At 41.4% G+C, this 144,179-nt stretch overlaps 7 protein-coding genes and 1 long non-coding RNA gene across 11 annotated transcripts in view; 2 read left to right on the top strand and 6 right to left on the bottom strand.

Annotated features, from left to right (window-relative positions):
• Window positions 1-37,988: 37,988 nt before the first annotated feature.
• xxylt1 (xyloside xylosyltransferase 1) lies at window positions 37,989-106,263 on the bottom strand. 3 transcript variants are annotated; one of them, XM_015970666.3, is made up of 5 exons: window positions 106,142-106,263; window positions 104,509-105,113; window positions 96,533-96,680; window positions 87,792-87,924; window positions 63,862-64,437 (listed from the first exon to the last, which is right to left on the bottom strand). In XM_015970666.3, the coding sequence occupies exons 2-5, from the start codon at window positions 105,037-105,039 to the stop codon at window positions 64,041-64,043; spliced, it is 1,209 nt and encodes a 402-aa protein (XP_015826152.1). In that variant the 5' UTR covers window positions 105,040-105,113; window positions 106,142-106,263; the 3' UTR covers window positions 63,862-64,040. The 3 variants fall into 3 exon arrangements, with proteins under 3 accessions (XP_070410285.1, XP_070410286.1, XP_015826152.1); XM_070554184.1 differs by lacking the exons at window positions 63,862-64,437; window positions 87,792-87,924; window positions 96,533-96,680 and adding exons at window positions 37,989-38,775; window positions 42,339-42,404; XM_070554185.1 differs by lacking the exons at window positions 63,862-64,437; window positions 87,792-87,924; window positions 96,533-96,680 and adding exons at window positions 37,989-38,775; window positions 42,339-42,404 and having other exon boundaries at window positions 106,046-106,245.
• LOC139071562 (uncharacterized) lies at window positions 99,901-100,360 on the bottom strand. Its single transcript, XR_011521407.1, has 3 exons — window positions 100,226-100,360; window positions 100,081-100,151; window positions 99,901-100,008 (listed from the first exon to the last, which is right to left on the bottom strand). It is a non-coding gene; the product is annotated as an uncharacterized lncRNA (long non-coding RNA).
• A 3,827-nt stretch (window positions 106,264-110,090) lies between the features above and the next one.
• LOC139071415 (cingulin-like) lies at window positions 110,091-116,760 on the bottom strand. Its single transcript, XM_070553873.1, has 5 exons — window positions 116,718-116,760; window positions 116,544-116,642; window positions 115,600-115,701; window positions 115,439-115,532; window positions 110,091-113,176 (listed from the first exon to the last, which is right to left on the bottom strand). The coding sequence occupies exons 1-5, from the start codon at window positions 116,758-116,760 to the stop codon at window positions 111,550-111,552; spliced, it is 1,965 nt and encodes a 654-aa protein (XP_070409974.1). The 3' UTR covers window positions 110,091-111,549.
• Window positions 116,761-117,495: 735 nt separating this feature from the next.
• ctbs (chitobiase, di-N-acetyl-) lies at window positions 117,496-121,758 on the top strand. The gene is made up of 7 exons (XM_015970664.3): window positions 117,496-117,711; window positions 117,940-118,078; window positions 118,171-118,379; window positions 118,518-118,689; window positions 118,790-118,887; window positions 121,047-121,205; window positions 121,409-121,758. The coding sequence occupies exons 1-7, from the start codon at window positions 117,595-117,597 to the stop codon at window positions 121,595-121,597; spliced, it is 1,083 nt and encodes a 360-aa protein (XP_015826150.3). The 5' UTR covers window positions 117,496-117,594; the 3' UTR covers window positions 121,598-121,758.
• Window positions 121,759-124,776: 3,018 nt separating this feature from the next.
• spata1 (spermatogenesis associated 1) lies at window positions 124,777-128,999 on the bottom strand. The gene is given in 12 exon segments (XM_015970663.3): window positions 124,777-125,505; window positions 125,508-125,577; window positions 125,653-125,751; window positions 125,991-126,166; window positions 126,248-126,373; window positions 126,446-126,549; window positions 126,625-126,766; window positions 126,872-127,253; window positions 127,331-127,384; window positions 127,510-127,627; window positions 128,577-128,683; window positions 128,778-128,999. Coding segments are annotated over 12 exon segments (1,473 nt in total). The 5' UTR covers window positions 128,799-128,999; the 3' UTR covers window positions 124,777-125,431.
• A 7,046-nt stretch (window positions 129,000-136,045) lies between these two features.
• On the top strand, window positions 136,046-137,228 carry LOC107392718 (guanine nucleotide-binding protein G(I)/G(S)/G(O) subunit gamma-5). The gene is made up of 3 exons (XM_015970662.3): window positions 136,046-136,330; window positions 136,504-136,644; window positions 136,973-137,228. The coding sequence occupies exons 1-2, from the start codon at window positions 136,250-136,252 to the stop codon at window positions 136,627-136,629; spliced, it is 207 nt and encodes a 68-aa protein (XP_015826148.1). The 5' UTR covers window positions 136,046-136,249; the 3' UTR covers window positions 136,630-136,644; window positions 136,973-137,228.
• On the bottom strand, window positions 136,859-143,026 carry rpf1 (ribosome production factor 1 homolog). Its single transcript, XM_015970661.3, has 9 exons — window positions 142,722-143,026; window positions 142,471-142,527; window positions 142,300-142,380; window positions 142,104-142,199; window positions 141,267-141,420; window positions 141,015-141,097; window positions 138,406-138,587; window positions 137,965-138,091; window positions 136,859-137,830 (listed from the first exon to the last, which is right to left on the bottom strand). The coding sequence occupies exons 1-9, from the start codon at window positions 142,935-142,937 to the stop codon at window positions 137,789-137,791; spliced, it is 1,038 nt and encodes a 345-aa protein (XP_015826147.1). The 5' UTR covers window positions 142,938-143,026; the 3' UTR covers window positions 136,859-137,788.
• A 564-nt stretch (window positions 143,027-143,590) lies between these two features.
• The window catches only part of LOC107392716 (deoxyribonuclease-2-alpha), a 4,057-nt gene continuing 3,468 nt past the window's right edge, over window positions 143,591-144,179 (bottom strand). For both annotated transcript variants that reach the window (XM_015970660.3, XM_015970658.3), the window contains exon 7: window positions 143,591-144,100. In XM_015970660.3, coding sequence (XP_015826146.1) covers window positions 143,736-144,100 — 365 coding nt within the window. In that variant the 3' untranslated portion in view covers window positions 143,591-143,735. The remainder of the gene's footprint in view (window positions 144,101-144,179) is intronic.

The raw sequence follows: 144,179 nt of genomic DNA, 5'->3' as shown, positions 1-144,179 counted from the left end.
AATAATAATAAATCAGCTGTGTTCATGATCAGAAACATGCAGGAATGTGCTGTAGGCAGACTGCTACGCCAGGTATGCCAGCTCAAATTTTTTCCTAGTCTACACAGAGCGGCTCTCCAGTCTGAAGGGGAATATTCTGGCTGCAGGGGGCGATAGGGGCTGGGTGGCCTTCCATTTAGCCTGTAAAGCAAGGGTGGGGAACCCTGGTCCATCGAGGGCCACTATCCAGCATATTTTAGTTTCAACCCTGCTTCAACACACCTGATTTCAATCAGCAGGTGATTAACAGGCTTCTGTGGAGCTTGATGAGCTGCTGAACAGGTGAATCAACCACAGAATCAGAAGTGTTGGAGCAAAGACATGCAGGATACCGGCCCTGAGGACCAGGGTTCCCCACTCCTGCTGTAAGGGGTCATTTTAGCACATACTGGCTCAGGAAAAGGATTTAAAAACATGACAAAGTTGCAAAGTATCCCTTTAACACTTGAGCAGCTTGATATTCCTAAAGGTTGGCTGCATCAATAAACACAACAGCATTAGATATTCTGTGTTTCTCAGGAAGTTTTCTGCTGTTGGTTATAGCTTGGGGTAATTGCTATGGTTTCAGCACAAGAGAGCAAATTTAAGAAGATAGCCTTCAGGTTTGTGTAAAAATTACCAAGTCTTCCCCGTTAGCTGTGTTTCCTAATCCTCCAGCAGATAAGGGGTCCTCATGTCCCTCATTGCTGCTTCAGAAACGTGTGTGTGTGTGTGTGTGTGTGTGTGTGTGTGTGTGTGTGTGTGTGAGAGAGAGAGAGAGAGAGAGATCACACATGAAGGCCTTTAAATATGTGCATCAATGCTAAATCAAAAACTGTGGCACAGTGGAGCTTTGTATTTAGTTTGCAGATGTGTTGATTGAGGTTATCACCTCTTGCTGTATATTCCTCAGTGTGAGCGGTGAACCATCGCCATGTTAAACCCTGCACAACGAGTTCCTTGTATTATGATGTAACAAACACCAAAGCCGCGCATTCCAGAGAATCACAACGCAGAATGCCAAACTGAGAGCTCTGGGTACAAGGCCTCTGTTTTCTCCTAGAAAGAAAAATGTATTTATAAATGTTGCAAATATGTGCAGATTCACTACAGTAGAGAAAGAGAGAAGTCATCATGTGGATAGAAGGAAAACTTCTAGGTAATGTTTTACAATATTTATTGTATGAATGGAGAAAGCAGCATGTTTAAAACCTGCATAAGGCAGATATTTCATCGCATTGCAATCAGATCAGGTCTGATTGCAAATAGTTAAGATTAGAGTTCTTCCCTTGGTCTTCTTAAGGTCATTTTGTCCACATGTAAAACAAATACATCCTGACCTCTGCATTAACAAAACTGTAAGGCCCAGTTTTACATAGCAGGATAATAGTGCTGATTTTTTTACCCAAGCCTCCCCTTCCGACAATCTCAAGGATGCACCCAATAAAAAAATAAAATAATAATAATGATAATAATTTTATTTAGAAACCTTTACAAAGCACTGAACAGCAAAAGAGAAAAACAGTACAGAATGCAATTGCAAAACAGAGAAATCACAAAACAACTACAATAACAACTAATAAAAAAATGAATGTTATCAGCCATTGCTGCCATGTGTGTTGTGTTAGATGTGCCCTGATCTGCTTGGAAGCATGCTGGGACAGCTCCAATCATCATTCTTGGATATGAGATAGACTCTGGTCTGCGATTTGATGGTCAGGTGAACTCTGTTGTTTGTTTGTGTTTCTATAATATTCAGTCGATCCTAACAAAACGGGAGTTGAAATCTGTAGCCAGTGCTTTTATCATCTCTAGGCTAGTGTACTGCAACTCCCTCTATGCTGGCTTGAGCCAGTTCTTAATAACTCGGCTCCAGCTGGTCCAAAACGCTGTTGCCAGATTTCTGTATGGAGCACGTAAGTGGGAGCATGTCATTCCCCTCCTGACAGCTTTGGACTGGCTACTGGTGAAGAGTTGCATCTTGTTCAAAATCCAGGTCCTTGTTTTTCAATCCCTGTCTGGATCAGCCCCACCATATTTAGCCTCCCTGCTGACCCGTTATGTCCCTGCAAGATCGCTACGTTCGGGTCAGAGTGAACTTTTGTGGTACCGCGATCAAAGCGTAAGGTGCCTTTGCAGTTCTGGGTCCTCGGCTTTGGAACCAACTCCCACAAGAAATCAAGTGGTCCACATCGCTGCCCACTTTTAACTCATTCACTGCCATTGACGACTAAAGTCATCATTTGCATTTTTTTTACTGTTTGAGCATCGGAACGACCCCCGCGCTGAGAGAACAAACATCTCCGCCCTGAAGCCGGTCTTCGTCCGCATACGTCACACGTCACGTGATCAGGAAGCAGATCATCCATGTGTTAGGAGATCGTTTTGGGCCGTTCCTGTAAAAAAGTGAGGCGCGAATTGGAAAAGCGTCTGCCGATCACAATTCGACAACGGATTATGAAAGAACGGATAATGCTCGAAACACGTGGATTCTTCCTGATGTAAGAGGTGAGTCTCCTCTTTGTTTTGGTTGTTTTGCGTCGACATCATCCCAGCGCGCAACGTTCTGTGACTCTTAAAAAAAACAGTAAAAACGGTGAGAAACGCTGGCAGCGAAGGCCGTTAGCGATCAGGAAACGGCTGGCAGTGAATGGGTTAAAGCAAGGCTTATGCTGTAGTTTAGATCTGTTTCTTAGTTGTTTCTATTCACATTTTAATGTTTTTGATCACTATTTTGATTGCTTTTCAATCAATCAATCAATCAAATTTATTTATAAAGCGCTTTTCAAACAAATTGTGATTCAAAGTTCTTTACAAAATGACCCCAGATTCCCATAACAGGGAAGGGAATAGCTCTTTTCTTGTTTTTAAATGTTTTTATCTCTGTACGTACACTATGTTCAGCACCTTGGGCCCCCTTGATTGGGGGTGGGAAGGGGCTTTATAAATAAAATGAACTTGAACTTGAACTATAAAACATGTTGGATTGTCTTGGTCTGATGTTGGAGGACAAACGAGAGTGCTGCCTGTTGAATGTGGTGTAGCCAATCAAAAACCAACGTAATGGAAGCACACTTCTCCGCCGCCATTTTTGTTTACTCCAAAGTCACATTTAATCTTGGGAGTTTTCCCATTCTGATTGGGAAAAAGTTTTAGCTGTGTGACTGCACACCACACACTGTAGGACCAAGGATGGTACAGCCGTGATTTTTTATTACCACGTGTGTATGGTCAGCTATGTTTTAAAAATCCAGCGGCCTTAGCTGCAAACCATCAAATACTAAAACCTTTAAAACTATTATTGAGAAAATGTTTAGTTTAAAACTTTTGTGGAATCTTCTTGTTTCTTTAGCAGAATTGTATGAAGGTTAATAACTCCACTGTTGCAAAATAAGAATGAATACCTAATAAAGCTTGATTCAGAATGTATGTAATTCTTTAGAAATCCATCTAAAATCCCTTTATTTAAACTTGTCAGATTAAAATCCTTACCCATTCTCACTGTTTTGACAATCAGAGAAGAAGAAGAAGAGTTTATGTGCAAGATAAAAATCATAAGGCGCGTCACAAGCAAAATAGAGAAATACATTTAAAAAACAAGGAAGATCAAAAAACAGACAGTAAAACAAGCAGGAAACAAAACTAACAAGCAGCAGTGGATCAACCGGTGGTCATTTGAAAACCAGCCTGAACAGGTGAGTTTTCAGCTGTTTTTTAACCCTCTCAGGCTCAAAATAAGTTTTGATAAAAGGACGAACAACTAAGTCCTTCAGGGGTACTTCTGAGTTTAAAAAAATGCTCATGAAATACGTATGTGGAGTAACCAGGTAGGTAGGTTTTAACATTGCAAATCTGTGAAGCCTGCCTCCAGGGGGTTAAAGGAGACCACCGAGTCCACTGATCTCAGTCTCAGGGGGAGAGAGTTCCAGGGTCTGGGGGCCACAGCAGCAAATAATCTGTCACCTTTGGTCTTTAGCCTGGTGTGCAGCACAACTTGTAGGCTTTGGTCACTGGACCTCATGGACCTGCTGGGGGTGTAAAGACTGACAAGATCACCAATGTATGATGGTGCTTGTCCATGTAAGGCCCTATAGACCAGAACCAGGATCTTTAAATGAACCCTGAAGTTGACTGGCAGCCAGTGAAGCTGGAGGAGAAGCGGGGTGATGTGGGCGTGTTTGGAGATACTTGGTCAGAAGCCGAGCACAGCCATTCTGAACCACCTGTGGATGGTTCAGGGAGGTTCTGCTCAGACACGTGGAGAGAGAATTGCAGTAGTCTAAGCGTGAGGAGATGAAGGTGTGGATAACAGTCTCAAGTTCAGAGCGGGACAGAATAGGACTCAGCTTAGCAATGTTCCTGAGATGGAAGAAGGAAGAGCGAACAAGAGAACTGACATGAGAATCCAGGGTAAGAGCTGGGTCAAAGGTCACACCAAGATTCCTGACAGAGGGTTTGGTGAGAGAAGCAAGCTGACCAAGAGAGTCTCTGACTTTGGGAACCAACTTGTCTGAAGCGCAGATGAGGATCTCAGTCTCATCTTCATTCAGCTGTAGAAAGATTGCAGCCATCCAGGTTTTAATAGAGTTGTGTAACAGCTGCAGGTTAGACATCTCATGGGGCTTAAAGGAGATGTACAGTTGGATGTCATCTGCGTAAATATGGTAGGAGATTTCTTTAAAAGAGCTCAAGATGTGCTGGAGAGGGTGCAGATTGAGGAGGACTAGTAGAGGCACCAGCACAGAACCATGTGGGACACCATGGGCAAAAGAAGTGGAAGAGGACACATCTTCTGATAGGTTTACCTAGTGTCTCAGCCTATCAAGTAGTAGGTGATGGTAAAGGCTGTGGAGTGCATGAAAAAAAGCCCTTATGGGCAGCAGCTCAGGAGGTAGAGTGGGTTATCCAGCAAACAGAGGGCTGAACGATCGATATGGACTCACGGCAGAGAATTTTGCTGTTGTCTCTTTGGGCAAGACACTTAACCCACTTTGCCTGCTGGTGGCAGTCGGAGGGACCGGAGGCTCCTGTGTTCGGCAGCCTTGCCTCTGTCAGTGTGCCTCAGACAGTGTAAGTGTAAACCAGAAAATACTTTTGTTTCCTGACATTATACACTGTAATAAAAGTAGAAAAGATAAACGAGACAGCATACACTTGAGAGCTCTGGAAAAGCTCAAGGAAAAATGATCCATTTCCTCTTGGTAAAGAGTTACTTTAAAAAAAAGTTTACCTCCGGAGTGGGGATGAAGGAGATGTGGGAGGGTGGTGTTGCTGAGCGCTGACCCAGGACCTGCTGCTCCTGCTCTACTGTGATATGAGCTGTCCCTGGATTATGTCCTCTCAGAACCTGGGGCCCTAAAAGATCAGGCCCGCCGTGGATTAGCTCTGATAAAGTTACTGGACAACAGCTACTGGAGAAACATCTCACAAGGGGCCACTGAGAGGATATCTGTGAGGGTCTGTGCCCACTTTTGGACTGTTACATCACAGTCCAAAAAACAAAACAGCTTGGGGGCAAAGCCCTGCTTGTTTTGGGGTGTTATGTAATCCCAATTGAATTTAGCTGGCTGCTGGTTTTGATAAACGTCCAGCCTCTCTGCTGGCACACCCATGCCCCTTTCATTATAAACAACCCTGTTAAAAAATAAAGTGTAAGCCATGCTGTTTACTGGATGGCTTAGTGCATTCTTGTGTGTCTGTGAGTTTGCTTTGTTGTCCTTGAAACCTATCTGGGGATTCAGGTATTTGGAAAAAGGATGGCCAGGTCACAATTGACCCCTCTCTTTGATTTAAGATTCAGTGCAAAGTAGAAATGCAAAGTATCTGATTTTGATTTACCTTAAATGCAGACTTGCACAGGTATTTTATCCTCCTAGAAATCCAAAAGGGATGTTAGTTATTTCTCTAACCTGGATTGCAGCTCTATCCTAAGCAGAACAAAAAGAAAACATTACACCTAAATGTGACTTAGTTTGGAAGCACAAACCTACATTTACTTGACATCATTAATTTAGAGGCCTTGGTATTCTGTAGAAATCAGGTTTTCCTGCTGTGGATGAGCCAAGGTCTTCATGGAAGTAGGACAAAGTTGAATTATCGAGAGATTTGAACCAGTAACACAATGTTTGATGTTTATTGGTGTTTTTTTTATTATTATTATTTTTACCAGTGCTCATATCTGATAATTAGATGGATGAATGGGGTCAAAAAATAAAACAAATTGTTTTTCAAGAAAGATGTTTGGATTAAAAATGCTTAATGTGTGTGTGCGTGTTCTCTGTTCAAACACACACACACACACACACACACACACACACACACACACACACACACACACACACACACACACACACACACACACACACACACACACCAGCTCATAAACTGGTTGTCAGGATCTCACTCTGCTATTCAGTCTGGCAGATGAAGCCAGATTTTGGACACTAATAAAATGTCTGGTGGATGGCCTCAGGAGGCATCAGCCTCCCAGAACAACTTAAAAAAGTTGTCAGATTGCTTAATAAATTTGTATCAGGATCCTCCACACAACTAATAATTCATAAAAATGTGATTATTTTTCATACTCTACATATGCCAGGTTCAAGTTGGATCAAATGCACTTAGAAAATCAAATAAATCAAAATAATGGACACCCCCCCCCCCCCCCCCCAAATTTCTCTTAACTATTATGTTGGACTGATTGCAATTAATCTCACCTTAATTGTTAGATAATTTGAAAAATGCATTCACCACATGGAACAAGACATCTAGAATCATGACTATGAAGTAAAAAACAATTTAATTTTGTTCTGCATGTAAATCCCCACTTTCACTCATTTCTATAATGCGTGCTGCTACGTTTCAGGATTGTCGTCAACTTTATTAGAGGGAACCTGAAAATGAGAATCAGATTATCTTTCCACAGGTATTGCTGAGACAACGGACTGTTTGCACTCTGCATGCAGAGAGAATGCTTAAAGAAACAAAAAAGTGCTCTCAGTTATTCATTAAGAACATCTAAATATAACTCAACACAAGGTCATTTGTAACTAGAAAGTTTAGTCGATGAAAGCCAATAATTTAGTTTCAGACAGCAGCTTTGTTTTAGGGCTTTATGGATGTTTTGATTTATATGTTCATACCTTTACCTGGTAATCACAAAGCCCAGGTCTCTGCTGCACCCAGATTGCTAATTTAACAAATATCTGCATTAATTTCTCTGTTATGTTGCCCTCATTCACCTATTTCATCTCCTGATTCTGTTGTGTGTGAAGTGAAGTCACTGTATCTGTGTGTCTCGCTTTGTCTTTTCCTATATTAGTGAGGCCAGTTAATGCAAGTGGAAAATTACTACAGGAAATTAGAGTTATTCCTCTTGAAGCCGTGCGCTTCCAACATGATTATTGCCCATCCTGTCCTTTGCAATAGTCTTGTTTTTGTTTTGAATATTTGGATTTAATTTTTAAATGTGTGTGTGTGTGTGTGTGTGTGTGTGTGTGTAGTGAGGGTGGGGTGGGGTGGGGGGTATATTTTTAGCTCTGCACATTTTAATCTGATTTCTCTTTACCAGGAGGACAGATAGCTAAAGCGTACACAGTTAGTCAGCAACACAGTTGAGGCCATAAATGACCGTTAGTGTTTTTAACAGCACAAATGTTGAGCATGGTATACCTTGGTACGTTGAGGGACATAGGTGAGAGAAATTATTTTAAAAAGGAAATGGCATTGAACAGATTTTAAAGAGATTATTTGTATTGCACTGCTGGGCATAAGTATTTGAAATAGTGAGAATTCTGGCTCTCAAAGACCTGTTACTCTGCCTTTAAAAAGTCCACAACGTCACTTATTGATCTAAATTAGTTGCACCTGTCTTAGCTTGTTAAAGACACCTGTCCATCTCACAGTCAGTCTGAGGCCTAGTCCACACGTAGCCGGGTTTTTAAAAAAACGAATATCCGCCCCTCCAAAAACTTGCATCCACACCACCTCGTTTTAAAAAAAACTCTGTCCACACGTACCCGGATAAATTTGTTGTTAAGGACATGCCAGACATGTAGGCGGCAGTACTTCCCCCGTTCTTAACCTCGTCCTTCGTCTGTGGTCTTCCGCAAAGAGCAGAAATTCCGCTTGCAAAAACAAACAAGCAAAAAGCGCTTGGACAATTGATAAAGTGAGCGCAGCTCTGAGGGCATCCATGCTGTCAGCTAGTGTAAACACAGGTCGCACACGTGATGTCAGCATTTTTTTGTCGCGGAAAGTGACGTTGCGGACCTTAAAACTCCGGTTTTGTCCGTCCACACGCAGACACCCAAAACGGAGAAAACGCAGATCTTCACTTTGGCCGGAGTTTTTAAAAAGATCTGTTTTCGTGTGAAAAAACTCCGTTTTCGTGTGGATGACAGGCCTAAACGTAGAAAAATATCTACGTTTTGGCAGATCCCCGGCTACGTGTGGACAGGGCCTGACTCTAACTACTACTTTGGGCAAGACCAAAGAGCTGTCAAAAGAGACAAATATTTGGACCTCCACAAGGCTGCAAAGGGCTACAGGGCAACTACTAAGCATCTTGGTGAAAATGAATCAACTGTTGGAGCAATTGGTAGAAAATGGAAGAAGGAGCTGTCAGTCTCCCTCAGATGGGGGCTCCATGCAAGATCTCACCTGTAGGGTATCGCAGAACTACACAGGAGGAGCTGGTCAATGACATAAAGAGAGCTGGGACCACAGTTTCAGAGGTCACTGTTGGTAGACTATGCTTTCATGGTTTAAAATCATTCATCGCACATAAGGTTTCCCTGCTCAAATCATCACATTCCTGGACATTAAGTTTGCTAGAGACCATCTAGTGTAGGCATGGGAGAAAGCCATGTGGTCAGAAGAGACCAAAATAGAACTATTTGGTCTAAACTTCACTAGCTGCATCCCAAGAACTCAATCCCTACTGTGAAGCATGGGAGTGAAAACATCATGTTTTGGGGATGCTTTTCTGTCAGGGCCATGCATAATGAATATTTTGAGAATCTGTGCAATGGAACATCTTTGGAGGCAGTTGAAACGCTGTGTTGCTCAGGAACAAGCCCTGAAACCTGGCAGAGGAGACCTGTAAGGAGAGGATCATGATCTCTATTGCAGTGTGTGCAAACCTGCTCAAGAACTACAGGCAACATTTGACCGCTGTAAGTGATCGAAAGGCTTCTGTGCTAAATATTAACACAGATGTTCTCAGGTGTTCATATACTTACATAAAAGCAGTGCGATAAAAATTCAGTTATTTAAAAATCATTTAATGCAATTTCCTGATTTTTTTTAAAACTGTCTTTTCACAGTGGGTATGCACCTATAATTTGTACTTAAGACCCATCCATGATTTCTTAGTGGGAGAACTAGCTAAATCTCATGATGTTCTAGAGTTCAAGATTTAAACATTTTAAAAATATGGATATGTCTGCAAGTACTTCACAGAACGTTTTATCACTAACTTTAGATCATCTTTACCAAACTACATTCAGGGACACAGTGACATACAGAAATCTGTTCAGACTCACTAATTTGATGTCTCTGATCTGTTACAGTCTAAAGTGACTTCAGCACAAAGCCGTCAGTGTCTGAGGTTTAACCAGGTTATGATACAGCTGTAGATGTAATTTCCAAGATTAGAGAGCACCACATGTGAAACATGAAGATGTTGGGAGACAGGATTGATCCAGGGAGACACAATGGATTCATTGAGGAGGCAGGCCACTGCCAGAGTTTCCTTGTCTTCGTATGGAGGGGAACGAGCTCAGTCACATTTGGGTTTCAGACAGTCCATATAGAGATTACGTGGAAAGCTGCAGCATAATGCAACGATCATTCTCTCTGCTTTTTCTCCCATCTTTATCCAGCTGAATTAGTTTTATGTGTTCAGAAGACAAGATATTACATTCAGTCTTTCCCTTTTTAAAGGGAAGTCACCAGGCTTCATTTGATCTGTTGGTCTCTAATAACCCACACACAGCTTCTGATTAGAGTTTAAGTGTGTCATGCTGAGAGATTGGTTAGAGACAAAACTTGGGATTTTAATCACCTCTAAACCAGCTTCAATACAACCATTTGTCTTATGCCAACATTATCATGGGTGGATCCTGAGGTGGGGCAGGAGGGGGACACAAATTCAGGTGACACGAGTCATTGCAGATAAGAAAATGTTCTCTACAATGCACAATCATGAAAAATCCTAGAAAATCCTTACATCCTTCCTGTTCAAATCAGCGCTGGTCCATCATAAAGCTGATTAAATCACATAATCTTATTCAAAATTCACATCAAAAGTTATGAAGTCACTCTAAAAACCAATGACCTGTCATAAAATGTACATGTTGGGTAATTATTTATCAATCCAGGGTTACCTGAGGAAAGTTTAATGCACAGGGATTTAGAGCAATAATCAATAATCAGTTTACTTTGCAAAGTAAATGGAGAGACACATGAAGGAATACACACCCAGTCATGTTTCACAAGAATCTCTCAACAGACTCAGTCTGTCAAGAGGTTTTATTTTGCGGACCAGTAGCACACGAACATTCACAAACATTCCATCTAATATACGGAATAAAAACAAGGCCAGGTGCATTCATTTAACAGAGAGTTTCCCATGGGAGTGTTACTGATGAATCAGACCAAGCCAGCCAGCCAGGTCAATGGAACAATCAGATCCTGCTATTTCCATCTCAGGAGAATAGCTAGGATTAAGCCACATCTTTCATGTAAACATCTGCAAACGGTCATCCACGCCTTCATTACCACCATACTGGACTACTGTAACTCGCTTTATGCAGGCATCAAGCAGGCCTCCATAGCGAAACTACGGAAGGCCCAAAATGCGGCAGCCAGGTTACTGACTGGTACCAGGAGATCTGAACACATCACGCCTGTCTTGGCATCCCTACACTGGCTCGAGGGGGTCGTGCTTTCTCGGTGCTGGGGCCGAGGCTCTGGAATGAGCTACCTACATGTGTTACAAAGGCCATCATGCTCGGCAAGTTTAAGAGCCAGCTGAAAACACACTTTAATTCTTTAGCTTTTATTCAAGAAGAGCCTCGTTAACGGATGGCTTTGCACTTTTTTGCTGCCCCACCTAGATTTTATCTGCATGTTTTTTTTTGTTTTTTAAATGGTTTCATATGTTTTTTTATATAATTTTTTTAATGTTTACTTCTGCTGTGCAGCACTTTGTTTGGTCCTTGGGCCATGTGAAGGCGCTATATAAATAAAGTTTAGTAGTAGTAGTAGTAGTAGTAGTAGTAGTAAATTTTCACCACCATTAAGCATTTCAGTCAGAAACTCACTCCTGTGTCTTCATGAGCTAAACTGATGTTTACATTCCAAAAGGGGACGGAGAACCACAGCAACTGAACCACTAAGAAATACTCCTGATCATGAAAATAATATTTCCAGTCTACGTCGAAAGATAGGTGAGATGTCCTACATTACAACAACCATGGAAAATGTCAGTGTTAACTCCGTAAACAAGCAATAGAAAACTGCTAAACTAAAAACCTCCGGTAGGGAAACCACACAATTGAGCTACAACTCAGCACATTGAATAGAACAACGGATCTGTCTAAGGAAAAAAATAAATAAATAAAATGTATGATGAACACTGAATGACCAAAACCAAACACTTGGAGAAGCCTAGAGGTGTTTGAAGGCTTTTCATGACAAAAGAAAATAACAAACAATGAAATAACACATAGATAAAACCAAAATATTAAGGTGGCCACCATAAAGACCGAGAATACAATTGATATAAAAAAAACAATAGATATAATATGAGTTACATTAAAACAGCAGCTTTGATCTGCTCATTTCTAGTTCTACTTTCAGACAGTTTACGAGTTCTCACGTATAGACAGACGTCAGAGAGATTCAAGTGATGACAAACAATGTTTTGGAAATGCCCAATATGCAGTTTTGAATACAAACAGGTACTGCAACACCAGCTTCATACACCCAGGTGTGTTTGACATCAAATCCAACAAGTGGGAGGTTGGGAGCGGTCCCGTGAAGTCCACTCTGTCTGGGAGCTGCGGCTGCTTCCTCGGGGCTTAAAACTTCCTCTTGTGTAACCCTGACGGTAATACACAGTTCCTACGGTTATTTCTGGTTTAACAATCAGTTCTTCTTCAGCCAGGGTTGAAGGTTCTGGTGGTTGAGCGAGGTTCTGTGCGCCTTCACAAGGCGGGGGAGGAGATGGAGTGAGGAGTTTTAACTCCCTCTTTCATTTATCAACTGGCGCTGAGTTGCCCATTAATTATGGAGGATAATCAGAGTTAAAATCAGACAGTTAGGCAATCAGAGTTATAATCAGATAACCAGTTATCCCTAGATAATCAGATGTGTTATCCGAATATCAGCAGCACTTTTTATTATTGTCTGCCTTAACAAGGCTGCACATCACGTTCCATTACAGCACCGTAAGAAGGCAGGTTGACATCATCTATTTATGCAATGTGCATCTCAAGTACATATTAAATAGATTTAAATGTGCCGCCAATGCATAGTAGCAACACGATTTGTAATATATTTCAATGCAGTTCAGTGCAGAAAGCAACCAAAGGAATCAATGTTCCTCGACAGCTTGTTAATTTTCTGGTAAGCCAGGTAGCCTCCAAGACCAATGAGCAGGAAACGTGACACCAACACCACGAATATCCACACGTCTTCAGAGTCCTCCACAGACAGCTGAGATAAACAAATCAAGTTCCACTGTTTCCAGGAGTCCATGATGTGTCCAACTGGGTCTGTCCTGGAGGGGCATCCGGGAGTCCCTTCTCCCGTTCTCATAGTTGAAAAAAATGTATCAATCGCGTTGAGAGACCAACTGACGAGATCCATCTTAGTGAATTTCAGTTTCCAGTTTCCAGAAAAAATGCAGAAGCAGCCATGCACCCAGCACACAGACAGACAAAGGGCCTTGAGGATAAGATATGGAGGAGAGGAGGAAAAAAGCGTCCCTCCAAGAGCCAGAAGAAGAGTTCCACCCTCATCCACTGGGGGCTGATGTTAGAAATGAGCAAATCCTAACTGACTCCCATGTTAAAAATACCAATTTCACAGCAGAAATAAACATGTTTACAGCCTGGTTCCAAAACATGTTTTAGGTTTAATAGATCTAGTTTACACTCATGACAACTCTGAGGGGGGTGAATTTTTTGTCACTCCTGTTTAAGTGTGTTAAATGCCTAAAATTCTGAATAATTAATGAGCATCAGACCCACGTGACCACAGAGCTAGCTCCAGGGGAAGGCCTCAGCCTGAGCCTCGGCCTCGCCTGAAAACTGTTCCATCATTTTCAGTCTCTCAACTTAGACCATTAGTTGTGCCATTTGTGCATTCTTTTTTGGATATTATTTGTGCAATTTTTGGACAAAATGACTTGCTGTGGTATTAATTGCACTAATAGAGCATCCAAGGAGTCTCCAATTCATTTTTTTTCAGTAAGTAAAATTATATTTATGTATTTTAGGTCACTGCCGCTCTTAGGCTAGCTGAGGTTAGATTTTAACATGTACTGTTTAACCATGAGATTTAAATTTAATAGGGTAAAACCCAGTGCATTTAACATGACACTGCATTTTTGAAAATGGGTTGAAACATGACATGTTGGTGGAGCTGGGTTCCGACTATCGGTATGGTCCCCTCCCTCCAGCGGCAGCTCGGCGCATCGCTGATGGCAGCGGCACCTGTCTGCTGCGCGGGCTTCCTGCTTGTGGAGCTCTCGGGAGACCTGTGCTCCACACGGTTTTACCCAGCGGTCAGCCCGGCACATCTCTGACTCAGAAGCTCCAGTGTTGTACACAGTTAACTCCGGTTGTAGCTTGGTAGCTTCCTCTGTTAGCTTAGCTCCCACCTCCGCGTTAGCTTTGGGTTAGCTTGTAGCTACATTGCTTCAGTTCGATGGGTGTCATCATTTGATCACAACCTTGCAGCCCCACCCTCAGCTCCACCTCTTTTCCCTTTTATGGAATTGTCTGGGCTTGACGGAACCTGTGACACAGTCAAAATGGAGGTGGTGGCCACCTCCCATTTTGCCACAAAAACTTATAATTGGAGCCTATGGACACAAATTGTCCAGTATACATGTCGATGGGTTTATCCCAGGAAAGTCAGATATAAAATACAGTTAAATAAATCAGCCATAATAACAAACAGAGTTTGTATATCTTTGCTTTCTGAATAATTGATACAATAATAAATGTGGGTTTAAATAACAAGCAGGTTCTCTTATCAGAAGGTCTTTATAATGCCAGCCAGTTTGTATTCAGCACATATTCAAATGTTGGCATTTACACATTTTCTCCTTTCATTGCATTCTACCTTGTGTTCTTTTTACAGCTCTGTCTTTAAGCAACAGTCTGCAAACCCACCCTCCCCGCATCACTGAGTCAACCATCTCAGCCAAGTAATTGTTCAAATTCTAAGGTGAATCAGTGCAATACCAGTTAGAGAAAATGCAATACTCAGAGGGCCTGCAGCTGATTTAATTAACCAAAAATGGCAAAAAGAAAAGCAAATGCCAGGTGGTGAAAGGGGGTCATAACTGCAGTTAGATGATGAGACTATGCAGCACAGTTTGGCTTCTTTGTCTATAAGCAAAGTAAACATATCAGATAAAAGAATGATGGGGAAAAAGGTTTTCAGAGCTAAAATTAAATAGAAACGGGGCACAGTTTTACTTGTTACATGCATGAGCTTAAAACACATTAGAGACATAAACAACCTTGCCTTTGAACTAACACATAAAAGCATTTTTGTAAAGAATATATTTTTCATCCATCATTTTTAAAAGGCTCTGCTGAGACAGATTTTATCCAAGCATAAAAAACATAATCTCCTCTCTGTAGCACCACCTTCATCCATCAGTGGAGGTGTCCGAGTGCACTAATGATCCTAGCAGCTAATTTGTCTGGGGTATATTACCACTGGTCTCATCTGGTAATATTGTTCCTTAGTGAGGGGCAAGTAAAGGAGCGGTTTTAAAAACCTTAAGTTAAAAATTCTTACTGTTATGACCCCTGGCTGTCTGGCTCTTGGTTGAAACCCCATTTTGAGTTTCGGTAATGTGCCTGTTCCCGCGCAGTCTCTGGTGATCTGATCTCCAGCTCTAATAGAGAAAAGCTCGGAGCACTGCACCGTCGCAGTTGATTTTGTTCAAAAAGCAAATAATAAAAAAAATAAAATTAAACTTACATCCTGTGCTTACTTTCATTTTCAATGTAGTTGCCGGCCGGAGCTCAGCATTAACTCCCCACATCATCATGACACCTCCCTCTGTTGGGTGAAGACGCAATCACCGTTTATAAGGCAGACAATTACCTAACTCTAATCAAGTGAGGCAGAATGAAAGCTGCAAAATTTGCTGGCATGGCGCGCTCATAAGACACACCTTTGCAATAATATTACGCTGATTTTGCCAGCACAATGTGTCTTGTAAAAAGAGTTAGTGAGACAGACAGGGAGAACGTTTTAATCAGAGGAGATGTTTACTCCACGGTATCCAGAATGATAATGAATCATGCATGCAGGAAGCCCCCACTGGCTGATTCTACTGGCCAATCAAAGGCTCCCCCTAATGGTAGGCATGAATTTGAGCTGGCCAATCCATCTGCAGTGGGTGTGTTGGGTAGGTCTGCCCGAAGCAGACCGCCTCAGCAAGAGGTCTAAAAAAGTGACCAGTTGAGCGTGGACAAAACCAGGATACCCATATGTGAACGCTTTGTACCATACCTGGGCGGAGCCGAGCTGGCACTGATGTCAAAGGCATAGGTCCTGCCCTGGGGTCATGAGCAAATGCCTGGTGGCCGGGAAATGGCAGCCACTCACTCAAATGGTTAACAGTGGGGTTGGGGTTTGTCAAAAAGGTTAATACTGAACATTTAATACTAATTTTAACTTAGACAAACCTAAATGAGAAGGTCACATTTACGTAATGAGTGTTAATTACCTTTAATTATGGACCATAAGACATTAAAAATTCATATCGAGTATGAATTCCATCTTATGGACACTGGGTTATTTAAATCAGACGATTGGATCTTTTTATTGCAGGGATTTAGATAACACTTTGTATTAACTGAGAGACAAGAGAAGAGAGAGAGACCTTCAAACATTTAAGGAAATTTATTAATAAATAATTTTAAACAACTTAACAAGACTAACTCTCTAATGATGGATATTCTGTTTGAATGAGGTGTGAGATGGTTGGTGTGTGTGTGAATGAGTGTCAAATTCAGAACCCTCGTATCCGGAAAAACAAAGTCTGAGTGGGAGATGATGTTTTGCTCCTAACTGATCAGAGTTTGACACTCGTAGTCATAAACACATGAGACGCCATTTATGTCGCATCCACATACTCTCAGTGAGACCTCCGTACAGATCTGGATGCCAGGTCCACGACCCTCCTTGGTACTGGAGCCTATGAAACAGCGTTGACAGTACGACAAACCAGTCTTTGGATAGTCTCCAGGTAAAAAGCGACAGGTGTTTCACAGCGTCAAAAAGGGGACCCTCCTTGGTTCAGCGAGTTCAGCTTTTATTCTGAAAGGTACCGTTGCTTGGTTGGTAACAAAACAACAGAATTTTCCCAGCTTGAATGGTTCTCAGCTTAAAAAGAGAAGTACAGATGGCGGGTCCAATACTTCGCTTAACATGCGGTGAACTTCATGGGATCTTGAGAACTGAGACCTTGAGAACTGAACTTAAGATGGCGTTGGAACTGTTTTATTAATCTGGATGTTTTTGATTCTGGACAAATCAAAGCTGATAGATTTATAAACACCACAGAGACTCTGCCACGCTTCAGACTAGGAAGGTTCTGATTGGATCAGTACAGCAATGTGTCATGTGATTGTTTTCCTTATGTGTGTCAGTGTGTCTAGTGAACTAGATTAAGTCATATTACTTATTAAAAACATTAATCATAACATTGTGATTTCAATGATCGGTCACATTGTATTATTGACTAACAGTTTTTTTATTAGCTTCATTGAAAATAGAGTTCTTTGATTTAATAAAAGAAAACAGTCTCTTCATCTTCTGTCTTCTTTTGCTGGAAAGTAAACAGTTTAGAAGTGAATGCATGACCTTGAGGCTGTTTCATGCACTCTGGCGCTGTGTCAGAGGGAACTGTGGAAAAGGTTAAATAACCTTGGAGGAATAGCTCCTTCATCACGTTACATTCATAACAATTATAAAAATGTACAATCTACAATAAAAAAGTTAGTGAATATCATTTTAAATTGCACTGATGCCTCTTTTCTTAAACTATCGATTGCTTATGAGCTGAAGAGCTTTAAAAACAGGTTTAATAAAACAGAGGAGGCGAGGAACACAGTGGTCCATCTCTCTGTAGAAGAAAACCCTCTGACAGGTAGGTGAAAACACTCCATTATTTTACATAATTACACAAAAACTATTTGTTCCAGTCAGCTGCGTTGACTGCAAATGTGACTTCGATTTTGATTTATTTTTCTTTGCCACTGATTGCAAAGGTTAAACCACTAAAGAACACATTACTGATGAACAACTCTGTCCAAATTCTCTGTGAAGGGTCCCTTTTCTACTTTGTAGGCAAATCATGGTGTTTGCGTTGTACTATAAGTGGCGGGAACATTGTCTGGTGTCCTGTCATTTTTGGGAGGAATCTTTTAGTTCAGATACTTTAACTCGTCAAGTATTCCGGACTCTTAGTCCAATTCACTAAGTAACTTTAACATTTTACATTTGAAGATAAACTGAACATAGTCCCATTGACACAATCCGACGACACAATGTCTAAAACTACTACAGGTTAAAACATCTATAATTCTGGGCTGTTTATTAACAAAAATAAAATGAATATGATGCAGCTTAGAAATGGCAAAACCTGTGATGCACAATAGAACATTTTGTTCATTGATTTTTATTTCTGTATGTCTTAGCTATGTTTCACTTCGGTGACTGTTCTTTTCCTTATATCAAAATATACAAAGTAAATCTGATTAAAGGGAACTGTTTTAGTGTAAATTCAATTAAATTCAAGTTTATTTATGTAGCGCCAAGTCACGACAAGAGTCGTCTCAAGGCACTTCACATAGTAAACATTCCAATAGAGCTCCGGGAGTTGACGTCACTTCTCCCGGCATGCAACAGTTCAAATCGAAACGGTGCCATATTGGCAGGCAGAAGCCCGCAGCTGGACTATTTGTTATTGTCAGAAAACTCAATCAAACGGGAAATATGGTAGATTCCTGTTGTGCCCCAGGATGCAGAACAGACGCGGACGACATAAGGAACGACCCATCTACAGGATTCCCCAAGATCTGGAGCGCCGCAAACGTTGGATCATTGTAATAAAACACGCTAGTGACAGGGCTAAAATGAAACTGTGGGATCCCGAGAGTAAAGGTTTTCGCTTATACAGCGACCACTTCATATCAGGCACTTCAACCTTAAATACTTTTATTACGATTCTTAGTGGGCTTCCTAAACTTATTTTGGCGGGGCTTTTTCTGTCTTATTACTCATAGCAACAAGTAAACATCACGTAAAACGTTGCCTTGTGAGTTCTGCGTGCTGCCGTTTACGTGTTTTATGATCACAGCAATTAACCGGCTAAGCTGTATTTAATTTTTAAGCAATGGTTGATCACTTGTCAGATCACACATAAAAATCACTTTGTATTACTATTATCTGTCTCACCGAGACAGATCTCAGACAGATCCTGAGACGCTCCTGCCTGACATATTAATTTTATTCACGGAAAAAAATCAAACTAGTGATTTCTCTTGGCGTTCAGTTTATACATTCAAACAGCACAGCACTCTATTTAGACTACTTACATGTAAATCTATGTTATTTGTCCATCCATCCATCCATTTTCATCCGCTTATCCGGAGTCGGGTTGCGGGGGCAGTAGCATCGAGAGGCCCAGACTTCCCTCTCCCCAGCCACTTGGGTCAGCTCCTCCGCGGGAATCCCAGGGCATTCCCCGGCCAGTTCCGGTAAGAAGTCCGCTCCGACGGCTTCTGGCGTTTTTAAAAAGTATCCCAGGGACACGGTAAGGGTCGGAGATATTTATTCTATTTAATTTCTGACTATATAAAACGATTTCTTCGGTTTAAAGTGTGAAGTAAACTCCGAAGTAAAATCCAAGCCGATCCCATTCATTTTGTTTACATTTGTTGCCTGCCAACATGGCGTCTAGTCTCTGAGAGTCAAGTGACGTCCAGATCTCTATACAGGTCAGTTTATTAAGCCAATAAGAAAAAAGTTTCCTATATAAGGAACCCAGCAAATGGCATCAAGTCACTGACTGGTGTCAGTGTCTTTACAGCAATCCTCATACTAAGCAAGCATTTAGCGACAGTGGAGAGGAAAACTCCCTTTTAACAGGAAAAAACCCCAGAGGATCCTGGCTCAGTATAAGCAGCCATCCACCACGACTCACATGACTGAGCAGACACACGCACACGCACACACCAACACCAACACCAGCCCACCCAAACACAAACACACATCCACACACACAACATATATACCAAGTAATGTTTATATGGTTACATTGTGATTTCTTAGTAAATATTCTATTTGGTGAGAGATAAACTTCATTGTATGTATCTTAGTGAATCTATAATTAAATGGGTAAACTAGTAGTAGCACATTCAATGTCAAATAAAATAAAAAGTTATTATCAGGAGAGGGAGAATGTTTAAGTGGTTAGCAACAATGTTCAAGCCGATGGCCCCCTCCATGAGGCCACCACAGCTCAGCAGAACACCATTGTAGCTTCTTCTGGGGAGAAAAACACTTAAAGAAAAAATAAACTTAACAGCTGGAATAGCAGGAAATAGTACAGTTAAAGAGCAAATTGTAGAAGAAAATAGTAGAGTGTGGAAGGTGTCAGTATATCCACCAGCAGTCTAAGCCTATAGCAGCATAACTACATAGATAACTCTGGATAACTTAGCCTTTTAGATGGAGGCATGTTGGATGCAGGGCAAGGGAGAGCCATCTTTACCGACTGTACACTCCACCTCTCTCTACTCTCCCACTTGTCCACATCTGGGCTAACATCAGATTTTAACCATAGTCCCTATCAAATAAAAATGTTTTAGGCCTACTCTTAAAAGTAGACAAGGTGTCTGCCTCACGGACTAAAGCTGGGAGTTGGTTCCATAAGAGAGGAGCCTGATAGCTAAAAGATCTGCCTCCCATCCTATTTTTAGATATTCTGGGAACCACCGGCAAACCTGCAGTCTGAGAGCAAAGTGCTCAGTTAGGAATGTATGGAACAATCAGGTCACTGATGTATGATGGAGCTTGATTATTAAGTGCTTTATATGTGAGAAGGAGGATCTTAAAATCTATTCTGAATTTAACAGGCAGCTAAGACAGGAGAGATATGACCTCTCTTTTTAATTCTCATCAGAACTCTGGCTGCAGCATTTTGGACAAGCTAAAGACTTTTAACTACATCCTGTGGACTTCCTGAGAGTAATGAATTACAGTAATCCAGTCTTGATTTAATAAATGCATGAACTTGTTTTTCAGCATCACTCCTGGAAAGGATGCATCTAATCTTAGCAATATTCCAAAGGTGGAAAAAGAAAATCCTACAAACCTGTTTAACGTGGGATTTGAATTACACGTCCTGGTCGAAGATAATGCCAAGGTTCCTTACTTTGTTCTCGGAGATTAATTTACTGCCATTCAGGTCAGGTGATTGACAAAGCAATTTCCTTTTCTGAATTTCAGGTCCAAATATGAGAACTTCAGTCGTCTGGATTTAAAAGTCCCACAAACAGACACAGTTTTAACTCTAACTTATAACACCTTAAAGGAAAATATGAGATGAGTTAAAAGTGGAAAAGATGAAGCAGTTAGCTTTATACATCTTTGGTGTGTTCTTGCTGTGTTGAAATTCTAATTCCATCTTTTAGTTCTTTTTAAAACACAGAAAGTGTTTGCAGCTGCAAACGAAACGTTGCAGGTAAATAAAACCTGTCTGTGTTTTAAAAAGAACTAAAAGATGCAGTTAGCTTTATGACTTAAATGACCTGATGAAAGAAGATTTTACTTGCTTCACCTTCTGTTTTGTTTTGCTTCTGTTTTTTGAATAAGCGGTCGGTCACTAATGAGTCTCTTTCCAAAAATGGGATTTAAGAACACGAATGGAAAACTAAACACTGAGGTGGAATTTATAAAACCAAATATGTCATTTCAGCAAGGATGTAAAAAATGGTGCTTTCTATATTTTTATAAATTTGTGAGCAAGGTGCTGAAGATCACAGCAGAATAAAGTGATAATGGAGTGAGGATTTTGTGAGCTTCAGCCTGTTTACACAGGAGTATTTTTAGCCTCTAACTCAGACAGCAGAAGCGCTGAATAATGTCTCACAGTTATGAGAACAGATCACCTGAGGAGACAAAAGAAGCTGATGAAGTGGTGCAAAATTTAACAGTATCCCATCACAACTGAGTATGAAAATCAAGGAGTGAGGCACCATTCAGATTTTTTATCCATTTGTCCATTTCAGAACGCTTTTATCCATCAATCCATTTTCATCTGCATATCTGGAGTCGGGCCACGGGGGCAGCAGCCTATGTCGAGAGGCCCAGACTTCTCTCTCCCCAGCCCCTTGGGCCAGCTCTTCCAGGGGAATCCCAAGGCATTCCCTGGCCAGGTGAGATACATCATCCCTCCAACGTGTGCTGAGTCTTCCTTTAGGCATCCTCCCTGTTGGACGTCCTGGGAAAACCTCACCAGGGAGGCGTCCAGTAGGCATCCTGACCAGATGCCCGAGCCACCTCAACTGGCTCCTCTCGATGTGGAGGAGCTGCGAATCTACTCCGAGCCCCTCCCGGATGACCGAGCTTCTCACCCTATCTCTAAGGGAGAGCCCAGCCACTCATTTCAGCTGCTTGTATCTGTGATCACGTTCTTTCGGTCACTACCCAAAGCTCATGACCATAGGTGAGGGTAAGAACGTAGATTGACCGGTAAATCAAGAGCTTCGCCTTCTGATTCAGCTCTCTCTTCACCACAACTGACCGGTACAACGCCCGCATCACTGCAGATGCAGCACCAATCCGCCTATCAATCTCACGCTCCAGTTTTCCCACACTCGTGAACAAGACCCCGAGATACTTAGAATGCTTTTAGAGTTGGTTTATTATGCGGGGGGTGGGGGGGTCTACGTCTTCTGTCATTCTTTAACTCTGAGTTGTGGACAAAGTCAATAAGGTTAGAGGTAGCATCTCTCCTTCAGCCTCATCTCTACCTCTCCCGACTCCAACCCGGCCCGTCATCCTAGATAGCTTTGCTCCTGTTTCTTTGCCCGTCTACTCCACCGGCCCCATCTGTTCCCACTTCCTGATGTGTAGCTGGTCCCTGCTCCTACCAACCCAGCCCTGATTTTAACAGTAAATCCAATATCAGACTTGGACCTTGCCATACCTCATTCATACCTGTTATTATCAGCAGAGAGCCGATAAACAGTCATAAACCAAACAAAAGCAACCCCAATAATCTAAAACAGTTACCAAAAGTCCCACCTTCAGTTAATACATTCACTCCTTCACCTGTTACTATTAATATGGCTCTTTTAAATGTTCGTTCTCTGCTGAACAAAACGTTTTTAATAAATGACCTGATTTTAGATCGTAATCTTCACTGTCTGCTTTTAACAGAAACATGGCTGAGTTCAGATGCACCTGTTGTTCTCACAGAGGCTTCTCCGCCAGATTTTAACTTTAATTTTTCAACGAGGAGTAGCAAAAGGGGAGGCGGTACTGCTTTTATTAGTTCATCAATACTTTCTGCCAAACCTGTTTTATTTGATCATTTTACCACTTTTGAATATACAGCACCTGTTTTTAGTTCTCCTCAGATCTTATGTGTCACAGTTTATCGGCCTCCTCAGCAGAGTGCCGTTTTTATTCAAGAATTTTCAGAGTTTTTAATCAATACTGCACAACTGCTTTGAAAGGATCATTTTAGCCGGTGATTTTAATCTACATATAGATAGTCCTTCTGATCCTTTTTCAAAGGAGTATTTAAATATTCTGAGTTATATGGATTTTAGTCAACATGTCACACAGCCAACTCACAACAGAGGACACACCCTGGACTTGGTCATCACGTATGGCCTGTCCACCAGTTTGTCCTCTGTTATTGATTGGACTGTCTCTGATCACTACTGTGTATTTTTTAGCATCACCAGTTTTGTCCAGCTGGAACCCTCTGTGAGAACTGTAAGGAAGCATCATCTAAACCTTGAAGTGGCTGCAGGTTTTCTTGAAGTTTTTAGAAAGATCCCTCCCACTCCAGTAACTGCCTCTTGTGATTTTACTGTCAATGATTTTAACAGTAGACTGAAATCCAATCTCGACCTGCTCGCTCCACTTAAAATCAAAAGTCTATATTCAAAACGTGCTTCACCATGGAGAAATGAAAATCCAAAGAAACTAAAGAGAAATTGCAGGGTTACAGAGCGGAGATGGAGAAAGAACAGAACAACTATAAATCATCAAATATATACAGAGCTACTTATTTCATATAATAACGCAGTGAGAAATTCAAGAAATGCATACCTTTCCAAACTCATTCTAGACAATAAATTCAATCCCAGAATACTTTTTTCCACCATAAACATTATTTTAAACCGTACATCCAATTCACCTCAGAAAACACCCTCAAATGCACTCTGTGAGGAGTTTGCAACCCACTTCAGAGGGAAGGTAGACACCATCAGAAGGAATATTTTATCCTCCATAAGTAACAAGGTTTTATATAATTTTATATAAATCAGAATGTGTGTCTATACCAGAGGAAACACTGAACAGTTCTGTCCGGGTAGAAGCTGAGACTGTTGATAAAGTTTTCTCCTCAGTGAGACCCACCACGTGTCACATGTGTCACGTGACCCAATTCCAACTTCGTTTTTTAAACAATTCTATGGATCTTTTAGCGATGAGATTTTAACCCTGATGAATTGCTCACTTCAGACGGGGGTCTTTCCTGCTGCCTTTAAAAGGGCGGTGGTGAGGCCCCTGTTGAAGAAGAGCAATTTAGATTTTAATGAATCAAACAATTATCGACCGACTTACCATTTTTAAGCAAAATTTTAGAAAAGTTGGTTTTAAATCAACTAAATGATTTTATAAGCACCAATAATTTCCTAGAGACATTTCAGTCTGGTTTTAGGGTGAACCACAGCACCGAGACGGCCCTTCTGAAGATTTTAAATGATTTTAGAGTAAATTAAACGGGAGTTGACAGTGTTGGTTCTACTGGATCTAAGTGCTGCCTTCGATACAGTAGACCACACTGTTCTTTTAACTCGTTTAAAACAGACCGACCTCTCTGGTGCTGTACATAGATGGTTCACATCCTACCTCATAGACAGGACTTTCATGGTGAGTTTGGATACCTGTTCCTCTAGGGTCCATGGGATTACATGTGGTGTGCCCCAGGGTTCAATTTTAGGCCCCGTGCTTCTTCATCTTTATATGCTCCCTCTTGGCGGTGTCATCAGAAGAAACGGGGTCAACTTTCACGGTTATGCTGATGATACACAGTTGTACATCTCCGTGTCTCCTGATGACTCTCGGTCAATGGATGCACTTTTTAACTGTATTTTAGACATTTAATCCTGGATGGCAGAGGACTTTCTCCAGCTCAACCAGGACAAAACTGAAGTTTTAGTCATTGGTCCTGAGGCCCAGAGAGAGAAGCTTTTACCGAAATTACAATCTCTGTCTTTTAATCCATCTGAACAAGTGAAGAACCTGGGTATGATTTTTGACTCTGAGCTGACTTTTATCCCACACATTAAAAATATCACAAAAATAGGTTTTTATCATCTAAAGAACATTGCCAGAGTCCGCCCCATTCTCTTTCGGGCCAACACGGAGATGCTGATGCATGCTTTTATCGCCAGTAGGATAGACTACTGCAATGCCCTGCTTTCTGGTATTCCTAAAAAGAGCATTTCAGGCTTACAACTTCTACAAAATTCAGCAGCACGTGTCCTGATGAAGACCAGGAGGCGGGAGCACATTACACCAGTTTCAGAATCATTGCATTGGCTCCCTGTATGTTTCAGGATACATTTTAAGGTTCGTCTAATGGTTTTTAAGTGTCTTAATGGTCTTGGGCCTTCTTATCTATCAGAACTGTTTTTACCATATGAACCGTCACAGCCTATGCGCTCCTCTGGCAGGCGTCTTCTGGTCATCCCTAAAGTCAGGACACACACTCACGGCAAGGCGTCCTTCCAGTGTTATGGCCCTCGCCTCTGGAACAAGCTGCCAGAGGCCCTTTAGGCCGCAGAGAACGTTCATGTTTTTAAGTCCAGGCTCAAGACCCATCTTTTTAGGTTAGCTTTTATCTAAATATTTACTACAGTTTTATTTCTCATTTTACATGATTATATTTTATTGCTGGCTTGATTTTTAAATAAGTGTCTTCAAAGAGACGGCAGTGAAATGGTTCATGAAGTAGAATGATATTTTGGAGATGGATTATTTTTAATAATAGAAATACAACTGAACTTGACTCTACCCAGACTAGCTGTTAGCCCATTAGTCAAGGACATACAATTCTCTGAGCTGAGGCCACCCAGAAAGCGGTTTACAACAGGTAAGATGGTGATTGTTTGTAGCTTCTGCAAACTCTTCTGCACAGATCAAAACTCATTTAGTTCAATCAGAGCATTCACACCTGATGTGGTGCAGATCCAGATACAGCACTCTGGTAAGTTTCCACTGAACCAATTCTTTCTGGATCTGGATTTTCATGAAGTAAAAAAAAATTACATGAGACACATATAGTGAGCGAGTCAGCGAGGTGCATTCGTTTTTTTTTTAATTCACATCATTAAAACTCATTTTCTGGTGGCTTTTGTTTCAGTATTAATGACAGGGATATCAGTTCACAGTGTATGATAGTTCACAATTTTTTAACAGGTAACAAATTGTGTCAAATTTCTAGTCATTGGTGCTCTTGTGGAAGCAGATTTCTGGAGACATTCTGCACACCAACTGCAGTCAGTGTGGATGGTAGTGCGTCTGGAAGTCATACAGAAACCGGACCATTTGAAGTGCATTTGAAGTCAAATAGGCTTTAGTCTGCATCAAGCTGAGGAGAATGCTCTAGTAAACATATTTACATAAACACTAAGACCTCAGTCCAACTCTCAAGCAAACAGGAAGTTGTGTCAGCTGGCTGAGGCACCGTCCAATCTGATTAGAAAATTCTTTTAAGAGGCCTGATGGTATCTGCTTGTAAGCATTGATGCTTGCTCACAACGTCACCTACTGCCCACAAACACCCCTCTAAGGAAAGTTTGGATTAGAGTTATTGTTTTGATTTTACTTATATTTCCAGCCACTACAGAAAATATTTGAAATAAAAAACACACAAAGTCTGCCGTGGTTGCAAGGAAAACATAAACTGCACAAGTCAAAGCACAAGGAGGAAAACAGGAGGAAAATCTGACCATGAGAATGTGAAACAAAGGACTATTTAACTGTGAAAATGATGATTACAGAGGAGACCAGCTGGGCTAATTAACCTGAGGAACTACAGGTGTAGTTCCTACTAGCTGAGTGAACCGAGCAAAACAAACTTCAAATCTATGAATTCTTGTGAAAGAAGTTTCATAAACCCATCAGCCAGCATCCTGGAGATCACATTCTCATTTAATTAATCTTTAAGGGACCAATCAGATGTCAGATTTCGGGCTAACTGAATAATGACCAAAAACTGCACATTGAACTGCATGTGTCATTGGATTGCTTTGTGAGTGTGTAGGCAGGACTTTAGATGATAAAGCCTGTGGGGAAATAAAACTCATTATGCAGCTTTCAAACAACCTTGTGAGATTTTAGCTTTGCATCCAGCTGTCTGCACGGAGACTGTTGCTAGGGGTTTAAATCCAGATTTCTGTCAAGCTTAAATATAATGAAACATTAGGCTAGATGTGATGGGCAAGAATAACACAACTCCTTTCATTTAACATGACAGTATGATTTATGTTTGTAGTTTTTATTGGTTTCCCTGCAGTTAATGGAAATTCAAAGGTCCACCCATCCATCCATCCATTTTCATCCGCTTATCCGGAGTCGAGTCGCGGGGGCAGTAGCCTAACGCGAAAGGCCCAGGCTTCCCTCTCCCCAGCCACTTGGGCCAGCTCCTCCGGGGGAATCCCAAGGCATTCCCTGGCCAGGTGAGAGACATAGTCCCTCCACCGTGTCCTGGGTCTACCTTTATGTCTCCTCCCAGTTGGACGTGCCCGGAAAACCTTACCAGGGAGGCGTCCAGGAGGCATCCTGACCAGATGCTCGAGCCACCTCAACTGGCTCCTCTCGATGTGGAGGAGCAGCGGGCCTACTCCGAGCCCCTCCCGGATGACTGAGCTTCTCACCCTATCTCTAAGGGAGAGCCCAGCCACTCTTCGGAGAAAACTCATTTCGGCCGCTTGTATCCGCAATCTCGTTCTTTCGGTCACTACCCAAAGCTCATGACCATAGGTGAGGGTAGGAACGTAGATCGAATGCTTTGCCTTCTGACCAGGGGCGGCGTTAGGCCCGGCTACTTGGGCTGAAGCCCCGGATGTTTTATGAAAAGCCCCGGATCTAAATTGCGGAAGTAACATGCAGTACAACAGAGAGGGAGCAGCTGGCAGTAGTTTGTATACGGCCTGCCTGAGCCTCCACCACTGAAGAAGAAGCCCTTCAGCAGCCGGCTTCTTCTACACTCTCTGCCTGAAACGCATGAGTGACAAAAGTACAGTGACAGAACCCCAGCTTTGATGAGACTGGTGTTGACTCAGGTTTGTGAGTCTTATTTGAAAATATTTGTTGTGCTGCTGGTTTGCCTAAAGTTAGCTTACTATCAGGTAAAGTTGTTGGAGAAAGAAAGGGAATATTTACTTTCATCTCACACTAAACACTAACAGGAACAATACTCTGCCCTGAAAATGCTTAATATGTAGCTTCAGATAAAAAATTAGGTGGTACAAGACAAATATATATGATGTTGACTAGTGCGTGTCACGTGTGTGTGTGTGTGCGTGCGCGTGTGTGTGTGTGTGTGTTAAGCCCCGGATCTTCTTCAGTTCTAAATCCACCCCTGCTTCTGACTCAGCTCTCTCTTCACCACGACAGACCGGTACAACGTCCGCATCACTACAGATGCAGCACCACTCCGCCTATATCGATCTCATGCTCCAGTTTTCCCTCACTCGTGAACAAGACCCTGCGATACTTCAACTCCTCCACTTGGGGCAGGACCTCATCCCTGACCCGGAGAAGGAATTCTACCCTTTTCTGAGTCAAGGCCAAGTCTCAGATTTAGAGGAGCTGATTCTGATCCCAGCTGCTTCACACTTGGCTGTGAACCGCTCCAGCGAAAGTTGAAGATCATGTTCTGATGAAGCCAACAGGACCAAATCATCTGCAAAAAGCAGAGACCTGATCTTCAGGCCACCAAAACGGATGCCCTCCACACCTTGGCTGCGCCTAGAAATCCTGTCCATAAAGGTTATGAACAGAATCAGTGACAAAGGGCAGCCTTGGCGGAGTCCACCTCTCACTGGGAACGAGCTCGACTTACTGCCAGCAATGCGGACTAAGCTCTGACACCGGTCATACAGGGACCTAACAGCCCGTATCAGAGGGCCTGGTACCCCATACTCCCGGAATACCCCCCACAGGGCCCCCCACAGGGCCCCCCGAGGGACGCGGTCAAACGCCTTCTCCAAATCCACAAAATACATGTAGACTAGTTTGACAAATTCCCACGCACTCTCCAGGATCCCCCTAAGGGTATAGAGCTGGTCCAGTGTTCCACGGCCAGGACGAAAACCACATCGCTCCTCCTGAATCTGAGGTTCAACAATCCGATGGACCCTCCTCTCCAGAACCCCTGAATAGACCATACCAGGAAGGCTCAGGAGTGTGATCCCCTTGTAGATGGAACACACCCTGCGGGCCCCCTTTTTAAATAAGAGAATCACCACCCCGGTCTGCCAGTCCAGTGGGACTGCCCCCGATGTCCACGCGATATTGCAGAGCCGCGTCAGCCAACACAGCCCCACAACATCCAGAGCCTTAAGGAACTCTGGGCGGATCTCATCCACCCCTGGAGCCTTGCCACAGAGGAGCTTTTTAACCACCTCAGTGACCTCAGCAACAGAGATTTGAGAGGCCAACCCAAATTCCCCAGAATCTGCTTCCTCACTGGAAGACGTGTCGGTGGGATTGAGGAGGTCTTCGAAGTATTCTGCCCACCGATCCTCAACGTCCTGAATAGAGATCAGCAGCACACCGTCCCCACTATAGATAGTGTTGTTAGCGCACTGCTTTCTCCCCCTGAGGCGTAGGATGGTGGACCAGAATCTCCTCGAAGCCGTACGGAAGTCTTGTTCCATGGTCTCACCGAACTCCCCCCATGCCCGGGTTTTTAACTTGGTGACCCCCCGAGCCACATTCCGCTTGGACTGCCAGTACCCATCAGCTGCCTCTGGAGTCCCACAGGCCAAAAATACCTGATAGGACTCTTTCTTCAGCTTGACAGCATCCCTAACCGCCGGTGTCCACCAGCGGGTTCAGGGGTTGCCACAACGACAGGCACCGACGATCCTGCGACCGCAGCTCCGGTTGGCCGCCTCAACAATGGTGGCACGGAACAGGGTCCATTCAGACTCAATGTCCCCTGCCTCCCCGGAACATTTTGGAAGTTCTGTCAGAGGTGGGAATTGAAGCTCCTTCTTACAGGAGACTCTGCCAGACGTTCCCAGCAGACCCTCGCGATACGTTTGAAATTCAAAGGTGTTGCAGAAAAAGGAGAAATCAACTAAAAACAAAACTGTCAAGGGATTGTGTCTCAGAGAGAGCATGTGTGAGTGTGTAGAGCAGACATGTCCAAAGTGTGGCCCAGGAGCCATTTGCAGCCTTCGCAGCTATTTTGCGCAACACCCAATTGAATTTCTAGAATGATGAATTTTGTTTCACTAGAAAGCAATTGATACACTTTCTACGACTTTTATGTGAAAAAAATGACAAATTTTCATATTTTGAACCTAATATGAGGAGTACACATTTTTTTAAAATAAACTTAAAAGATTGTCACATTTTTATATCAATAAAATCAAATTTTGTGGTCTGCGAGGCCTATTCATTTGAAGATTTTGGCTCCCATCTTGAAAAGGTTTGGACACCCCTGATGTAGAAGATTTTGTTATGCGTGCACAAGTGCCACATCATGTGGTGTCATCCTTGTGTCCTGCAGGAAAAACAAACAAAAGCTAATTGATTACCTGTGGCACTGAATGTTTCTATCAGCAGCAAAGAAAGAGAGATGCAACCAAAAACTGAAGGCATCAAAAACAATGATCTGGGAAGTTGTTTTACTTTTGTTGTTGTTGTCGGTCTACAACAGATTGATGATCATCAGCTTGCATAAAAGCTGGGGTCCATAGCATGACATAATCTAGGAGAGGAAAATGAGCTTTTGAAATTTGAGTCGACTTTCCACCCTATACTTAAGACCCATGATGTTTTGCGCGAAAGATGCAAGAATCTTCCAGTTCCGTTTACAGTGAAATGATGCAATCCCTTTATGCAAATCCTCTTTCATGGGCTTTTAAAGATGGAAAACGTGTGAACACCAGCTGTCACAGTTCAAAGTGACACCATTACACTCCTTCTGCCTACTAGCCAGAGGGGTAGAAGGAGATCTTAAAATATGGCCAAAGCTAACATATAGCAGCATTTTAGCTATATGGAGGATATTGACAATCTTAAGAGCTCCAAGGCATATCAGTACCTACATAGCAACAAGATTGGTTGTGTTTTGTTGAAAGAGGTGGGACAGATAGCCTTGTAGGTGGGCTGTTGTGGCCACATGTATTCGATGTATTTCCCACTCGGACGGACTTGGTTCTTACTGCTGAATTATCTCAGCCTTCAATGACTGCAGGAGCTGCTAATTACTCATTTTAATAAAACCTGCAGTGTTCCAGCAGGGAAACATTGAAAACTGACTAGAATCAGTCACTCACAATTAGTGATGTGACATTCACGAACAAATCAAATCTTTTGAACGGGTTTTCAAAGTGAATGATGAGAGCCGAGTCCCTGCAGAGAGCCGTTCATTTTAACAAACCTTCCCGGAAGTCGGTCAAACTCACCCGCTCAAACCCCACCCACTGCTGTGACGGACGTAGGAGGAACCATAGATATGTATATAAACATGTACATATCTATGGGAGGAACGCTAGCCAACCCCATGCACCCTTGCGGACACCGCAGGAAAACGTTGCTCTTGGCTTCACTTCGTTCAAAGGAGCCAGTCTTTTGAATGGCTCTTTGAATTAAACGACCAACTAATGAACAGCTCCCATGAAAGAGCCATAAATCCCATCACTACTCACAATTCTAGCACACTCCTGCTAACGCTACAACACGCTAACACAATAATCTGATGTATCAGAATGCAATGCTAATCACTTAGCTCTAATAAAGAAAAGATTAATGCATTTTCTATCCCATCCCTTCTCTTCTACGGTTAGCTTGAAGTTTACAGACATAAATTCAATGCAGTTCCAGTTAGCATTCAAGCTAGGTTGGTGTGCTAAGCCGACTGAACTGGGACTCATTCTCATTTATTGACAGAAGTTATTTTAAATGTTTTAAACTTTAATTAGGGAATTACTGTCCTTCATAATTTTGCTTAGACAAAGCAGCAAAACAGGAAAGCGGATTAAACATATATTAAAAATATTTAGCAGTGTTTCTGGTTTTGTGACTTTATAGAAAACCTTTAAAAGATTTTTATTTTCATCTTGAAAAAAAAAACTCAGGAAAGGCAGAAAATAACCCAAACCACGGGGTGACGGAAAACTATCAAAACATAACTGGGAGGGAGGATGGCACCAGGAGATGGATAGAGAAAAAAGAGGAGGAGAGGTGAAGGTTTTCAGTAATGAGTGGTGGGAGCAGAGAGTTGTTAATGTAGGTCACCAATCCAGAAATGTGTGTCAGTGTGTCACAAACACAGGACAGAACCTCAGACGGAGGCCAGTGAGGCCGACATGAAAAGACAGAGTTCCATCAAAGATCAGCAGATTATTAGATGAGTAATTAGATGGGAGGGGATTAAAAAACAAAATAGATGAGGGGAATCCAGACTAATGAGAATCTGATAATAAGAAATCCTGCAAGAAAGCAAAATTAAGTATATGGCTGCATATCCTTTATGTGCAATTTTGAATGTTTTTATTCAACAATTTAAATCAACAGGTGGCCTGTTTTAACAATGTACTCCATCCAGAGTTTTGGTAAACGTCATGCAGATGCGACCACTGCTGCTAAGGATGGGGATAATCTTTGCATATGGAAATTTATTGTCCCATTTCAGGAGAAGCTGCGGTCCCTTTAGACACCAGCGCCTCCACTTGGCAACTCACAGAATAGAGCTGGTTTTATCCACTAAACAATATGTAAGTGTGCACGTATGAATGTGTGAGTGATCAGAACACAATGTACAGCTGAGTTAGTAGAGCACCTTTTGGTCCACTAAACTTGAAAAATGATGTTACTGACGATCTTGAGTAAATAAATATAAAAATGCACAATTTCTCATGTAACGGAGTCACTGAAAAGCTTTTTTCGCCTTTCTGTTGTGCTCATATTACAATCAGAATGTTTATTAACCCAAAACCAGAACAGCTCTAGGAAAAACTCATGTTGATTTCACATTTTGGACAAACATGTGAAGTAAAGCCACCTGGAAATGGAGCGTGTCACATGCAAAAAGCTTTTCTGTCTTGCCAGACCACAATAAGCAAAGAAAGGATTTTGAGGCTGAGCAATTTTCAGATGAAGCAACATTCCGCCGCTGCGGCCTGCAGTTGAACGCTCGACACGGAGCAGCGATGGTAAATAATGAGCCAAGAAAGTTATGTAACACAGTTAACTGGGGTGAAGCAGCCTCCATCTGTAATACCAGTCTCAGAGCCAAGCAGCAACTGCAGCCTCAAACTCTAACACACACTTTTTGTAAGTTTGAACAGCGTGTGTGTACTCAAGCAGCACGTTCCACTAGGGAAATCAGAACAGCTTGGACATTAACTTTGTGTGTAATGTACAGAATGGTTGCCATGACCACCCTCTTTGAACAGAGATCCGGATGCAGCGCCAAGGCCAAACTGGCAGCCGCTCAGGGGCAGCAGGAGGGGGATATAACAGTGATGTGGGGGTGGGTCGGATGGGATCTTTGAGAGTTTCTGAGCATCAAACTACAAAGATAAGATTTCATCACTTATCAGTGTGATGCTTTTTGGAGGTTATTAGAGTGGGAGCATCACAGAAATACTGTAGAAAGGCTTGATTGAGGTACACAGAGCCTCGAGGGCGTGCTGGACTCCACGCTATGAGCAAAAACAGGTAATGAAATGACAAACTGCAGAAATAGGCTTGATATTGAAAAATTAGAGCAAATTTGACTGAGCAGAAAACTAGAACAATAAAATGTGGTTTATTGAACATTAGATCTGTTTTTTCAAAGACTGTTAGTTAATGACTTGATTTGTGATAATCAGATCTCTTTGTTCTCTCTCACAGAATCCTGGCTGCAGCAAGAGGACTATGTTAGTTTAAATGAGTCGACTCCTTCCAATTATTTAAATCATCGTATTGCTCGAATTACAGGGCGAGGAGCAGGACTAGCAACCGTTTTTCATTCAGACCTATTAACCAATTCCTTGCCAAGTCATAGTTACAGTTCTTTTGAACATCAAATTCTTAGTTTTCCTAATCCAGATTGCAAAACTGTAAAACCACTCTTGTTTGTAGTTTTGTATCGTCCACCAGGCCCTTACTCTGAGTTTTTGGATCAGATCTCAGATTTTTTTTTATCTGATTTGGTGCTAAATACTGATAAGGTCATTGTAGTGGGAGATTTTAACATTCATGTGGACATTGAAAGTGATAGCCTCAATGTAGCCTTTAGTAATATCTTAGACTTAGAGTTTTTTATAACTGAGTTCTCTAGACATCAAAGTAAATTTCAATATAGTTGGTCTCTATCTGACAACGCTGTTGCATCTTTTAAATCTGCTGTTCCATATTTACTGTCATCAGTGTCTCAGAGGAACGTAGCAGAGGGCAATATTTTAATTTCTAGCCCTTCACAAATTGATGATCTAGTTCATAATGTTACTTCTTCTTTGTGTGTGGCATTAGATGATGTTGCCCCTTTGAAAAATAAGGTAATTAAGCACAGGAAGTTGGCTCCCTGGTTTAATTCTGATCTATGTACTTTAAAGGGACTTTACGGAGTTTTGAATTTTTATGCTCGCGATTGCCCCCTCAGGCCAAAAACGTAACGGCAGCTTCAATAGTAGGCTTGTGCACGAGGCGTGCATGCTGTACGTGCACACTCCTTAAAGAGCAAGTCACCCCCAAATCACATTTTTTTGCTGATAAACTATATAAAGGAGTGTCTAATCATGCTACAGACACGTGTAGTCAATAATTTGGCAGTTCAGTGCATCTTGGTTAAAATTCAAATATTCTGCCTAAAACTGTCAGTGTTGCGCCGTCGTCAGGGAAAAATTCTGCACTGTATTTGAATTTAAATCTGCCACTGCTATTGGCTAAGAGGTATGCTATGATGTCATCTGGTATATTACGATATCATAATGCCATTGTGAGCCTGTGTGTGTGTATTTGTTAGCGGCTCCGCCCTCTCGGTCTGCCAAGCAACAGCACTTGTTGCATTTTTCAAACATGAAGTGGGAGTGAAGTAAGTTTCTTGTAGGGGGTGACTTGCTCTTTAATGAAAATAACAGCTGAGACAGTCCAGTGTGAGTGTGTGTGTGTGTGTGTGTGTGTGTGTGTGTGTGTGTGTGTGTGTGTGTGTGTGTGTGTGGCCCGGAGGACAGAGGACAGGAGAACGGGCAGCTAATTAATTAAATAATTTGGTTCTGTACCGTTCTCTTCAGCACAGCCGACAAAGGTTTAAGATGGGTCAGTCCGTCAGCTTCACAGAGCTTCCCTTCCCTTGCTTGAAAAATTGTTTCACAATGAAAGTTGAACCCACATCTTTTTTATCTGTGAATTCAAAGCCGTTTGGCGAGTCTCAAATAAAAATTTGGGCATCTTACTGTAAAAAAAAAACATTAATGTAAAAAATAAACACTAAATAAATAATGTTCACATCCAGAATAAAACCTGGGCCTTCTGCACAAGAGTCCGACATCTTACTAGGTGAGCTAAAGCACCAGTTATGTATTTTGTATCTGTAACTTTTATACCGTTGATGACAGCTGAAACAACGTTTAAAGAACGGTTCGGAGCGAAAATGGCTATTTTGTTGCTAATTTGCAGGAAATATCTAGAAGAAAGTAGCTAAGGGTCCTCAGAAATGTAGTTAGGTTCATCACTAGGCGTTAGGAACAGTGACAAAGTCGCTGAGTTGGCATTACCTCGCTCTCTGCTGCTAAAGCTACTGATAGCAAATGCTACGGGCTATGCCTGAGCGTGAACGCGCATGAAGCAGCCTGCTCGACCCGAGCAGCTCTCTTTTTCTGTGATTTTACAGAAAAACAGGCAATCACAGTAAAAATGCCAGGGCTCATTCTACAGGACCAGGGCATTGCAGGAGAATGTATGAAGAAGAAATTTATTATTTCTATACATGTTTTGGCTGTCAAACTGCCATAATGTCCCTTTAAAACAAAACTCTAGGAAATTGGAGAGAACATGGCACTTTACACACCGGGAGGAGTCCTACTTATCTAATTGTCTACTTGTCTAAGCTTCGACAAGCTAGAACAAAATATTTATCATCGCTAATTGAGGAGAATAAGAATATTCCTAATTTATTCTCAGTACAGTAGCCAAACTTACACAGAATCATAGCTCTGATCCATATATTCCCTTAGCCCTCAGCAGCAAGCGAGTAAAATGTGATTTCTTCTTCCTCAGTAAGTGAGACAGCATCAGAGGTAACTGTAGAACCTCATCTGTGTTTGAACCGTTTTGATCCAGTTGAACTTTCAGAGTTATCAAAAATATTAGCTTCATCTAAACCTTCAACTTGTATTTGACCCAATCCCAACCAAATTATTTAAAGATGCATTTCCTTTGGTCACTGCCTCCATTCTAGGTTTAATCAATCTATCCTTAGTAAATGGATACATACTACAGGATATTAAGGTTGCTGTAATCTAACCTCTACTTAAGAAACCTTCTCTGGATCCAGATGACCTAATGACCAATATCTAGCCTTTCATTTTTTATCCAAAGTCCTTAAGAAAATGGTGGCCCACCAAGTATGTGAGCATTTAAACACAAATGATCTGTTTGAGGAATTTCAGTCTGGTTTTAGAGAGTATCACAGCACTGAAACCGCATTAGTGAAAGTTACAAATGATATTCTCATGGCCTCAGATAAGAATCTTGTGTCTGTTCTAGTAGTTTGATTCAGTGCTTGGACCAATTCTTTTTACTATATATGCTTCCAATTGGTAAAATCATTAGACAGCATGCGATAAACTTCCACTGTTATGCGGACAATACGCAGTTATATTTATCCATTAACCCTGATGAACCTAATCAGTTAGTTAGATTACAGGCTTGCATTGAGGATATAAAAAAATTGGATGACTCCAAAATTTTTGCTTTTAAATCAAGATAAGACTGATGTTCTCATCTTTGGACCAGAACATCAGAAAAGGAAACTGCTTAGTCAATCACCTGGCCAGAATGGCATCAAAATAGTCTCAGAGAACAACGTAAGGAACATTGGTGTCATCTTTGACCAGGAAATGTCATTCAAATCCCACGTTAAACGGGTTTGTGGGATTTCCTTCTTCCACCTTCGGAATATTGCTAAAATTAGAAGCATCCTTTCCAGGAATTATGCTGAAAAACTAGTTCATGCATTTATTACATCAAGACTGGATTAATGTAATTCATTACTCTCAGGAAGTCTACAGAATGTAGTTAAAAGTCTTCAGCTTGTCCAAAATGCTGCAGCTAGAGTTCTGATGAGAATTAAAAAGAGAGATCAAATCTCTCCTGTCGTAGCTTTTCTACATTTACTGTCTGTTAAATTCAGAATAGATTTTAAATTAAGTGTACTTCTCTCTTAACTACATTATTTCGTGCTATTTTAGCTGTTAACTTAATTTTTCCTCTAAGTGTTTTTATCCCCAGAAGCTACAATGGTGTTCTACTGAGCTGTGGTAGCCTCATGGAGGGGGTCATCAGTTTGAACACATGTTGCTAACCACTTAAACATTCTCCTTCTCCTGATAATAACATTTTACTTTCATGGAATGTGCTACTTCCAGTTCACCTATTTAATTAATTATAGATTTGCTAAAATAGACAACAAAGTTTATCTCTTACAAAATATAGCCTAGCATAACATAGTTTGTAGTTTTTCTCAATTGTTCTGTAACTATAAAAAATATAAATGAATTATTAAAAACGCAATTACATCTACTTAAATAATCAGCTTGCACAATATAAAACACAAATACCTAAAACTATAAGTGATGAAACTCTGCTTATAGAAGTTATTCTGATTGTGCAAAAACTCTGAAGATATTTTTATTATTTGCAAACTAAATATTAATCCACTGAGAACATCTGACTATTAAAAAAAAACCATTTTAAACATTTCTAAATTTAGCTAAATTTCTCAACTGTAGAATGATAATATATACTGTTCTCTATGAGCTGCTCAAACATCTCAGATAAATTGTTACTGAGGGGCATATTAAATGGTGCATAATATGTTTTTCCTAAAAAAAGATTCATAAACCCTTTAAAGGTAGCAATTTTAGATGTTACATAATGCAAAGATGATCACTGTGTCTGTATTGCACGTAAAAGAAAACTTCACACATTTGTTTGAATGCAGATTTCTATTATTGAAACAATGTTGTTGAAAGTGTAACATATTAAAATGATTTTTGTCCCTGGTGACATCATGTTAAATATGCTGGTGGGGACATTCACACTCTTTTTGTGCACACACTATGGCTTTTCTTTTGTGTGGATCTGCTTGTGACGTTTCAGATTTCCTGAAAAAGAGTAACTTTTCTCACACCGGTCACAGGGAAATGAATTTTCCCCTGTGTGGATCTGTTGGTGCTTTTTCACATTCCCTGACTCAGTAAAACGTTTCCCACACTGGCCACAGGAAAATAATTTTTCTCCTGTGTGGGTCCACTGGTGTTGTTTCAGTCTTTCTGATCGAAAGAAACGTTTCCCACACTTGTCACAGGCAAATGGCTTTTCTCCTGTGTGGATCCGCTGGTGTTGTTTCAGATTTCCTGACTCAGTAAAACATTTCTCACACTGGTCACAAGGAAATGGCTTTTCTCCAGTGTGGGTCCGCAGGTGTTTTTTAAGATTCCCTGACTCAGTAAAACGTTTCCCACACTGGTCACAGGCAAATGGCTTTTCTCCAGTGTGGGTCCGCAGGTGTTTTTTCAGATTCCCTGATTCAGTAAAATGTTTCCCACACTGGTCACAGGGAAATGGCTTTTTTCCTGTGTGGACTCGCTGGTGACGTCTTAAATTTGATGGTAAAGCAAAGGTTTTGTTACACTTGCCACAGCAGTGCAGCTTCTTTGCCTTTTTTGTAGGTTGATCCAACGGTGTGAAACATGAATCATTCTCAACCTTCTCCTCCTCTTTCCTGGACTGGATCTTTGAAATAAAGAAATGTAAAACAAAAAGCAAATCCAGTTACTTCCTGGAATGTTCTTTAACAAACTCATGTTTCCATTAGGCAACATATAAGCGGAATAAGTTCTGTCATATACGTACTACTGGTCCAAAGTTTTAGAACGCCCCAATTTTTCCAGTTGTTTATTTGATATTATACAGTTTAATGTCACATTGCACTCTGAAATGAAAGCATAGTACAAATAAGCAATTGGAGTTAAAAATAAATCATGGAATAAATGTATGGACCAAAATGTATTCTAAACGTTTGACTCATCAAAGTAGCCACCTTTGGCAGATACAGGTACTGGCCAGTAAATTAGAATATCATCAAAAGGTTGAAAATATTTCAGTAATTCCATTCAAAACGTGAAACTTGTACATTATATTCATGCAATGCACACAGACCAATGTATTTCCAATGTTCATTACATTTAAATTTGATATTCATAAGTGACAACTAATGAAAACTCCAAATTTGGTATCTCAAAAAATTAGAATATTCTGAAAAGGCTGAATATAGAAGACACCTGCTGCCACTCTAATCAGCTGATTTACTCAAAACACCTGCAAAGGCCTTTAAAAGGTCCCTCAGTCTTGTTTTGAAGGCACCACAATCATGGGGAAGACTTCTGACTTAACAGCTGTCCAAAAGACAATCATTGACACCTTGCACAAGGAGGGCAAGACACAAAAGGTGATTGCTAAAGAAGCTGGCTGTTCGCAGAGCTCTGTGTCCAAGCACATTAACAGACAGGCGAAGGGACGGAAAAAATGTGGTAGAAAAAAGTGTACAAGCTCTAGGGATAACCGCACCCTGCAGAGAATTGTGACGACAAACCCATTCAAAAATGTGGGGGAGATCCACAAAGAGTGGACTGCAGCTGGAGTCAGCGCTTCAAGAACCACCACGAGGAGACTCATGAAAGACATGGGATTCAGGTGTCGCATTCCGTGTGTCAAGCCACTCTTGAACAAGAAACAGCGCAAGAAGCGTCTCGCCTGGGCCAAGGACAAAAAGGACTGGACTGATGCTGAGTGGTCCAAAGTTATGTATTCTGATGAAAGCAAGTTCTGCATTTCCTTTGGAAATCAAGGACCCAGAGTCTGGAGGAAGAGCGGAGAAGCACAGAATCCACGTTGCATGAGGTCCAGTGTAAAGTTTCCACCGTCAGTGATGGTGTGGGGTGCCATGTCATCTGCCGGTGTTGGCCCACTCTGTTTCCTGAGGTCCAGGGTCAATGCAGCCGTCTACCAGGAAGTTTTAGAGCACTTCATGCTTCCTGCTGCTGACCAACTTTATGGGGATGCAGACTTCACCTTTCAACAGGACTTGGCACCTGCACACAGTGCCAAAACCACCAGCACCTGGTTCAAGGACCATGGTATCCCTGTCCTTGATTGGCCAGCAAACTCGCCTGACCTTAACCCCATAGAAAATCTATGGGGTATTGTGAAGCGGAGGATGCAATACGCTAGACCCAACAATGCAGAGGAGCTGAAGACGACTATCAGAGCAACCTGGGCTCTCATAACACCTGAGCAGTGCCACAGACTGATCGAGTCCATGCCACGCCGCATTACTGCAGTTATTGAGGCAAAAGGAGCCCCGACTAAGTATTGAGTGCTATACATGCACATTCTTTTCATGTTCATTCTTTTCAGTTGGCCAACATTAGAGAAACAAACATTTTTTCATTGGCCTTTAGAATATTCTAATTTTCTGAGATACCAGATTTGATGTTTTCATTGGTTGTCACCTATAAATATCAAAATTAAACGTAATAAACATCGGAAATACATTGGTCTGTGTGCATTGCATGAATATAATGTACAAGTTTCACGTTTTGAATGGAATTACTGAAATATTTTCAACCTTTTGATGATATTCTAATTTACTGGCCAGCACCTGTATAACAGCTGAACACACTCGTGGCATTCTTTCTACAATAGAAATCAAATATTCTTCAGAAAGTTATTTCCATATCTGTAGAAGAAGTTCCCATAAATGTGGGGCACTTGTAGGCTGCTTTGCTTTCACTCTTCTGTCTAGTTCATCCCAAACCAGCTCGATGGGGTTTAAGTCTGGAGACTGTGCTGGACACCTAATGTTCACAAGCTTACCATCTTGTTCTTTTTTCCTGAGCTGGTTCTGGCACAGCTTGGACGTATGTTTTGGGTCATTATCTTGCTGTAGGATGAACCCCTGACCAACTAGGCACACACCAGACGGTACTGCATGGCATTGGAGAATGTTGTGGTAGCTGTTTTGGTTCAGGGCGCCTCTCACTCTGTAAAAGTCACCAACCCTGGATCCGGCAAAACAGCCCAAGACCATCACGCTTCCTCCTCCATGTTTGACAGTTGATGCGTACAAAGATCCAGCATGATGACCTCTTCCTGTCAGAGTTTGACCCAGTTTCTGAGTGCCTTTTAATGGTTGTTACGTCCCTGGGAGAGAGGAGAAGGAGGGGCGGTGACAGGCTGATTCACTAGAGCTGGGTGATCCTGGCTCCTGCTCTTCACTGGTCAGACTGGCAACCGTAACAATGGTGAAGGAAACTGTACTCACTGACACCTTGACTTTCTTTGCAATTTCTCTGCAGGAAAGACCGACCTTTTTAAGTGTAATGTTGGTCTGTCTCTCTTCCATTTTTAATTTCCTTTTTCTCGCCATTTTTGTAGCAACACACTATTATCTGCTGTGCAATACTGTTAAACTGATGCTCACAAGGGTATGGTACCACAGTATGTTCCAACACTGCTTTTATGCAGAAAGAGGGGGTTGGAAGTAATCCAGAAAAGTTGGAACACCTGTAGGAATTAGTAGCACCAGCTTTGAAGGCTTGATCAACCTCCATTGCTGTAGAACAGCTATGTTCCCTAAAAAAGGCCTTCATGTATACTTCTGAAATGTACATTATTTTTCAGTTTTGAGTAACCTTACCTTTTTTTAACCTCCGACAGCTCATCACTTGTCTTTGTATCATTTCAAGCTATTCATTGAACTTGAAGGACTTAAATTGCAATAAATAACTGGAAAATTGGGGCGTTCTAAGACTTTTGACCAATAGTGTGTGTGTGTGTGTGTGTATATATATATATATATATATATATATATATATATATATATATATATATATATATATATATATATATGGTACCACAGTATGTTCCAACACTGCTTTTATGCAGAAAGAGTGGGTTGGAAGTAATCCAGAAAAGTTGGAACACCTGTAGGAATTAGTAGCACCAGCTTTGAAGGCTTGATCAACCTCCATTGCTGCAGAACAGCTATGTTCCCTAAAAAAGGACATATATATATATATATATATATATATAATAGTTTTGACACACAACAATTATAAGTAGAACAGTTTAAAACAGATTGGAATATTGCCTACACATTTTTACAAATTCTTCAGATGTTTCCTAGCAACATGATTTCATGTTTATGTTAATGCATTTGGCAAATGTGTTTATCCAAACAATGAATGTCAAAACTTTTGGCCAATATATCAGCTCTGCCAGGAAAAGCAACCAACCTCTTCCAGTGATGACATTTTCCTGTTGGTATCACTTCGCTGCTCTCCTCTAACCAAGAAACACCTCTGGAATGTTCAAAAACACACAACAAATTTTAAGAAATGCTATAAGATACCAGTTAAAATATGTAGTCACGTTTAACCGACTCTGGTAATGATGCAATGGGCAGCTATGCACACAGTATTTTTATAATATTTGCAATCTTCTGATTTCAATTTAAAGATCTCACTTGCAGCTCTAATCACCTGTATTATTACTCTTATTATGATTCAGCTGCAGACATTTCATGCAGTTGAATGACAAAACTGCTAAAATCCAAAGTATCTAAAAGTCTAAGTATCTAAATGTTGCTTCAGAGGGGCAGAGAAGTATAAAATCTTATCAAAAGTGCAAAAACATCATTTTTTACCGTTTCCAGTGAAGACTATCCTCTGCAGGTTGAAAATATCACCACCTCCAAGTCACCTCCTACCAGGGTCTTACTCCACTCATGTTTGAAAAATGCTACAAATGCCGTTGCCTGGCAGACCGAGAGGACAGCGCCGCAAACAAATGCACACACACAGGCTCACAAAGACATTGTGACACCATAATGTGCCAGCTAACATCATGGCGTACCTTAGCTAATAGTGGTGGCAGGTTTTAAATCAAATGCAGTGCAAAGTTTTTACCTGACGAAGGTGCAACACTCAGTTTTAGGCAGAATATTTAATTTTTAACCAAGATGCACTAAAGTGCCAACCTATTTATTATATGTGTCTACAGCATGACACTCATTTATACAGTTTATTAGTAAAAAAAAAAAAAAAAAAAAAGTTGATTTTGGGGTGACTTGCTCTTTAATCACAGAATCAGAACAATTTGTAAAGTCCAGCCTTGTTTTCATGGCAACCCATGTAGACATCAGTTGACTAATTCTAGAGTCAATTTTAAAATGAAACAAATCGATACTGTTTTTGGACATTTTCAATTTTGGCGTTGTTTCAGTTAAAGTCTCTTTCCGGAGTATTTCTCTTATCCGATGGCACCATCTAGTGGCTGACAAGCTTATCACACAAAACTCAGTTGCTCAGTTTTTTTAAGATGGCGAATTCACGTTTTTTGTTTATGAAGGTTTTTCTGTAGCTGACAAACAGAGCTAAAACACACTGTTTTACAAGTATTATTCTCATGTCATGTTGTGTTTTCATATATTTATATTTTAAAGATTTGCTTGTCCGTTAAAAGTTCATCAGCTCTGCATCAGCCGAGGTATTCCTTAAATTTGAATCATGGAAGCAGTAGTCTAACGCTACTGGTTAGTTCTGGTTGGCGTTCAATTTCATATTGTAAGGAGGTCTGCAGGGCAGAGGGTGTGCTTAGCACACAAAAAGATATATTCTTGGGCAGTATTACAGTATTACCGTATACAGGCGGTATTACAAAATACCGACGGTGTCAGTTCCAATACCGTCATGAAAAACAGCTGTGCGACTGACCAGTTCCTCTATCCTCGCCATACTCCAGCTCTGCAGGGAGAGCGTGTTGGCTGTGTCAGTAAACGACCTCCAGCTTACAAAGTCAATAAAAACCACAATTCTAAAAAAGCTGGAGGCCAAGTATGAATCTGATTCATGATTGTAATGCGAAAATACACTTTCCTCGATCCTCGTTACCGTAGCAGATTTGAGCTTGATGACAACGCACTGGCTGAAATCAAAGCTGAATTACAGGCTGAGATCGTGAGCTTAGAGGGGCAAACAGCACCAGAAGCAGTGGCCATCCGAACCATAAGAGGAATGAGCACAACCTGAACCCCCACGCAAAAAGATGTCTCTGGGGGCTCTCCTGCAAAAACGAGCCGCTGACGCTGCGCCGGAGGGTCCCGTCAGCGCAGAGCAACTGAAATATGGAGCTGAAATAACAGCGTACTGTTTGGAACCTGTTCTTCAAGGGGACGATGACCCTCTTCTCTGGTGGAAATATGCTGGCAGTCGTTTTCCCCAGATGTCACGACTGACCCGGAGGTGTCTATGTATTTGTGCCACCAGCTCACCATCGGAGCGGGTTTTCAGCACCGCAGGTGAAGTTGTTGGTCCACAACGTGCAAACTTGAACCCAGAAAAAGTAAACATGCTGGTTTTTCTGGCGAGAAATCTTAACTAGATTTGCTGCAACATGCCGTAATGTTCGCACTACTGTGTGTGTGTGTGTGTGTGTGAGTGTGTGTGTGTGTGTGTGTGTGCGCGCACACGCGTGTGGCCGTGTGACGGAGTTTTCTTTTTATAATTTTAATGCAGTTGTTTTGGTTGCAATAATTTTCATAATTTCAATGTTTATGGTTATTCAACTCTTGTTGACTGTTATGGCCTATTTGCACTGTTTCATGCTGCTCGTTGGTAAGTTGTTCACTTGATTTGCGCACAACAGCTGTCCTGGGTTTTTATGTTGATTTATTGCTGTTGGACTGTTGACTCTTTGCACTTGTTTATAAGCTGCGTTTTTTGTGTTAATAAATGTTTTTAATAGTATGTGAGTTGCGTTATTTTTTTAGTAATTGTTTGGTATTCGGATTCAGAAAGGTGAAGGTCCACTTGAGGCTTACGTCATACTTTTTAAGTATTCACGGTAATACCGTATACCGGGGTGAAATTAAGTGGAAGTTAGACGGTATTCAAATTTGGATACCGCCCAAGCCTAATGTATTGATTACTTTTACAGATTTCTGAAAAATCATACATAATTTCCAAAGGGAGAAAACTCCAGAAAGCTACTTTAACAAAAAACAATTATGTGGTGAAATATGGGTGTGCTTTTGTGCACCTTATATTAGATTTGAATAAACACTAAATGATTTGTTAAAAAACTGCTAAAATGTTTAACCTAGCACAAAGTTTTGAGGAAATATATTGTGCAACAAATGCAACAAATTAATGGAGATATTCCTAGCCACTACGATTCTTAGGAGTTGAGGCCATTTTTGTTTGTTTGGTTGATCGTTGTCATTCTGTCATGGCTGTTTGAGTCTAACAAATTTTCTAACTTTCATGTTTACATCAGTCTTCTCAGGCACAGTATGTCGGCGCTTCTTGGGAAGACTCTTGCAGGCTGCACGCACACTGCTTTATGCAGCTGCACCCTCTCTGGTGGATGTATGCACTGTTTGCTACTTCCAAGTGTGTGTGTGTGTGTGTGTGTGTGTGTGTGTGTGTGTGTGTGTGTGTGTGTGTGTGTGTGTGTGTGTGTGTGTGTGTGTGTGTGTGTGTGTGTGTGTGTGTGTGTCCTCCATTAAATGGAAAATTTAGGTTTGGGGCTACAACAAATTATTTCTGGGTCGCTCATGTAACTGGCTTTGGATATTTAAACAAATATAAAGTTTTTTGCACACCGATGCCAGATAAATGCCTCCTCTGCTGCGTTAGCTCGCTGCAGAGCAGCCATCTTCACAAACTCACGGTGTAAACAGTAACTACATCTTGCATTCATCTTTTTCAAAAGGAGAAAAACTGACAGCCCCCTAGTTGGCTGAAAATGAAATTTGTTTCAGTATAACCTTTCTTCCAACATGATTTTGACGTTAGACTGTTTTGTGATAATTTCACTCTAGAATTCTGACAAATTGCACCTTTAATGAAGTCATTTGATTTGTTTAGGATCTTCCTGAGGGATGAGAGGCATTGTCATTAGTCATGACTTTCCCTTTTGCTCAGCAGGTTGTTCTTCTGCTGAAAGATTTAAAACTAAGGACTGGCGGAAGAAACTGGAGCAGCAGGAACACCTGTGTGTAGTTTGGATGAAGAATGTGGGTCAAGCTGATGAACGCTGATGCTTTTAACCTGCAGCAACAACACAACAGCCTCCTGTCAGCCAGAAGAAATTAAATTTCAACTTTAGCGTCTGCTTGCGTTCTCTTGCAAGTCACTTTTAAAATGATCATTTTGCAATAACTTCAGCTGGACCGCAATAGAAATCAATCAGTTCAAAGAGCAAGTCACCGCCAAATCAACTTTTTATTTTACTGATAAACTATATACAGGGGTGTCTAATTGTGCTGTAGACATATGCAGTCAATAATTTGGCACATTTGTGCATCTTAGTTAAAATTTAAATATCCTGCCTAAAGCTGTCAGTGTTGCATCCTCTTCAGGTAAAAACTCTGCACTGCATTTGATTTTAAATCTGCCATCGCTATTGGCTATAAGGTACACTATGATGGTAGTTCGTGCACAGGGTTTCCCCCAGAAAATGAGTTAAGCCTGGCGGCTTTGGCTGTCAGACCGGGGGGTGGGGGTGGGGGGGTGGGGGGTGGGGGGATTGCACACGTTCCGCTGTTGTTTCTCACCAGTATCAGCTGATGGAGGGCTCTAGTTTCATTGCGTCGTTCATGTCAGCGGACACGGTAGGGTCGGGGAGGGGGGCGGGGCATGATGCTTAGCCTGGCGGGTGGCCAAGCAAATCCTGACGGGCCGCCAGTCTTATAAAGCGCTGGGGGAAACCCTGGTACATTATGATGTCACAATGTCATTGTGAGCCTGTGTGTGTGTGTATTTGTTAGTGACTTTGCCCTCTCGGTTTGTCAGGCAACATCATTTGTTGCATTTTTCAAACAGGAAGTGGGATTGGAGCAATACTCTGCTACGGGGTGAATTGCTCTTTAACGTTTTTTCTTTAACCATTTCTCCCTGCATCGTTTGCAGATCTTACTTTTGACATTTCACCTCCGTCTCTGAGCTTTATTCCTTTCATCAATAATAAAAAGAAAATAGGAAACCGAGCAACCAGGGTGAATAAAATGACCTACATTCATGTAAGCACTAGATAGAAAAGAATAAATCAAAAGAAAAAGGAAATTAATGAGTAGAGAACTCCCCTAAATACGGTGTTTCTGCTTCTGACAAGCCAAAAGATAAATGGGAGTGAAATAACATTCTGATATAGGTGGCACATTATTTGTGCACGATTTTATCAGAGGAGATAGACTTAAAACATTATGTATTATGTGCAGGTGTTTGCTTTCGTTGAGTAACAGCAGACGCATGTGGAAATGGAAACTTACTGGATTTTGCAACAGACTGAGCTCATTTTGATATGTGAGACATGAAAGCTGACAACTTTTATTTTGGTTTACAAGATTCACGTGCGCATTTGTGTTTGTAGGGTTACCAAATGTAAGAATGCATCATCTGGTTTTACTCTTCTGTGTAATGTCCAGAAATGGTCAGTTTTCATGTACAGTTGGTTCCCTTCACTGTCTGGTCTACATGGAGACAGGAGTCTGCATGTGTTGCCTTTAATCTGCCGGATCCTGCAATTCCATCAGCTGGAGCCCCGGGCCTTTCTGCAGCTCGGAACACATGATAGCAAAGTGTCAACAAACTGTTCCCTTCTCAAGGCCCTTCTGTGCCAAGCCTGCCTGGGTATCTAGGCCGGACTGGACTGTTATAAGAGTGGCTGTTTTCAGCTTATATGAGTTAATCGTTACTCTGTGCTTAAATCAATAAGGTTGATTGATCTGTGCTTGAATTACTGGAATGAAATAAATTATTACATTAAATGATTTATATAGATGGTAATCAGTAATGTTTGATATGACAAGGCAGTCATTACCTGCACTCAGACAAGGACAAATTAAAGTTAAGTTAAACTCATGACACATAGATATTTTTGTACCCCAGATCAGAGCATTCGGTATCTCAAGAAGGCGTGATGTCTGAGGTTGTCTTGGTAATATCCCTTAACATGGCACGTTCTGATTGGCCAATTCATAACATGAGAATATTAAAACAGAATCACTCTGGTGATTCCAGCTTCTCATCATCCAACATTTCTGTTCTAGAGAGCACTTCGTAACGGCCGTCCGGAGCGACACCTCTTTAACCCTGATCCTTTTTGGCCAGCTGCCAAAACCCTGCTAAAAGCTGCCTACTGCTGACACAGCAAACGGTTCCTGCAGAACAAAGCTTACATTGTTCTGACTCCTTAAGAGTCCTTCTAGACGCAAACGGTTCCATCCATCTGTTGTGACCCGGAAAACATCTCTGGACTGAAGAGTCGATGCAACAGTGTTCTACAACCTCGGTGCCAGAGGTCATCCAACCTCTCTGACCTTTGGATCCACGAAGAGGGTCTCCAAGAAAGGGCGAAGTAGACACACAGATAGAGTCTGATGCCTTTTTGATAAGAGTCAACTTCATAGCTTAACGCAAACCAAATTCTTCCCTTTTTCACCCAGAACTCAGTTCTTCTAGATACAAAAGTTCTGATAACATCATATTCACACATAGGCACCATACATCACATTCCATCCACCTAGATCCATTCATCACAGTAAATATTAGTTAACTTGTCCTGTTTTAATTGTTTGGAAAATAAATTCTTACTTTTATAAACCTGACTCTTTTCTGAATCAAGACGAAGTGTTCTACAATTCCTGAATAAACAAAGAATCCTAGAATCTTCTGATTAAACATCCAAAGATCAAGCAGGTTGATATTCCATATTTATATAGAGTATCACAGCTTATTGGTCATAAGTAGAGGTAATATATTAAGCTCTTAAAGCACTCCATTTACCAACTCTTACATCTGCTAATTGCTAGCATGTTTTTGATGTCATTGGATATGACTGATAATTAGTCACATAAAGACAGAGCCAAAACAAGCAGACAATAAACAGAGCTCAGTAACAGATGGACATCAAAGAGAAAAAAAATGTTTTTTTGTGATTTGTTTTTACCTTCAAGAAAATTATTAAATAAATGAACGTAGCTGTTTAAAATAATGAATGAAGTGGCCTTGGACATGTCATGCTAAACTCACCTTTTGCAACATTTTGTGCTGCCATGTGGGTCTCTACTGCTTCAATAACCCTAACCCTAACCCCAAACACTCAAAAAGCGGAAAAACTTGTTCATCTGTTTTCTGTCAGTGTTTGATTTTTAGGAATTATGTGTCTAAAACAAGCCGTTTCAAAAGATCCTAGTTTGTGATGTCACAAACACGGACGTGACCTGCCAGAGCGAGCAGGTTCTGGGGGAGCAACGGCTCTACTTCAAGCCCTTTCAGGATATAGGAGCTTCTCAGCTTATAGCAACCTGAGCGGGGGAGGGCGTGACCAGCTCCAGTGTTTTTTTTAAAGTGGCAGAGCCCTAAAACAGGTCATTCTAGAAAGCTAAGAATAAAACTGCTGAAATTGCTTTGTGTGAGAGGGATTTAGTGTAAAGTACTTAAAATAATTAGTACCAACCATAGAACTATTATATATAGAAAAAAGTCATATGTCCCCTTTAAAACAAAAGAAAGAACAAAGCCACAAACAGTAAATAAATTACATAAATACTGCATGTTTAGGATGCACACAGAATGTTATGTTCTGAAGGACTTGTTCTAGCATCAATCAAACTAATAATGTGCATACGAAAGCCTTTAAAAAGCCTGATTACACAACTAACGTCTTTATATTGACAATAAGATGCATTTTCAGGCCTCTAATCTAAAATAAAATATTTAATCCAAATACATTTGCAAGAGTTAAATTTAAATAAATGATGGAAACTATTATTGGTTTCAAAAGCAGTTTGCGTTTATTCTCCTAAACTCTTCCACAGCTTCAGATTCTAAATGAGAGCAGAAATGCCTTGACTAGTTTGAGCTGTGGGACTCCCTCGCTTGTCTGAAAATTACAGACAAATTTCTTTTCCTGATGCCACTGCTTTTTCTGTATCAGAATGCTTAAAGTGGATTAGAAATGTCAGGCGGGGGTTTATGAAGATGTTAATGAAGAATAAAACCATTCTGAGAGTGCAGGAAGTTACAATTCAGTCTTCAGGCTACATTCTTGATCAGTTTTATGCATGGTGAGTGTGTCCATGCATTGTTATGAAAAGATCAGCATCATAGTGCAGAACTGAAGATTGAAGGATGTGATATAAAATCACAGCATATAGCAAAAACACCCCAAAATTAGGACAAATAGTTACTGGACCAAAAAGTCAAGCCTAGCACACACACTGGTAAAGTGTTAACAGATAAATTAATTACCAAACTTTGCAAAGTTAGGCCTGAAAAAGTCCCCTTTAGGGTGGAAACATAAAGGCTTTTGTGAATGATTTAGATCTTTTAAAACAATTTCTTTAGTCTGGATCCATCCACCTCTACCACAGCTCTATTTCCTCACTGATGTTGCAGGATTACGATACTTCTTTTCAATTGACTCCAACCCCCAAAAACAGCTCAGAGAGCTTTGAGTAGTTGCCCTGATATATGCTAGTGAATGATTGCTTTGGCAGAGAAAGCATGCATGGACAGTGTCCATCTGGGCCAGAGAACCGGGACAGGGACATACCACATGTCTATAGGGGCATGCAATGATTTGTTTGCAGCTTATAATGATCCTCCCTACAATGGAGACATGGGTTGTTATCACAGGCTTATGAGTCTTGTTTTAGTACTTTTTGTTCAGAGACGCAGTCAGAACATCAGCAACAGGGAACCTTTGTCCCTGCACCCACTTCTCTGTTTCCTCACTGCTGCTGCATTCAAATATTTTCACCCTATTTAGGTGTGCTTAGAATTAACATCTTTGTTGTTTTAATATTTCATCTTACTGGGACGTTTTTATTGCAAGTCCAGTAATAACTCCAGTTAACCCACTGTCATCCAAAAACATGTAATGAGAAGGAGGACTCAATAAAAGACACTGCTATCTAAGTCATTTATGACTCTTCTAAAAAAAACTCCAGAGCTATAAAAGCAAAAAATCTCAATGTGGAACCAGTTATATCTTATATATCTGCCTTTTCCTTATCTACTAGCCTAAGAAGGCAATGAAGCACTGAGTGGATGAAGAGAGAAACCTGAAGCAAAACATTTCCCCCTAGTGGCTGGCTCTGGTACAACATTCAAGTCCTGCTCTCTACGTGTGAAGTAACAGGATATTGTCCTGTAAAAACAATAAAAATCTTTGTTTTTTATTGATACATGTTGTTTTTTTCTTGCTGCTGCATGTTCAAATATTTATTTGTTATGTATGTAGCTGAAATTAGTTATTGATGTCAAAGTAAAAACGCCATGATGTGTGCAGGTAATGAAGAAGGACTTTCAGCCCCACATCCAGACTTATGTTATACAGTTGAATGTATGTATGTATGATGTGTGTGTGTGTGTGTGTGTGTGTGTGTGTGTGTGTGTGTGTGTGTGTGTGTGTGTGTGTGTGTGTGTGTGTGTGTGTGTGTGTGTGTGTGTGTGTGTGGATGGATGGTTGGATGGATGGATGGATGGATGATGGATGGATGGATGGATGGATGGATGGATGGATGGGGAAAAGGTTTAACCAAAAGGATGGCTTTCCCCCAAAAATCCTTAGTCTAAAAGACTATTGGGAAAATGAAATTTCAAACTTTTCTTGACTTTAGCTTGCACTAACTTTTTATATGTCACTGGGATAAATGGAAGAAATACAGATTCACCAGACTTTTTTTAGACATTGCATTTATGACATAGAATATATATTCAGTGAAATGTTGTATTTGAATTTTTTTCTACTTAAATACACCAGAAAAAGTTAGGCAGCAAAAATTCTACACCTGAAATTCAATAGCAAAAAATCTGTAACAACAAGGTGACTTTCTGGTGAGTCAAGCCAAAGTAATCGTCACTCAATCAAATCGAGAGGCTTTTAGCCAATCATATTATGTTAATCTGGTCATGTGACACCATTGAGGCATCAACTTGATCGAGTGACGATTGCTTTGGCTTGGGTCATCTCATGTGCTCATTTGAATTTTTGCTGTAGAATTTTTATGGATGGATTTTTTTTTTGCTAGTGTATTTTAAATTTTAAAAATCAGATGCGTAATACTGCAGAATAAAAATTCAATGCCATAAATTCAATGTCTACAAAATGCTTGCTTAGTATGAGGATTGCTGTAAAGACACTGATACTAGTTAGTGACTTGATGCAATTTGCTGGGTTCCTTATATAGGAAACTTTTTACTGACTGGCTTAACGAACTGACCTATATTGGAATATTTACTATGTGAAGTGCCTTGAGACGACTCTTGGGGTGATTTGACGCTATATAAATAAACCAAATTGAATTGAACATTGTGGTGAGACTGTTTTCTGTTTTTCTTCCATACAAATGTGTTTAAGGTGAAGCCTCCTTCCAAACCTTCTCAGAAACCTTTTTACATTAACAAAGATCCAGGAAGCTAAAGGGCAAAACATCAAACTCTGAATCCAGACTGAAAAACAATAAAAAAGTTTCAACATTTACAGTATTTTACAAATTATCTGTGGTTTAAATATCCACGCGGCGGCTCCTCTCCATGTGTAGAATTAAAAATCAATGATCCACAAAACCCAGAGTGAGTGCACCAAGGGTTTATGACTCACAGTTTCCATCTGCCTAATTACACCTGTTTTAGGACCATTGTGGAAAATAAAGAAGATTTTTCAACATGAATGAATCCAGTTCCTGAATTGACTAAATATGTAAATCTTATTGCCACAGCAGAGCTCTGAATGGTGTTATAAGTGTGACCTAAGGACCTCCAAGTCTTTTATAATTCTGAGGTCGCTGCTCGAGTTACTGTTAATCTGCTCTGGAGCTCCAGTATTACTGGCTCGGTATACATTCTGTAGCACACTGACCTACTTATGAGGACTGCTGTTTGAGTCTTCTATCTCCCTGACACACATGCTGTAGAAAGGGTTGATACACTCGAGCTTCCTTAATAAAACAACTCTTTTTTTCTCCTGGCAACAGCTTGCATAACATAAAAGATGAGTGAGATGTGTGTATGGGCTGCCATACGAGTGAGAGTGAATATAGGAATTAGAGCTCAACTTAATGTCTTGCAAGAAAAGGTAACAGAAATATTAAATCTGAACAAGGTTGTTTTATAAGCACAAACACACACACACACACACACACACACACACACACACCTGCAAGCCAGTTCCTTCCATGAACTCCCACAGATGCCCTCCTTATGATCTCGTCAGAGGCGATCTGTGTGGCCTCGATAAGCATAAGACGTCATAACACCATCAAATACCACAAAATGGGGTCAAAGCATTTGTCGCTCCAGGTAATGGAGTATCAATACATCACAGCACACATACATAAGATGCTGGATGTTTTACAACATAAAATGATCTAAGTGAAGGATAATCATGTAGATCTTTTCCTGCCATACGCCATCATTTCTGTTATTTTAGCTTGTAGACAGCAGAACTGACTGCTTGAGTTGGCATCATTAAGCTGGACCTGAGTGTTGGATTGTTGGCGGTGTGGCTCAGGAACATTCATAAATCCTTGATTTGTGTTAGACATAGTGTTATTTAGTTCAAAGTGGTGAACTGTTTAGCTTGGTCCAAAGACAGATATCCAAAATTAAGCCAGATCTGGACGTGACATGTGAGCGCTGCAGACGGTCAGCCGCCACACTTCTCCACTTCTCCAGGATTTGCGGGACCACTGTGCACCCAGACACTTTAACCGCTTTGTTTGGAGTGGTTGCTGTGGCAGCTTCTTTGCACACATGCCAATCAACCGTGACTGACTTTTGCTGTTTGCTGGCCAAAGGACTCATATTGTCCAGGAGGAAGGACTGTCACTCGCCAATAGGGCCAATTGTTTGATGAGTATGTCTCATGTGCAGAGGCTGAACACCCTGCTGGGAGATTCCCGTCGGAGGATCGAGCAGACTGCAGCAATGATCAACCTCCTCTTTCCCGCTTGGAGAAGTTAATACAGAGGGCATAGCGTAGCATGTTCCACAGATGCCTGTTCATGACCTGTTGATTCAAATCAGGCAGACTGGAGAAGAGAAATATCTAAAACCTGAAGGTGTGACCCTCGGGGACCAGGATTAGACAGCAGAGTTTTGTGTCGTTGTTGACTCCAGGGAATTTTCATCCTGGAACTAGTTTTAAATCTGTCGTCAGCTTTTCAAATTTCCTTTTCCTTTGCATTTGTTAGATTTTGATGCCATAACAGCTTCATCAAGCTAAAACGATATCCCAATTTGGTTAAAAGGTTGCCAAGTACAAGATTAGACTCATGTGTGTTTGAAAGTCGGTCAACACAGAGACCTAATCCGTCACTAGACAGTGCGATATATTATATAGGTCAGACTTCCAGCCATGTTCAAGTCTGCCTCCTCAGTGAAAGCCTTGAGATTGCATATTTTGTGAATGCTAGCTGCATTCATGTCAGCTTATTGTAAAATGGCATCATGTTCCCTGTGGTTTCCAATTCACTGTCGAACTGAATCTTGTTCCTTCCAAAGCTCGAATTCAACTGGACTCACGCAGTCAGAAAAAAAACATATAACGAGAGATTTTTTTTGTTTGCAGCCTTCAGCTCTTAAGAAATTCTTTCAGCTTTTTGTTCGTGCTGCTCAGCGTTTAATTTTTGTTAGGTCAGAACATCTTTTCCAGGTGACTGAGCTATTAATAATGGATGTAAACTCTACTCACACTAAGTCGTAAAAGTCACACGTGAAACGTTGCTTCTCTTTAGCTTTCTGGGCGAAGCCACGGGATCCACGGGCACGTGGGAGCTTTTGATGGGAGAGCAGTGGCCTTCCGTGCTTCCTCGCTGATGACGTTCACATTGACACTGGCTGTTCTTGGAGCACCAGGGTTGCTGGGAAATCAAAGTCGTTCAGAAGCTTTTGTTGTGGTCCTCAGAATGAAACACATTTATTCCCCTCTGACAATGGAGGGTTAGAAGTATGGGCAGACGACTGCAGCAGCTGGTTCACGGCAGAGACAAAATTAGAGGAATATAGAGCATGAATGAATGAAATTACAGCAACTGTATTCATTGAAAGGGATTCATTACTGAATGCAAGCGATCAATAGAATGAGATTGGCAATGAATCTTTGTTTAGAGCACTTTTCACACCAAACAGATTGAATATCTGGGGCGAATTAGCATCTGATTTCAAACCACCCAAATGTTGGTGTTTAGTTCTAGAGGAAATATCCTTAAACTGCACTGATCTACAATCAGTGGAACATCCAACTCATTGTTAGAAAGAACAGTTTCTAGAAAAAACACTGTGGCCTACAGTTAAAAAGGCTAAATATCAAACAGCTGCAGACCTTTTATTAATTCGTACCCTGGAATGTACCACCAACACACCCATAGTTCGATTAGCCAAGGATCCAAGAATCAGGTCAGAGAAACATTATTGTCCAATACAATTCTGCTTGATTAATGAAAAACAACGATCCAGTCCTTCTGTGCTGGATGTTGCTGAAAGCTGACAGCACCCTCCTTAAGTCAAAGCGGCTAAAAACTCAGATTGGCTAAGAAAATGACAGTACATAGGAGAGGCATGTCTATTTACTGACAGATATTAGAGATATAATATAAAAGACAACTGGAAAACGATCTGAGCAGACAAACTGCTCGACTCTAATATTAACAGGAGTTAAGCCTAAAGAAAGCACAAAGTCCATGTGGCTACGTTCTTGTGTCAGGCTTTTTACTGTCTGTGAAATATTGAAAGAGTCTTTCACCAGTGGCTCAGTCAGTGCAACGGTCATAGTTCGGCAAAGCTTCCCTCATTAGAACTGCAAAATCCCTAATAAGAGCAGTTATTTTGGGGGGAATAACCTACACCAAGTTCAAATAAACAAAGTTCAAAGCTGAAGGGTCGGACTGCAAAAGAAAGCTGTTTTATATTTATAGGCAGACTTAAAAACTACAATCAGTACCTTCCACAGCCTGACAGCCTCAGGACATAAAAATTTCATCCAACAGGAAGCTTTTTTGCAAGGGTGCTCGTATTTCCCAGTGGGAGCCAGCTCTCTGTAATACTAGTTCTTGGTTAGTAAAAATAATCTTTCAAAGTAAAGGTATTATGTAACATCAATCTGTGATTCAGCAGGCCAATCCAGATAGGAGCAGGGGCCACCCAGCAAGCTCAGAGCTGGAAGGCAAAGGTGATGGTAAGCTACATGGTGGTCAGAAGGACCGGTGGCACCAGTGTTTGGCAGCCTCACTTCCGTCAGTCCGCCCCAGGGCAGCTGTGGCTGTTGTAGCTCACTGCCACATGCCACCATGTAAATGTGTGTGTGGGTGAATGACTGGATGAGTTGTGAAGTGCCTTGGGGGGTTGTAGAACCCTTGAAGGTGCTACACAGGTCATTTACCATTTGGCACAGGCTGGCAAGTGTTATCTCTCTTGAAAACATTTTGGCTAGCAGAGGATGGCATGACGGGACATACCTCTGATCCAAGCTGCCGACATAGATCAGCCATGAGTCTGGCCACTCCAATGAGCACCACGTCACCAGACAGTGATTACCCAATCAACCCCACACCACACAATCTACCAGGGAGAGGGGCAATGAGACCCGCAGCTTCACAATCCTCCTGTGGTGTTGACCGTTGAGTCTCCTCCCCCAAACTGTATCCAATGACCAATGAATACAAGCTGGTACTTCTAACAGATTCAGCAGCAAAAGAGCAGTTGCCTGTCACAGGTCCAACAATGATCCTCAATCGTACAATAGCAGTGAATAAGCAAAATGTAGAAAATACATTAATGACATTAATGTTAAATCAGTGTTAAAAATATTAACACCAAGTAGAATTAGTTGAGCAGATGTGTGAAAGAAGGATGCTGGGGAAGATGACCTCCATCTTGAAAAAACCCTCCCCCACTGCATTCCACTGTGGAGACAAGGACAGTTCCTTCAGAGGCAGACTGAAGCTTGGTTTATGCTTGCTTGGTATATGCTTGACGTGTCCGCGAAGTTCGCACGGCTCCGCGCGGCAAAATTGCATCATTTTAACAACCACGCCTCTGCACGGCCCAAACTTTCCGCACTGCGCACCTAGGAAATTTTCTAACCACGTGGACGGTCGGACGCGGAAAAACATGGTGGACCGGCAAGAACTAGCATGGCAGAGGTTCGTAAATACAGACATTTGTATGATTCAGCTCTCAAGGATCACCGTGATCAACATGTTGTTAATAATTCTTGGAGAGAAATAGCTCGCACTGTTGGAAAAGACGAGGACGCTGTTAAAAAAATACTGGAATGCCATGTTGTAAACAACAGGAATTTTTACTTCTACTATGGTGTAGTGTTGGATGCATGATGTAGAGCTCCATGCTGCCTCGTTCAGTTTGGGAGAATATTGGCTCACCGCAGAGACAAGACGCATGAACCATAAACTCTGCAAGTTGTGAAGCGCGTTCCACCCGCGAGCCGCATCACCAAGCGGAAAGTGAATGCGTCAAGCATAAACCAAGCTTGAGACATCCCAGATGTAAAACAGAATGCTACCGTAGGTCATTCATCCCCTCTGCAGTAAGAGTGGGGATGTCCCGATACAACCTTTTCACTTCCAATACAATACCAATATTGCAGTTTTCAGTATTGACCGATACCGATATCAATCCAATACGATATCAAATCATACATACTTTTACCTGTTTCATAGAGTGTATGAAAGGCTTGATCAAGTGGTATTACTCAATCGGAGAACAAGAGTCAGCAACAGTAAGTTGACAATTTGTTTGTTAACCATTGATTGCATAAATGTAAGCCTTAAACATAATGTATAACAAATGAATAAAAAATAAATAATAAATTAAAAGACTGACAAATATTTTAAGTAAACAATTGAACAAAAGATGTATTTTTAAAGTACAAAATACTTATTCAAGGTCACTTCAGTCATGTTTTACTGTCAGCAAATGGTAGGAACTGCTGAGGGCAGGGATATAAGAAAAAAAAATAAAAGAACACAATGTTGTTCATTTACTAACTGCTACAAGTTGAGTGTCCAAAGTTTCAATTTCACACACTGCGAAAATCCTCATGCAATGTTTTGTGATGCTACTTCAAACGCACAATGAGGTGGACATATAAAATTTTCCTGGTTCTGTTCCACCACAGAAAACGTGTGCATGGCAAATTTAGCACTGAGCCTCACTGTCTATTATGGACTTTAACAAAAAAATACTGCCACACGGTTGACATTGCTCCTTGCTACTTTGCTAGTATGCACTGTTCTGATCACGTGGGATTTGCATGCTGGATCTGGATGCTGCTGGATAGAATTGCTGGAATGAAATTTGAAGTGGAACTTCAAAGTCCTTATATCAAAAACTTTTGATGCAGTACGATATAATCTGATACACGTTTTTGGTCAAATATCGAATTACTTCCGACATTGATATCGGAATGGCACATCTCTAAGTAAGGGTGTCTAATTCCTTGGTTTAACTGGTAATGACATTATCCTGTTCCACAATAACACCAATGGAATGTTCAGTATGTGTTCAATACTTGTGCAATACCAGATGTACATTAGTATTTCTGTATCCCTTATGCTGCATAGTTCTGGAAACCCAAGTTTCCTTTTTATTCATTGTTTTAGTGTTAACGGTTACAATAATGGCTTATTGCCTTTGCATATTTATCTGTAATCTTGTTATTTTTCTTCTTCCTTTTCTCTAAGTGTATGTGCTGCTGTAACAAGTGAATTTTCACACTGTGGAATAAATAAAGACTATTCTATTCTAAAACCATGGCTGAAACAAAGAGCCATGTAGACAACATGCCAGATACATTGGCACCATCTATGGTTGATCTATGCCAGGGGTTTGGATCGCTGCCAGCATGTTTTAGTTGTTTCCCTGCTCCAACATACCTGATTAATGTGGGTCTAATCACCTGTTCAGCTGTTATTAAAATCAGGTGTGTTTAAGCAGGGAAACAACTAAAACATACTGGATTACCTATGAGGACCGGTGTTCGAGACCCTGTCAACATCAACAATGCAAACGGGAGCTGCACATAATTGCTTGGAGGGCCGCAAATAGCCCCCGAGCTGCACATTGGACATGCCTGGTTTAGCCGGCCCGTCAATAAATAATTGTGATTTAAATCTTTACTGTTTGGCGGGTTGTTCATGCAAGCAGTAGGTCTGCAGCTAAGATTATTCATGAACAACAAACATAAATAAGTACAAAAATCTACATAAGGCTAATTAGGAAAAAAAACTAAAGTTACAGGTGAGAGTGGAAAATGCTATGGGAATTATAATAAATCACATTAATATGTACTTTTTTTTCCAAATGGATTTCAAACGACAAAATTTCAGATTTAGAGAGTAAAAATAGCTTATTTCATTATCTGACACTGCTACATAGAAATATTAAAGATTGAACTTTTACTCAATACACAAACTCAAACTAATCTAAAACTTCCATCATGTTTCCTGCTCCTGACCCTGAAGGTAAACACACTTCAAGTGTTTTGTCAATAAAAGCAAGCTGGGAGATTTAAAAAATCACAGAGTGGTAATTGGTTTTACAGCTCAGGGTTGTTATTGATTTAATTCAGATAGTAAAGGAAGCCCAATTACAAGTTCAGTCACTGAAACTGTTTTTGCTGCAGTTTGAATTTTTGCATTAAGACAAAAATGTTTGATTATTTCAAACATTGAAGTATTCATATTTTAAAACTTCTAAAAGAGCATTTAGGTTTTAGGTGTAGATTTGTGTTTGACGGTCAACACTTACATATATACTTCTACGGAGTGTTTAACTTTTGCTGGCAAACATGAGTGGCATAAATGGGTCACATTTGGCTCGCGGCGAGAAAACAACAACAGACATGCTTGAATAATGAGTCACACGAGGATGCTTCCTTATTTTGTCACTCCCTCTTTATTTTAACCCTATAGTGGACGAAAATGACAGGGAAGAGGAATGTCAGCAACATATGAAACACACCAGAAATAAGTCATCATATTTATTTATAAAAGGTAAAAACAATAAGGAAAGATGAATAGCTATTAAAAGCCTCGAGGCAAAAATATAAATGGTTTCACAAAATAGGGCATGATGTTTGTATAAGGATTTTGTCAAATGAAAAATATGCATTGAAAGCTGATTTATGCTCATGAACAGGAAGTGACATAGATTTTCCAAGCTGTTTAACACTAAACTGGTGTTCCTGTTACCGCATTGATAATAAAGGACAGTATGTTTTCACTTTTCTCTCCTTACATCAACACTTTGGCCCAATCCCAATGCTCGCACTGTGCCGTACGGTCTTCTGTGAAGTGCACTTGGAGGAAGTGCACAGTAAGGCTAAAGAGTGCGAGGTACACAAGTGTGCAGATAATTACTGAACTGAGACAGGGAATATTGTGTCGACTGCAATGAATGTCGGGACGCTGGTCGCTGCTACTTTAAAAAAAACTTTTAACAACTTTCTAATAGCCAAACAATTACTTAAATGTACATTCATTGCTGCTTTTGCAAAAACATTGAAAGCATCATTTAAACACCCTAAAATCAACTATTTTCATTAGAAAATACATATTTTCAGAAATGACACTTGATCCTTTTCTCCCACAGCAATGGGTTGTGGGTAATACCCTTGACCCAAGTATCGATGCAGACTTGGGTGAAGTGCAAATCAAGGGCGCAAAAGGGGCGCGATCAACTTCTGCACTTGAGAAACAGGACACCCCACACACTCGCATCACCTGGTCTGGACTGCGCAGTTGAAGGGTGCAAGTGTGGAAGTGTGAGTATTGGGATTGGACCTCAGATGTACAATCTGTGGTCCTAAAAATTAAATAATAGAAAAATGTTTGCAAACATTAGTTTCTATGGAAATTATTCAATGTGTATGTTACGATCCCTGGTTTTATGCCTTTAGAAAAGTCTCTGTGCTTAGGTTTGTTTTGCTTTTTGTCTGAGTGTACAGCCCAGCTCTCCATATTCTTCAGCCTGCAGCCCAGAGGATTCAATTGACTTTGTTCCTGGTTCCTCCACCATCACCTGGGACCAGCTGGGAATCATCCAGCCATCAGCTGCTGGGTGGCTTAGAGACTTCCTGTTCTGCCTGCAGTTGGGGACCAGCTGATTGTGTGCTGTTTCCCCCACTTGGTCAGCTTTGTTGGGACTTTGTACCGTTAGAGCACTGTGGTGGATTACTAGTTAAAAATTGTTGCTTAGAGGCTTTGTTAGACCCATAGGTGGTTGTATAGTACAGAGACTTTTCAAAAGGCATAAAACCAGGGATCGTAACAGTCTATAATTATTACACAAGTCATTAATGTTATTGGGAGTTTCAAAAACATAGAGAAGAGGATTTGAGGAAGTAGTTAGTGGGACACACTGGGGGGCAGGGGGCGCATGACACACACACACACACACACACACACACACACACACACACACACACACACACACACACACACACACCCTGCTTTCACAATGTCTTGTGGGGTTGGCATCATAGAAAATAACTGAGAAAAACTGATCTGAGGGAAAAAGAAACACAAACCAGATTAGGTGTGTTCTTGCTGTGTCGTTCTAATTCCATGTTGTCGTTCTTTTTTTAAAACACAGAAACGTTTTTGTTACCTGTTGTTGACGCTACGTTTCGCCGACGTAAGGCCCGCAGATAAACGGAGAAGTAAGGGACGCGCCACCATCAGCGTCAGCCTGAAGAAGCCGGCAGCCGTCGGCGAAGCGTAGCGTCAACAACAGGTAACAAAACCGTTTGTTTAAAAAAAAGAACGACAACATGGGACAAACCAGACGGAGCAAACTTTACTGATACCAGGTTGAATATAATAATGATATATTATGTCACTACTCCACATGGAGGAGTTAAATTATTCAGTGTTTGGTTTTTGGGGAAAAAGATTTCATAATGTCCAGTTCTGAAATGTGTTCTGTGTGTGTGTGCACATGTGTGTGTGTGTGTGTTTTAAAGTTTGCATCAACCCAGATGCTGATGGATATTGAGTGTTGACATTTCTTTGAATCTGCACGTCAGCACAGCAAGAACACCAAAAATGGGTCAGCATCTGCAGCACCGCTCCCTGCTCTGTTACTGTGTGAATGTGTGTGTGCTGGCTGTGTTTGGCCTCAGTTAAAGTGCAAATGCATTGAACCACAAATTACCAACAGTGCCATCATGATTAACCCCTTATTTCCTTTAAACTCCTTCACAAAATTGTTCCTGAGTGCGGCTGTGTCTGCAGCTCACCGCTCCCCCCAGGGGACGGGTCAAATGCAGGGAACAAATGTCGCACACACATCAGTGTGTGTGATAACTGATGAGACTTTAACTTTAATCTGACAGCTTTTCTTTAACTATTGACAGCGCCATAGTCTCCCCCTCACCTCACGTCAAGAGTCTGGGTGTCATTCTCAACAGCTCACTTTCTTTTCAGGCTCACATTAATAACTTAATTCGGTCAGCATACTTCCATCTACGTTCCATAAACCGTCTCCGTCCGTCACTGACCCCTCACACTGCCGCCATTCTCGTCCACAGCCTCGTCACCTCCCGTCTTGACTATTGCAATTCACTTCATTATGGTCTCCCCAACAAACTCCTTCATAAACTGCAACTGGTCCAGAATTCAGCAGCCCGTATTATCACCAGAACCCCTTCCTTTCACCACATCACGCCGGTTCTCCAGCAGCTTCACTGGCTCCCAGTTAAATTCAGGTCCATCTTCAAAATTCTCCTTCATACCTTCAAAGCAATCCAAAACCTCTCTCCTCCATATATCTCAGACCTTATAAGTATTCACACCCCATCCCGTTCACTCAGATCTTCTTCTTCCATCCATCTTGCGGTTCCTTCTGCCCGTCTCGCTACCATGGGGAGCAGAGCTTTCAGCCGCTCTGCTCCTCGACTCTGGAACTCACTTCCCCCAGACATCAGGAACGTCGACAGTTTTACCCTTTTCAAAACAAAACTCAAAACACATGTTTAAATCTGCCTACAACCTCTGATTTTATTGAACTGTTTCTCTCTTTGTTTTTTTCTTCTTTGGGTTTTATTATTGTTTTATTGTATTTTATTACGTGTTTTGTGAAAAGTGACCTTGGGTGTCCTGAAAGGCGCTTTTAAATAAAATGTATTATTATTATTATTAATCTACTTTATAGATTTGACTCTCAACCCACCCACCCACACAAACCGTTCGCCCTTACAAGATCAACCTGAAAGGAAATATTCTCTGGTCATGATGGATCTGACTCAAACTGCAAAAGTAAAAGTAGAAATTTCTCGATTAACAGTTGTTGAGCTTATTAATATTCCAAGGGATTTGTAAATCTTTCTTAAATGAAAAACATTTTTATAGAAACATTTTTTTAAAATAATTTAATTTACAAAAAGAAATTGACACTGATAATGAATGACTTGCCTCTGTTGTCTTGAGGATGTGGATGAGGGAGATGCTGACACAGCAATACCTCCAAAAATGGGGACCATCCCCCCCCCCCCCCCCCCCCCCACACACACACACACACACACACACGCTTGTCGTACCACAAAGACAGAGATGTCTCAGATGCAGAACTCCAACCCCCTTCTGGTGGATTTGATCCATGAAATCTGGTGCTACCAGAGTATCAACTCTAAAATCACCCCAGCACCAAGTTTAGGTTAGCTCAAATTTGGTATGCAATGTTTATTATTAAATCCAGAATCTTTCCACAATAAAATAAAATAAAATGAGTTAAAGTAAAAGTTTTGGACGGTTCTTTATTAACCCCCTAGCCAGCAGGGGGCAGAGTATGAGGCTCTCTCCTCCAAAAAAAGTTAAAATAAAAAGACAATCAGGTCCTTATTCCCGAAAAATGCAGTAAAGAGTTCACTTCATTGCTGACGTCGTTTTCTGAAAAGGTTCACCTGAAAACTCAGTCATCTGGGATTGGAGAGTTACAGTTCCCGTGGTAGATGTAAACGGGTCCATCACAACGATAATACAACTGAAACACATCTCCATAACCATGATCTCTCCACCAGGTGCACAGCTGCCGATTCCAGCCACAGGCCAGGGAGTAGAACAGCTCAGGATGCTCCATACCAATCATCGAGAAGAAGTCCTGGTCCCCCAGATGACCCTTGAAGCGATACTGGTCTGCTAGTTTGGCCACATTGTTGGGTTTCAGCAGCTGGTTGTAGAGAGATGACTCCCTCATGGCACTTAGATCCAACAACATCACACCACTGTTGAAGCCTGGAAGGCCTTCAGGAGGTGGCTCACCTACTCTGGTGTTGGGATTCTCCTTACGATACTGCCAGAAGGTGTGTCTACGAGAAAAGGATAGCCATTAGTCTGAAGGTTTTAGCTAACAACTCTGAAATTAACAGAGTATTTGCAACAACCTGTGGGAAGCTCTACAGTAGTTCTGTGATGGTTTAAGTTCTAGACCGGCACCTCAATAGTGAGCTGTTTCTATTTACTTGAAACCACACACAGGCAGCTTTAGACCCAGGAGCACACAACATGTCAGCTAGAATTTAAATAGAAAACTGCATTATTACTATCCAGCATCAACATTTTGATCCTCACCATCAAAAGTGCTGAAAATACTGCAACACAAGTAGTCAAAAGATTTATACTGGATTTATAGGCAACCCTTAGAAAATCCTCAAGGTTGTTTGAATCATTATTATATTGTTCTTGCCTTCTGTTTACAGGCTGCTATTCTCTGAAACTGTTGATGGTTAATACTTCTGCTGATTCTATTTCAGTTCGGTACTTGTAACATTTTTTTCTTTTTGCTGATGAAGTGGTTCAGTTGGAGAGAACAAAATGCTCTTGTCCACACACTAAGTGCTAAAATGTTCCATTGCTGTTAAACACTAGGATGAATGGGAATGTACCCTTGGCCCGGAAGCCTCTGAAAACACACACACACACACACACACACACACATACATGCACGCACGCACGCACGCGCACACACACACACACACCAGAGAATGAGACTATTCTTGGTCTTCACCATGCTGAAGGAAATCTACGGTAGATCAAATATTAACAAACAATCCTAAAACACAGCTCACACCAGGCTGAGTGAGACTCGGTGCAGGTAATGCATGTGAGAAATTTCTTGGGAATAAATATGTTTAGCATTGTTTAGTGAATGTGTGTGCGTGTGTATGTGTGTGTGGATTGATCATGTCTAGTGGGAGCAGCAGATTTTCTGAGTCAGGCTTTGATATCATTGCTGACCTACATTCAGCAGCTGTAGCACATCCCTGTGGTTTTAAAGCCTGTTCACTTGGTAGCTGGGGACTTTAGGGACCTCGTGGAGCATTTATCATTTTGAAGATGTTCTCCGGGTCTTAGTGCCTGGAGACTCGTCCCGAGTAAACAAACTCATCGAGGGAACGTTTTCATGGACTTTCCAGGATGCTGTTTTAATAACTAAAATGTACTTCATAGAGCAATCTGCAACTACATCACAATCAGAGTGGTCATGATAGATAATATGCACTAGTCTGGTTATTACATGACACAGATGGTTATTTAGCCTGGTGCAAGAGTAAAAATGAAACAAATAAGATTTCAGAGGCACAGATACCTACTCTGCACACTAAACACTGAGACCATGTTTTAAACAGCAGGAATGTCTGTTTTCCTCTAAAGATCACACAGAATGTTTGCTTTTTCCTTATTACTGCACACAATAAAATAATAAACATGCCTCAGATCTGCACAGATGTGCTGTGTTTTTTAAACAGCTCTCTGCTGCTTCCTGCTCCTAATGTAAACAGTTTTACTGGGAAACTTCAATAGTCTCTGACTCCAAGCCTTTTTTCTTTAATATCTGCAAAATGAATTAAACAATGTCTTCACTACTCACTGAAGAAGAGCAAGACGTGGCCATAAACGGAGTGAAAGAAGACTTGGAAGTGAGAAAAAAAAGAGTTTTCTTGTTCTGTCGTTGTCTTTTACAAGCAAGCAGAGGAAGTCAGAAAAAGGAAAAAGGAGTTTATTTGACACATCCTCGTTTTGGACGAGTTATCTGAAAACAAAATGAGTCTTTCATGCATTAAAACGTTTACGTGATCACAACAAATGAGATTATTTTTTTGTTTTAAAGAAACATTGTTCAAATAGGGTGATTTAACTAAGGGGGGAATCGTGTTTTAGCCAGGATTATTTTTGGCTAACACTGACAGAGTGGAGAACATTACATGTATTTCTCCACTTCAGCTGAAAATACTCCAGACTGCTGCGAGGCACACTCAAACCAGAATACAAACTGAAAAAATCCCTATGAGGGGCACACTAGACTGTACATCAACTTTATAGTTGTACATTTTGAATGATTAAATTCAGAAAAACCTTTATCCGAGTCTTGAAAGAACAAGGGCCCTCATTTATCAAATGTTCCTAGAAGCTGTCCTATATTCTGTCCTATCAATAAAATTTAGAATGTTTGTATGAACGGCCAAAATCCTGATGCAGTGGCCACTCGTACGCATGTTCCTCCGCAACTGACTGTTGATAAAATACACCTAAGCGTACAGGGGTGAGGAGTGAGCACCACCTCACCCCTGCCACGTGGACTTCAAGGGATAAACCATCAATCCTGCTCAATGGTCAGCTTTCCTTGTGGGGTCACCCATAAAGACAGTGGGAGGTTTAAATCAGACAATGAGATTTTTCTGGATCTTTTTTCTCATTGTCTCAAGGAACAAAGAACCTGTCTGAATAAATTTTTCCCATAAATGTCTGCATAGAATATTGCTGGACGGTGCACCACACTGCACGTGGGCTCAAAAATGAACCCATCAGAGGGATTCTTTTGACGTATTTCATGCACCACTGGTGTGCTTTTCCTACTTTCTGTGATTTTAAATGATGTTAACTTTTTAAAACATCACAAGCTGAACATGAGTATAGTCTTAAGAAGGAGCAGAAGTGAACGCCACTCAGAAAACATGGTGAAAAAAGAACACACAAGAATGGAATGTGACAAAACAATTACTATAATAACAATTGTTTTTTTTATAGCTTGAAGCTAAAACTGAAATAATAATTGCATTAATTGCATAGCTTTCACGCAAAAGTATGGCTTTTATCTTAATATTACATTTGCTGATTATGGTTACTGAACCAGTAATTTACTGATATTCTAATTAGATACTTTTATCCTTCATCTGAAAACAGAAACACATTGAGAACACCTCACTTTTCTTACCTCCACCAGTGTTTTGGATCTAGGAAACAACTATTTAAAACACTAACAACTGAGATCCCATAAGGGAATGATTGGGTTGATTTGGTTTGTTTTCCACCAAAATGTTCTAGAATAAAACATGGAAGTTATCGGTCTAAAAACTGGCTTGGCTCCGACTGATTCACACAACGGAGCAGTGATCCTGACAAACTGCAGCGTTTTCTGTTCTCTTGTCACAACACAGACAGCAAATCTGACCCCCCCAAGAGTCGATTGGCATTATCACTACTACTGTTCACACCTCCACTCTCGTCTCCAGTTTTTGCTGCCAGTCTTTCAAGTGACGCTCCTGCAACTTGTTAAAGAATGAAAGCCATTGGCAGGTGATGGGGACGTTCTGTGCTGCAATCATAAAAAATGTGTCCTTCACTTAGTTCAGGACAAGACACAGTCTGCTCTCTGATGGCTGAGTAAAACTAGCTCGATGAATTTGTGTGTGTGTGTGTGTGTGCGTGCGTGCGTGCGTGCGTGCGTGCGTGTGTGTGTGTGTGTGTGTGTGTGCTCAGGAGCTTAATAAATAAAGTGTGTCTGGTCCTTGGTGGTACAGAGTGGTCAGGCTGCACTAAACTAAAAGGTAAAGTTCAATCATAAAAGCGCAAGGTTTTGATGCTAAACTAAAAATAAAACTATCAGAATTCAGTTGACTCACTGTTTGTATTATGAAGGTTTTTGTAGCACTTATAGCTTCTGATGCCAAAGGCAAAACTAATAAATCAAAAATAGATTTATGTCTTTCAGTTGCAAAACATGACTCAAACCTGCAGACGTGTCCATTGGCAAAAAAGCTCATGAAAGAGGAAGATTTAATATTCTCCAGCTGTTGTGTGAAATAAATCCCACTATGGAGATGCATTACGCGAAGTATTAAAAGACTGATGTCCTTCTGGCTCATTAGATGACCAGAGCTACACAGCTGAAGAATTCTACTTGGCTAAAAATAAATAAATAAATAAATACAATAAAATGTTTCATGGTGTTGTGTGTTTGAGACTTTAGGGGAAATGGGGCTAATCTCCCAGGTTTTAAAAAATGACTAACCCAGCTGGAAGGAAGCAACGGGTGATGAAATAATAAACTTTTCAGTGGCAGGATGTGCTGTAAATGTGATGGGTGGGAGGATGCATTATCCTGCATAATGTTCTGGCCATTAACACCAAAGCAGAGTGGGAGTTGAGAGACCCCTACTGCTAAACACAAGAAAACACTCCGGTAGTGAAGATACACTCTGTTCCTTGCCGAAAGTTGGTTTCAAAGGCCAAAATATTTTGAAGTCTTTAGACTAAAATGGCAGCTTGACTGAAAACAAGCAAGCAGAAGTTTGCTCCTCCTGGACTAAATAAACAAAACGTGATTTTCAAGTGCTGGGTAAACAATAAATATGCAATATTTTGTGACTTTAGATTTGTGTGCATACATCACAATGCATGCATTGTTTATGTTATTTTTAGCATTAATATTTTCCAGAATCTGATGTTGCATATTCAAACCAGACTTTGATTTCCTCTGAAACAAACAGGAAAAAAATCGGATCCCAAACCAAGACTCTGAATAAACTTCCCCATGCACAGTCCAAGACAAGAGAAAGCCAGTTCAGATGGCTTATGGCCGAGTTTTCAACCGTGAGGCTGTGCAAACTAAAAGGTCTGACCTATTTGTGCTAAATTAAGTGTGTCCGGCCTCACAGGAACAACATCAGGGTTTTCCCAGGCTTGGTAAGGGTCCCGGTTAACACAGACGGCTGAGGAGAGATAGGGATCTGACTGGAGATGCTGGAGACAACTGGTGCCTGGCAGGACAAAATGTATTCTGATGAGTGCCCAGAAACTAAAAAAAAAGAGTGTATGAGAGTTCCCGTACAGAGCAAAGGACCGTTTGTGTAAAGATCAAAGATCGACCGATTTGGGATTTTCTAATGCCAATATAGTGGAGTTATATTCTAAAAATAACCCGCAACAGGCAAAATCCACGAAGTAGTGAGGTTCATTTTTCACGATTATTATAGATGTTTGTAGTGTACGCAGCTACTACTGGGGTCACACACACACACACACACACACACACACACACACACACACACACACACACACACACACACACACACACACACACACACACACACACACACACACACACACACACACACACACACACACAATTTTATTTCCAGCATGCCTATTTTAGGAATGGGCGATATGGCCTGAAATCTATACCGCAATAAATTTTGAAGCAGTAACGATATATATCGCAATATATTATTTTCTTCTGTTTATACATGTGAAACTATCTCGCGTACAAGATTTATGGTAGAACAAATAATTGTAAAAAGTATAGAAAAAATTTCAGTATAAATTATAAATTACATTTAATTTTTGAAACTTCATTAAATACAAAATATCTCAAAATAGCTTTTATGTTTGCCTTTATGTATGTGTTTACTCACAGAACTGAATTTTTACTTCAGGAGTGAATAACTGCAGGTAAAATGATGCTCTGCTTTTTGTCAATAATGTTATAACAATGCTGAAGGTTTATGCAATATTTTTCACTTTTGTTGAGCTGCGCTCAGATCAGCTGACCTACCTCGGTCAGACCCATCGTGGTGTGCACAAGCAGCACAGAGCGCGCGTGAGAGAGAGAGAGCGAGAGAGAGAGAGCGAGAGAGAGAGAGAGAGACAGAGAGACATAGACAGAGAGAGAGAGAGAGATTTAACAGGACAAACAGTAGAAAGTGAGAAGAACTGTGAGGGAAAACTGTTCATGTGTGAAAAAGCGAACGGTATTTAAGGGATTTGGCATTAATGAGCTGTTTACACTGATACAAATGTATTCTCACCCAGCACATTTACTGAGGATGTTTTTCTGCTCATCATCCAACTCCTTAAATCCAAACCAGGTTTGTGTTCTTTACGAGCACGTCTTCATCCACAGTGCTCTGCAGCAGCTGTTGCTGTGGGTCCTCCAGAGCTGATGCAGATTGAAACATTTCTGCAGAAGGAGGATGAGTGTATACTGAAGGTGTAAACTGTCATGCTCCTTGAAGACGTCATCAGAAAGCATAACCAGTTCGCCGGTAGTGAAAAATTCTATGTCATAGGCCAAAATCATACCAGTTATACAGTTTATATCATGCATTACTAGTGTGCATAGGTGAACAGTTTTATTTGCACACACTCACTCCAGCATTTCAGTCTCGTCGACACAATGTAGAGACTCGCGTCTGTATACGAAGACCAGCAGCGCTGATTACTAATGCGCTGCAGCCATGGCACAGCATGCTCCAGCTGACACGGACGCTCTCCTCTCCCTGCAGACGTGCTCATCTCAGCACACCACCACAATCTTTTAAGGCTGTAAAACCCCTCACTATGCACTTTATACACTTTTCTCAGACAAGCATTAACATTTTCACACTTTTCTCTCTTGTTTAAACACTCAAAGATGAAACCTTTGTAGCTTTGGACGCAGAACACAATACACTGTAAAAAGCGCTGCAAAATTGCACACAAAAAAATCAGCAAAACCGCGAAAGGTGAACCCAGTTATAGCGAGGCAACATTGTACCGACAATATGGTATAGGTCGTCAGCAGATGGCCAATATAGGGGGACAAATTTTTGCCATTTTTTGATAAATGTCAACCTGATTTATCAACTGGCCAATATTGGTCAATCTTTAATAAAACTATTAGCAAATTATTATTATTATTTTTATAATGAATTGTCTAAAGAGTCATTTACAAAATGTAAATAGACAATATTTAGGGATGGGTGATCTGCTGCATAGGGATGGGTACCTTTGACATTTGAATCGATTCGGTACTAATTCCCGGTACCTAGGAATCGATACCGGTACTTAACGGTACCAATTTTCGATACTTTTGAGTGTTTAATATTTTAATTCTCTTTTATAATTAAATATATATTTTTCTCAATATAACAATATTTGATAAATATCACGATAAATTGCATTCAACTGTTTGTATTTTAACATCGTCCTTGTAGTTTTATAAGCTGATAATTAAACTGAATCAAAGATCTTTACTGTGAACTAAATTTACTGTGTATCTTCATTCCTTTTGCCGTCTTTTTTCATTTGATTTTTCCCACTGGGAAGTTAGAATTTCCGAGGAGAAAGCGAACGCACCATTAGCTGATAACAACGGTGGCAATGGAAGCTAACACATCAAGCTAACGTTATCTTAAACAGTTTATTTAGCTGCTGGAGCAGATTAAAACGATGATGCCTCACACTTAGATCGTTGTCACTGGTTTCATCTTCACCCAATCACCCGTCGCATTTAGTAAAGTGAAGCCAAACTTTAGAGCGCGTTCATGTTCTTCTAGTCGGAAATTCGGGGTTACGAGGAGAAAGCGAACGCACCATTAGCGAAACGGAAGCTAACATATCAAGCTAACGTTATCTTAAACATTTTATTTACCTACCGGAGCAGATTAAGATGAGGATGTCTCACTTAGATCTTTGTCGCTGGTTTCATCATCACCCAGTTACCCATCACATTTAGTGAAGTGGACCCAAGCTTTAGCGTGCGTTCTTTCTACCATGCTGCTCTGTTTACAACTGGCTCGCAGCGAGCGACGACATAACGCTCTTGCGCATGCGCAGCTGTCTTGGCAAGTTCTCGTTATGATGGACGGGTACCGAAACGCGGCACCGTTTGAAATGATGTGAATCGGTGCTCGGTCTGTACTATGGAATTCGGTCGGTACCTTAAAAAGTAACGCATTCAGTACCCATCCCTACATGTGAATGCATTAGGAATTGAAAACTTACCAAAGCAGAGGAGGTACTGACAAAGAATGACATGAAAAACAGAAACTATAAAAGCAGCAATGATAGCTAGCCAAGGCTGTCCTTATTTACCTTTGTACTAAAACCATTATGCTTCAGCATTTCACTCATCCATGGTCCAAAAGACCCCAGAGGAAACCACCTGCCTGTGTTTACACCAACAAGCAGCTGCTCTGAAAATGTCCCACCTGAGCATGCCTCATGCAGTTTTACCTCTGCACACACAAACATGCACGCAGTGACGTCCTGTTTTGAAGCAGAGTCTCAGTGGAAATGGTGAGGCAGTCTAAACGGACTGGGTTTGCTTCTTTTACTATCTTGGGGATGGATGGAATAAACTGGTAGGAGAGCAAAGAGCTTCAAACTTGCTTCCTCTTGAAAGTGAGCACAAAAACACACATCTGAAGTGTTTCATCTCTTCATTAATAACTCTGAAATCTTCAAAAGTCTACAAGGAGATAGTGTTGTGAATTATTATAAGAGCATGGGGGGGGGGGGGTTTATTAATGCTAGTAACAAATGGAAATGACTATTATGTTAGTTCATGGAAATGTTGAATTTGAATGTTCACCAAGGACATATTATTTAATTTGATTATTTAGTGTAATGAGACAGTATTTCTGATTTGAAATTAGTTAAGAGGCTCAGTATTGTTTAATCTTTAAAACTTCATTACCCATGAGACTTAGCATGTTCCCAGAAGGCTTAACGAAAAAAAAAAAAACTGGCGCTGAGAGCAGACATGTGATTTTCCTGTAAGGTGTTCTAATTCACTAAAGTTCGAGTTCAGCAAGACAAAGTCTCGTCTCATTCTTTATTTTGAAGAAGCTCGGTTGAGCTACAATATTTTTGGTGCCGAAACACGGGATAAAGATGACTGAAGGTGAAGATAGAGACCTCGAAGGGAGACTGGATACAGGAGGACGCATTGAAAAGGTGAAACGTAAACGACGGACAATTCGGAGTTCCACAACGAGACTATTAAACCAGATCGATGCGGAAATGTTAAAGGATGATCCGGATTTAAGCCGTATGCGGGATATGCTGGCAGTTTTAACAGCAAAAGAGGACAGCCTACAAGAGCTGGATCGTGAGTTGGAGGAATCCACTTCACTGGAGGATATGGAGGCAGAAGTTGAACTCTCGGAGGAGTATAAGGATCGCATTATCGGAACGAAAACCCGAGTACACCGCATTCTGAGGGCACGGGAACCCGTGAGTAATGACAATCGGCCGCCGTTTCGTGTGAGTGACGTCAGTGCAAATTCCGCTGTGTCCCAGCAGAGCAACCCTTCAGTTAAACTGCCTAAGCTAGTGATAGAGAAGTTTAATGGTGATGTAAGCCTATGGCAAGAGTTTTGGAGCCAATATGAGACGGCTATTCATAGTAACCTCACCCTTTGTAAAAGAGAGAAATTCACATATCTGAAAACGTATCTCACCAGCTCGGCAGCGAAGGCAGTAGCAGGCCTCACTTTAACAGATGCTAATTATGACGCAGCCATTGACATACTCCAAACCAGATTTGGAAGGAAAGACCTCATAGTAAATGCCCACATGTCTAAGCTTTTGAACCTCACCCCGGTAAGAAGATCCTCTGATGTGACGGCATTACGACATCTTTATGATGAATGTGAAATTCAGATAAGGAGCCAAGAATCAATGGGGGTGGTATCAGACAGTTATGGAAGCATGTTATGCCCCATACTTCTCCAGATGATACCAGAGGATATGGCTCTAGAATACAGCCGCCAAAAGGGAGGAGAGGATGAATGGAAGGTGCCTGATGTGCTTAAGTTCCTCCAAAAAGAGGTTCAAAGCAGAGAAAGAGCCTTACAAATGACAAAATCATATAATCAAAGAGAGAGCCAGCCGTCTCAGCGAACTAGCCACAAACCAAGTTTTGGGAATGACATGAAACTAAAAAAAACAAATGTTACATCTGCAGCTGCACTGCATACAGCTAGCCTGAAGACACACAACTGTCTATTTTGTGATAGTGGCGACCACAAATCTGAAAAATGTCCAGATACAGATATTGCTGCACGCAAGGAGAAGCTGAAGAAGATGGGCAGGTGTTTTTTATGTTTGGGTCCAAAACATATAGCCAGATTCTGCCGAGTAAAGGGAATATCATGTGCATCCTGCAGCGGAAGGCATCATATTGCTGTTTGTGAAGGAAATAATGCCTCAATACCAGCAACACCTGAAAATACAGACACTGTCATTTCATCAGTCATTGCCCAAGTGGATGAAAGGAAACCTAACAGTGAGAACACCGTGTTGCTACAAACTGCCAAAGCATGGGTGTCTGGTCCTGCAGGTCGAAAATTAGTGCGCTGTTTGCTGGATGGAGGAAGCCAGGGAAGCTTTGTGCATGAGAATGTGGTGAAGGTCCTAAAATTGCCTGTAGTTGGTCAAGGCACGTTTAATCTCCACACCTTCGGCTCCACAGTTCCAGTGACTGCGAAACGCAATATAGTGAAACTCTGTCTGGAGAACATTTGGAATAAAGAACAAAGCATTGAAATAGAAGCAGTAGTAACTCCACAAATATGTACAGCTGTAATGCAAGTTCCTGGTGATCAGATACAGAAGGAAATGAAGAGAAGATGTCTGCCGCTTGCAGATTCACCTGGAGATGACAAACCTGAACTTTCTGTGCTGATTGGCTCAGACTATTACTGGCAAATAGTCACCGGCCGAGTAGAAAGACTAACAGAGAGTCTGGTCGCATTAGAGAGTACCTTTGGATGGACGGTACAAGGTCCTGTGTCACTCTCCAGAATGACGGAAACAAGCTGCATGCACATACAGCTCACCGAAACTGCTCCACTTGACAAACAGTTGCATGCGTTTTGGGAACTTGAGTCACTTGGCATCACTGATGGAAAGACTGAATGCCTGGAGGATGAAGAAGCTCTACAGCGTTTTGATCAAACAACCATCTACAAAGATGGGCGTTATGAAGTGGAGTTGCCATGGCGACAAGAACATCCTCCTCTTCAGAACAATTATCGCCTAGCAAAGAAAAGATTGGAGGGATTGAAAAGAAAATTCAAAGGAGATGTAACTCTCTACAGCAGATATAATGATGTGATACAGGACTACTTAAAGGAAGGAATGGCTGAAGAGGTCACACAAGACGATATAGCATCACCAGACAGCCACATGTATTATTTACCTCATCATGCCGTATTGAGAGAGGATAAAGCAACAACAAAATTGCGTGTTGTGTTCGATGCTTCATCTCATGAACAAGAAAGTCCCTCACTTAACGACTGTCTTCTGACGGGACCCAATCTAAACCCAGACTTACTAAGTGTGCTGATAAGATTCAGACTGCACAAGGTTGCATTTATGGCAGATATCAAGAAGGCCTTCCTACAAGTATCACTCAAAGAAACAGACAGGGATGCAGTGAGATTTCTGTGGTTCAACAGCCCCCCGACTGAAGAAAGGGATGAAAAACCACGTGTGTTAAGAATGACACGAGTCATATCTGGCGCCTCCCCAAGTCCGTTCTTGCTGGCAGCTACTATAAGGAAACATCTTAAACAGTTTGAGCCAGATTACCCGGAGGTGGTGGAAATCATTAGAGCCTCGCTCTACGTGGATGATTTCATTGCAAGTGTACAAGATGTCTCAGAGGCACATGCATTGGCACTGACGGTGAAGAATATTATGACAGCTGCTGGAATGGAGCTTTGTAAATGGATGACAAACTCTCCAGAGCTAAAGGAAAAATGGCAAGAGAGTCAAATGCACTGTGCTGTTGAGCATGAAGTTCACGGATCAGTATTGAAGGTTTTAGGTTTAATATGGAGACCAGCCACAGATGACTTTGTGTTTGACCCCAAAGGCTTGCTCCTGATCCTAAAGCAAAGGGAGAACACAAAAAGGAGCGTCCTACAGTCAGCCGCTCGATTATATGATCCGCTAGGATTTTTGACCCCCTTTACCGTCAGAGTAAAGTGTCTGTTCCAGGAAATGTGGGAGAGAGGGCTGAGTTGGGATGAGGAACTGCCACCAGATCTTGCGCAGAAATGGCAGCAGTGGTGCTCGGAGCTTCCTCAGCTACATCAGCTGTCCATCTCAAGGTGGTATAACACAAACGTTCTGCCCAAGAACAGTCACACTTTAAGACTGCATGTGTTTTGTGACTCGAGCGAGAGGGCTTACAGCGCAGTTGCATATTTGCAAGGAAAAACTGATGAGGGAGAAGTGACAACGAGCCTGGTTGCATCAAAGTCCAGAGTGGCTCTGTAACCCAGAAGCTAGAACCTTAATGAGGTATTAACTAATTGGCTTACTAATATGATCCATCCTCAATTTAGATAAAATATAAAATATAAATTAAGGAAATTAACAATACTAATTAATAGATATCTAATTAACTAATAGATAATTTCATAATGAATTATTGGAAGGGTGAATAACTAAAATAACGAGTTTAATATTAAACATCGGTTAAAACAAGAATCTTGAACATCACTAACAGAAACAGAAGAGGAAAGCTGTATACTATTGGTCCAGGTGGGAATCTGAAATTTCATTGGCTGAGAGAAATAAGTCCCGCCTCCGCGAAATAAAACCGTGCGACGCAGCTGAGCGAGAGGAGAGACAAACGGCTGTGCAGCACGCAGATACAGAAAGCAAAGACTGAGCGGTTAGAGAGAGAGAGAGAGAGAAAAAAAAAACAACGGTCGAGGCCGTGAAGAACCCTGATTTGGGTGCCGCATAGATAGAGGGAGAGGCGGACTTGACTCCTTCTAATAAGAGCTAGGAACTTGGAACCAACGCGATTTGTGTGGAGACGACAGAGTGAACCAATCCTCTGTAGGAGGGAACCGTTGGAGCGCGTTGTCCTGTTGTTTACAGGCTGGGTTTTTTTTTTCCTTGGGTTTGATCCCGACTCCTATGATCACTCACTTGGAACGAGAACTGGATTTCTTCCTGACGAGGGAGATGGCGAGCCTTAACCACTGAACGAACCAGGACATCTCAAGTAACTGAAGAGCAGACTGCTCTCTTCTGTGAACAATCTCAACGGTGCGGTAGGAAAAAATCGCACCACCGGACTCTGACTTTCACCCCAAGCGTGGGGATTTGACTTGACGCCGGCTGACTTGTGACTCATATGATCAAATCTCATACCGAGCATTTTACTATTGTCGATTGTTTTCATCTGTTTTTGTGTGTTATCTTTATGTGTTATATTTCCCATTATTATTAAAATTTAGTATATAAACCGTTTCATGCTATACCCGTGACTCCAGTCATTCTTAAACAACCTCCAATTCTCCCCGAACCTAATTATTGGCCCATTTGTTTATTTTTTCTTTTAATTATCTTATTGTATCCTGTAATCCGGTTACATAAAACTTGGCGAGCCAGCCAGGAGAATTGTAGAGTTGTTACCTTAGCTAACCATTGACTGACATCATAAGAGTGCCTGGAGGTCACAGTGGTTTGCCATTTTGGCATTATTGGTACTTTTGAGTGTTTTAAAATGGAAGTTGTGAAAACAGAAAAGGTCAAAGTTTCAAATGCTGTTTTAATCAGTGGGTTAACTGATACAGACCTTGATAACGAAGTCTTTGGGTTTATGGAAGGATTCGGACCAGTTAACAGGCGCATTAAGTTACCAAACTGTGATCAGATTATTGTGGAGTTTCAACATGAAGCCACTGTTAAGGAATTAAAGAAACAATGTTTACCCTATGACAAACCTTGTACTAGGAACCCAGATGTTTTCTTTCATATTCAAGACCTAGCCAGCGCGTACAGTCTAGAAACTAGCACATCTGCCACTGATGCCTATCTGTCAGAGCTCAGGGACATAGCTGCGCGTAGCAATCAATCATTTAAAGACCTTCTAATGGAGGAACTGGCAAAAATTGGGGAATCTTTAGGAAGGGATACCCATGCATCTGAACCAGTCACTGAACTAGAGCCAATGCTCCATAGTGACCAAGTTACATATTCCCTGCCTTTAACACCAGAAGTTAACTATATGAACAACTCAAAGGACAATTGTCCACCTACAGAGACTGGAAAACAAAACCCTTGCATTCCACCAAATCTTTTAAACACACCTGAGGTTCAGCGAGTTATTGTGGAACACATTGTTAAAAGCAGTGAGGTTATCCCTCCGCCTAGTTCACAATACAGACTAAAACCGTTCTCAGGGCGAGTTCCACACCCTTCTTTTGAAACTGACTATGATACTTGGCGTAGTAGTGTAGTGTTATGCATAAATGATCCTTCACTCACCAAGTCCCAAATTGTACGAAGAATCGTGGAGAGTCTGTCAGCCCCAGCAGCGAGCATCGTTAAAGCTCTTAGTCCAAAATCCGACCCGGAAACGTACCTTGAACATCTCGATTCAGCTTACGCAGCTGTCGAAGACGGCGACGAGCTCTTTGCTCGCTTCTTAAACACAAACCAGGACAGTGGTGAAAAACCTTCCGATTACTTTCAGAGGTTATACACCTTGTTAAACCTAGTTATTCAGAGGAATGGAATTTCCTCCAGTGACGCCGACCAGCAGCTGCTCAAGCAGTTTTGCAGAGGCTGTTGGGACAGCTCGCTGATTTCAAACCTGCAACTCGAACAAAAGAAAGACAACCCGCCTCATTTTACAGCACTTCTCCTCAAACTGCGCACTGAAGAAGACAAACAGGCTACTAAAGCAGCACGCATGAAACAACACTTAGGGGCACAACGAACTAGAGTGTATTCAAATGTGCAAACAACATGCTCTCAAGAGTAAAAACACTTGTGAACTGGAAATAGATGATAACTGTGATGACTTACGCAAACAAATCGCTGAGCTCAGGAGCCAAATTGCACAGCTTAAGGTTAACAACACAGATAAAAAGGCAAAGAAAACTCAAAAAGAGTCAAAACCCCGTGTGGGGACTAAAATTCCAGATGAGCCCAAACAGATTCAGCAGATAACAGCAGTGGTGCCCAGACCAAAGCCTGGATACTGTTTTAAGTGCGGAGAAGATGGGCACATAGCTTCTAGCTGTAGCAACGAGCCAAATCCAGCACTAGTTGCAACTAAAAGGCTTGCTCTTAGACAGAAGCAGCGCGAGTGGGAGATGTCAAAGCCAATTGCTCAGTCTCCTCCTTTAAACCGGTAGAAGCTCCTATCGTGGGACAGATAGGTGCTAAAGTAGAACCAAGTCCCTCTAAGGAAAGGACAGAGAGACTTTTTTGCAAGCCAGTTCATGCTCATTCAGTGCCAAAACTTCCCAAAAGATTAGTGGGTGGGCGATGCACAGCTACAGTCTCAGTTAACAGTGTTGAATGTAATTGTTTACTGGATTCAGGGTCCCAGGTAACCACCATTGCCAATTCTTTTTACCAAGAACACTTACCTGACCTCTCAATTAAACCCATCAGTAATCTGTTAGAAGTCGAGGGCGCAAACGGTCAAGCAGTTCCTTATTTAGGATACATAGAGATAAGTGTCACATTTCCAAAAGAGCTCGATCAGTCTGGATTTGAGTTCCCTACCCTTGCGTTAGTGGTTCCGGATATAAGCTCAAACTCTGATACACCACTACTCATTGGCACAAACACACTCGATCCTTTGTATGAGCAATTGTCTGCCAATAACTTACCTGATTCCAAGGCACTCTCTTATGGGTACCAACACGTGCTAAAAGCCTTAGCAGTCAGAAAAAAACAACGCAAAGATGGACGAGTTGGTGTGGTGAAGCTTCGAGGGAGAACCCAAGAAGTTCTCCCTGCAAATAAAAAACTGTTACTAGAAGGGTTTATGCAACCCAGCCAAAACAAGCATGAGCCTTATGCACTCATTGAACAACCCACCAATGGTTCTCTACCAGGGGGTATAATTGTAGACTGTTGCCTCATTTCCTTACCTTCACATGGTCCATACAAAGTACCTGTTGTACTAAGAAACGAAACTAACCATGACATCACATTACCCACTAACTGTGTGATCGCTGAGTTAGTTAAAGCCGATCGTGTTATGCCATATCCAGAACCTGACAAAAGTGATCAGAAAGTACTTGCGGCGTGTAGTTCGCAGCAACAGACTTCACCTTCAAACCCTCCTCTCAGTTTTGACTTCGGTACTTCGCCCTTGTCCGAAGAATGGAAAGGGAGGATCACCAACAAACTTAACACTTACTCCGATGTGTTTTCGCACCACGATCTTGATTTTGGTCATACACAACAGATAAGACATCACATCAACTTAAAAGACGAGACCCCATTCAAACAGAAATCTCGGCCGATCCATCCACATGATTATGAAGCCGTGAGAAAACATTTGGAAGCCCTCTTGGAAACCGGTATAATAAGAGAGTCGGAGTCTCCATTTGCCTCACCAATAGTGGTAGTTCGGAAAAAGAATGGTGAGGTACGTCTATGTATAGACTATAGAAAGCTTAATCTGCAAACCATTCGCGACGCATATGCCCTGCCTAACTTGGAGGAGTCCTTTTCTGCTCTCGCTGGATCACAGTGGTTTTCTGTGATGGACCTCAAGTCAGGTTACAATCAAATAGAGATGTGTGAAAAGGATAAACCTAAAACTGCTTTTGTTTGCCCGTTTGGGTTTTATGAATTTAACCGTATGCCACAAGGAATAACAAATGCTCCAAGCACTTTCCAACGGGTTATGGAAAAGTGTATGAAGGACATTAATCTGAAGGAAGTGTTAGTTTTCCTAGACGACTTGATCGTCTTTTCCAACTCCTTGGAAGAACACGAAACCAGACTTTCTCACGTTCTTGAACGGCTTAGAGAATACGGACTCAAGCTATCACCAGATAAGTGTCGTTTTTTCCAGACATCTGTGCGTTATCTTGGACATATAGTATCTCGAGATGGCATAAAAACCGATCCAGATAAGGTGGAAGCACTCAAAACATGGCCGAAGCCTCAGACTTTGAAGGAACTCCAATCTTTCTTAGGATTTACCGGTTATTACCGACGCTTCGTTAAAGATTACTCAAATATTGTCAAGCCACTAACATCTCTCACGGCTGGTTATCCACCCAAACGGAAAAACTTTAAAACACCACCATGTAGATCAAAGTACTTGAACCCCAAAGAACCCTTTGGGAATCGTTGGAGCCAAGACTGTGAGAAGTCCTTTCAAACTATTATTGAAAAACTTACCACTTCGCCAGTTCTTGGCTACGCTGACGCAAAACTCCCATATCTAGTACACACAGATGCTAGTACGACCGGACTCGGTGCAGCGCTATACCAAGTGCAAAACGGTGTCACACAGGTAATCGCTTATGCAAGTCGCGGTTTAAGCTCTAGTGAAACTAGGTACCCTGCGCACAAGTTGGAGTTTCTAGCCTTAAAGTGGGCCATAACAGATAAGTTTCATGACTATTTGTATGGGAACACATTCACTGTCATTACTGATAATAATCCGTTAACTTACCTCTTAACAACGGCAAAACTCGATGCAACGAGCTATCGTTGGCTAGCTGCGTTGTCCACCTATAATTTTGACATCAGATACCGTGCAGGTACACAGAACGTTGACGCGGATGGCCTGTCTAGGAGGCTGCATGATAAACCTGAAGACAACTCAAAATTCACTGAGGAATGCCAACGACTAGATGAGTTCCGATCTCATCTTTTATCCTCTGTCAAAGAAGTCGAGCTTCAACTTCAAGCCGAAGCAGTGAAGGCAACATGCCAAAAGCACATGGTCTTGGATGAGACTGATTCTCCTTGTGGTTTAGTTCAGTCACTTGCCATGTCTGCAGCGGCCATTCCAGACCTATTCCAGTTGGAAGACAATAGTGACAGTTTCTTTGCTGTGCCCAAGTATAACCATGCTGACCTTGTCTCCTTGCAGAGGAAAGATCCAACCATTGGCCGAGTCATTCAGCTGCTTATGACTGACAATAAACCGCCAACTGATACTATTGCAGAACCCCCGGTGGTTCTTAACCTTTTGAGAGAGTGGAAACGGTTTGAGTTTCAAAATGATTTACTGTACCGGAGACGCCAATTAGGACCAGAGACATCATTGCAGTTAGTCTTGCCTGATTCATTACGTTCAACAGTCATGCAAAGCCTACATGATGATATGGGGCATCTTGGGGTTGAACGTACGACAGATCTCATTCGGTCCCGTTTTTACTGGCCAAGAATGGCTAGTGATATCGAAATCAAAGTTAAAACTTGCGAAAGATGTATCCGTCGGAAGGCCCTCCCTGACAAAGCTGCTCCAATGGTGAGTATTACCACCACCAGACCTATGGAGTTAGTTTGCATGGATTTTCTCTCCATAGAACCAGACAGTAAGAACACTAAAGATGTCTTAGTGATTACAGACCATTTTACAAAGTATGCAGTGTCCATCCCAACCAAAGATCAGAAAGCCACCACCGTCGCGAAGAACCTGTGGGAACATTTTTTAGTCCACTACGGGTTTCCTGAGCGTCTTCATAGTGATCAGGGACGGGATTTCGAATCACGTACAATCAAGGAACTTTGTTCTTTACTTGGTATCCGTAAAGTCAGAACGAGCCCTTATCACCCTCGTGGCAACCCCGTTGAACGGTACAATCGTACATTACTCAGCATGTTGGGAACTTTACAAGCCACTGAGAAACATCACTGGCGCGATTTTGTAAAACCACTTACTCACTCGTACAATTGTACAAAAAATGACGTGACGGGATACTCTCCCTACGAGCTAATGTTCGGTAGGCAGCCTCGGTTGCCTATAGATATTGCCTTTGGGTTACCGCATTTGAACAAGCCCTCTATAACTCATTCTCAGTATGTTAAAGAACTGAAGAGTCATCTGGAACAGAGTTATGACATTGTCATAAAAAACTCTCAAAAAACAGCGAGGAAGAACAAAGAACGGTTCGACAGAAACATTCGTGAGTCCACACTAGGTGTGGGAGATCGTGTTTTAGTCCGAAATCTTCGCTTAAGAGAAAAACATAAATTAGCAGACAAATGGGAGCAAACAGTGTATATAGTTCTCAAACAGATGGAAAACTTGCCAGTATACACTGTAAAACCAGAGAACGGAGAAGGACCCAACAGAACACTCCACAGAGATCTTTTACTGCCTTGTGGTTTTCTCTCTTCATTAGAAAATGAAACAGAACGCGTTACGAAACCTAGCAGACCTCATACAAGACAGAGTTCAGCCTTAGAACCTGACCCAGATGAGCCACTTGACGAAGAGGTAGATGAGTTTTATTACTCTGATCTTCCACAAGTGCTAAACCGACCATCCTATCAAATAGCGGTCACCTTGCCAAATAGGGAACTCATAGCAGATTCAGGACCGGTAAATAATATTCAACAACAAAACACACTATCCTTACACACAGGGGATCGCAAGGAACCAACCTTAGCTGGTAATGAAAATGCTGAATTGTCCTTACTTGACAAAGGCATCAACACCGAAACATTCTTACCTGACAGAATGAGTGAAACTGCGACATTCTTACCTGAAAGAGTGAAAGAAGCAGCAACATACTTACCTGAAAAAACGAAAAAAAACGAAGTATACTTACCTGACGTAGAAACGGGGGATGAAACTAACACAAACCTACCTCAATTGGATGGTGTCCTAAAGTCGCAGCAACGTGATGTAAGTTTTGAACCCATCATACACGATCAGACACATACATCTGAAAAGACCAAAGTCTTAGAGAATAGCTCATCAGCTCTGTCGGAAACAGAGAGCTCACTTCGTCCTGTCTCAGTTGAGAATCAAACCGAAACGGATGAGCATGATACTGTGCAACCAGAGATGTATGTCAGGAGATCTGAACGAAGTAGTCAGCCTCCTCAAAGACTAACTTACTCTCAATTGGGCAATCCACTAGTGACCGTAGTTAGGTCCCTTTTCCAAGGACTTAATAAAGCTTTTATTGACTCTCTTACTCAAGAAGTTGTGTACCCCGTAGAAACAATGCACAGGGACGTGCATGATATTTAATGGGGGAGGATGTAACCCAGAAGCTAGAACCTTAATGAGGTATTAACTAATTGGCTTACTAATATGATCCATCCTCAATTTAGATAAAATATAAAATATAAATTAAGGAAATTAACAATACTAATTAATAGATATCTAATTAACTAATAGATAATTTCATAATGAATTATTGGAAGGGTGAATAACTAAAATAACGAGTTTAATATTAAACATCGGTTAAAACAAGAATCTTGAACATCACTAACAGAAACAGAAGAGGAAAGCTGTATACTATTGGTCCAGGTGGGAATCTGAAATTTCATTGGCTGAGAGAAATAAGTCCCGCCTCCGCGAAATAAAACCGTGCGACGCAGCTGAGCGAGAGGAGAGACAAACGGCTGTGCAGCACGCAGATACAGAAAGCAAAGACTGAGCGGTTAGAGAGAGAGAGAGAGAGAAAAAAAAAACAACGGTCGAGGCCGTGAAGAACCCTGATTTGGGTGCCGCATAGATAGAGGGAGAGGCGGACTTGACTCCTTCTAATAAGAGCTAGGAACTTGGAACCAACGCGATTTGTGTGGAGACGACAGAGTGAACCAATCCTCTGTAGGAGGGAACCGTTGGAGCGCGTTGTCCTGTTGTTTACAGGCTGGGTTTTTTTTTTTCCTTGGGTTTGATCCCGACTCCTATGATCACTCACTTGGAACGAGAACTGGATTTCTTCCTGACGAGGGAGATGGCGAGCCTTAACCACTGAACGAACCAGGACATCTCAAGTAACTGAAGAGCAGACTGCTCTCTTCTGTGAACAATCTCAACGGTGCGGTAGGAAAAAATCGCACCACCGGACTCTGACTTTCACCCCAAGCGTGGGGATTTGACTTGACGCCGGCTGACTTGTGACTCATATGATCAAATCTCATACCGAGCATTTTACTATTGTCGATTGTTTTCATCTGTTTTTGTGTGTTATCTTTATGTGTTATATTTCCCATTATTATTAAAATTTAGTATATAAACCGTTTCATGCTATACCCGTGACTCCAGTCATTCTTAAACAACCTCCAATTCTCCCCGAACCTAATTATTGGCCCATTTGTTTATTTTTTCTTTTAATTATCTTATTGTATCCTGTAATCCGGTTACAGCTCCACTGAAAAAAATGACATTACCACGCCTAGAGCTGATGGGCGCAGTGATCGGAGCTAGACTAGGAAACACTCTAATGAAATCACTTCACCTGGACCAGTTCCAGCTCAGGATGTGGACAGACTCAATGATAGCACTGCACTGGATACGCAGCTCTGCTCAAAAATGGAAACCCTTTGTGGCAAACAGGGTCATGGAAATTCAATCTCTGACTGATCCGAGGTCCTGGTTTCACTGCCAAGGAAAGATGAACCCAGCCGATCTTCCCACCAGAGGACTTAGCATAAAGGAGCTAAGGCAGAGCACCTTATGGTGGGATGGACCTCAGTTTCTGATGTTCCAGAATCAACCAGAAAGGAGTATGGAGCAAGTCTTGGATCAGGAAGTGAACTCTGAGCTCAAACCTAAACATCAAATCGCTGTGCAGCTCATTAGTCAGGATATACAGCAGTTTGCACCGGTGTTCCGCCTAGAGGACTACAGTAATCTGAAAACGGTGTTCCGGGTGACAGCCTGGATAAGGAGATTCATAACCAACACACGTAGTAACCCCAAACTGCGTGGAGAGCTGACAGCAGAAGAGCTGCAAGGCGCAGAAAACTACTGGATCAAGATAACTCAGAAACAGAGCTTCAGTCAGGAAATACACCTTCTCAAGGCTGGGAAAGACATTAACACTGACTCCAAAATACGAGATCTGAAGCCATTTCTGGATAAAAATGACCTGCTCCGTGTAGGAGGCAGGCTGCAACATTCTGATCTTACCTACCAAGAGAAGCATCCATGGATTTTACCCAATGACCACAAATACACAGAGATGCTGGTTCGATATCAACATGACAAGATGATGCATGCCGGAGTGAGAGACACGTTGATACAAGTCAGGGAGAGATATTGGGTTCTGAGATCAAGACAAGTAGTACGCCGAGTGGTATCAGGATGCACGCTTTGTAAAAAATTCAAAGCAAAGGCGGGAAGACAGGCCACTGCTCCACTCCCAAGAGAAAGGATAACTGAGTCACCACCATTTGAGATCACTGGGGTGGACTTTGCTGGACCACTCTATGTGAAACAACAGTCTTCCATGACAAAGGCTTATATAGCTTTGTTTACCTGTGCGGTAACAAGAGCAGTTCATCTGGAGCTTGTGACTGATCAGTCCACGGAAAACTTTCTGCTAGCTCTAAAGCGATTTATCTCAAGAAGGGGATTGTGCAAGGTGATCTACTCTGATAATGCCAAAACATTCAAAAGAGCTGATCAAGATCTGAAGGAGCTGTGGAAAGGCATCAAGGACCCTCAGCTACAAGAGTTCTTTTCAGAAAAGGGCATCTCTTGGAGATTCATAGCAGAAAGAGCAGCCTGGTGGGGTGGATTCTGGGAGCGTCTTGTGCGCTCAGTCAAAACCATCCTGAGGAAAGTCCTAGGAAGAGCCAAGCTTAAATTTGAAGAGATGTGCACTGTTCTGACTGAGGTTGAAGCTGTTATAAACTCTCGACCTCTCACTTACGTGCACAGTGACGTCAATGAGCCACAGCCCTTGACACCTGCTCACTTCCTGGTGGGTAAGAGACTCACCTGTCTACCGCCCAATTCATTTCCAGCTGATGCTCTTCGTCCTACAGCCAACAAGGAGGAAATGACACGGAGATGGAGATACAGACAGAGACTGATGACAACATTCTGGAACAGCTGGCGACGAGAATACCTGTTGGACTTAAAGTCAGCCCATCGCTGTGAGACACCAAAACCCTCCATACCAAAGGTGGGGGATGTGGTGCTCATAGGTGAGGACAACGTACCCCGACAGTGCTGGAAACTTGGAAGAGTTGAGGAACTGTTCCCTGGCCGTGACGGGTCTGTGCGTTCATGCTTGGTCCGCACCAGCACTGGGGCTGTCTTGAGAAGACCTGTTCAACTGTTGTATCTTTTGGAACTTTAGATGAACTACAGTTCATCGGCGGGGAGAATGTTGTGAATTATTATAAGAGCATGGGGGGGGGGGGTTTATTAATGCTAGTAACAAATGGAAATGACTATTATGTTAGTTCATGGAAATGTTGAATTTGAATGTTCACCAAGGACATATTATTTAATTTGATTATTTAGTGTAATGAGACAGTATTTCTGATTTGAAATTAGTTAAGAGGCTCAGTATTGTTTAATCTTTAAAACTTCATTACCCATGAGACTTAGCGTGTTCCCAGAAGGCTTAACGAAAAAAAAAAAAAAACTGGCGCTAAGAGCAGACATGTGATTTTCCTGTAAGGTGTTCTAATTCACTAAAGTTCGAGTTCAGCAAGACAAAGTCTCGTCTCATTCTTTATTTTGAAGAAGCTCGGTTGAGCTACAATAGATAGCCTCAGATGATTATGTCACAATGTGTTAAATATTTTGTCTTTATTAAGATCTATCAGAGACATCTCGGTACATTAGTAGCCTGCTGAAGAGATAATTAGCTCAGTTTTAACTGTGCTGTGTTGCACTAGTTACCTGTAAACTGGCTGCATCTCTCTGGCGATGCCTATTACCGCTCCTGGAGGGAATTTGTCAAATTCTTGGAAAAGGTTTCTGATGTTGGTCCTGTATTTTAGGTCCAGATCTAGCTGCACAATGTAAGTCAAACCTGAAAGAGAAGCACAAAGGAAATGTGATTAAAATGCGCCAAAACCGGCTCCAACTACAAAAACAGATGGATGAAAGAACATTTAATAAGCCATTATTAATATGTAGTACAGTGTTGTCTGTAGATAAAAATCCTAATAGCTGTAACCAGGATATTCACACTTTCATTGTTTCTGCTTCCTATATTTTGCTAGTAGCTATGGCGATGACAGGCCAGGAAATAGACTGCACAATGGGCACAACATAACTAAAACTGAAGACTTACTGTCAGAAATGACAGCTTGCAGTTAGCAGGCAGAAACCTGGCGGGCTGTAAAAGTGTGGCTGGAGCTGAGAGACTAACATGAGCTGCAGGCTTCCTTCAGATGAATGACATCTTATAAAGATCATGACCCTTAAAACATGCACAGTTCAAAATTTCTAATGGGTTATCTTGATTGCAATCCAACATGAACTGAAAATGCAGAGGGAACAATATTGACAAACAACTGCTGTAAACTGTAAAATGTGTAACATCATAATCGGAAACAAGTGCATATTGTTGTAATACTTGCCAATACCGAGGACCAATACGAGTACTAATAAGCTAAGTGCCAGCATGACGAACAAGGGAACAGCGCTGCAAGCTCTGTTCGGGTGCTGCTTTCCAAAAGGGTCTACGTAGGGGGCGGGCGTATTACGTGAACGGACCCATCAGAAGGACTACATTTGATTGGTCAAATAATACTTCCGCGTAAAAAACAGAGCTGGTTTACAAAAAGTTGATGTATGACACGGATGGAAAAGTTTGAACCAAACATTTATTGCTGTTTTTGCTGTGTTTTGCAATGGGCCTATCGCACGTCCTGTTATCGCGATGACGATAATTTTTCGATATATTGTGCAGCCCCAGTGTCTTACAATGTGGCAATGATATCAGAAGACCACTTCCTCTGTCTTGTTACTTCCGGAAGGAAAATGTCCAACCGCGCACAGCTCAGCTGGCCGGGTTGATTACACACACATCCTTTAGGTTGGTTTATGCTTGACGCGTCCACGAGGTCCGTGCAGCGAAATTGCGTCATTTTAACAACCACGACCCTCCATCGCTTCTCCGCAGGCCCAAAATTTCCGCACCTAGGAAATTTTCTAACTATGCGGACGGTCGGACGCGGAAAAACATGGCGGACTGGCAAGAACTAGTATGGCAGAGGTTCGTAAATACAGACATTTGTATGATTCAGCTCTCAGAGATCACCGTGATCAACATGTTGTTAATAATTCTTGGAGAGAAATAGCTCGCACTGTCGGAAAAGACGAGGACACTGTTAAAAATGTTAGAATGCCATGTTGTAAACAACAGTAATTTTTACTTCTACTATGGTGTAGTGTTGGATGCATGCCATAGAGCTCCATGCTGCCCGGTTCAGCTTGGGAGAATATTGGCTCACCGCAGAGACGAGCCGCACGAACCATAAACGCTGCGAGTTGTGAAGCGCGTTCCATCCACGAGCCGCATCACCAAGCGGAAAGTGAATGCGTCAAGCATAAACCAAGCTTTAGGCATGCAAACGTGACTGAGCATATGGGCAGTCTCCAAAATTGGTGGAAAGATATTAGTGATGTAATGAGCGCATTTCCAAGCACGTGGGTGGGGCCAAAGGTGCGTGGACAAGTCTGTGGTGTCTCCCATAAATTAAGACGGCCTCGACTCTGATATTGCATCCAGACTGCTGCGTCTGTCCTCATGTAGCTGAAGCTCAGAGAGAGATAGAGAGAGAAAAAAAATGCTGTCTGTGAGTGTATGTGCAGAGTTTCACGGTTGAAATTCCATTGCCACGCCCTACAAGACCCCCTAACGGTTACCTTCTACTAGTCAAGACGTTCTCTGCTGTTTCCTGGACTCTAAACCAACAACAGCCTTCCCTGTTGTGAGTCAAGATGGGTGAATCCATGAATGTTAAGTGACAGTGTGATGTAGATCTGTCAGCTTTTCAAATCCTAGAGTTTCACTATTTTCTATGAGAAGCTGATGCAGGAGATAGGTGTAGGACTAGAGCTGGGTATTGATTCAAATCTCAAGAATCGATTTGATTCAGATTCTAAAGAATTACAATCGATTATCACGATTCGATTTGATCTGATATATCGGGTAAGCAAACTTTTCTTCTTAATTACATGACTATATAGTTGTGTAGTATATTAACACTATTAACATTCAACAACAAATTATTGAAATGTTGGCAATTTAAAAAGGTTGTGTGGCCCAATCCTTCTCTCAGAATTTTGCTTTTCACAAACATGCTGTCTGGTAGAATTAGCAAACAGATCCAGGACAGCCAACAGAGGAAGGAAGAAGTGTCAATAACTGCATCAGTGGACTGTCACTGGAACACAAAACTAGGGCATTATTAAAAATAACACAATAAGATTTCATCCGAATGCTGTAGTTGCACACACACATGTATTCTTTTATATTTTTATTGGCCTCACTCAAGACTCAAGCAATATTTTTTCAACATTCAATGATATTCAAGTAAATTTTTTTTAGGCTTCAACATGTTCAGGGGTGATCTGCTCTTGAATGTAATGATCATTTGCTCCAAGAAAAGGTCCCTGTCTGGACCACAGATGGCTGGGGTACGTAGAATGTTCATTAGATGATGTGGCACTCTTTGACTTCCATAATTAACGTGTTTGCCATTTTTTATACTGTAGTTTTTTTATTTTTTACATTCAAGCTACATCTGGCATCATTAGCTGTGTTTTTACTATCCTTTCTAAATCCACCATGTCCCGAACATGGTGAGAAAGTTTCAGATTAGCCATTAGCCTTACTTTCTTCACTTGCAGCATAGACTCTTTGTTGCTCCGTGCAGCTGCGCCACTCTTTATGACTCCTGCATGAGTGAATATTTTCATCTGAGAGACAACATTCTTCTTCTGAATCAGAGTCAAACATTACCAGACAAAGAGAGTCAACAATGACCAGACCTGCCAGCATTAGTAAGTTTTTTCCTATATTTGCCCTACGTGTGCTGCGTTTGTTCCTCTTCTCGTCCTCTCCCGTAACCGGGAATAGGGTTGGGCATTGTTTGATTTTGAACGACTCCGATTCCAATTCCTCGTTTCGATTCAGGTTCCTATCGATTCCCGATTCCGATTCTTTCAAGACATGACACGCTTTACATGAGCCAGCTAACCACAGGTCCTACTTGATGAAATAATCTTAACTTCAACATGAATTTTAATTCTATGAACAACAACATCACCTTCATTTAGACAAAAACATGTTTTGGAGAAAAAAAATAAAAAGACTTGCAGCACAACCAGTGAGTTTGTTTCTGACCACAACCAAAGTCTGGAAGAAGCCTCTGGGATGAGAGGCTAAATGTCTCCAACATATCCAGAAACGTCCAGCTGTTTTCAGCTAAAACTCTCAGGATGATCATGTCCAGGATGACTGAGAACTACACCTCCATGCTGCAGCAGCATTCAGTCAGAACAGAAGCTGAAACCTAAATGCAGCTGCTGTCAGTAACAATCTAACAGATTTTAAACATTAAAACTCTCAACAGAAATAGTTCAAAAAGGAAATTAAAATGTTGTTTATTATTATTATTATTTATTTATTGTGGCGGAAGCTGGTGTGGTCCACCACAGAGAAGCTTCTCTAGCATGATGACTTTAATTATTCTACAGGTTAATGTTCAGTCTTCTGACGTTCACACACACACACACACACACACACATGTGTTGTGAGTGGCTGCGTCTGACTGCTGACGCTCCGTGTGTGTTTTTATTTCTGCAGTGAAACAAACTCACCTCACATCGTCCAGTTTGTTCTTTAAAGCTTCTATTAAAGCCACCGTGTTGACTTTAACAAGTTTCCTCTACGCTGCAGGAGTTAAAGTTTACATCACGGAGTAAAAGTTCGGCAGATGTGTTTGTTTATATTTGGCTGCTACGCGCCGGGTGGGGGGAGGGGGACTCTGTGCTGCACACAGACAGCTGGTGTGATCAGCTCTGAAAAGCGTTGATCACAATTTACAGATCACGTTTATTTTTCACGGAGATCGGCCGCGGATTCCTCTTCCGTCGGCATTCTAGGAATCAAAACTAGGAACTGAAAAAAAAACTTTGAGCGATTCCGGGAAAAATTAACAGTTGGAACCGCTTCCAATCGATGCTCGATGCTCATGCCCAACCCAAACCGGGAGCCTCCCGGCGGAAGGCGGTTTTCAAGCTCTAAAAACCCAGAAACTTTCAATATAAACATAAGTGTTTTTCAGACTACTGAAGATAGACATCTCCACTATCTTCTGGTGTAAAGTAGTAACCTCATGAGGGATCATATTTGCAGCTATGGCTAGTTAAAGTCAGCAATGACACGTTGCAATTTTGCTGGTGCTTGAAGGGTTAAATTGATCTTTGGACACAGGAATCGATCCTCATGAATATTTATAAGAATCCATTCAGAATGGGAGAATCAATTTTTTCAACACAGCCCTATGTAGGACACAGTTTTCACGTTCAGCCTGGATGTTAAACATGTGACCAATCAAGTAAAAAATTAAGTAAGTAATGGTTTCTCAGTGAAGAACCTCTTTAAAGATGTGCCAAGTTGCCACCTGATAACTATGGTGTTTAGGGACTACTTTGCATGCAATAAATAAAGTTGTGATACTAATCAACCGTACATTTCCTAAACATCCCCTTAAATGACCAGCTAGACATCTGGTGCACCAAAGGGTCAATGACCTCAAACATTAGACAACTGCTGACTTACTGCCATCCTCCCAAATATGGTATAGTATTCCAAATATGCATGCCTAACATAGCTCCCTGTTATCTGTTTTTGGAGGTCCATTGCAGGTATTTGAGGTTAAAACAACTGCTTTTTCAACTGAAAAGCACCCATCTACACTGTCCCATTTTGGTCAAACTAAACAACTTACAAAAACTTACATTGATGTCTCATGAAGACATTCAAAACAAGATAATGCCACATAACTACTGAGTTATTATGGCTGGCTCAGAAGGATACACAAAGAAAATAAAGAGCGTGTTTCTGATCAAATAGGAGACAGGAAAAAGAAAACTCAGCAATGTTGCAGTGAACTGTTTTCTTGGTGCTCTATAAACAAGGAAGCCATTCCTGACAATGGCTGTGGAAACAGGAGAGTAACCTCGCATGGTCAGTGCTGTTGTTTGCATTGACAGGGTTTAACTAGTGGGAGTCTAATAGGAAGTGGGCCTTCGGTTGTTACAACACTGACAGGGTTGGGTTTGATGCTGGACCAGTGACTCAACCTAAAGGGATGGGAAGTGTGTAACCACAGCATCCTGCATCCTTTTTCTCTAGTGTTAAAAGGTGTTAAAAGTAGTGCACATAAAAAATGTGAAGACGTGTCTAATAACCAGTGATACCAAAGGTGCGATCACTGCCCAGTGAAAACCAAAATATTAATTAGGACTTAACACACTAGTGGCTAACACTCTCCTCTAATTAGCAGGGCATTTCGCACGTTATGCAGCCACTTCTGCCAAGGTGGAAAATTTTCAGTCATGTAGGAAGGCCTCATGGCCAAACATCACGAGACCTCTAGAGGTAAAACAAAACCATCTAAGACCTTTCCACAAACAAAAACAGTGTTTCTTAGGAACCTTATCATTAATTACAGCAGCTTTCCATTGTGACGTTGGTGTCTTATCCCCCAAGGTCTGAAGTTAATAGAATTAGTTTCATATTTTTAGATGACTGTTTTTGTTAGGGATCACATGTTTAACAATGTTTGTATTTTAATGCCCTGTTCAAATGTTTGACACTTGCTCCTTACAAAGTTATATGAAATTCAAATCCAAACAGGTTCTTCATCGCTTTACACAACTAACTTTATATATTTTTTCTATCATCAGGATTTAAAACAGATGAAAATAAACTGTTCCAACAACTTCCTACTCAAGGTCTAATTACCTTTACAGTACATGGTAAAATATTTCTATAAATGCTCTTCAAACAAGCAAAATCAAACTAGGGACTGTTGGCCTACAATCATCATCGACCATTATAGGCATTAAAACGTAATATCTGAAATTATTGGTGTAAGACACAACATTATTACAAACCATGCACATCTTACACATAAAACTCCTAAGCTATTTCTCTCATTCAAACTATTTAAATATGACAGATTCAAGCTATAGTTTTTAGGGTATTTTTGTTTGTTTGGCACAACTGGCCTAACTTCAACAGAAGTAGTGGTTGTATTTTGCACTGAATAATGTTTAAAGCTAGCTTAACAAATTTTTTTCACACCTCCTAACAACGTTCTAACAGTATAGCTATAAATATACTGTAGAGATTTTTAAAAAAGGAATAAAGTGGTTCTCTCGCATTTGTCTAAAAACCTCCGCCATTAACATGGCTGAAACCAAAACCAACAACTGGACCGTCCGGTTGTCTGTCTTACCAAACTGCCGCACTTTCAAACTGTTCTGGATCTTACATTCATAACGCGCGCTTGTATTTAGCAACAAAACACAACTGGTGTGAGAGGTTCGTGGCTCAATATCAGAGAAGAAGAAACAGTCGACTGCTACTTTTAGTGACTTTAGAACAAATAACCAAAGTCCAAAAAGGAAAAAACAACACCATTTAGTCACAGGCAACAGAAGACCTTTGGACTTAGAAATGGCGACTGGTGTTTAGCGCTCTCTTGTTCAGCACTTTCTCGTTTCCTCTGGCTATGCGGGTTTCTGGTTTCGGCGGATATGTCCCAAGGATGCTACCCAGCGGGAGGGGTGAGCGTTTGTGTTTTTAGCTAGCTTATTCTGTAAATTAGCATTATATGAATTATGCATGATAGGAAATATGGGTACTAGTTACCAAATAATTATTTTTTTATTGGGAAGGGAGGGGGCTGCATATATTGGTATCTGATCCATGTATTGGAAACTAAAAGTTAGACTACATTGTGTATCAGATATTGGTTAAAAAAGAAAAAAGCTAATGATGGAACATCTTTAAATAAAACCAAACATTCACATCTAACATTCATTAATCCCAATAGCCTAATTTTCATTTCTGGACAACAATGTTCCCTGTCTGCCGAGCAGCGTTTACAGACAACACTCATAGAAAGAAAAACAATAAGAAAAATAAAGCATACAGTTTTACACAAAACACCCTCCTATTTCCCCTAGGACCCACAGCACATTACGCCCTTTGCAGATAAAAGCATTCTTTAAATAGAAGTGTGTGACCACCTGGACACACACTGTGGACCGGTGAAACATGTGGACAATCAATAATCGTTTTAGGGACAAAATGTGATGCACCAGACCCACGACGTCAGTCTCGTTCTTTGTCACAACACAACACCGAATTCTACTAAATGAAATGGTTAAAGGCCAGAGACAACAATTCCGAGTTCCACCACAAACAAATTCTCAGAACTTAAAATGACCAACACGCTTTTCCCCACAATAACACGGTAATAACAAATGCAACTTCATGCTTCTTTAATCAGGTTTTGCCCCAACTGCACGCAAGATAAAAAAGATCTGACGGGTTATGTTGCCTTTGCCTCCGCGTTATAATGTGATGGCGACACCTCAGGCATCACATTTGTGTCCGTTTGCAATTGATCAAAACCTCAAAGCTTAATGGTTTAGCTCATCTTTGCAGAGACACCCTGTGCTGAAAATCCACTGAAGTTAGCAGCAGCAGTGCACAACAGAAGAGAGATCACAGCCAGAACCAACACAGGGGGCACTAATGTGGGCAGCAGTGGCAGAACATCCTTCCTTCCACACACTGCAGGCCCTTTTCCAGCCGCATGCCACCCAAGACAGAGCAGCTGAATATAAACCTGTCTCCCAGAGAATTAATACTCGATGCAGTAGGATTTCCTTTTATTTTATAACATTTATTATAAACTTTGTTTTTCTGGGATTAAAGCCAGAGTAACACTGAGCTCTGACTGTTGGGGGAAATCACAACAATTGGATAAATTGCCCAAATTTCTACTTAGAATTAAGATTGGACGATATGGGGGAAAAAAATCACATCACAATTTGTTTTTACAAAATCACAATCACAATGTTATCATTACTTTTTTCTATTTTGACGATTCAGACATTTTAGAAGTTTTTTAATATTAAAAGACATAAATTTAAAATTATACCCCTTCACACAAAATAGGATAAAAGATTTCAGAATCCTAAAAAAAATCTTAAACTTGTAGGCATGGTGCTGCACCATGCCTGAGCCTATTTAAGGGAAACACTGCATTTGCTAATTTTCTTGTTTCAACATACCCTCAATTTTTTGTAATTCGGTTGCAAACGTCTCCCAGAGCGGACTCACATTTCTTGCACTTTCTGATGCATGAAAACTAAATTAAGAAGGGTTTAAGATAGGCTGTAGACACCTGCAACCACTATTGGACTATTCTGAGAAAATCATTTCTGAACATGTTCAAAATTCCAGCGACATGACAGCAAGGCAAGGTAATTAAGGACTCTTGTTTTTGCAAATCTTTGCAAACACATTCCTTGGCAGGCTTATTAAAGGCCATCCAAACCACTTTACCAACAGTGTTATGGAAAATGCTGCAGGTTCTTACTTTCAGGCATGATGAGATGCATGGCTACGGACAGGAAGAAGATGGAGTCGCTGTAGTAAGCCCCAGAGCCGGCGCTGAAATGCTTCTGCATGGCCTCCACGATAGGGTACAGCTTGTGTGTGAGTTCCACCACATCGTGAAAGGAAATCTGAAGGGGAGAAGAGAAAGCATGTTCCTTTACTGGACCATGATGTTTGTGTATTTATTGCAGCTTTCCCACAGAACAAGTATGGTGGTTCAAGTCCTGCCATCACAAATCAGAATCAGATCTCTTCATTTATTTTTAGTCATTAGAGCTGAAAGGACACACACCCTAACCCAGGCATCATCAAGTCTGCAATTTTGATTTTTAAAAAGATATTAACAAAATGCTTTTTTTTTTATCACATAATTTTGCATTCATGGCATTAAACTTGCATGCATGCATGTCCCAATTGTAGTGTATCAATAGTTACATCTTATGTAGGAAACCATCAAAGGTGAGATTCCACAGAAAATATGAAATCAATTTGATGTATCTTTGAATACCTTTAATCAGAAGATCGGAACTTTTTATCGCAGGGATTAGGTAACACTTCTAATAAGCCAGAGTCAAAAAGAGAGACAAGTTTTAAAGTTTAAGAAGATTTATTTCTAAACAATTTAAAACAAGGCTAAGTCTAACTTTAAACACTATGTGATGAATGGATCTAGTCGTGAATGAGGCAAAATGGATGGTGTAAATGTGGAATGTTGTTATCAGAACTCTCGTTTCCGGAGAAGCCTTAGTTCTGTGTGGGAGCCATCGACATATAAATATATGGACAATGGGTTTCCATGGGCTCCAATAACATGTTTTTGAGGCCAAATGGGAGGTGGCCACCACCGCCATTTTGACCGTGTCACAGGTTCCGTCAAGCCCAGGCAAGTCCACAAAAGGGAAGAGAGGTGGAGCTGAGGGTGGGGCTGTAAGGCTGGGATCAACTGACGACACCCGGTCGAACTAGCTACAAGCTAACCTGAAGCTAACCCAAAGCTAATGCGGCGGTGGGAGCTAAGCTAACGGAGGTAGCAACCTAGCTACAACCGGAGTTAACTGTGCACAACACCAGAGCTTCTGAGTCAGAGATACGCCGGGCTGACCGCTGGGTAAAACCGGGTGGAACACAGAGGTCTCAGAGACCTCCACAAGCCGGCAGCCGCACAGCAGACAAGCGCCGCTGCAATCTGAGATGCGCAGAGCTGCCGCTGGGGAGAACCGGGTGGAAAGGTTTCCATCCCAGAGCTCCACAAGCCAGCAGCCCGCGCAGCGTACAGAAGCCGCGATCAGACAGAGATGCACCGAGCTGCGGGGAGGGGAGAAACGGGTGGAAAACAGAGGTCTCCCGAGAGCTCCACAAGCCGATAGTCGGAACCCAGCTCCACCAACATGTTATATTTCAACTCATTTTCTAAAGTGCAGCATTATGTTAAATGCACTGGGTTTTACCCCATTACATTTAAATTTCATGGTTAAGCAGTACATGTTAAAATCTAAGCTCAGCTCGGCAGTGACCTAAAATACATAAATATAATTTTACTTACCAAAAAAAAAATGAAGTGGAGACTCCTTGGACGCTCTATTAGTGCAATTAATGCCACAGCAAGTCATTTTGTCCAACAATTGCACAAATAATATCCAAAGATGAATACACAAACACAGAGACTCAAAATCCCGGAACAGTTTCCAGGCCAGACCGAGGCTCTACTGAGGCCTTTCCACGGAGCTAGCTCTGCGGTCACGTGGGTTGGATGCTCATTAATTATACTGACTTTTAGGATTTTAATCCACTTAAACAGAAGAGTGAGAAAAAAATTCACCCCCCTCAGAGTTGTCATGAGTGTAAACTAGATCATTTAAACAAAAAACATGTTCTGGTACCAGGCTGTAAACATGTTTATTTCTACTGTGAAATTGGTATTTTTAACATGGCAGTCAATGAGGATTTGCTCGCTTCTGACACCAGCCCCTAGTGGATGAGGGTGGAACAGCAATTTTTGGTACTTCCGGGTTGGGCTCAATTTTTGAGCCGCATTGTGGGGGCTTGGTGGGAGCGAATGTTTTGACTCTACACAGTGCAACAGAGTAAATTAAGACAAAGCAATGAGTCTTTTTGATGATTGTTTGGTATTCTCAGCCTTTTTTGATAACAAATGTTGGCCCAATTCTAAAGAAGTAACTCCTAACACAAACATCAAACCATTTCTTTTCCACTATTGAAAATTCAGTTTTTAAAGTGCATGTCAAGTGTGCCTCAGAGTCTTACCCCACCCACGTATCAATTTTAAAAAATGCAACATTGGTAGGCGTTGCCTGGAGGACCGAGAGGGCGGAGCCGCGGCAGTGACGAAGAGACGGCTAACTAGACGAAGCTAGCTCCCTTCACTCTGAGCAGTCATTAGAAGTGGAGGACGTTTCTCCCCCTCCTTACCCAGACACTCGAGAAGAAAGGGACCAAGTCTATTTGGAGGAGACAAGCGGACATGAGCCTTATTGTTTTGAGCTTGTGAGTTGCCTGAAATTACCGGAACCAACCCAACAGAACCATCTCTGAATGTAAGTAGCCGTTAGCCATAGCATTGGATTAGCTGCAGGGTTTGTCTCCACGGCCCGAGAGCTAGTATTCAGCATGTTTTAGAGATTTATCTGCATCAACACACCTGGTTTTAATCAGCAACAAACAGCTGATCTGCTTAACAGCTTATCTAACCTGTTAAAGCAGGAAAATCCACTGAAACGTGCTGGATAGCAGCTCTCCAGGAGATCTGGGCTCAAGCTACAGTCTGCTGCATGAAGTTATGAAAATATCCCATGAGAAAATTATTCTGTAATGTGTTCAGCCCACTAAAACTGTCCTGATTTCATTATTTATTTACTGATACTAGCTGCTCTTGGTTGCAGGTGATCCTCTGGTGTCTGCAGCTGGTCTCCTGCTGATGTCGTCGGGATCAGGAGCTTCCAGAAGAATGTGCCTTTCAATGATTCTTTCCCCCTTATTTGTTATATTAATTAAATAAATCTCAATTTATATATTTCCTGTTTTTGTTCATGTCCATAAATACTTAAACATGCTTGAAATTAAAACGAGCTTTTAACAGTGAGGTGCTAGTTTAGTTCATCACAATAGCTAGATAAACATGCGACAATGTGATAATTCAATTAATATAATTCATAAATATCCATTAAAATATAAAAACTGGAATTAAAGTGAGATATTTGGCAGCAGAAAAAACTTGTCAAACACAATATTTATTATAATAATTGTAGGCAGACAGGAGACAGAGCTGATGGAGGTTCTCAGTCATCGAAGGATGGCTGAAGGCTTTCCAGGAACAGGAGATGTGGTGTTGTCTCTTCTCTCTCTATTCTGCTAGATGAGCTGATAGGTTACAGGTGTGTGAGGACATCCTCATGCTGTCATAACCAGATGACAGGAGTTATCAGGTGATCAGCCAGGCTAATGAGATGCAGAAAGAAAACAAATCCAGGACAGTGTACATTAATAATAATAATATGTGGTGTTGCTTACCTTATGTGCTCTTATAGAGTTATTAACGTGTGCCTGCCTCATGGTGTAGAGTCCATATTTTGCTGAGTGTCCTGCAGTAATGCAGGTTATTAGTTAATTTACTTTTGATAGCAAAAACAAAATATTTAATTTAAAAGTTATTTACCAGGTGAATCAGCTCACACGTCACCACCAAGTGTCACAGGGCCAGAATCAGTAGCCTCCGTCATGATGTAATCACATACTTATTTAATTGTTAATATCTTAAAAATTCAGAAATGTTTTAATTTTTTTACCTTGAACAGTTCACTGAGCTTGCACTGTCACTGAGGTGGAAGCTGGAATCAACAGCAGACACCTCACACCGTGGTCTTTTCAGGAGGTGTGGATGCTCTGGGACCTTCTGGAAGATGAATTTCTGTCATGGTCCCTGTGTCACAAGACACTGAGGCTGTGAGCTCTATAAAAACAAAGAAGCAGCACATTTATAAACGTTTAAAAGAGCATAAAATCACTTGTAACAATCTGTAAAACAAATTAAAACTAGAAGGTAATAAAATGTTTACATAGAAGATTATTAAAAATAATTCACCTTTGCTACGGGTAACACCACGTCAGCCTGGACAAGTGCATTCTTGCAGATTACTAAATCAGTCTGACAGTCAGTGTCTTGGGTAGATTTAGCCTGAAAAAAAATAGAAGCACATTGATGTTTATAAAGTCAGATAAAATACAAAAGACACTGTCCCATATAGGCGCTTTATAACATTCCTAGTGTGTGATGTTATTATAACGTAAAAGTCAGTCACATATGATGTGGAGACCCTGAAATGCGACCTCCTGAACAGAATTCCTCACGGAACCGGGTCACGCTGTGCTAGATTTCACGCTGTAATGCTGTCTGTCAACTAGTGCTGCGTCAGTTTAGAGTCACTGTTGCAGAATTACCGACTGACACAAAAACAACCCGAATTTTCTCTGAGCCTGACAGTCATGTGGACCGTTTTGTCGGCCAGGGCTTCGAGATATGTTCCGATTCGCCGCTGATTCCAACCTTACATCCCGTTCCACATTTTGTGAACTTGACAAATCAGCCCGAAGGCAGTGCAGGCTGATATTAGCTAAATGGAGTGAACCACGTCTCTCAAACTTTGCATTTAGGAAGGGAATTGTCTTTAGAAGATGTTAAAACTTTTATTTAGCTTACTCACCTCAGACTGTAGCCCGTCATGGTGGGGGAGCAGAGTCGGTGGGCTGTCGCGGAAGAGCCACGGTGGGCACAGCCTCCCTCTTGGAACGAAGACGTGCAGAATCGCGGGTAAAATGCTGGTTGCAAACTACAGCACCAGGCGGGAGCTGAATCTTTTCCAGACACGCAACCACTGGCGCCTAATTTCTAAGTCCAGCGGAAAGGAGTGCAACCCGACAGAGCTCCGCAACCATACTACACTACACCATCTCACCATGCTAACACGATATGGAGCACTAAACCCGAACTACTTTCCTAATTACACTAACAGCCAAACAGTAACTAAACTACAATATCCAACAGCCAAGCTAACACTAAATAAGTATGTATAACACTAAAAGCTATGCTAAAGACTAGGATATGCTAATGCTATATGCTAATGCTGAACTACGGCTAGCCTCCTACACTCTCATGCAAATCCAACTCCCAACTCGCCACAAGGCGTGGCCGAGACTCTCCTTGCTTTTATAACTTTGGCACAAGAGCTGCTACGTAGTACTCTACTGGTTTACGTAGTATCTTACTCTTTAGCCATTGGCTAAAATTTATTCAAAATGAGTCAAATTCTATGTTTTAAGCTGAAGGTGGAGCTATACTGTGGTATTTAGGCAGAATTTTTAATTTTTTAAGAAAATGCACCAAAATGCTAAAATAATGAATACACACATTTAAAACACTATTAGACACTCATTTATACAGTTCATCAGCAAAAAAAAGTTAATTTAGACGTTACTTGCTCTTTAAAGTGACTTATTGATCTGGATGGAAACAGGGTTTGAAAAGTGTGTAAGATTATTATTCTGGTCTTTGCGTGTGTGGGCTTGTTGGCGGTGATGCATGAGGGTGGGGGGCATAAATACAAGTGGAGGGTTTCCAGGACAAAAACAAAACAAAAAAACACAAAAGTTTTAATTATTTGTGGGTGCATGATGAAAGGGTTCAGTTTCTCTGGAGACGGTTGCACATGAATGTGTTAGTTAAATTGTGTATATGTAGATGGATAATCATCACAGTTAGACACATAACAGGAAACTGAGTTACCTTTCGACAGTTTAACTAATGCAGATGCAGAAACTGGGGACCAACTGTCTCTGCACTAGAGCTTTTTAAATAATAACAACAAAGGTCCATCTACGAATCCACATTAAAAATCGACACACATAAAGCTAAGGCTCTATGGAGGTTCAATAAATCAGTTACAAATCAGAAAAGAGAATGCCGGGAAGCTGAGCGTACTTGGAGAAAAAGCCTATCAGGTCACTATGAGATAGAGGCCGACCGATAAGGGTTTTTTAAGACCGATGCCGATTCTTAAAGAATTTTGCTGATATATACGTTTAAGCAACACATTGATTGTGAAAGACAACTGAACACTCACTGTGTGCAATATAAATTAAATAAGTCAACAAATCTCTTAATATTTATTGAACTTCAAATATAAAACAAACTCAAAACATTAAAAAAAAGGTGCGTTGGTGTCCTTCGGGTCTTTTCATCAGTCTAGTAGTGGCGGCAGTTGGCCACACAGGTGCCTGATTTATTTTTTTATTTATTTTTAACTGGCCTTAAAAATTATTTTGGCTGATATAGAAAAAATGTAATATATCGGCCCAATATATCAGTCGGTCTCTACTATGAGACCTTCAGAAGGCAGCTTCACACTTTCAACTCTGAGTTAAATGAGGCAAGGCAAGCCTTTTCCAACAAAGTAATTTAGCAAAATTATTAACAATTCCTGTATTCTATTCGCCACTGTCAAGAGACTAATCTCCCAACACAGCTAACCCGATTTCAAAACATCTACAACAACTGTCTTGATGGGCTCATAAACTGGGTGGGACTATGAGGCACAGTCCATAGGTGGTTCCAATCGTACCTCGCAGACAAGGGTTATGTTGTTTCTATTGGTGATCACAAATCAAAGCAGATCATCATGACATGTGGGGTCCCCCAAGGCTCAACTCTTGGACCACTGCTCTTGAATCTCTACATGCTTCCCCTAGGTCAGGTCATAAACAATAACATCATTGCCTATCATAGTTATGCAGATGAAACCCAGATCTACTTAGCTCTATTACGTGTATAAAATGTGCTATACGAATAATGCTGCCTTGCTGTCTAAAGAGATGAGTTTCTTCTGTGTTTTTCAGCTCATAACCTTTGCAAACTTGAATTTTCAAATTACTTTAGGTAGAAAGGAAACGTGTAGGTGTGAGCAGGACAGTTGCTACAGAAGTGTTGTCGTTTGCACCCACAAGAGGCTCTGACCAGGGTTTCAAGCTACCTGTTTAGAATAAAGTGGCATGAAACCTCAGCGGAGGCAGTGATGCAAATTATCTAATTACTACAGCCTGCAACAGAGTGGAAAACGCAAGTCAAGTCAAGCCTCAAGTTATATATCAAAAAATCACAATTATTTAACTCATTCACTGCCATTGACGACTAAAGTCGTTATTTAAGATCCAACCGTTCACTGCCAATGACGACTAAAGTCGTCATTTGCATTTTTTTTACTGTTTGAGCATCAGAACGAGCCCCCGCGCTGATAGAACAAACATCTCAGCCCTGAAGCCGATCTTCATCCGCATACGTCACAGATCACATGATCAGGAAGCAACACATCCATGTGTTAGGAGATCGTTTTGGGCCGTTCCTGTAAAAAAAGTGAGGCGCGAACTGGAAAAGCGTCTGCCGATCACAATTCGACAACGGATTATGAAAGAACGGATAACGCTCGACATAATCCTAGCGTGCAACGTTCTGTGACTCTTAAAAAAACAGTAAAAACGGTAAGAAACGCTGGCAGCGAAGGCAGTTAGTGATCAGGAAACGGCTGGCAGTGAATGAGTTAAGTAAAATAATCAGAATGCTTAGTCTGCAATACCCTTAATAAGTAGTTTAGTTGTATATTTGCCTGAAATGTTAAAAAAAGTAGTTTGCTTATTATTTTCCAATCTAAATGATTGTGACTTCTTAAGTTTAATTATTTCCATTATTCCTAATATATATATATATATATATATATATATATGAAAGAAGACAAAAATGGCAGGAAATTTTACAAAAACACACAAAAAGAACATAATACTCCTTTTTTGGTAGTGAAGAAAGGTAGTCAGATTTAAGGTGGGGTTCTTTTAGCAAGAAAACACTGCCCTCGTGTGTTTCAGATTGAAACGGCAAGCTTAAATGTGCATTACCTCATATTTAAATGTTGCATCTTGGAGAAACTCCTGCAGCATCCTCTGACCCAGTTCCTGGCTGGCCTGGTCACTCACAAAATGAAGCACCAACATTTCTCCCTCCAAAAAGTGTCCGTGCTTCACCAAGGACAACATGGCCACTCTGAACTTCTCCTGCAAGCTCCTGCTCCTGTCCACCTTTGTGAACATCATCAGAGCGTGATAGTGCTGGCTACTTGGTTTTACATCCCCCCTCCTGGTCCCCAAAACTTCACCCTCCTGTTCCACCTCTTGATCTTCCCCTCCTTGCTCCTCAGACTCAGTCAGGTGTGAGATCATGGTGTCCACGGTGAGATCAGCGTCATTCCTGTTGCTGCTGGCCTGGGTCTGCTTTATTCTCTTTGTGGTGCTGGAGAAGCTGTGCCTCTCCGAGCCAAAGTAGTAAAAAGCTACAACTGCAAGCGTGGCAGCCAGGAGAAGCACAAACTGATAGGATCTGAATGTACTGACCCGACCCATGATTCTGGCCAACAGCTTTAGGAAGCCCATTTCAGCCCGCTGGTGTCACGTGAAGCGGGACGGCATCCTGCATGGGTCAGTGCTCACAAAAATACAGCATCTCCCTGCAAGACAAAAATCTTGTTTTATTCAAGTATCAATAAAAAAAATACAAGTAAAACAGGGGAAATTTCACACATATAGGCAGATTTTGCTCGTCTGGATCTATTTTTAAACTTTAACAACCCAAATAAATGACAGGTTAAGTAGATAACCTTTAATCTGGTAAGAAAACTGAAACATCTGCATTTAAGCACATTTATATGTCAAAATTTTAGTTGTTTGGTCCCTTTAGAAGTTTATTTTTATCATTTGTGTGTTAACGCTTTAATAAGCTGTAATTTGTTTTATTCTCATAGACCCGAGTCTCTGGGGTGATTCAGTGTTTTAATCAAACAAACTGAAGTTTGCACTGAATGCAAAATAGGTTGGTAGTCCCAACAGCTTAGCATTTTGCAGGTATGTTTATTTTTTAAAATAGTGCATATTCAAAAGGAAAAAGGGGGGAAACTCAGTTCAGAGCTGATTACTAAAAACTACATGGGATTATGTTTGTTTTTGTTGGTTTAATATATATTTTAAAATTTGTAATAAAACTTTACTACAGCTGCTACAGGTCACAATATTTTGATATTAATTTATGCGTTTGAGGGAAATAACAGGTTAGATCTGCATTTCCCAGTAAATCTACCTATTTCTCTGAGAAAATGTGCTTTTATATTAAAGAAAAGTAAATATTTGGCATCATGCATAAAGATTTCATTCAACTTTGCAGATTAAAACATTATAAAACTGATCCAGCTTGGTGGACGCGGATTAAGCTTCCTGAAAGCCTTGGATTGATACCACGGCCTTGGCAGAACTCTAGGCAAATACGACCCCGATGTGAAATACATGATATTATGTTTTATAACAGGATTAAACAAAGTAGAAACTTGTTGTTACTCAGATTTTGATGATACTAACAGTTAGCCAGCAAGCAAAACCTGCAGCATACCTTTGCCTGATGTTGTTCCACTGCGTTTGTAAAGCGAAGGGAAAAAACGAAACTCAAAAATATTTATGATCAAATATTTTTCATGTTCGTGCATACCTCTGTCGCCCCAAAAGAAGCACGGCGTTTTCATACGTCAGCACTTTTCTAGGCGAATAGCACACATTCGAGAAGCACAAGCCGCCAGCTAGCAGCTTAGCTAGTAGCTACCAGAGACGTCTTGTGACAATCACGCCCACATCACCGTGGTGAGTTCACGTGCTACGTCCATATCTGTAATTTCTAACATTTTAATATTTGCTATTTCAAGCATGTTAGACTGCACATTTTATATTTCAGTGAGTTATTGCTTATATTCTGCAAATATCTGAACTTATGCTTATCACATTCTCAACATCGTTATTCTTTTTTAAATATATTTGAGGGAATAAAATATTTCTAATTGTCTAACTGTCTTCCGGAAAGTCTTGTGAACTAAAAGCACTAGCTGTTTCACTAGTGAGTAATTTTTTTTTGAATAAATACACTATGTTTTACAAGATAAAGAAGATGCTTGGTTGGTTTCTTATTAGAAAAGTTTACTTTGGGGACTGTCGTTGTAAAGAAACAAAACAACCTCAAGAGGGCCACATGTGTCCAGCAGAGCAGCTTTCCAAATTTTGAACAAACTGTAATTTTCAATTTTCTGGGCCCGTTATTTGTCTTCGCTCAGCCCCTGTAAAGTGTTTTGAGATGATTTGGGTTGTGAATTTGCGCTAAACAACAAAAACTAAATTGAATTCAAGTGAAATCACCCAAAAAAAATAAATAAATAAAAAAAGAAAGAATGTAACAAATCACTAAAAGTTTCTCATTTTGAATCAGGCCTAAACTGATTAGTGAAGGTTTATTTTTCCTGCATTTTGAGGTAATCTCTGGATTTCTTGATGCAGTTTTTGATTTTCCTAGTCACAACAAAAAGTAAAAGGCACTGGTAATGGTACTCTCAATGAGACAGGGTTGATTCCCTGTAGTGCTCTGATTGTTCTGACAAAAAAAAAACATATATACATAGCGTACCAAAGGTGATGTATTAACATAAAAAATGACTAGAAATTAACTTTTTCATTTGCAAACACAAACACCCCATCTGTCTGGCCTCCAAACAAGAAAGTAATTCTTGCACTGCACAAGGCCTTGTCACCAAACAAGGAAGCCATAATACCTTTGCTCAAGGTCTCATGCAGAAGACGAGACTTCTGCACTTTCATTCTGAACAAAGTTAATCTTCCTTGACTCATAAATGACTTTACAACTTTATAAGTTGATCTAATCAAACGCGATGAATGAAGAAGGTGTTTATATCTCAAAGTGTTTGAATAATCTGTGCATTAATCAATGATGTATTAAAATGAATATTTTTCCTGCAATGATTCATTTCAGATCTTAAACTACACCAGATTAGTGCTTGTTGATTTAACAAGTTAAACTATCAGTATACTCACACACATTATAATAAGATAATTATTAATGTTTAACATTTTTGCTTCACATAACTGTTGTAACATTTGCACTTCACACTGAGTTAACCTCTCTGAATATCTAACTGAAGGAAGGATTTCTGAGGTATTTTGGCAATGCCTTTAAAATGTGTCAAATTATAACTTGTGTAAATTTATAAACAAGAATTTATATAACCAGGAATCACTTCCTGATCTAGTAGTTCTCCCGCTGCATCCTGGTTTGGCCGACCGTTGAGCAAGCATCCGGAACCCATCCTATCTTTTGACCTCAAGGTCAAAGCCTCTTTGCAATGCTTGCGGGTGATATCAGACATGACAGCTCTTTTAAGAGCCACTGAACAGCCTTAGATGCAAAACTGACTCTCCAGTTTCCTGCTGTCACCTGAAGATAACCCAAACTAGACGGGTTGTAATCTGAGCTGGCTACGAGCTCTGGTACTAGAGGTCTACACCATCTGCAGTGTCCATCTCGACCTTCTGACCTCCTGGATTGCTTCGGGATCTTCACACATGGGTGCGTAGACTCGGCACAAATTGCGTCGGATAGTTTTATAAACAAATCTATAGCTGCATCAAACCAAACAGCCAAATTGATTTTACAATCCAGACTTCACAAACTCAATCTCAGACACAAGATTTTGCTAAAACATCTAGCTTCCATTCCATCATTTCAACCAACACTTCTTTCATTCTTTGTCATGTACAATCATTTAGTTTAGGAAAATAGAATTAAAATATTTTTTATAACTATATTCTTGACTATGTCTGATTTGATGTGAAGTGTATATTCCCTGAATAAGTCAAAGAAACTGAAGTCTTCTGATTAAACATTCAAAGACCAATCAGATTGATATTTCATATTTATATGGAATGTCACATTTTATTGATCATTTAATATATATGTAGGCATGTCATGATCTGTGCTGCATAACCATCTCTGCTGAGTGTTGTTTTCAGGTGGGTGTGTCTGGAGAGCCCAGCTGTGCCAAATCAGCTCATCAGCGATCAGGGGATTTAAGGCATAAGGACATCTCACCATTGCCAGATGATACTCAGTCTTGGGTAGTTTCTAGCCCTCCTTTTGACCTTCCTAAAACAATTTTAGAATTTGTTTGTCCGCCTGTTCCTGCCCTTCTGGCAGTTAACCTGCTCTGCCCTCCTGATTCCTCCAGGTTCCAGTCATCTGTTCATCTCCACTCTCTGCCATATCTCTAGAACCATCAACCACATTCCAGTCCTGCCGTTTGCCCCTGATCGCCAGCTCTCCGTCACCCACCTATCCACCTGCAGCTCCTCGGTCTCCCCATCCAGCCAGGTCTGACTAATCCCCCCACAAAATACCGGATCATCCAGGAAACAGTAAACCTTTTTATTTCTCCATCATCATCTCATGTTGCTCCAGACTCTGACCTCTCTTCCTCTCTCAGAACCCCACGGATCCCTCCAGTCCTGCAGAAGCTTCATCTACCTCTCCCATTCATAATAAATCATTTAAACTTACCTTCTGTCTCTCGGTGGTGATTCTTCATGTCGTGGGTCAAGAAATTACCCTCAAACATGACAAGGCAATCAATAACGCTACATAAATATACATATAGTACAGGCCAAAAGTTTGGACATACCTTCTCATTCAATGTGTTTTCTTTATTTTCATGACCATTTACAGTACGTTGGTAGATTCTCATTGAAGGCATCACAACTATGAATGAACACATGTGGAGTTATGTACTTAACCAAACAAGGTTACCTGAAAACATATTTTAGATTCTCTTTTCTTCAAAATAGCCACTTTTTCCTTTGATTACTGCTTTACACACCCTTGGCATTCTCCTGATGAGCTTCAAGAGGTAGTCACCTGAAAGGGTTTTCCAACAGTCTTCAAGGAGTTCACAGAGGTGTTTAGCACTTAAACTGAAAATAAAGAAAACACATGTGTTTTATGGCAGTTAGCTAATTGCGTGTAAATTTGTGTTATGAAAACAGATGTCTTTGGGGCTGCCTTGGACCTTTCAGTGGAGGTCAGCTGCGCTTTGTCACAAAGTAGTTCTGAGTCTAAAATGGCACCTGTGATTCCTTTGTGTTACCAATTATTTTCACTTACTATTAATATGATTATTGAGGTCAGTAGGCAGAAATAGGATCACTATTTAGTAACGTTTTCACACTCAAGGCTACTTGTTACCATTCATTTACATTGTTTTGTGCTAAGCTAAAGCTAAAGTTTACTGCCGGAACAGAATGACTGGGCTGGTTAGGGTTAGTATTTTTCGACATATACAATTATGGGGAGTACAACAACAGAAACAATTTTACTTTGGTGTGGAGTTGTTTCGTTAAAGTCAATTAATTGATCTTAACAAAGCTATTAACAAAACAAGGCTGACACATTAATAACAGAAAGACTGAACTGTCAAAATGTAAGTTAACATTAAAATGCTTTTGTTTATGTCAGAACAATCAGCAGGGCACCACAGGGAATCGAACCCCATCTCACTGAGAGTACCATTACCAGTGCCTTTTACTTTTTGCTTTGACGAGGAAAAGCAAAACCTGCATCAAGAAATCTAGAAATGACCTCAAGACGCAGGAAAAACAAACCTTTATTAATCAGTTTAGGCCTGATTCAAGATGAGCTACGTTTAGTGATTTCTTAAATCTTTTATTTTATTTTATTTAAAAGTTTGGTGATTTCACTTGAATTCAATTTAGTTTTATTGTTAACGCAAATTCACAACCCAAATCATCTCACAGCACTTTACAAAGCAAACATTCCAGTTGAACCTACTTATTAAACAGTGAGTTGAGTTGAGTTCACGATGCTAATTAGTTAAAAGGTCCCTAACTAAGGAAACCCAGCGGATTGCATGGAGTCACTGACTCGTTGTGTCAGGGACTTTACAGCAATCCTCATACTGGGCAAACATGTAGCGACAGCGGAGAGGAAAACTCCCTTTTAACAAGAAGAAACCTCCAACACAACCTGGCTCAGAATGAGCAGCCATCTGCCACGACTGACTGGGAGTGGGGGGGTAACTTTTCAGATTTGTTTCTCATTTAATCGTTTTCTGAACAAACGTTGTGGGGAGCTGGTGGCACTCGTTAGCAACAACTGGTTGAAAGGTAGGGGGCACGCTGTCAAGTCCTGTCCATCACAGGGACTCATTGACATACCACCATTCACACATTCACTAATATCTAGGGGCAATTTAGTCACCAGCTCACCTAAATGTGTGTTTTTGGCCTGTGGGGGGGGACCCGAGCACCAGGAGCAAACCCACGCGTACATGGGGAGAACACGCTAGCTCCATGCAGAAAGGAAGTTCATGAGAATTACAAGGGACTACCATTGGAAATTAGCTTAGCTAATTCTGGTATATTTACGTCTTGTACATCCATTAATATGCATTGTCCAATTCAAATAAATAAATTCAAACCAGCAACCTTTCTGCTAGGCAACAGTGCTACCCACTGTGCCACCATGATGTCCCGTTTTTTATCTTGTGTGTGTGATTGGGGTGTGGAGTGTCTTGTTTATTTCTCAGATAAGGTTTTGGGGATGCGATGACTGGTTTAAATTCAGATTAGTTGTCAAATATTAAACAGATGAGCTGGACTAGGAGTAGTTTCTATGTTAAAAGTAAATGAGTTAAGTTTACAACAGAACATGGATAAGGTTTAGTGGTTGGCAGTACAATGCTAGCTAGAAACGTTTTAGGGTCACTAATTAACCCTAAACACGCGTGTGTGGGGGGAACCGGAGCGCCCGGAGTAAACCCACGCATACATGAAAGAGAAAATGTCGACCTCATAAAGAAAGGTGCCTGTCAGGATTCTAACTAGCAACCTCACTGCAAGACAAAAGTGTCAACATCTCCATGCAGCCCCTTTTTTTCTGGGTGTGTGCTCTAAGAGGGAGGGGGAGTTGTTCGGTGACTCACATCCAGGGACCTAATCATGGGGGTGTGTGTTGGGGGAGGTGTGTGTGTGTGTGTGTGTGTGATGAATTTAAGAACTGCCTTTGTGTTTCCGTAAACACGCAGGTGTAAGGAACTTTTTGAAGCGCCTCCACATAGAAATGGTTTCCCGATTTCCGTCGGCTGTTTGTGGAAGCTCTTCTTTTGGGCTACAGTCCTCTACGGGTAAAGAGTCACTTCCGTGGAGACGTTGGCTCACTTCCTCTGAATCTGACTGTTCCAATAATTCAGTCGGTGAACTAACTTCTGTTCCCGTCTGACAGTCGTCATGAGGATCTGTCTCCAGACCTTCCACAGATGTCTCTGGTTCCTGAGATCTTATTTCAGAACCAGGTTGAACCTCAGGTCTAATTCTTTCTTCGAGCTGCTGTTTGAGGGTCTGTAACTGTTCCTCATGCTGCGCGTTAGTTTTCATTTGTTCGAGCTGAAGATCTAAGATTACGCTGTGGAGTTCGGTCTCTCTTTTCTTCATAGATCCAAGTCTGGTCATCAGCTGCTCGTTACGTCTAGCAGTCTCTTTGCTTTTGCCCAGCTCAGATTCCAAACTTAGTCTGATCTTACTTTCCTCTTCAAGCTGCTTTTTAACGGTCTGCAGCTCCTGATCCAACTTCAGGTCTGACTCAACCTTCTCAGAGTTGATTTTGTCAATCGCCTCTCTGAGTTCAGAGTTACTCTGTTTCAACTCCAGGATCTCCTGTTTGGAACCAGAGTTCTGACTGATGAGATCTCTGTGTTTGTCCAGTTCAGCTTGCTGGTTCAGTCTCAGCCGATTTTCTTCAGAAAAACTAACTTCAAACTTTTCACAGAGAGAGGTTTTTTCTTGCAGCTGGAGTTTTAAGAGCTCCAGCTCTTTAGAAAGCTTCTCCTCTGCCTCAGTTTTCCTAGACTTGAGCATATGTAACTCATCCAAAAGATCTAGGTTCAGTTTTCTAAGATCACTCATCTTTGTGTTAAAGCTCTCATTAACTAAATCTTTGTCCAGACTGATTTTCTGTTCCTGCTCTAACTGGACTCTCAGCTGGGACTCCTGTTCTAATCTCAGCTGCAGATTTTCACACAACGCTTCTTTTTCCAGAAGCTGATTTTGTAAATCCTGCTCATGTTTTTCAAACTTTTCTACCTTATTTTGATAATAATCCAAGCCCTGTTCTAATTCATGAATTTCTATCCTTAATTTCTCACAAATGGAGTCGTTTGGCTTGTTTTTCTTCTCCCGCTGTAGCTTGAATCTCAGCCGCGATTCGTGGTCTAACCGTCTTTGGAGATCTTCACAAAAGCGTTCACTTTGCCACAGCTGCTCTTGTAGAGTTTCCACGTTTCTCTGACAGGTCTCTGTAGTATTCTGGTAATGATCCAGTCCCTGTTCTAGCTGAGTAATGTAAACTTGGAACTTCTTACAGTCGTTCTCAGCCTTAATCCGTTTATCTTTTTCAGTTTGGAACCATTCGTCCGTCATTGCCAGCATTGATTCGACGTCTTTCAGCTTTGCTGAAAGGTCATCATTTTGTTGTGTAACTCCAGAAGATTGAGGCTGGACATTCCCAGATGGAGTATTTCTTTGCAGAATGTACATTATTTTAGAGCTGTTTGTTGGTCTATCACACATAAAGTTCTCGAGTCTCGCAGAAGTCGATGTGTGCCTCACCAGTGGTTCCTCACTAATGAAATAGGAAGGTGCACACGGCCCTTTTATAGGCGGAGATCGATGACGTCACAAAGGATATGCAAATTAGGGGGCGGGGCATACAGAGTTTTCATCATTGTAACAAGTGGGTGGGGCCTAGAATTATTATTATTATTATTATCATTATTATCATTATTATTATTATTATTATTATTATTATTATAAATAAAGTTATTAATAATAATAAAATTAATAATAATAAGAAGAAGATCACCAATATTTGCCCAATTTGGGAAAAAAGAGGAACAAAATTACATTTAGGTTGTTAATTTAATTAAAAATATGTGTTTCCCTAATAGAAATGCACCAATATGAAAACTTGGGGGATTGTAGAATTCTGATATTATTACTGTTTATTGTTGCTAATCAATATCCACCAATATTTTTATTATACTATTTTTTCTTTCCACTTTCCACTGGCCTATGTTGCATCTCTGCTTTTGTAAAACGTCTTCAGTCCTGTCACTGTGCTGCACCATTATCACTGTCTCAAGGAGCTAATTATTGGTTGTTAATACCGTCCCAAGCTTACTAATCACCGATGCTAACATTGGCCGATAGCGAAGTTGATGCTGGTATATCACATATCTCAATTTCCTTAACTTCAGAAAATGTAACCTTACTGAAAATTTATAGTGCTGCAATTAGGGTTACAGGGATTAACGGGTTTGGTCATTAACTACTGTGTGAAACACTGCAGTTAACCCTATTAACAAAATACTGCTCACTCATTAATAATGGAATGTTTTGAGCATTAAAAGTGTCAAAATGTAAGTTAACAATAAAATACTTTTGTTTATGTCAGAACAATCAGCAGGGCACCACAGGGAATCGAACCCCGTCTCACTGAGAGTACCATTACCAGTGCCTTTGACTTTTTGTTTTGACGAGGAAAAGCAAAACCTGCATCAAGAAATCTAGAAATGACCTCAGGATGCAGGAAAAACAAACCTTTATTAATCAGTTTAGGCCTGATTCAAGATGAGTTATGTTTTGTGATTTCTTAAATCTTTCTTTGATTTAAAGTTTGGTGATTTCACTTGAATTCAATTTAGTTTTATTGTTTAGCACAAATTCACAATCCAGATCATCTCACAGCACTTTACAAAGCAAACATTCTAGTTGAACCTACTTATTCAACAGTGCATTGAGTTCAGTTCACAATGCTAATTAGTTAAAAGGTTCCTAACTAAGGAAACCCAGCGGATTGCATGGAGTCACTGACTCGTTGTGTCAGGGACTTTACAGCAATCATACTGGGCAGACATGTAGCGACAGCGGAGAGGAAAACTCCCTTTTAACAGGAAGAAACCTCCAACACAACCTGGCTCAGAATGAGCAGCCGTCTGCCACGACTGACTGAGGGTGGGGGGTAACTTTTAAGATTTGTTTCTCATTTATTCATTTTCTAAACAAACGTTGTGGGGAGCTGGTGGCACTAACTAGCAACTGTTTGAGAGGTAGGGGACACACTGGACATTTCCTGTCCATCACAGGGACTCCTAGACACACCACCATTCACACCTAGGGCCAATTTAGAGTCACCAGCTGACCTAAACGTGTGTTTTTGGCCTGTGGGGGGGGGGGGGGGGGGGCACCATGCAAACATGGGGAGAACACGCTAGCTCCACGCTGAAAGGAAGTTGATGAGAGTTACTTGGGACTACGGATGGAAACTAGCAGCTGAAAACTCACTTGTTCAAGCTGGCTTTTGACCTTCACCAATCTCCCTTTATTCTGCTCTCCCTACCTATTCCACCTTCTTCAGGATCCACTGATTTCCCTCTTTCATATTCACTCTCTTTCTTTACAGTTTTTTTAATCACAATTGTCTTTTTTGTGCTCATTTTAAATATATTTTTAACCATTTTATAAAGATTTTTATATTTTTACATTTTTTGTTTTTTGTGAAGCGCCTCGTGATTTTTATCTTGAGAGGCACTATAGAAATGATATTTTCTTCTTCTTCTTCTAGCTTTGCTAATTCTGCTATATTTAAATCTTGTACGCCCATTAATATGCATTGTCCCATTCAAATAATTAAATTCAAATTCAAACCAGCAACCTTTCTGCTAGGCAACAGTGCTACCCACTGTGCCACCATGATGCCCCCGTTTTTTTTTTTTTTTTTTTTATCTTGTGTGTGTGATTGGGGGTTGGAGTGTCTTGTTTATTTCTCAGATAAGGTTTTGGGAATGCGGTGACTGGTTTAACTTCAGATTAGTTGTCCACTCACTGGACCACCGAGGTGCCTGTCTCCAGACACCGCGGTGGCCCAGTGCTCCCCTCCAGACCACAGAGGTTCTGTCTTTTCATGTAAGTTCCTTTGTCTTTAGTGGAGGGGGGTTACTTGTCACACGATGTCTTGTGTTGTGTAAACATGCAGCTGTAACAAACTTCTTGAAATGCCTCCACTAGAAACATTGGCCTGTGCTGTGCTCACTGATGGTAGAGACTCAGTTTCTGTCTTTTGACTGGAGCTGAGATCTTTGATGTCCACTAAAGCCAGCCGCACACGAGAGCAAACTGCTGAGTAATGGCCTCAAATAATCATTTGCTCGGCAGATTGCTCGCAGTGTGCGCCTGATTTTTACTGAGTTTTTTGCCTCACGAGATGCTGAGGTGAATATCTCACCAGCAGGGCCGTGCAGAGACCGTTGACGGGGCGGGTTCTCAAAGTAAAAAAAAAAAAAAAAAAGGGGGGCACTTATCCAACAAGTTAGAAAATTCAGATAATGAGACCCTTGGGTTCAAACAACATAATAAAAATATATCAATTAGTGCCATTAGTGTTAATGTTAGTTCATAAATAATAGTTTTAGTTTTTAAAGCTGACTTATATCTAGAGATATTACAACCACATTTTTGCCCCTGATCTGAGTCCAAGTTGTTTGATTTTTGATTATCTTCGAATACTGAGTCCTGTTCTGATACCAGGCGGTGATGCAATGCATTATAAAAGAAGAAAGAAGTTGTCCTTCTGTCTGTATTTGTTGTCTTGTTTCTTATATTGTTGTGGGTTCTCAATAATGACACCATTACTTGAAGAGAAGGTACTTTATCGAACTCAGGCTCACATGCAACAACCAAGCTTCGCCATTACTGTCCCAGACCGCGGGTCATCCGCGTCCCCACTGGCTCCCCCTACCGTCTAGGAGTATTAACAACATAACCCATGATACTAAGCAAATAATGATTTGCTGTTATCATTACAGTACCAGGATGTAAACATGTTTATTTCTGCTGTGAAATTGGTATTTTTAACATGGGAGTCAATGCGGATTTGCTCGCTTCTGACACCAGCCCCCAGCAGATGAGAGTGGAACTGCAATTTTTGGTACTTCCGGGTTGGGACCAGTTTTTGAGCCGCATTGTGGGGGCTTGCTTCCAGCTCAGAGGTGCGGACACAGGGCAATTCAACGGGCTTCTTTGTGAGGTGCCTGCAGACAGGTGATAACATCTTCTTACAGGAGATTAACGATTTAACAAATGTAGGAAACATCGATTTTATGTACGTAAGGAGGTATGCTGGTGAAGGTTCTCAGTCATCCAGGTCATGGTAATCCAAAAGTGTTCAAATGAAGGCAACTGGAATTCTTTGGTTTCTTGAAGATGTTTCCCTTCTCATCCGAGGAGCTTTGTCAATTCTGACTGAAATGGGAGAGTCAAGATTATAAAAAAAGACAGCTACAGTTTATAAACTGGGTTTTTTATATAGAAAACGTTTTACTGATCGGCTTAATGAGCTGACCTGTATTGGAATGTTTACTATGTGGAGTGCCTTGAGACGACTCTTGTCGTGATTTGGCGCTACATAAATAAACTTGAAATTGAACTGAATTGAAGAAGGTGACAATTTTCTGGCAGATGTTTTAACACAACAAAACATTACAGGGGCATTAAAGGGGGTCGACTGTAACAAAAATGACCCAATAAATATACACAGTTTCAGATTTTGAAAAGAAACTCAACTTTACCAGCATTCATAAATCTGTTTATTTTGGATTCTCTTTAGTGGTGAAAACCTGGAACTACACCCAGGTTCTGGGAAAACCATTTAGGCCTCTTTTATCTAAAAAAAACTGTAATCACTGTTTTTAAAAAGAAGAAGAAGAAGAAGAAGAAGAAGAAGAAGAAGAAGAAGAAGAAGAAGACTGCAACAGTTTTGACTCGAAACAATTTCAAAGAATCTTTAAAAATGCATTTGTTGCAATGACCCTACGTAGCCAGAGGAGGGCGACAACTGTCCGGAAATAGCTTTTCCTTTCCACAATGTGTAGTTTTTGTCCCTTCTCGTGAGCCATACAACCATTTATCAGCTGATCAGTCGGCTGATCTATCCTACTTATAAGCTTCCCTCTTGAACTGCTGAAGTTTTTGTTGTTTCCAAAAATGTTGTCGGCCTGGTGGATTCTTCTATCGGTTCTGGCGGTTGTGAGCGGGTCCAGCGTGTGTCCTTGTGAGACACCACAGCTGTGTCAGCAGATCCAGAAGGAGAGAGAGTTTGAGGTAAAACTTCTGCAAACACCAACTTCCTTTTGTTTGCACAGAACTAGAAACCGATTTTCTGCCAACTCAAACAAAGCTCCAGCTGTACTTACCGTACATCTGTTTACCCTGAATCAAAATTATTTATTTTATTTACAATTTAAGTTAAATCTATTTTTTAACTCATTTATTTTTCTTTTACTGGTTTAAAGCATCCCATTCAGTTTTTGATCATAATTGTGTTTTTAGGTGTTTGTATTTGATGTGGGTGGAAAAACATGGAAGTCCTACAACTGGAACATGGTGACGACTGTGGCCGCCTTTGGAGATTATGATGCTGAGCTCATGTGTTTTGCTCACTCTAAAGGTGCACGAGTTGTCCTCAAAGGTAACATTTTGTTTGTTTGATCCTAAAGGTCATAAATTGACCAAAAAAAAAAAAAGATTCTGTTAACTGAGCTGTTGTCTACCTGGTAACAGGCGATTTTCATCTCCCCTACATCGTGGACAGAGCCAACAGAACCGCATGGATAACAAAGCAAATCAGTCTGGCCAAGAGTCAGTTTATGGATGGGATTAACATTGATATTGAACAAGAGGTGGATAAAGGCTCGCCAGAGTACTTTGCTCTGACATCAGTGGTCAAAGAGACAACAGAGGCGTTCCACAGGGAAATCCCAGGTTCTCAGGTCATAAAAGTTTTGGAGCAGATTCTGTCCAGATAGTTGGTTTATTTCAAATTCAAATTCAAAAATACTTTATTAATCCCAGAGGGAAATTGATTTATTAACTCTCATGTTATATTCACTTGTTTGTCTCCTATTCAGGTTTCATTTGATGTTGCCTGGTCACCAAAATGCATTGACAAGCGCTGCTATGATTACATCTCCATCGCAGAATACTGTGACCTACTGTTCGTGATGTCCTACGACGAGCAGAGCCAGATCATCGGTGACTGCATTGCAATGGCAAATGCTCCTCTCAAACAAACACTGAAGGGTTCGTTGTTCTGAATCATATTATGAATGACAACAACACAGCTTGTAAATATAAGACTTAGCTAGACACCATCAGACATGTTTGTTTTCTGTCCTTTTAGGTTATGAGGAATATTTGGATCTAAAGATTCATTATAAGAAGTTGGTGATGGGAGTGCCGTGGTATGGCTACGATTACCCGTGTGTCAACCTTTCCCAGGTATGAGCATATTCAAAAGCAGCACATTAATATTTTATAGGTCAGTATTGCATTTAACAAGAGGTGTTGCTTTCTAAACCCATGCGTGAGACAAACATCACTTTTACTGCTAGGCGTTTTGTGATCAACACCAACAAACAATAAAGGCTGACTGAAACTTTTAAACAACTTCTGCCATTGTGTCATTGAAGCTGGTTAATTTTTTAAAGTTAATTAGTAATCAATTAGCCTTTTTTTTTAAATTCCTTTACTTCTCCTGAATACTCAACACAAAGTTCAGCGTTTATCTTCTTTTGATTCTTTTTTGCTGACACCTTGAGGATGGCCACATGGTGGCAGACTTGTGATGTTGTTTATTTTTGAAACATTTTTAGTCCAATCTATGGTAGTTTAACTTCATAAAACCAAGATAGACCTGAAGGGTAAATAATAACAATATTGTCTGCAGCAAAGCCACAGGTTGGTGGCTTTGCATTTAGAGTAATGTAATATTCTGACACTGAGTTGGATTTTCTTGTTAACGTTATACTGCATTAGAACGGCAGAATGAGCATCACTGGCTTATTTATATTTGGAATTATGTTGAATATGCATAGTGGTGCAGTGGTTAGCACTGTTGTCTCACAGCACGAAGGTCGCAGGTTCGAAACTCGGGCTGCGGCCTTTCTGCCTGGAGTGGCGTGTTCTCCCCATGCATGCGTGGGTTTCCTCCGGGTACTCTGGTTTCCCCCACAGATCACAACATGCCCTATAGGTTATAAATTGTAAGTCGCTTTGGATAAAAGCGTCTGCTAAATGAATAAACATAAACATATAAGTTAAAAAAAAACACGTATTACAGCAACAAAATTTAAATTCTCAGCAACAGTGAATGCAGCATAACTATGTTTATCTGGGTTATATTTTGCCAGATGAGTTGCAATAACTCCCCTGAAACCAAAATGTCTGATTAGCATATTTCTGTTTATACTTTTGTAGGTTTTTTTTTGTTCATCCATCCATTTTTGTCCACTAATCTGGGGTTGGGTCCGGTGGACACATAAAAATACAACAGAACCCAAATATCACTGTGCCAACCGCTCAACCGCTTGAGGAGATACAACAGTAACAACTTTTGCTGAAAAACACACAATAATAAATCATAGTGCATTTAGTGCCAACCACAGCCATGGGCTATGTGTTAAACACACCCAAGGCCATACTTGTGAGAGCACTGTGTCCTTTCTTGTAAAATATAACCAAACTTTCAAACGTTTGTGCCGCTTAGACGCCATGTTTCTTGCACCCGTAAGCTACACAACATGTGTGGTGACATCATTCGCGCTGACTGGAATTGTTGAGGGGAATCGTTTGCAAAAGTGGCGAACGATTCCTAGGAATTGAAAAAATGGGAACCAGTTCTAAACAAGAACCGGTTTTTGATTTTCACCTCTAACCACCCAGGTCTGCCAGTCCATTGGAACTGCACCTGATGTCCGCAAGATATTGCAGAGTTGTGTCAACCAACACAGCTCCACAACATCTAGAGCCTTAACGAACTCTGGGCAAATCTCACCCACCCCCTGGGCCTTGCCATCAATTAGCTTTTTGACCACCACAGTGACCTCAGAACCAAAAATTGAAGAGCCCAACCAAAAGTCCCCAGACTCCGCTTCCTCACTGGAAGACGTTCAGGTGGGATTGAGGAGGTCTTTGAAGTCCGCTCACTGATCCACTACGTCCCAAGTCGAGTTCAGCAGCACACCGTCCTCACTGTAAACAGAATCTGTAGCGCTCTGCTTTCCCTTCCTGAGACGCCGGATGGCTGACCAGAATCTCCTCAAATTTTTCTCTCTGGTCTCACCGAATTCCTCCCACACCCAGGTTTTGCCTCCGCAACCACCCCAGCCGCATCCTGCTTGGACTGCTGGTACCTATCAGCTGTCTGTGGAGTCCCACAGGCCAAAAAGACCTGTCAGGTCGCTTTCTTCAGCTTGACAGCATCCCTAACCGCCAGTGCTACTTTCGTTTAGCATTTAATATAAGGAAAGACTGTAATAAAGACATTACAGGGGTATTTTTATATTGGGGTTATTAATAATTTAGCAACATAATTAATTGCTTTCCTTTTAAGAATTGAAATCTCACTGCACCATCCTGCTGTTGTTCTTTCATACTAGGAGGGAATTTGCTACATACCTCAGGTTCCTTTCCGTGGCGCTCCGTGCAGCGACGCAGCAGGATCTCAAAAAAACTACGAGTGGATCATGAAGCAGCTCAAAAGCTCGTCAGGCAGGATGTGGGACGACGAGCAGCAGGCCCCTTATTTCAATTACAAGGTGCACAATCTTTTTTTTTTTTCTTCATCAAACTGAGTTAATGCATTCATACAGTTTAATGAGTTCAAACTGAACAAAGTTTAGATGAATTATTCATTAAGCTGTTTTAACTGTTTATTTAAATAACATTAAAACATTCCAATAACATATTCTTTAAAGGTCAGGAAGTCTTTTATTTGGCTGGTTGTTTGTGTGTCTCTCAGGACCAGAGTGGGAAGGCTCATCAGGTTTGGTATGATGACCCACAGAGCCTTTGTGCCAAAGCCAACTACGTGATGCTTAAAGGCTTGAGGGGCATCGGCATGTGGAACGGAAACATCCTGGACTACAGCGACGACCCAGACGCCCAGAATCAGACCACGCAGATGTGGAACGCACTTCTAGGATGCTAACTGGAAAAATTCAAACCTGCTGATAATTAGTGGCTTATGCTGTTGTTGTTCGCTCCTCAGGGATGCACACCTGCACTGAATCCTTGTTTTTTATATAATTGTATTCACGACAGACTGTTCTGTTTTACTTTGTCATAGATAAAAAAAAATCAAATACTCTGGTTGGTCTCACTGGCTTTCTCTTTAAATGGGATTGTTGCATTTTAATGAGCAGCTACATAGAAAATAAGCATCTCATCTCTGTTTTTGGTTGTCACGGTAACAGGAAAAAGGTTTTAAACAAAGAAAACGTGGATTTCAGCCTAAACAGGAATATGCAGAAGCAGTGCCTATTTTAGCCTACTCTTAAATAATATGTATATATGTGCTATTTCCTTTGAATTGACTATGTACAGTACAATTTCATTACATCACTGTGACGAAGTGGTATGGATGATTTCCCATTCGTCCCTGTAATTTATTTCTGTAGCCTGCTGGCACTGTGATGGGATATTTGAACTGAAATGTGAATATTGCACTGGTGTGGATGTAGTTACCACTTGGGATTTCATGTTTGCTTTGTATCCAGAGCAGGTTGTGAGGGGAGGGGAGGGCCCACCCCACCCAGTACTACCTCCCTGGATCACTCTATGATTGGCTGCTTCATTTGGACAAACCAAAGGAAGTGGGATTTGTTTCTTTGGTCTTAGTGTGGAAATGTTTCTTGTATTGTAAAAACAGTTTTGTCTTTTATGTTAACATTTAGGTACATTTATGTGGATGTTCGTTTCCTTTTGGATTTAATGTTGGAGAACTGATGATTGGGGCTGATTGTTTGCAGGTGTGATTTTCTGGGGTATTTAAAGGAAGCCAGGTGGAGGCTTGGGGAGGTTATTTTGTTATTGAGTGATCTGCAAAAGGAAAGCAGTGAAATAAATGCCTGAGAAGCATTTTTGGCTCTCAAGGAAAAATGTCCATGTGCTGCAGTTTGCCTCTACTTCTTTCAACTTGAAGACCTTCTGGCTGCTCTACATCTTCACAATCACTTTTTTGCAAAAACAAAAAAATCATTAAAGACCCCCTCAAATGAAAATAGTGGCTTTTCCATTATGACACATTCTTGAGGCCTTTTTCTTATTCTACAAGACACGTCTAAAGAAATTAAACCTCAAAATTGTATTCTGCATTCAAACCGCTGTGAATCAGCAGCAGATGAGAAAAAAATGCAGTCTAAAACTGACTGGGTTTGTGATGTCACAAACCCAGTGGGTGGAGCATAAATTCTACACCGCTCTGCCCCCTGAGGAGTTTTATCAAATGTCAACTAGTAAGACACCTGACTCAGCTGCAGAGGACCGGAGTTCAAATCCAGGTTGGCACACATGACATTTTAGCTCAGTTGTCAAAGGTTTTTTTAATTTATTTTTACAATAATACGTTAATACAGTAATAAGACTCCCACTTTTTTATTAATAAACGTCCAAATGAGACGCGCCGGAAGATGTGGAAATCACAGCCAGAAAAATGTTCGACTTTCACTTTGGAGCAGTTTTTTTAACCATGACCGGACGTCTTGGACTGACTTCGTTTCAACGGTCATCAAACGTCTGAATGTTTGCTGGGATCATTTATCTACAGGACAGTAACGTCAGTGCTTCACGCTGTAGCTGCTGTTTGTTAACCTAACCTTATTTCAGCTGTGTTAATGCGATGTATGATATAATGTAGTGCAATGCGTTTTACATGGGCAGGTTTAAAGGCAGTTCTGGAGGCAAAGGCCCAAACTGGTACTAGCAAGGTTGTAGGCTACCCAATAAAGTGGCCAGTAGGTGTATATGTAAAGCAGAGGTCACAACAGGGTGCTACAGCATGCCTCCTCCTGAACAGAACTGCACCGTGTGTGGTTTGGGACATGGTCCTGGAAAAAAGGGTGAGGCCGGGCTAGGAGTAGGTTGCATAGCTGTGGGAACCCCGAGTTCGTTTTACGCCGTGTAATTCTGGTGCAGCTCCAGGAAGATGCTGCTACTGCTGAGCAGGCAACCAGCACACAAGTCCAAAACATAAAGCTGACAGATTTCTTCAAATCAGTTTAGAAAGTTGGACCAAACTCGTTTGCACACAAGCTGGTCAGAGAGGACAAAGCAGCACCGTGGAGGACAGAATCAGACAGGTGGAGTGATGGAGGGGCTCAGAGCGGCAGACAGAGCAGGTGGACGACTTTTAAGCAACAAAAAATATGATGATCCCAGAGATGATCTCAGTGGTTCGGATTGTTGCTTACAAGTAATCCACCTGCTCTGTCTGCTGCTCTGAGGTCCTCCTTCCCTCTACCTGTCCGATTCTGTTGTCCACCTGCAGCACGGCACGCTGCTTTGTCCTCTCTGAGCGGCTTGTGTCCAAGCGATCGGTCCAAATTTCTAAACTAATTTAAAGAAATTTGGCCCAGCATGCAATTGAACCCAGGTCCTCTGCGTGTAAGTCCTTTGTCCCTGTCCTCAGCTCCGCCCACAACCCAAAGGCAAATCATTAATGAGCCACTGCCTCTATATAAACACCAAAGCGGCACAAGTTTCGTAATTTTGTCTAAAAACAGAAGAATCATAGTTTAAAGACCACTGAGAACTATTTTAAAACAGCTAAAAAAGATAATTAGAGTGGGACTTTAATGTTTTACACATACTTTTCGGATTCATTAGGCATTTAAAACCTAACATAAGATGAAAATGTTGATAAAGTACGTTGCGTTGTCATCTTTTAGCTCATTCGATAATTTCACACCATAAACACCTTCATTTAATATCATTTCTTGCTTAGCACATTCAAAAATAAACACACCTCTAAGACTGTAATGGTTATCTCTTAGTTAGAAAAAAACTAGTACACAATTAGGGATATATTTATTAGTTACTCTATGGAGAATTTCTAAGACTTTAACTTTACAATGGCACTTAATTTTACATTTTAATTTTGTATAAATAAATTGTTGGCTGGTATCCCATGTTGTGAACCATTCTATATGGCCTTTTGTTGTCATTTAAATAGAATCTATACATATTTTCCTCGCACTTCCCCAAATCAATCAATCAATCAATCAATCAATCAAAGCTTTATTTATAAAGCGCCTTCCGCAACCCTGTCAGGAAGCCCAAGGCGCTGAAATCTCAGCACAATATGACAAATAAGGACTAAAGAACAGTAAATCAAAAACAAAGCTGTTTTGTTTATTTCGTAGAGTATTGAAATAGATTTGGACACTTGATATTTGATATATTCAACATGTGGTTTTTAACTAAGTTTCCTTTCATGTACTTGTTCACTTTGAACTCCATTTAAATATAGTTTATTATTATCATCATCACATCGAGAGGAGCCAGTTGAGGTGGCTCAGGCATCTGGTCAGGAGGCCTCCTGGACGCCTCCCTGGTGAGGTTTTCTGGGCACGTCCAACCGGGAGGAGGCCTGAAGGTGGACCCAGGACACGTTGGAGGGACTATGTCTCTCACCTGGCCAGGGAACGTCTTGGGATTCCCCCGGAGGAGCTGGCCCAAGTGGCTGGGGAGAGTAAAGTCTGGGCCTCTCACCTTAGGCTACTGCCCCCGTGACCCGACCCCGGATAAGCGGATGAAAATGGATGAATTATCATTATCTCCTGTGCTCTTAAGCTTCTTTGTTTTTTAGCTTGTCTGTTTTTTTGGGAATTGTGTAGCATGCAGTTATAGAGGTAATGCCAGTAGAAATGCCCTTACTGCAGCAGAACTGAATAACTTGTTTCTGATGTGACAACAGTTCCTCCGTTGGTGGTTCCTCCATCTTGCCTGGCTCTTTCACAGAAAGCTTCACACGTGTGCAACACTGTTAGAACCCAGAAGAGAGGTCGTCGATGACACTTGCATTTTTTCCCGTGCCGTGTTTCCCGTCAGTCCAGGATGAGATGATTGACTCCTTTTCTGAGCAAGCTCAACCTTCAGCGCTCCCAGCTCTGTAGCTGCCTGCTTCCTCAACTACACGTGGGGATAAAATGGGTTTCTTTTTACAAGCTAGGTTCAGAACTGATGTCAACGCTAAAATAAAATTACCTTCATCTCCGTTATCAGCTTCATTTCTGCATCTTCTACTTTCCTCTTCATGTTGTCGATCTCAAAGTTCTCCTTCATGATCTGAATGATGAGCTCGTTCTGAAATGATTCACCTTAGATTAATTTATTGAGCTGACATGAGATTAAAAGGTTTTCCAAGAAGCAAAGATTAAAAATTTTAACCAACAAGTAGGAAGCAGATTCTTGCTCATCAGAAAGCTGTATTATAAGGATACAGTAGTACAGTTTGTTTGAATGCATCTGCTCCTAATATGTGTATTAATGTGAATTATGCAGTAAATGCATTAAAATCTAATGAAAACACGATTTGATTGAACCTTTCCTGATGTCCTCCCTTGTCTCAGTGGTTTTCCTAAGCTCTTCCTGATTTGCAGCTGGTGCAGGGCTTTGTTGTAAAGTGTCTCCAGTTCTAGTTTTAGCTGTCTCAGTTTGTCCTCCAGAGGTGCTGTGGCCTTCTTGGTTCCAAAGTATTTCTTCTTCCAGCTGTCACGTGCTTCGTGTGGACAGGCAAGACAAAAAACAGAACTTTATTTCTCAAGAATCAGACGAAGATCCTCTTGAGTTTTATGTCCACCTTGGTTCCTGCGATGCCTGTTCTGAGACAACAAGTCCTTCCCTTTCCTCAGGAGCTGCTGTCTTGTCCACTCCAGCTCCCGTCTCTCCTCCTTCACTAGTTTGAGTGTCTCGATTAGCTCCTCTCCTTTCAGAAACAAAACATTTGTTGTAATCAACAAAAGTAGCATTAAATCCTGAGCATGTGAGCAGAGCTTACTGTTTGTGACAGGAGAGGCAGGTTTTACTGAATCTAAACCTCCACACACCCCAGCTGTGGGTTTGTTCCTCAAGGACGTCAGAGCGTGCACGTCTTTGGAGTTTCTACCCATGGAAAACACAAAAATAAATAAAGAGTATAAGTGTTGTTCTGCACAGAGATGATATGGGACACAGTACCTGTCTCTGAGGGACACGCCTGGATCTTGGCCCTCGAGACAGTCGGCTGAAAGTCCGTCTCTGTGTTTCGTCTTTGAGCAGGTTTCCTCTCTGTGAGGTAACCACCTCACCTGAGCTGCAGCAGCTTCACATCTGTCTAAAGCTGGAGGACAACAACGCTGTGAGAGTTTGGTAGAGATTTTAACGTGCTGCTACTTTAATGACCGAGGACTCGTAGAGGAAATGTGAAATGCACCTTTAATTGTACCTTTTTTCATTGAAACAAGCTGCAATGCTCTGTGGCTCTGAGGCTTCACTGTGTGATCCTCCTGTTCAGTTCTCCTCATGCAGCACAGAGCTTCCTCCTCAACCTCACCCTCTGAGGAGCTGCAGCTCCGATCGTCTTCCTCCTCCTCCTCTTCGCCCTCCTCTTCCAGCTCAGAGGGAGGAGGTAGCTGCTGGGAACACGGAGGAATGTGGGGGAATTTAACAGGCTTCTTTGTCCCAGTCGGCACGTCACACAACTTTAGAGGCTGGTAACAGATCTGCTGCTCCGGGGAGCTGCTGCTGGTATCCGTGGTGACGGAACGAGAGCAGAAGCTGCTGTCTGCCTCCACAGCAGGCAGCAGGTAAAGCTCTGGCTGAGCTGCCTGCAGACAGGTGACAACAACTTCTTACAAGAGCTTAACACGATTTACTAAATGTAGGAAACATGAATTTTACGTACGTAAGGAGGTGCAAATGTTTTCACTTTCAGGTCTTTCTCTTGACTGCTTTTCACCTGTAAAAGAGGAATTTTTATGTTTACACGCACACACCCATAAACTTAAGTGTTATAGTTTACGGTCTGCATTGTGGAGCACAATCAGCTCTACAAAAGGGTACTTAACTGCCTGCTGCACTCACCACAGCCAGACTTTGGCCCACGCATCTCAGAAAAGAGAATTTATTGACGTCCTTCTCACCGCCAAGGAAAGCAGCCAGCTCAGCCCGCAGAGTTCTCAAGGTGATATCAGGATAGACCCTACATGTGTGAGGGCAAGTAGAAATGATCTTTTTATTTTTACACCAGTCAGGGAGTTTGCAGGGCTGGAAACATTACAAGTGCAAGTGTGTTTCTTTATTAAGTTGGTCTGATTTTTAGTACAAGCTTCAGTTCACAAAAAGCACCAGAAACCTGAATCTGTCTCGACTTTTTACAAACTTTCAAAACCATGATTGTGTTTATAAGATATGAAATCTACAAGACTTGTGAGAAAAGTGTTCACCATCATCTTGTTTCTTCCTGCTTTACACAAGCACTCACAAAGTTGTAATAACTTAGCTGACATAATTATGCTGTGAACATTCATATCTGAAGCTTTGCTGTTTTATCACAAAAGGGGGGGAAATGTGTCAACTAAGTATTTCATAACTAGACTTCAATGATACATGGAAGCACCAATTTTTAAGGGGTACTTTGCAGTTTCGCTTGCTTTCCGCACCCTCTAGTGTCCGTTTAGTAAAACCAGACGTGAAACTTTTCTCCTCGTTGTGCGTTTGTCTTTTTAACACCTTAATCTAACAGCTGAAATGTCTCCTCAGTCTTCATTAGTGTCTACAGGAGTGATTCATTACTAAATCTACCAGATCAGCTGTGTTTGTGATTATAAACATGCAGGAAACATGCTGGAAGCAGCTCCAAGCAGCTTCACTTTTCCAAGTCCAGCAGGGACCAGACTGACACTCTGAAGTTGCAAGTGCAATATTCTGGCCTCAGGGGGCGGTGTGGCATTTAGCACATACTGGCTAAAGAAAATGATTTAAAACTATGAAAAATTGCATTTGGCTTTAAAGCAACATGCTTAATTTGATAGTTTCCTAAAAAACGAACATGAAAAACTAAATGGGATATTTAATGTAAATCCATGGCTCTGATGAGTTTTTATATTCTTTAAATTAACATGTTGCTCAAACACTTTCAACAGTTTCACCTGATAAAGCCAGCAGATATGAAGCTCTCTGTGGCTTTGGCTGAGATTTTGTTGAGTTTCACATTCCACTGGTCACATGGCACAAACAGCACATGAAGCTCCACAAACTACACACAAAAATAAAATAAAACACTTTTTCACCGTTTGCACACACCTCAGATTCATAAAGAGATTTTGCAATTATGAAAAGCCTGAACATACCTTACAACTGGCGGGTCTCATTTCCTCTGTTGTCCCGGCGATTCACAACTCCATTATTAATCCAATTTAGCACAAAGAAGGCAGTGAAATACTAAAAAATATATATTTTCAAGGCGTTGGTGAAGTTTCTTATGAAAACTTCCCAAAAAACTCTGTTGTGCTTAAGAACACTCAACCAGTGGAGTTTCTTTTATGAGAATACCACACTGGGTTGCTCTGGTGCTGAAGACACACACTTGTAGAAAGAAAAGCAAACTCCCAAAACAGTGGCGTGTCCAGATCTTTTAAAATGGGGTGGCCCAGGTGAGGCACTACTTTGTGCATGGGTGGCACCAATGGTTATGCGTATAATTTTTTTTTGTTTTACCCCAAGCCTTTTGTGGACAATGAAAAGCATATTTAAAGGGAATTCAGTGTGGTGGGCCCTGGGGTGGCCAATCAGATTCCAAGGGTGGCATTTGCTACCTCAGGCAGCTCCCTGGACACGCCCCTGTCCCAAAACTCTCAGATGAATTGATTTCCAGAAAAATGAAAGTGGAAACAAATGTATATTTACTTACAGTTCTGTCAAGCTAATTCAGGGGAAAAGGTTTACAGATTTTTTATTTATAGTCAAGTCAAGTATTCTTTCTTCTGGACTCAGTCCAATTCACAGAAGTAGAAAAACATGCTAGAAGAAGAAAAGAAGAAGAAAATATCATTTCTATGGTGCCTCTCAAGATGAAAATCATGAGGCACTTCACAAAAACAAAAAATGTAAAAATATTAAAAATAATTTAAAAAATGGTTAAAATATATTTAAAATTAGCAAAAATAGACAATTGTGATTAAAAAATGTTAAGAAAGAGAGAGAGAGTGAATAGGACAGAGGGAAATCAGTGGATCCTGAGGAAGGTGGAATAGGTGGGGAGAGCAGAATAAAGAGAGAGGGGTTGAAGAAGGTCATACAAAAGCCACTTTGAACAAGTGAGTCTTCAGCTGCTTTTTAAAGAAGACCACTGATCTCAGGCTCAGGGGGAAAGCTTTCCAGAGTCTGGGGCCACAGCAGAAAATGATCTGTCACCTTTGGTCTTCAATCAATCAATCAATCAACTTTATTTATATAGCACTTAATCATGTTTATGTTTATGTATTTAGCAGACGCTTTTGTCCAATCATACAATACATGCAACTCAAAGTCTCGTCTCGTCTCGTCTCGTCTCGTCTTCCTCCGCTTATCCGGGTCCGGGTCGCGGGGGCAGCATCCCAACTAGGGAGCTCCAGGCCGTCCTCTCCCCGGCCTTGTCCACCAGCTCCTCCGGCAGGACCCCAAGGCGTTCCCGGACCAGATTGGAGATGTAACTTCTCCAACGTGTCCTGGGTCGACCCGGGGGCCTTCTGCCGGCAGGACATGCCCGAAACACCTCCCCAGGGAGGCGTCCAGGAGGCATCCTGACCAGATGCCCAAACCACCTCAACTGGCTCCTTTCGATCCGGAGGAGCAGCGGTTCTACTCCGAGTCCCTCCCGAATGTCCGAGCTCCTCACCCTATCTCTAAGGCTGAGCCCGGCCACCCTACGGAGGAAACTCATTTCGGCCGCTTGTATCCGCGATCTCGTTCTTTCGGTCATTACCCAAAGCTCATGACCATAGGTGAGGATTGGGACGTAGATCGACCGGTAAATCGAGAGCCTGGCTTTCTGGCTCAGCTCCCTCTTCCCCACGACAGATCGGCTCAGCGTCCGCATCACTGCAGACGCCGAACCAATCCGCCTGTCGATCTCCCGATCCCTCCTACCCTCACTCGTGAACAAGACCCCGAGATACTTAAACTCCTCCACCTGAGGTAGGACCTTTACCCCGACCCGGAGGTGGCAAGCCACCCTTTTCCGGTCGAGAACCATGGTCTCAGATTTGGAGGTGCTGATCCTCATCCCAGCCGCTTCACATTCGGCCGCGAACCTACCCAGCAAGAGCTGAAGGTCAGAGCTGGATGAAGCTAGGAGGACCACATCATCCGCAAAAAGCAGAGACGAGATTCTCCTGCCACCAAACTCGACACACTCCACACCACGGCTGCGTCTAGAAATTCTGTCCATAAATGTGATGAACAGAACCGGTGACAAAGGGCAGCCCTGGCGGAGTCCAACCCTCACTGGGAACAGGTCCGACTTACTACCGGCTATGCGGACCAAACTCACGCTCCTCTGGTAAAGGGACTGAATGGCCCTTAACAGAAAGCCACCCACCCCATACTCCTGGAGCGTCCCCCACAGGGTGCCCCTGGGGACACGGTCATAAGCCTTCTCCAAATCCACAAAGCACATGTGGATTGGTTGGGCAAACTCCCATGCCCCCTCCATCACCCTTGCAAGGGTATAGAGCTGGTCCACAGTTCCACGGCCTGGACGAAAACCACATTGCTCCTCCTCTATCTGAGATTCAACTATCGATCGGACCCTCCTCTCCAGTACCTTGGAGTAGACCTTTCCAGGGAGGCTGAGGAGTGTGATCCCCCTATAGTTGGAACACACCCTCAGGTCACCCTTCTTAAAGATGGGGACCACCACCCCGGTCTGCCACTCCCTAGGAACTGCCCCCGATGACCACGCAATGTTGTAGAGACGTGTCAACCATGACAGCCCTACAACATCCATAGCCTTGAGATACCCAGGACGAACCTCATCCGCCCCCGGGTGCTCCGCCGCTGTGTAGTTGTTTGACTACCTCAGCAACTTCTGCCCCCGAGATCGGACAGTCCATCCCCAGGCCTCCCAGCTCTGGTTCCTCCTCGGAATGCGCATTGGTGGGATTGAGGAGCTCCTCAAAGTATTCCTTCCACCGTCCGACTATAGCCTCAGTTGACGTCAGCAGCTCCCCATCCCCACTGTAAACAGTGTGAGCGAGTTGCTGCCTTCCTCTCCTGAGGCGCCGGACAGTTTGCCAGAACCTCTTTGGAGCCGATCGATAGTCTTTCTCCATGGCCTCACCAAACTCCTCCCACGCCCGAGATTTTGCCTCGGCAACTGCCACTGCTGCACCCCGCTTGGCTATCCGGTACCTGTCTGCTGCCTCCGGAGACCCACAGACCAGCCACGCCCTGTAGGCCTCCTTCTTCAGCCTGACGGCTCCCCGAACCTCTGGTGTCCACCAGCGGGTACGGGGGTTGCCACCACGACTGGCACCGGCCACCTTACGACCACAGCTAGCAACAGCCGCCTCGACAATCGCAGAGTGGAACAAGGCCCACTCGGACTCAATGTCCCCCACTGCTCTCGGGACGTGGTCAAAGCTCTGCCGGAGGTGGGAGTTGAAGACCGTCTTGACAGGTTCTTCTGCCAGGCGTTCCCAGCAGACCCTCACTATGCGTTTGGGTCTGCCAGGTCTACGCGGCATGTTCCCTTGCCATCTGATCCAACTCACCACCAGGTGGTGATCAGTTGACAGCTCCGCCCCTCTCTTCACTCGGGTGTCCAAAACATACGGTCGCAGGTCAGATGATACGACTACAAAATCTATCATCGACCTGTGACCTAGGCTGCCCTGGTACCAAGTGTACCGGTGGGCATCCTTATGTTCGAACATGGTGTTCGTTATGGCCAAACTGCGGCTTGCACAGAAGTCCAATAACAAAACACCGCTCGAGTTCTGATCAGGTGGGCCGTTCCTCCCAATCACACCCCTCCAGGTCAAGCTGTCATTGCCCACGTGAGCATTGAAGTCCCCCAGCAGGACAATGGAGTCCCCTGATGGAGCACTATCTAGCACTCGTCCCAGGGACTCCAAAAAGGGTGGGTACTCTGAACTGATATTTGGCCCATACGCACAAACAACAGTCAGGACCCGTTCCCCGACCCGAAGGCGCAAGGAAGCTACCCTCTTGTCCCCCGGGGTAAACCCCAACACACAGGCAGAGAGTCTCGGGGCTAACAAAAAGCCAACCCCAGCCCTCCGCCTCTCACCCGGAGCAACTCCAGCAAAGTAGAGTGTCCAACCCCTCTCCAGGTCTCGGGTTCCAGAGCCAATGCAATGTGTCGAGGTGAGTCCGACTATATCTAGCCGGTACCGCTCAACCTCTGCCACAAGCTCCGGCTCCTTCCCCGCCAGCGAGGTGACGTTCCATGTCCCAAAAACTAGTTTCCTTGTCCGGGGATTGGACCGCCAAGGCTCCCGCCTTGGTCTGCCACCCGATTCACATTGCACCGGACCCTTCATGTTCCTCCTGCGGGTGGTGGGTCCACAGTTGGACGAGCCCATGTATCCGGTTCGGGCTGGGCCCGGCCGGGCCCCATGGGCGAAAGCCCGGCCACCAGGCGCTCGCTCACGGGCCCCAACCCCAGGCCTGGCTCCAGGGTGGGACCCCGGTAACCCTCCGGGCCGGGTACTCCGACTCTTCGTTTTCACCGCCATGAAAGATCCTTCGAACCGTTCTTTGTCTCACCCTTCACCTAAGACCAATTTGTCATGGGAGACCCTACCAGGGGCACTAAGTGCCCCAGGCAACATAGCTCCTAGGATCATTAGGGCACTCAAACTCCTCCACCACGATAAGGTGACGGTTCAAGGAGGAGGCAACTCAAAGTGCTTAACAAATTAAAAAAGCCCCACATACCCACATTCCCTCCCATCCCCAGAATTTTAAAAACAGTCTGACAATAAAAAAACCTTCACAACACTCCTCCACCAACACACACACACACACACACACACACACACACACACACACACACACACACGATTGGCTGAGATCAGATGAGCCAGACCAGCTAAGATATGGATAAGAAACGCCATCAGGGGAGCCATCCACCCCGACAGCAGCAGATCCACAGCAGCAGCCGAGGCACTGACACCGGGCGCCCAGGGAGGGCAGGGCAGAGACCCCCACCACCACCCAGGCACACATAGAAAACACCCAGGCCACCACAGCCAATCCAACACCGCTAGGGCAGAGGGCTCCCACAGCGGAAGCACTGGAAAAAGGTTAAAATATAAAATCCAAAGAGCTAAAATGAGAATTGTAAAATAAAAAGTTATATAGATATTAAAATAAGTTGATCATAAATAAAGGTAAAAAAACTGTTTAAAAAGCACGCATAAAGAAAGAATACATTAAATAAATAAAACAAATAGATCAAATAAATAAATAAACTAATTAATTAATTAATCACATTTAAAAAGTGAGGGTATTCAGTTAAAAGCTAAGCTAAAAAGATGAGTCTTTAGCCTGGTGCGCTGCACAACCAGTAGGCTTTGATCACTGGACCTCAGGGACCTGCTGGGGGTGTAGGGACTAAGAAGATCACCAATGTAATATGATGATTGTCCATGTAAGGCCCTATAGACCAGAACCAGGATCTTGAAATGAACCCTGAAGTTGACTGGCAGCCAATGAAGCTGGAGGAGAAGCGGGGTGATGTGGGTATGTTTGGAGGACTTGGTCAGAAGCCGAGCACAGGCATTCTGAACCACCTGTAGACGGTTCAGGGAGGCCTGCTCAGACACGTGAAAAGAGAGTGGATAACTGTCTCAAGTTCAGAGTGAGACAGAATGGGACTCAGCTTAGCAATGTTCCTGAGATGGAAGAAGGAAGAGCGAACAAGAGAACTGACATGAGAATCCAGGGTGAGAGCTGGGTCAAAGGTCACGCCAAGATTCCTGATGGAAAGTTTGGTGTGGGAAGCAAGCTGACCAAGGGAGTCTCTGACTTTGGGAACCAGCTTGTCTGGGGCACAGATGAGGATCTCAGTCTTATCTTCATTCAGCTGTAGAAAGCTCCCAGCATCTAGGTTTTGAGAGAGTCTAAGCAGGTGTGTAGCAGCTGCAGCTTAGACATCTGGGGCTTAAAGGAGATGTACAGTTGGATGTCATCTGCATAAATATGGTAGGAGATTCCTTTAAAGGAGCTCTGATGTGCTGAAGAGGGAGCAGATAGAGGAGGAAGAGCAGAGATAAGGTATAGATAAGATAAAATGAAATGTGCACAATATGACACGCTGAAGCACAAGAGACAAATAATGAGAAATAGAAACAAGAGACAATAATAACAGTAGTGTGAATATAAAGTATAAATTATAGTAACTCCCTAATCTAAAAAATAAAAAGGCTGTTATACCAGCTGTTCACTGACACAACTACTGGTTATATTAAAAAAAATAATTTTTTTAGATTTGTTCAGCCTACAAATAAATTGTATTAATCAATTTCCCTCTGGGATTAATAACGTATTTTTGAACTGAGTTGTATAATTGTAGGTTAACTGCGTTTATGAAACATTATTTTACCTACAGCAGCACTTCTGTTTTAGGTAAAACACATTGTTACCACTAGGAGGTGCAATTTCAAGTAATGTGATGCTGCTTTCAAGAGCAATGGGAGAACATATAAACACACAAATCAGAATTTTCAGTTCATAACACCGATATGAAATAAGTTTGCATCATGAAAACCGACAAAATGACTTAAAAAGAAAATTAGAGATTATTGCCTATAATTAGGGTTTAATGTTGAAGCCATACTTTGCTAAATGTTAATATTTTAAAATCTTTTCCTTGAGCCAGTGTGTGCTAAAATTAAATGTCACTCAGACGCCCACTGCTCTCTGTGGCCAGAATATTGCATTGCAACTTCAGCCTGTAGGCTGTTCTGTTACTTATTAAGATTAAGCTGACATACGCTTCAGTCTGATTCCTGCATGTTTTGGATCATGAACCCAGCTGATTTGTTTAATTTAGTGATAAATCACTCCTGTAGTATCTTAGGAAGGCTGGGAGACGTTTCAGTGGTTACATTAAAGTGTTAAAAAATATAAAACGCACAGTGTGGAGATAGGTTTTTCTTATTGTTTGACCACAGAGAATTAATAACGGACACTAGGGGGTGCTAAAAGCAAGCAAAACTGCCAAGTGTGCCTTTAATATTTTAACAACATAATGGGGCAGTAGCTCTGGAGGTAGAGAGCAGGTTGTCCTGAACTGACGTGTCCTTGGGCAAGACACTTAACCCAGTCGCTGGTGGTGGTCTGAGGGATCTAGTCTCCGTCTGTGTGCCACAGGGCAACTGTGGTCACAATGAAGCTTATGACCTCCAGGTTGGGTGTTATGCATGGATGAGTAATGCACTGTAGTGTAGCACACTTTGGAGTCCTCTGACTAAAAAAAGCACTATACAAGTGCGGGTCATTTTTCATTTAACATAATAAGTAACCCAAAGTATGTGCAATGTAGTTACTTCTATCATGATAAACAAAAATGCTGTGTTTCTTGTTACAGTTGCAGTGAAATCAAACTTTGCGAAGATAAAAAAAAAAACAGAAGTTCACAGATTTCTAATTTTGAATTGTCACATGAACGCAGCACTGGCTGACACCCTTTTAAAGAAAACCGGAAAAAGAAAAAGTTAATAAGCTAGCTAGTACGTGTACCAGCCGCCAGTGTTTTTGTTTAAACTACTTTACATTTATCTGTAGAATATTAAAGCCATTCCACATCTAAATAATGCCGGGAGCAGCCAACATCGTCGCGATGAAGAAAATCGTCCAACAGTTGCGTTTTGAGGCTGGCATAAACAGAGTTAAGGTATCAACTGAAACACGTCGTTACTCTTTAGGACGGGTGTCCCGTTATTCGGTCATTTGTAAATAAAAATATTCTCTTTGCGTTTCGGTAACGGTCATTGTTGTGGTAAACCGTTGGTGTGTTGAGTAATTCAGTAGAAACCATCTCGTTAATGGCTGTTTTGTTTTCCTTAGGTCTCACAGGCCGCAGCGGACCTCCAGCAGTTCTGTATGCAGAACGCCCAGCAGGACCCTCTGCTCACCGGCATGTCGTCCAGCAACAACCCGTTCAGACCCCAGAAAGTCTGCTCCTTCCTATAGCACCGACAGGCCGCTGTAAGCACCGCCTGACTCACTAAATAACGACCCTGTGGTTCTGTTAGAGCTCATTAGAAAACCAGCATTATAAATACTTTTTGTGTAACTTTGTTCAACATCCTAGTAATTTACCCAGTTTACTGATTAAAATTTAGATTTATGACGAGTTTAGAAACATGTCAAACTTCTGTTAGATTAAGAATAAACTCAAGGTCATAGAGACAATGTTTTAGCTACTTAGCCATTAAAGTGGCCTCTTAAAAGGAATTTATTGTATTAGAATTTCATTTTTGTTACAGTAAATCATTAAATGTAGTCTCAACCAATCTGACATTTTCTTTTCCAGACCTTTGAAGATGTGGTGCTGCACGGACTGGAGTAGTCTCAGGAGTGTTTGGGAAATCTGGGCCAGAGAACAACTAACTTAAGCTTTTTAAGTACATTTCACCTTTTTTTTTTGTTGTAAAATCTACTGCAGAATAACTTCCTGTGAGAAAAGATGTTTTAGCCTTCTTGCATAGAACTAAGTTGCCTGAACTCACACGTGCCTTCTTCATGTACATTTTTCACGACTGATTAAAAATAAATGTTTTCTCATTTTAGACTTGTAGCAACACGTCGTCCTTTCCCAAGAATGGTCACAAAATGAGTGTTTGAGCAGTTATCTTCTGTTGCAGTCCCTTTTCCCTCATCAGGTTAGAAATATTCCTCCACTTGTTTTAGATAAACGTCAGGATTTGTCAGGACAAGCTCTGGTGGATTAGCCTTATATTTACCTGTTGCCATGGGGATCATAGTATTGAGCTTTAAAAAAATCTACATATCTACATTTTCACAACATGGATAGGTTGTTCTAGATGTTAGAACCTGTAGTGAATTTCACTTGAATGTTTTCAAAAGACTATGACATCATCCCATCCAGGAGCATTTACCTCAGCCCTACTGAGTTATGTTGAGATATAAGGTGAAGCCAGACAAGCACTGTGAACCTAAATGTTTCAGCAACACCGAATCAAATATTAACACATTAAAAAACAACCAAGAGGGGAGGTGAAAGTTGTAGCTCGTCACAGCTGTTACTCAATCTGGGATTTTCTAAAGTTATTTTGTACAAGTCCACAATTAACTTGAAGATGAAACGACATCCTTGTCTGTTGCAAACTCAGAGCTGGAACTTCCGTCTGCAGGCATCCATTTCATGGCGCTGAAAATAACAAATATTTAAATAATTAGTTTAAGTTGTGCCACCATTTTATTCATAAAAGAACTAATGAAGAGTATGCACATATATTTAGAGGATACCAGGTTAACAAAGAGCTGTGTGAAGAATAGACTCACCTTCAGCACCCATTCAAACTCCCCATACTTTGAGTCAAAGGTGCCCTTTTGAAGAGATCGAAGTTTGAGAGTGAAGCGCGGCCCCAGCTCCTGAATGCCAACCTTTTTCTCATTCTTGAAGATGTACCTGTTGAAAATAGAAATTATTTATTAACCATCATAAAAATTCTAAAACTTTACTAATCTCAAGTCTTTATAAATAAATGCAGGTGCAACTTTTAGACCCACGTAGAGCAAGAACACAATTACTAAACAGTTGGAGCAAAAAAGAAAAAAGTGTGATGCAGATAAAAACCTGATCTTGTAAATTTTACAATTAAACAAGGAAAAAGGACAATGGCTGATAAGTTCTGGAATATTCTGTGAAATAACACCTTATGTTGAGCTTCATATGGAGGACTATGTATGAATGAGTGTGGAAATCCCAGGTAAGGAGTTCACCTGTGGAATCTGAAAAAGATGAAGTCTCTCTGGTTGTGAAAAGTGGCAACTTGTCGGCCCACAAACTGAGGGTTCTGTGGGAAGAGAGCAGCGAACAGCCGGCCGATGGTGTGTCCCAGGCGTGTGGAGAAATTATTGAGGATGACCTCCGGAGAGTGTTCAGTTGGGGCTTTACCTCGTCTCTGGAGAGAAAACAGGACAGTGACATAAACGGAAAACGTCTGCTCTATTAATGATGGGATTTAGCACAATGTTTCCAGGAGATCTGAAAGAAGACAGCTTCTCAACCTGACAACAGTGTGCTGCAAATCAATCCGATTTTATTTATAAAGCGCTTTTCAAGCAAAAGTGCGACTCAAAGTGCTTTACAGAATCAAAATGACCCCAAATTCCCATAACAGTTTAAAAGCATTAAAAATCTCACACACTCACACACACCCATTAACATAATTAAAAATTATATTATTAGATTTAGCCAAGTTCAGATGAGCCAAGTAAGGTGGGCAAGGAAATGCCATCAGAGGAGCCGTCAGCCCCGGCAGCATCAGGTCAACCACAGCAACTAAGTCAGGGCGCCCCAGAGGGGGGAGGGCACAGACCCCCACCACCACTCAAACACTACCTGTATTGCGCCCAGGCAGCAAAAGTCGACCACTGCCCCCGGGGCAGAGGGCCCCCACAGAGGAAACACTAAATTAAAATGAGTAAAATTAAAAGATCCAATATAAATGCTAAAGAAAATGAATAAATAGAATCATGTAGACAGTAAAATAATAATATAATTAAATAATGAAACAATGCTAAAATATAATCATGTAAAACGAGTAATAAAACCATAAAAGCTAACCTAAAGAGATGGGTTTTGAGCCTGCTCTTGAAAACATGAACGTTCTCTGGCAGCTCGTTCCAGAGGCGAGGGCCGTGATACTGGAAGGACGCCTCGTCGTGAGTGTGTGTCCTGACTTTAGGGATGACCAGAGGAGCACAGAGGCCGTGAGGGTTCATATGATAAAAGCAATTCTGAGATATAAGAAGGCCCAAGACCATTAAGACACTTAAACAACCATTAAAAGAACCTCAGGATCAATCCTGCATGAATGCATCTTTTATTTTAACATTAGATTAGACGTCTTTAAAGCAACTCTAAAGCAGGGCTGCCAACTCACACGCATTGAGCTTGAGACACATGCATTTGACCCTCTTCACACGCGCTCACACCACACCTACAATATCTGACGCTGAAGAATCAACCCCCCCCACGGTCGGCAGACGAGGGCGAAATGGTCCACAAGCCTTCTTAGTATCAGATGGCTCACGTTAACGTTAGCTCGTTGTTAGGGCTAGCTACAACAGGCTGAGGCAGGGTTGTTTATGATCATCGTAATTCCACTTTCAAGCAGTAGAAGGGAGAAGTTGATTTGAGGTGGTGGATACCTTTAAGTACCTCAGTGTTCACCTCAACAGTAAACTGAACTGGTCCTACAACACAGATGCTCTTTATAAGAAGGTCCAAAGCTGCCTCCACCTCCTGAGGAGGCTGGGGTCCTTCGGAGTTTATTTCCATCTGCTAAGATCCTTTTACCACTCTGTTGTTGGCTCTGTTATCCACTCTGCTGTGGTCTGCTGGGGTGCAGGCAGCTCTGACCGAGACAGAAAGAGACCGAACAAGTTAAAAAAGGTAGTTCGGTTCTGGGCTGCCTGCCACTATATTACCAATCATTATTCGACAGTCATCATCCACCGGCGCCTTCAAGTCATGGTTGAAGACACATTTCTATGATTCGGCTTTTAGATTGTGAGTCTTCTTTAAATTAGTTTATATTTATTTACTTTGTGCTTTGACTACATTTTTTATCTGCATTGATTGTTTTATCTGTATTTTATGTGCCTGTTTTTTTTTGTTGTTGTTTGGGAGGCACTTTGGTCAGCTCCCATGCTGTTTCTAAATGTGCCATAGAAATAAATTGGTATGGTAGGTACTCAGTTGAGGAGATGTGTGAAAGGAGGATGCTGGGGAACATGACCTTCATCCCCCCCCCCCCCCCCCCCCCCATGTGGAGACCATGGACAGCTCCTTCAGTGGCAGACTGAGACATCCCAGATGTAAAACAAAATCCTACCGTAGGTCATTCATTCCCTCTGCAGTAAGAGAGTATAACTCCTCAGTTTAACTGGTACTGACATTATCCTGGTACACAATAACATCAATGCAATACTCAGTATGTGTTCAATACTTGTGCGACACCTGATGTGCATTAGTATGTCTGTGTCCCTTATGCTGCATATTTCTGGAAACACAAGTTTCCTTTTTATTTGTTGTTTTTAGTGGTTGATGGTTACAATAATTGCTTACTGCCCATGTGTGGATACCTGTAATCTTATTATTTTTCTTTCTTTTCTCTGTTTGTGCTGCTGTAGGAAGTGAATTTCCCCACTGTGAGATCAATAATGTCCATTCTATTTAAGTTGGAGGATTGCCATTTATCAACAATGATGCAAAAATGACCAAACCAGCAGTGATCACATTTTGTGGGGCGGTGTAGCATGCACGCTCACGATGTTTAAGGTGGAAACATGTCCCTTTCAGTGGAGCAGTGGATGTAACTTGCCTTCAACTCTTTCTGTAGCCGAACACTGCTGACTTTAAAGTGTGCCGTTGGCCCATCAGGGAGATGACAGAGAACCAAGCCATCTTAAGTGACCCATTAAGGATGCAAACTTTTCAGAAGTGCTAAAATTACTTATCTTAGGTGAATAAATACAAATTCAATGTGTTCCTTCTCAACAAAAGGTGAGAAAGATTTTCCAACAGATAGCATTCGATGAATCAGTACTGAGCATCTCTCTAAATGTCAGGATACTGGGTGTTTGTCGATCCTGGTTGATCACGATCAGGTAGGTGAAGTCCCTGGCGATGCACTGAGGAATGATCCTCTTCAGGGCCAAACCTCTTCTGTAGTAAACATGGGCGTTTGGGATGACTGTAGCCAGCTGCTCACAAAACTTCACCACTCTCTGCAGGACAGAACAGACAAAAAGATTTATAATCAGGGTTTAAAACGACAAGTTAAAGAGAAACCTAACTCGATAGTTATAATGTCAATAACAGAAACTAAATGTCAGTCTAAAAAGGTCACTTGGGTTATTTATGGTATAAAATGTTTTAAATTTAGGAATTACTAAACAATGTAGCATTAGCACTCAAATTTCATTATGAACGAAAGCTGTTAAACCTATGTACAAACTCCTATAATGTGTTTAAAAATAAATCAACTATTAATTGCTAAAATGAAGGGAAAAAAAGACTCATATTTTGAAACTTGGAATGAATTTTTGTTTTTTATTGGTAAAAAGATATAAAAGTGGTTGGATAGCATGTTTTGAAGTTATTATGAATGGTGGTTGTGAGTGTTTTTGAGTTAACCAGTGCTGTATGGGAGGGGAGGGGGGTTATTTGGGTATTTTGTTTTTGTTTGTATGTAAAAATTTGGAAAACTTAATAAAAAAAACTTGAATAAAAAATTAAAATAAATAAATAAATCAACCATGCATTTAAATAACTAGAAAACTGCCCACGTGGGAATTTGAAAATGTAAAAACATTTCCTAATTTGACAGATAGCTGACATTCCTGGTATACTTTCACATGAAAATAAACAAATCTAATGAAACTTTTGTTTTTGTGGCTAAGCCGCTCACCCCTCTGGGTCTGTCTGATGTTGTGATGAGCACTTTGGGATTTGTCAGCCCATTGAAATATGCAGAAAACTCATCAGTTCCTTCATCAAATGCAATCTGGACATGAAAAAACACAGAAAACATGATCACGTTCCCAAAAACTGAGCATGAAGGATATCAGATAAAACAATTTCAGTGAGTTAAAAAGAGTCTGCACCTCTTCGTCTTCTGGGTCGACTGTCGTCTCATCAAAGACCCTCTGGTTCTCTATTGTTTTGGGGACCTCCTTTGGTGGAGCCTGTTGGGATCAGAATGAGAGGCGTCATTAAATGTTTGGAAAAATGACTGAACAGACATCTGTTAACTTATCTGAGAGGAAATGACTCACCTTGTCACCCAAAGCTTCTCTTTCTTTCCTCCTCTTCTTCTTTAGTTGCATTTTTTGCTAAAATAAAGAGATAAAACACTTAATTGCAAACAGAAGAAGTAAAGAAATGAAGTATTTAAAATATTTTAAAAGTATTTTATATCCTAAACTTAGAGATGAGAATTATTTTGATCGGAACTAGCTTAAGCACCAGGACAACCAGCTGAATGAACAATTTTATTAAATGACAGTTGTGACGGTACACAATTTACCTTTCTTTTCTCCTGCTTTAACTTCATGAACATTTGATGTCTTCTCTGTTTGTTCTTGATTTCAGACACACTAAATGTTGGGGGAAACGTCGTCCCTGGCTCGAGCTTCTCCACTCCGCTGCTCTCTTCCTCCATCTTCAAGTCTTTCATAGGAGCTTTCTTGTTCTTTTTCTTACTTTTGCGGCCCTGGTCCACAGGAACTTCTGTAAAATCCATGTTTTAGTAGCTGGTGTGTGTTTTGGGGCTGCTTTCTCACGTGTGGAAAAGACTATCCGCTCATGTGGGACTTCTTCCGGGTTCTGGGAGGTTTAAGGCTGTTGAAAAAAGTGAGCGCCCTCTTATGGAAAGGAGAAAAATAACATATATGTAATATAATATAATATAATATAATATAATATAATATAATATTATATTATATTATATTATATTATATTATATTATAATATTATATTATATTACATTATATTATATTATATATAAAAATTTATAATATATACAGGATAAACTGAACAGATTTCCTACATTAGAAAACACTCTTGAGGATTTATCAGTCAGTCAACTCTTACAACTATTATTAGCTATATATTGTAATTTTAATATTAATAACAGGAATGCTGATTTAAATTTAAGAGAAATCTTTTTATTGGTGGTCTTAAATATTTGTTACTTAAAAAACTTGCAGCCATTTTAAATGTACTTTGCATAAAATATATGTGTTTAAATAATAGATTTTTCCCATATGAACCTATTGTAAGAAATTATGTGGCTGTAAATGCAACATAATTTTAATCAAATAATTAAGAGACATATAATAAATACTCTTTTCAAGAAATTAAACTATATGTCAAACATTTTTTTCATTTTTCTGTGAATTGTGTTTAATTTTGTATAATTATTGTTTTAGATTTTAACAATTTAAATATAATAGGTTAAAACAATAACAAGAAACAAGAAATACATGTCAAGTGTTTTCAGTTTTCTTCCAACGTCTGACTTTTAGTGGATCTCTGGCCTTCACAGTTCTCTTTGATGAGCAGTGGAGTGAGACCGTTTACATTCGTCAAACTTTGAGATTAATGCTCCAAAAGCCTTTCCCACTGCAGAGTCATCAGTGCATATAGCTCCTCCAGCTCTGGTCATCTGACTCTCCTCTCTGTTCATGTCAGCGATGCAGGCCCAGCTGTCATCAGAGGTCACACACCACTTTGAGTGATCCTGTGTGTCGCTGAAGGCTCCCCCTCTCCGGAATCTCACTTCCTTAATGTTATAGACGTGATGGGGGAGTGTGCAGTTGGAGAGGAGCGGGGAACGCATTTTACCCCAGCCTTTCACATATAAATCCTGTGACATGTGGTCCACTATGAGGCCCGAGTAAAGGTCTACAATAGGAGAAGAGAGAGACTTAAACACTGTTAAGCTATGGAGTTTAGTAGAGGGTTTTATGTTTCAAACACAGGA

This window comes from Nothobranchius furzeri, chromosome 8, assembly GCF_043380555.1.
Source record: "Nothobranchius furzeri strain GRZ-AD chromosome 8, NfurGRZ-RIMD1, whole genome shotgun sequence".
Classification (NCBI taxonomy): domain Eukaryota; kingdom Metazoa; phylum Chordata; class Actinopteri; order Cyprinodontiformes; family Nothobranchiidae; genus Nothobranchius; species Nothobranchius furzeri.
The sequence above is the reverse complement of the archived record's forward strand: the minus strand, read 5'-3'. Positions and strand labels throughout refer to the sequence as shown.

Coding starts and splice junctions, on each gene's coding strand:
- xxylt1 (XM_070554184.1), bottom strand. CDS start 105,039: ATGGGCTTCCTAAAGCTGTTGGCCAGAATCATGGGTCGGGTCAGTACA. Junction 42,405..104,508: donor ATGCAACATTTAAATATGAG/GTAATGCACATT, acceptor TGAACATTCCAG/AGGTGTTTCTTGGTTAGAGG. Junction 38,776..42,338: donor AAATGTCATCACTGGAAGAG/GTTGGTTGCTTT, acceptor TTTATTTCAAAG/ATCCAGTCCAGGAAAGAGGA.
- LOC139071415 (XM_070553873.1), bottom strand. CDS start 116,760: ATGACCTGGATGACTGAGAACCTTCACCAGCATACCTCCTTAC. Junction 116,643..116,717: donor TCACCAGCATACCTCCTTAC/GTACATAAAATC, acceptor ACCTGTCTGCAG/GCACCTCACAAAGAAGCCCG. Junction 115,702..116,543: donor AAACTGGTCCCAACCCGGAA/GTACCAAAAATT, acceptor GGCTGGCTTTAG/TGGACATCAAAGATCTCAGC.
- ctbs (XM_015970664.3), top strand. CDS start 117,595: ATGTTGTCGGCCTGGTGGATTCTTCTATCGGTTCTGGCGGTTGTGAGC. Junction 117,712..117,939: donor AGAAGGAGAGAGAGTTTGAG/GTAAAACTTCTG, acceptor TTGTGTTTTTAG/GTGTTTGTATTTGATGTGGG. Junction 118,690..118,789: donor TCTCAAACAAACACTGAAGG/GTTCGTTGTTCT, acceptor CTGTCCTTTTAG/GTTATGAGGAATATTTGGAT.
- LOC107392718 (XM_015970662.3), top strand. CDS start 136,250: ATGCCGGGAGCAGCCAACATCGTCGCGATGAAGAAAATCGTCCAACAG. Junction 136,331..136,503: donor CTGGCATAAACAGAGTTAAG/GTATCAACTGAA, acceptor TGTTTTCCTTAG/GTCTCACAGGCCGCAGCGGA.
- rpf1 (XM_015970661.3), bottom strand. CDS start 142,937: ATGGATTTTACAGAAGTTCCTGTGGACCAGGGCCGCAAAAGTAAGAAA. Junction 141,421..142,103: donor CATCAGACAGACCCAGAGGG/GTGAGCGGCTTA, acceptor TCTGTCCTGCAG/AGAGTGGTGAAGTTTTGTGA. Junction 141,098..141,266: donor CCAGGATCGACAAACACCCA/GTATCCTGACAT, acceptor GGGTCACTTAAG/ATGGCTTGGTTCTCTGTCAT.